General features: G+C 51.8%; 8 protein-coding genes and 2 non-coding genes across 25 annotated transcripts; 6 read left to right on the top strand and 4 right to left on the bottom strand.

Annotated features, from left to right (window-relative positions):
- Positions 1-14,416: 14,416 nt before the first annotated feature.
- Positions 14,417-14,521, top strand: LOC125939183 (U6 spliceosomal RNA). Its single transcript, XR_007462945.1, has one exon. It is a non-coding gene; the product is annotated as a U6 spliceosomal RNA (small nuclear RNA).
- Positions 14,522-21,102: 6,581 nt separating this feature from the next.
- On the top strand, positions 21,103-33,752 carry AARS2 (alanyl-tRNA synthetase 2, mitochondrial). The gene is made up of 22 exons (XM_049652773.1): positions 21,103-21,361; positions 22,629-22,820; positions 23,357-23,502; positions 23,729-23,896; positions 24,448-24,592; positions 26,613-26,758; positions 26,966-27,074; positions 27,415-27,453; positions 27,557-27,668; positions 28,164-28,297; positions 28,731-28,875; positions 29,163-29,335; positions 29,499-29,612; positions 29,702-29,842; positions 30,454-30,591; positions 30,667-30,776; positions 30,930-31,038; positions 31,341-31,463; positions 31,683-31,793; positions 32,368-32,451; positions 32,565-32,675; positions 33,046-33,752. The coding sequence occupies exons 1-22, from the start codon at positions 21,119-21,121 to the stop codon at positions 33,208-33,210; spliced, it is 2,958 nt and encodes a 985-aa protein (XP_049508730.1). The 5' UTR covers positions 21,103-21,118; the 3' UTR covers positions 33,211-33,752.
- A 1,512-nt stretch (positions 33,753-35,264) lies between these two features.
- On the top strand, positions 35,265-53,454 carry TCTE1 (t-complex-associated-testis-expressed 1). 5 transcript variants are annotated; one of them, XR_007462538.1, is made up of 6 exons: positions 35,265-35,361; positions 44,393-44,765; positions 45,738-46,306; positions 49,354-49,803; positions 51,712-52,065; positions 52,213-53,454. XR_007462538.1 is itself a non-coding variant. In XM_049652801.1 (5 exons), exons 2-5 carry the CDS (start codon positions 44,480-44,482, stop codon positions 51,919-51,921), a joined length of 1,515 nt encoding a protein of 504 aa, XP_049508758.1. In that variant the 5' UTR covers positions 35,265-35,361; positions 44,393-44,479; the 3' UTR covers positions 51,922-53,454. The 5 variants fall into 5 exon arrangements, 4 of the variants coding, with proteins under 4 accessions (XP_049508758.1, XP_049508755.1, XP_049508756.1 ...); XM_049652801.1 differs by having other exon boundaries at positions 51,712-53,454; XM_049652798.1 differs by lacking the exons at positions 51,712-52,065; positions 52,213-53,454 and adding an exon at positions 51,102-51,696.
- A 2,105-nt stretch (positions 53,455-55,559) lies between these two features.
- TMEM151B (transmembrane protein 151B) lies at positions 55,560-60,615 on the bottom strand. The gene is made up of 3 exons (XM_049652786.1): positions 60,472-60,615; positions 57,870-58,310; positions 55,560-56,699 (listed from the first exon to the last, which is right to left on the bottom strand). The coding sequence occupies exons 1-3, from the start codon at positions 60,592-60,594 to the stop codon at positions 55,572-55,574; spliced, it is 1,692 nt and encodes a 563-aa protein (XP_049508743.1). The 5' UTR covers positions 60,595-60,615; the 3' UTR covers positions 55,560-55,571.
- A 5,433-nt stretch (positions 60,616-66,048) lies between these two features.
- NFKBIE (NFKB inhibitor epsilon) lies at positions 66,049-73,049 on the top strand. The gene is made up of 6 exons (XM_049652821.1): positions 66,049-66,629; positions 69,013-69,115; positions 69,791-70,013; positions 71,055-71,143; positions 71,311-71,550; positions 72,440-73,049. The coding sequence occupies exons 1-6, from the start codon at positions 66,262-66,264 to the stop codon at positions 72,503-72,505; spliced, it is 1,089 nt and encodes a 362-aa protein (XP_049508778.1). The 5' UTR covers positions 66,049-66,261; the 3' UTR covers positions 72,506-73,049.
- Positions 73,050-74,187: 1,138 nt separating this feature from the next.
- Positions 74,188-77,626, top strand: SLC35B2 (solute carrier family 35 member B2). Of its 2 annotated transcripts, XM_049652807.1 has the most exons (4): positions 74,188-74,284; positions 74,809-75,002; positions 75,197-75,351; positions 76,072-77,626. In XM_049652807.1, exons 1-4 carry the CDS (start codon positions 74,274-74,276, stop codon positions 77,008-77,010), a joined length of 1,299 nt encoding a protein of 432 aa, XP_049508764.1. In that variant the 5' UTR covers positions 74,188-74,273; the 3' UTR covers positions 77,011-77,626. The 2 variants fall into 2 exon arrangements, with proteins under 2 accessions (XP_049508764.1, XP_049508765.1); XM_049652808.1 differs by lacking the exons at positions 74,188-74,284; positions 75,197-75,351 and having other exon boundaries at positions 74,922-75,002.
- A 251-nt stretch (positions 77,627-77,877) lies between these two features.
- On the bottom strand, positions 77,878-83,889 carry HSP90AB1 (heat shock protein 90 alpha family class B member 1). Its single transcript, XM_049652780.1, has 12 exons — positions 83,778-83,889; positions 82,187-82,333; positions 81,542-81,748; positions 81,288-81,447; positions 81,014-81,147; positions 80,599-80,907; positions 80,010-80,175; positions 79,637-79,827; positions 79,382-79,529; positions 78,990-79,258; positions 78,373-78,706; positions 77,878-78,252 (listed from the first exon to the last, which is right to left on the bottom strand). Exons 2-12 carry the CDS (start codon positions 82,331-82,333, stop codon positions 78,143-78,145), a joined length of 2,175 nt encoding a protein of 724 aa, XP_049508737.1. The 5' UTR covers positions 83,778-83,889; the 3' UTR covers positions 77,878-78,142.
- An 11,511-nt stretch (positions 83,890-95,400) lies between these two features.
- On the bottom strand, positions 95,401-109,225 carry SLC29A1 (solute carrier family 29 member 1 (Augustine blood group)). Of its 11 annotated transcripts, none has more exons than XM_049652797.1 (14): positions 109,211-109,225; positions 103,198-103,307; positions 101,921-102,003; positions 99,868-99,949; positions 99,548-99,750; positions 99,296-99,435; positions 98,857-98,991; positions 98,665-98,762; positions 98,258-98,336; positions 97,730-97,827; positions 97,394-97,502; positions 97,069-97,154; positions 96,492-96,691; positions 95,401-96,131 (listed from the first exon to the last, which is right to left on the bottom strand). In XM_049652797.1, exons 3-14 carry the CDS (start codon positions 101,947-101,949, stop codon positions 96,020-96,022), a joined length of 1,371 nt encoding a protein of 456 aa, XP_049508754.1. In that variant the 5' UTR covers positions 101,950-102,003; positions 103,198-103,307; positions 109,211-109,225; the 3' UTR covers positions 95,401-96,019. The 11 variants fall into 11 exon arrangements, with proteins under 11 accessions (XP_049508754.1, XP_049508751.1, XP_049508748.1 ...); XM_049652794.1 differs by lacking the exon at positions 109,211-109,225 and adding an exon at positions 108,927-109,009 and having other exon boundaries at positions 101,921-102,000; XM_049652791.1 differs by lacking the exon at positions 109,211-109,225 and adding an exon at positions 105,481-105,577 and having other exon boundaries at positions 101,921-102,000.
- A 24-nt stretch (positions 109,226-109,249) lies between these two features.
- MYMX (myomixer, myoblast fusion factor) lies at positions 109,250-110,835 on the bottom strand. Its single transcript, XM_049652826.1, has one exon. It carries the CDS (start codon positions 110,768-110,770, stop codon positions 110,516-110,518), a length of 255 nt encoding a protein of 84 aa, XP_049508783.1. The 5' UTR covers positions 110,771-110,835; the 3' UTR covers positions 109,250-110,515.
- Positions 110,836-120,675: 9,840 nt separating this feature from the next.
- LOC125939199 (U6 spliceosomal RNA) lies at positions 120,676-120,778 on the top strand. The gene has a single exon (XR_007462957.1). It is a non-coding gene; the product is annotated as a U6 spliceosomal RNA (small nuclear RNA).
- The last annotated feature ends 16,368 nt before the right edge of the window (positions 120,779-137,146 follow it).

Here is a 137,146-nt window from a genome sequence, read left to right as displayed (position 1 = left end):
CGATTTATTCTAAGAGATGGCATTCAAAACACCACCGGGCACTTAACCGAGTCCACTTAAGGAGGAAGGAATCCACTTATTACTGTGCTGGGCAAGAGAAATTAACTGGGAAGCTGGCGCCTCCTGTAACTCACACTGGAGACCGTGGTCTGCCACTGAAACAATAGCCACAGAGCAGTTTCTCCTGGTGATGACAGCAATGGGAGAAAAATCTACAAGAACAGTCTTCAGGGCACCCTGGCTGGTTGGGGACTGTCATCACACAGCTGGACATTAATAAATTCACACCAAGTAGAAAGAAATGAGAGGCACATTGTGTCTGATCTCAGAGTCTCGGCCAGTCCACTTTATATCAAAAACCCATGGCCTGGGCACTTGGGTGGCTCAGTTGGTTGAGCATCTGACTTTGGCTCAGGTCGTGATCTCTTGAGTTCAAGTCCCACATCGGGTTGTTTGGGATCCTCTGTCCCCCTCTCTCTCTGCCCCTCCCCTGCTCTCTCTCTCTCTCTCTCTCAAAAATAAACATTAAAAAAAGAACTAAAAAAAAAAGTCCATGGCCATGTAGGTGGTCCCCAGAGGAATCCAATGCATAGAGACTGAAAATAGAATGGTGGTTACCAGGAACTGGGGGGAGGAGAAAAGCGGAGTTAGTGTTCAGTGGGGACAGAGTTTCAGTTGAGATTGACGGAAATGTCATGGACGGTTGCACACCACCGCAGCTATACTGACTGAATGCCGCTGAATCGTATGCCAAAAACAGTTGAAACGGTAAGTACATCGTATCTTTTTTACGGTAAAAATAAATTAAGAAAAAAATGTTTTAATGTTTTTGTTTATTTTCGAGAGAAAGAGACACAGAGCAAGCAGGAGAGGGGCAGAGACAGAGACAGAGAGAGAGAGGGAGACACGGAATCCAAAGCAGGCTCCACGCCCTGAGCTGTCAGCACAAAGCCTGAGGAGGGGCTCGAACTCGAGAACTGTGAGCGCCAAAGTCAGACGCTCAACCGACTGAGCCACCCAGATGTCCCTACAATAAAAATGAATTTTGGGGGGCGCCTGGGTGGCTCAGTCGGTTAAGCGTCCGACGTCAGCTGGGGTCATGATTTCGCTGTCTGTGGGTTCGAGCCCTGCGTAGGGCTCTGTGCTGACGGCTCAGAGCCTGGAACCTGCTTCGGATTCTACGTCTCCCTCTATCTCTGCTCCTCCCGTGCTCGCCCCCTGTCTCTCTCATTCTCAAAACTAAATAAACACTAAAAAAAATTTTTTTAATGAATTTGTAAAGCCCATGACTATTGGAAAATCCATCCAGCCATCCACCTAAATGCGCTTTTTAGCCCCTACAGTTCAATGACAAGGTTTCTTTTTTGTAAAGTAATTTTTTCTAACTTTTTAAATGTATTTATTTTTGAGAGAGACAAAAGGACAGAGAGAAAGGGAGACACAGGATCCGAAGCAAGCTCCAGGCTCCGAGCTATCAGCACAGAGCCCGACGTGGGGATCGAACCCACAAACCATGAGATCGTGACCCCAGCTGAAGTCGGATGCTTAACTGACTGAGCCACCCAGGTGCCCCCCAATGACAAGATTTCAAATGGTGGAGAAATAAATGTGAGGGCAAGGACACAGATAAGTACTGTGAAGAAAGTGAAGCCAGGTAGGGGACGGAGAGGCAGGGCTTGGGACCCAGAGCTTGCCAACGAGCTTATAGATGTCACGCTCTCTCCTAAGAACATCAGGAAGCAATCGTATACTTTCTTGGTTTGGGTTTGTTTTGTTTTGCAGGGAGAGATGAGATTAAAATTCAAGTGCTTTGTACAATGTGCCAAAGAGTTACTGCTCAATACATTTATCTATTATATAAAAGAGGACAATGTTCATTCAGAGCGAATAGAAGCCTTCTCATTTATAATTGAAATTTATCATTTCAGCAAAATTCAAGGGCTTTTATCAGCTTATTTTATTTATTTTATTTTTAGGATCTTTTTTTCATCCAGCCACAGTTTTGCATGAAAAACAAATGTGGTAAGTCTTTGTTAGAAGTCAAAGAAAAACATTTATATATGTATATATACATATACATATACATATGTATATATGTAGTTGTGTACATGTATATACACATGTATATGTGTGCACACATATGGGGGGACAATTTACCTTAAAATCAAATTTAAGCAATTTTTACAAATTTTTTTATTTACAAAAAAATCTTTTAATGTTTATTTATTTTTGAGAGAGAGAGAGAGAGAGAGAGAGAGACAGAGCGGGTGGGGTAGGGGCAGAAAAAGCCAGAGATGCAGAATCCGAAGCAGGCTCCAGGCTCTGAGCTGTCAGCACAGAGCTTGATGCGGGGCTCGAACCCACGAACCGTGCGATCATGACCTGCGCCCAAGTCAGAGGCTTAACCAACTGAGCCACCCAGGCACCCCTAAGCAATTTTTTTTAACTTTTTTTTTTTAATTTTGGCTTTGACTTAAGGCCCAGCTAAAATCAGACCCAGGTCTTAACTTTGGGAACTAAAGAGGTAAGCAAAAATTTGGGGTGAGACCCCAAGGAAGCCAGCCTCGAACCTCAGTTCAGGGAAAGACAGCTCTTGACTGCTCTTCTCTACCTTTCCTAGCTTCTCCTCTGTGCTCTGCAGCTCAGCCCTCTACCCCAACTCCCACAGTCTGGATGCTTCCCCTGAGTTAAAACTGTCTGGGGAAAAGAAAATGTCAAGTGTCTTTCAGGCATCGATATTTCTGCAAGTCTGCTCCAAAGTAATTAATTACTGTTCCTTCTCAGTCTGCCAAGTGCCATCTAATACCTTCGATTGATCATTCCCTGTAGTCCCTTGCTGCAGTAAGGGTAACATCATCATCCACAGAACTGACAACCAGAATTAAATAATTTACCCGTTATCTATCAGCCTGTCGTCGAGGACAAGACAATGAGCCAACTCGTGCTTTTGTGAGCACAGATTCAATTTCAGAGGCTCCCGGCCACTCCTTCAGCTTTTCCCACTGCTTAACAATGAAAGAACAGATGTTATTTGCTAAAGACCCTTCTGATTCCTGGATGATATATCCCAGGTAATGTCTGCTTACCCACATCCCAAGAGGGTACATTGCTCACCCTAAAGTTTGCTGGATTCTGTCTCATGCATGGGAAAATCTTGGAATAAGATAGAAAGGAGAAAGACAGAAATTCGAAATGTTCATTTCATCAGTTATATTTCTCAAGGCAGGAAAGCCTCTGAATGGGCTTTTCAGCTCGGGCTTTCATAAGACACAAATACCCCGCTTTTTAAGGGGAACTTAACACTGCCAGGAGCTAGAACATGGCCAGCATGATTCTGCTCAGCCTTGGGACTTGGCTGGGATGTCCCCACACACCCCCTACCCCACTATTGGGTCCCTGAGGGCACCTAGTAGCCATGCCATAAATATTTGTGGGACTGAACTGAATTTATATCCTCTCCATATTACATCAACCAAGTGGAGTACAACTCCTTTTTCTGCCAGCATTTGGAAAATTCCTGGGGATGCTTCCAAATAAGTAAAGTTGCCCCTGTTGGGCCTTAAACCTTGTCATTGAACTCTTTCTAAAATGCTTTGAATATTTTCTTGATTTGTTACCAAAATACAGCAAACATACTGTAACCTTTCCTTGATGTCCTGGGTGTATTCGCTGGCTTGTGAGTTTGGCTGCTCTAAGAGTGAGAGTAAAATGGCTTAAACAGGGGCGCCTGGGTGGCTCAGTCAGTTAAGCGTCTGACTTCGGCTCAGGTCATGATCTCGTGGTTCGAGAGTTGGAGCCCCACATCGGGCTTTGTGCTGACAGTGTGGAAGTCTGCTTGGGATTCTGTCTCTCTCCCTCCCTCTCTGCTCCTACCCCGCTCATTCTCTCTCTCTCTCTCTCTCTCTCTCTCTCTCTTTCTCTCCCTCTCTCTATAAATAAATAGATGAATAAATAAATAGATAAATAAATAAACTTAAAAAAATGGATTAAACGGAAAAGTTGGTTCTCTTGCCTGGAACAACACGGGAATGACTAGCACAGGGCGCCCATGTCGACTCCGTAGGATCAGAGTAAAGCTGTTTTCATCCCTTGCTGTTATCCCTGGGGGTTTCCCTTGTCCCTAAGACTGCATCCCAGCTGGTGGACAGGAAAAGGCAGAGGGCAGAGCTTGTGTGAGCAGGCACATCTCACTTCTCCGAGTCCAGGGACCACTCGACCATGCTTAGCGGTAAGAGAGACTCAGCAGCTGCAGTCCGTGGAAAATTTGGGGGGTCCTATTACCAAGAGAGAGAAAATGGGAACTTGAACGCTGGGGAGAGCTTACAGCGTCTGCCACAGACGGTGTAACTATCCTGTGCTTTGGTGGTTCCCGCAAGGACAGCTGAAATGTGCAGTACTGACTCCCAGCAAGGGCCCAGACCGCTCAGGTTTGTGGGTTCTTCTCCTCCATCACCGCGAGGCCATCTCTTGCTGTTAGGAATATGCTCGCTTCTAGCGGCCCCACTTCCTAAGGTGCCCAACACCGGAAAACCAACTTCCCAAGCTTTTTAGGATGACACATTTTAAACGCGCGCAAGCGGGCATGCAAACACGCGCTCAGACAGGAAGTCAGGAGAGGTGGTTAGCAAGATAGGTTCGGCAACCAGGCAGCCTAGGTTCAAATTCCCTCTCCGTCATGCACTGTCCTGTATATCCCTGAGCAAGTTACTTAACCTCTCTCAGTTTCTTCATCCGTAAAATGGGAATAATAATAGCAATTTATCTCATTGGGTTGGAAGGATTAACTAAGTTACTACATATAAAGCATGTTCCCTGGTACATTGTAAGCGCCCAATTTTTCATGTTTACTTATTTTTTTAATTAAAAAATTTTTTTAACATTTATTCCTTTTTGGAGACACAGAGAGACAGTGTGAGTGGGAGAAGGACAGAGAGAGAGGGAGACACAGAATCTGAAGCAGGCTCCAGGCTCTGAGCTGTCAGCACAGAGCCCGATGTGGGGCTCAAACCCACAAGCTGTGATATCACAACCTGAGCTGAAGGTCGGATGCTCAACCGACTGAGCCACCCAGGCGCCCCAGGAAAGCAATTATTATTAATATAAATAAGTTAGATTCCACAGGCTCTGAGTGAGGGTGGGAAAGACCCTCCCTTGAACTGAGTTTTTGAGCTTTATGGCAGGACTTGTCACTGCTCAGGGGACCATTTTCCTCACTCCCACACTCTGGGCTGTGTCCCAGACAGTTAAAGCTGCTAGAAGCCAGAGCAATGGCGTGTCAATGGAGACAGGAATCAATTTGAATTTTGATATGTTTTATCTCACTGGCATCCTGATGCATTTTTTTTTTCAACGTTTTTTTTTTTTTTTTTTTTTTTTTTTTTGGGACAGAGAGAGACAGAGCATGAACTGGGGAGGGGCAGAGAGAGAGGGAGACACAGAATCGGAAACAGGCTCCAGGCTCTGAGCCATCAGCCCAGAGCCTGACGTGGGGCTCGAACTCACGGACCGCGAGATCGTGACCTGGCTGAAGTCGGACGCTTAACCGACTGCGCCACCCAGGCGCCCCCTGATGCATTTTTAATAGCATCTCAAAGACAACGGAGTAAGCTGATAGCAAATGAAAATTGCATTAATGTTAGGATTCCTAATTCTGTGTTTAGCTTTCCATTCTCCAGACATCCTTACAGACAGAGGCCCCATTTCCAGAAGGGATAATGGAAGTCTGTGTTCTAATCTATTCAATACTTTTTGCGGAAGGGCTTCTCATCAGAAGTCTCTACACCAAAGCCAGAGTGACTCTCTCTCCATTCCTAAAAGCTCAAACGACAAGAAGGGAGCCACAGGGAAATAAGATACCCTTGACAAGTGGGCAGATTTGATTCCCAGGAACCATAAACATCACATAATGTCTGCTTCTGTAGTGTGTGCATTGAAAGACACTATTTTGCATTCCCCGAACTCCATGAAGGCCGGGGCCTGCCCAAATATCTTTGTGAAAGGAGAAGGATGTGATGACAAACATACCTGTAGAATAAACAAACAAAATTAAAAAAAAAAAGCGAAATAAAATCAGTGTCAAAATAACAGCAGAGCCACATGCATGACATTCGTTAAGACACAGAGTCCGTCTGTCACGGTGTATTGCCAGCCTTTGTGACTGAAATTATGATTAGTCAGGAAATACCAAAGTCTTAAAGTCTTCCATTTTCATGCGTTCCAAGGAACTGGAGAGCACTGTCTCATGTCATTCTACATTCTCTCTTTTTACACTTTATTTATTTAATTTATTCACGTACATAGGTTGCAAAATCGAAAACTATAAAAGGTGGGGTGCCTGGGTGACTCAGTCACTTAAGCGACCGACTTCAGCCCGGGCCATGATCTCATGGCCTTGGGAGTTCGAGCCCCGCATCAGCTCTCTGCTGTCAGAGCAGAGACCACTTCAGATCCTCTGTCTCCCTCTCTCTCTGCCCCTCCCCCACTAGCGTGTGTGTGTGTGTGTGTGTGTGTGTGTGTGCGCGCGCGCTCTCTGTCTCAAAAATAAATAAACAAAACAAAACTATAAAAAGGTGTACAAGGAAAGACTCGCTCCCACTGCTTCCCCATCCAGCCAGGTCCTACCTCCACTCCATCCCAACAGAAGCCACTCTTACGTCCTGTGTATCCCTTCCAGAACTGTACAAGCAAATATGTGTGTATTTTCTCTCCATCCCTTTGTGCACGGTAAGAGCATACACTCACTCGGTTCTTTCCACTCTCGGAGATATTTTCACAGCATTACAGAAAGCACTTCTATACCATTTTTTTTTATAATTTTTTTTTAACGTTTATTTATTTTTGAGACAGAGAGACAGAGCATGAACGGGGGAGGGGCAGAGAGAGAGGGAGACACAGAATCGGAAGCAGGCTCCAGGCTCTGAGCCATCAGCCCAGAGCCCGACGCAGGGCTCGAACTCAGGGACCGCGAGATCGTGACCTGAGCTGAAGTCGGACGCTTAACCGACTGAGCCACCCAGGCGCCCCTATACCATTTTTTTTAAGTAAATTTTAACCCCAACATAAGGCTTGAGCTCACAACCCCAGGATCAAGAGCCAGCCACATGCTCTACCAACTGAGCTAGCCAGGAGCCTCCAGAATTTCTGTCTTCCAGGTTCTCTTAAGGAAATAAAACACACTACACAGCACCCCTGGCCTTGGTCAACACTGATAAGAGAATAGATACTTTTTTTTTTTAATTAACTCATGTTTGTTTATTTGTTTATTTATTTATTTATTTATTTTTGAGAGAGAGAGCACTAGCAGAGAAGAGGGGCAGAGGGAGAGAGGGAGAGAATCTTAAGCAGGCTCTGTGCTCAGCACAGACCCCAACGCAGGGCTCGACCCCAGGGCCATGGGATCATAACCTGAGCTGAAATCAAGAGCGGGACGTTCCTTTTTGGGGAAGACACGGTCACAGCTACAACGGAGCTTTGGAGGCCCTGCTTCTGCTCCTGACTCACCGCTGTTTGCTCTCACCGAGGAACAAGTTGGTCAGGAAGCCGCACCTGCAGTCATGGGTTCTAAGGACACCGGGAAGATAGCCATGGGACCAGGGGTGGCGATTCACCGAATTAAAATTACTCTAACCACCCTCAACATAAAATCTTTGGAGAAGGTATATGCGGACTTGATCAGAGACGTATGGGCAAGTCAAACCCACAGCTGAGCAACAAAGCGGGGCTCATCAACATGCTCTCTGTGTATTGTTAACATGAAAACCACAAACCCAAAATGGTGTCGCTTAGGTTAAGGCCCGAAGTCAGTAAACCAAGACTTAACTACTTTAACTGCAATTTCAACCCCCCAGAAATGTGACCTTTAAACAATCAACACAGGAATTTCTGGGGCAGCAGTAGGAAATTCACTGAGAGACCCCTTCTCTTCCCTTTAGAAGGGCAACCTTGACTAAAACAATGGATTCTTCCTTTATTCTGCTCCCTGTCTACCTTTAAAAACATTTCCTTTTCTGTAGTCCTTTGGAGCTCCCCTCTACTTGCTAGATGAATCAATTCATGAATCAATTAATCAAGCCGATTAGATCTTTAGAATTTACTCAGTTGAATTTTTGTTATTCAACAACATCTTGGGGCACCTGTGTGGCTCAGTCAGTTGATCGTCCAATTCGGCTCAGGTCATGATCTCACAGTTCATGAGTTCGAGCCTCAGGCTTTACACTGATACCTGGGAGCCTGCTTAGGATTCTCTGTCTCCCTCTCTCTCTCTCTCTCTGCCCCTCCCTACTCATTCTGTCTTTCAAAAATGACTAAACATGGGGTGCCTGAGTGGCTCAGTCGGTTAAGCGTCCAACTTCAGCTCAGGTCATGATCTCATGGTTCACGAGTTCAAACCCCACGTGGGGCTTTTTGCTGACATCTTGGAGCCTGGGGCCTGTTTCAGATTCTGTCTCTCTCTCTCTCTCTCTCTGCCCCCTCCCCCACTCACACTATCTCTCTCTCTCTCTCTCTTTCTCTCTCTCAAAGATAAACAACCAAAAAAAAAAAAAGAATAAACGTTAAAAAAAAAATCTTGCCCCTTCTTCCAGCCTGTAATGCCCCCAATTTCGAATCCAAATGACCACCAAGGAGCCGATACCGATGCAAATGCACGAGGGTTTATTTGCAATCTCGAGCTTGGGCCCAAGTATACCTGACACAGCGGAGCAGGGACTTGGACCCCTAGGTTAAGAGGCGTAGCAGTTTTATAGGGGCCAGTGGCCAATGAGATGGTAACACACACAGAAAGTCGCATAGTCATGTCAGTCCACATGTAGGTGGCCAATTGAATTACAATTTACCCTATAGTAACTGTTTGAACTAGCCTATCACTCCAGTCAGAATTGGCGCGCAAGTTTGGTGGGCAAAAGGCAGGGTTTACATTCTATGGCGGTTAGGCGTTCCGTATTCCTATATGAGCCAGTTTCCAATAAGGGTGTGCTCAGCGGCTTGACTAGGGTGGGGGTTATACATGAGATGGTGGGTGTAGCACAAAATGGAGTTAGTCTTGCTCTGCTTGTCCAGGGGGTAGGGGATTTTTGTTAAATTCCTTGGGTCCCACAAGCCCTTCACAGTACCCGAGTATCTCAGGCCCACGACTGAAAGGTAGCTTCCCACACAACACAACCTCATCATTCACAACCACACTTAAATGAAGCTACTCAATCTTCAGCTGTTTTACAATACACATGCTCTTCTGAAGTTAGAAAAAATTTAATAAATACTACTTTTTACTAATCAGTAAGTTATGATGCCCTATTAACACATGGCCTACACGCTTTGCGTCTGTTTCTATGCTGTCTAAAACAAAGGTCTCTAAATTCATCCTATTTCTGATGCATTTCACAATATGTTACAAACATCAGAAGACTTTACCCCTAAACAGTTCAGCCTGCATATCATCAACTAGACTCAACATTGGTGTAGTGTGGTTTTGTGTGTGTGTGTGTGTGTGTGTGTGTGTGTGTGTTTTATTTATTTATTTTTTAATTTTTTTTAACGTTTATTTTATTTTTGGGACAGAAAGAGACAGAGCATGAACGGGGGAGGGGCAGAGAGAGAGGGAGACACAGAATCGGAAGCAGGCTCCAGGCCATCAGCCCAGAGCCTGACGCGGGGCTCGAACTCACAGACCGCGAGATCGTGACCTGAGCTGAAGTAGGACGCTTAACCGACTGAGCCACCCAGGCACCCTGTGTGTGTGTGTTTTAATTATACACAGTGAAATGTTTTGACACGAGTCTTGACAAACACCTATGATACCTCCTTGGTTAGCCAAGATCGTGATGTACAATTTTCTATCTGCCAGTCAGGTAAAGTCTGCTTTGTTAGGGGCTGCAGCTGAGATGGCAAGAGAAAATCCCATCAGACTCAACATTAGTGACAAGTGGATACTTGATTTTGCTCAAACCAAAGATGCGTTGTAGGAATAGAATACACAGGAAAATGCCACTTTCCAAAGCATCAAAAATGGTTCCATGTACCAGCTGGGACCAGGGCAGATGAGAGGCATGAAAAACTCACAGGATTAAAATCCAAACAGAATTCGTAGAGACCATGAACTCTGAAAAGGGTCTGAATTAAATAGTCTGGGTACTCTACTGGCTATCTATCTCTATGATCACCTTTTCTTCTTTCTTAGCACCTCCAGTCCCTCAACCATGGGTTACTTCCTGACTCTTGCTACAGGTGGCATGCAAAGGTGTGGTTAGGAAGTCATGGATGGGGCGCCTGGGTGACTCAGTTAGCTAAGTATCTGACTTCGGCCTAGGTCATGATCTCAACGTTCCCAAGTTCCGGCCCCGTGTCAGGCTCTGTGCTGACAGTTCAGGCCTGGAGGCTGCTCCAGATTCTGTGTCTCCCACTGTGTCTCCACTCCTTCCCCATTCACACTCTGTCTCTCTTTCTCAAAAAATAAATAAACTCTTAAAAAAAGGAGGAGGAGGAGGAGAAGAAGTCATGGAAAATACCCATGGGATAATTGGCTTAAGATGCCACACCTAATCCATCGGGTCACGTGAGGAAAAAATCTGTTAACAGAAGAAATGTAGTGTCCGGAAGGGAGAAGACCAAGGGTCAAAAAAACGTAAGTGTGGGTCTCCAGCCCTGTCCAGGGGAGAGTCTGCTAACTCCAGCCGAGGCAAACATTTCAGTTGGATTTGCAGCCCTGCATCTAACCACCCTGAGTAACATCGGCCACTAAGCCGATGTCCCACTAATTCCCCTTGCCATGTTGCTCTGCCCTTTAAGGAGGCCTCTGAAGATATTTGTTGCTCAAGCCCACGGGAGAGAAAATGCAATGACCATCTGCCCCAAGCGTCTGATCCGCTTGGCAGTTCCAGGTCTCACGCTCCTGGTTTGTTAGTAATCTAGCAGTGGGCTAGCAGGATCTGGGCACACAGGAGACCCTCAGATGTTTTAATCTCTGGATTTGCAATTCTGAGAGCCAAACTCTGAGCCCTGGTACTATCATGCCATTTGGAAATCTTGCACAAGTGGCCGGCTGCGTTTCACGAGCTCACATTGCTATCTTGGCTCTCTCTCCCTTTAAGTGCCAAAGACAACAGGAAAACCGGTAAGCGATATATGTAATCTCTTTACCTAAGGAAATTCAAAGGTGGATTGTAATCACCCTCCTTCTTTCCCACTCTCCATACCTGGTCCCCCTTTTCTTTAATTTTTAATTTTTGTTGAAATCCAAGTTAGTTAATATACAGTGTAATAATGGTCTCAGGAGTAGAATTAGTGATTCATGGCTTACATATGACACCCAGGGCTCATCCCAACAAGTGCCCTCCTGAAGGCCCATCACCCATTTAGCCCATCCCCCCACCCAACACTGATCCAGCAACCTTCAATTTGTTTTCCGTATTTAAGGTTTTCTTATGGTTTGCCTTCCTGTTTTTACCTTATTTTTCCTTCCCTTCCCCTATGTCCATCTGTTTTGTTTCTTAAATTCCACATAGGAGTGAAATCATATATATGTCTTTCTCTGATGGACTTCTATGTTTAGCATAATACATTCTAGTTCCACCCACATTGTTGCAAATGGTAAGATTTCATTCTGTTTGATTGCCAAGTACTATTCCATTGTATATATACACCATATCTTCTTTATCCATTCATCAGTCAATGGACATTTGACTCTTTCTATAATTTGGCTATTGTTGATAGTGCTGCTATAAACATTAGGGTGCATGTGCCCCTTCAAATCAGCATTTTTGTATCCTTTGGATAAAAACCTGGTAGTGCAATTGCTGGGTCATAAGCTAGTTCTATTTTTAATTTTTTGAAGAACCTCCATACTTTTCTCCAGAATGGCTGCACCAGTTTGCATTCCCACCAACAATGAAACAGGGTTCCTCTTTCTCCACATCCTCGCCAACATCTCTTGTTTCCTGAGTTGTTAATTTTAGTCATTCTGACAGGTATGAGGTGGTGTCTCCCTGTGGTTTTGATTTGTATTTCCCTGATGATGAGTGATGTTGAGATCTTTTCATGTATCTGTTAGCCATCTGGGTGTCTTCTTTGGAAAAATGTTCATGTCTTTTGCCCATTTCTTCACTGGATTATTTGTTTTATGAGTGTTGAGTCTGGTAAGTTCTTTATAGATTTTGGATGCTAACCCTTTATCCAATATGTCATTTGTAAATGTCTTCTCCCATTCTGTCGGTTGCCTTTTAATTTTGCTGATTGTTTCCTTTGCCGTGCAGAAGCTTCTTATCTTGATGAGGTCCCAATAGTTCATTTTTGCTTTTGTTTCCCTTGCCTCCAGAGACATGTCTAGTAAGACATTACTGTGGCCAAGATAAAAGAAGTCGTTGCCTGTTTTCTCCTCTAGGATTTTGATGGTTTTCTGTCTGACATTTAGGTCTTTCATCCATTTGGGTTTATATTTGCATATGGTGTAAGAAAGTGGTCCAGGTTCATTCTTCTGCATGTCGCTGTCCAGTTTTCCCAACACAATTTGCTGAAGAGACTGTCTTTATTCCATTGGCTATCCTTTCCTGCTTTGTCGAAGATTAGTTGGCCATACGTTTGTGGGTGGGTCATTTCTGGGTTCTCTGTTCTGTTCCACTGATCTATGTGTCTGTTTTCGTGACAGTACCATACTGTCTTATTATTTGCAACTTTGCAACACAGCTTGAAGTCTGGCATTGTGATGCCTCCACGTTTGGTTTTCTCCTTCTACATTACTTTGGCTATTCAGGGCCTTTTCTGGTTCCATACAAATTTTAGAATTGTTTGTTCTAGCTCTGTGAAGAATGCTGGTGTTGTTTTGACAGGGATTGAATTGAACGTATAAATGGCTTTGGGTAGTATAGACCTTTTAAAAATATTTTTTCTTCCAATCTATGAGCATGGGATATTTTTCCATTTCTTTGTGTCTTCTTCAATTTCTTTCATAAGCGTTCTATAGTTTTCAGCGTACAGATATTTTACCTCTTTGGTTAGGTTTATTCCTAGGTATTCTATTTCTGTATGTTGATTTTATATCCTGCGACTTTGCTGAATTCATGTATCAGTCCTAGCAGTTTTTGGTGGAGTCTTTCAGGTTTTCCACCTCAAGTATGATGCCATCTGCGAAGAGTGGAAGTTTGACTTCTTCCTTGACAATTTAGATGCCTTTTATTTCTTTTTGTTATCTGATTGCTGAGGCTAATGGTGGTAAGAGTGGACATCCTTGTCGTATTCCTGACCATAGGGGGAAGCTCTCAGTTTTTCCGCATTGAGAATGATAATAGCTGTGGGTCTTTCATATATGGCTTCTATGATCTTCAGGTATGTTCTTTCTATCGCTATTTCCTTAAGGGTTTTTATCAAGAAAGGATGCTGTATTTTGTCAAATGCTTTTCTGCATCTATTAAGAGGGTCATGTGGTTCTTATCCTTTCTTTTATTAATGTGATGTATCATGTTGATCGATTTGCAGATATTGGACCACCCCTGCAGCCCAGGAATGAGTCCCACTTGATCATGGTGAATAATTCTTTTAATGTATTGTTGGATTTGATTTGCGAGTATCTTGTTGAGAATTTTTGCATCCATGTTAATCAGGGAAAATCATACCTGGTCCCTCTGACCCTTTTACTCTTTCCTGTCCCACCCCAGCACAAATGTGCCTCCAGCGTCCTAATTCCAAGCCAGTTAGTCCTCCGCAGTTTCCCCCTGAGGCCTCTAAATTGCTGGAGGGGTCCCCTCAGCCTTTCAGGTCCCCATCCGCTAAAGGACTCTCACTCCTTCCCAGCAAACCTTGCACAATACAAATAAAAATTTCCCCCCAAAAAAAGATGGTGAAAATTTCAAATACAAAGAACAATTGAACGAATTATACAGTAAGCACTCATATACTCACCACTTAGATTCTACAATTGTTGACATTTGTCTGTATTTGCCCTATCCCCTTATCACACATCTATCCCATCCATCAATGAATCCATTCTATCTTTGGTGCAATTCAGAGTAAGTTGGAAATAGCAGGACACTCCATTCCTCGACACTCTGGCGTGCTTATCATCAACTACACTCTATTTGTTTAGGTCTTTTAAAAAGCACTTTCCAGGGGCACCTGGGTGGCTCAGTCGGTTAAGCGTCCGACTTCAGCTCAGGTCACGATCTCGAGGTCCGTGAGTTCGAGCCCTGCGTCGAGCCCTGCGTCGGGCCCTGGGCCAATGGCTCAGGGCCTGGAGCCTGCTTCCGATTCTGTGTCTCCCTCTCTCTCTGCCTCTCCCCCATTCATGCTCTGTCTCTCTCTGTCTCAAAAATAAATAAACGTTAAAAGAATTTTTTTAAAAAAAGCACTTTCCACCCTCTTTACTCTTGTTATCAAAAATAGTTCAACTTTGCTTGCATGCTCAGTGTTGTGTTTTTTAATCATACACTGTGTGCTCACTTTCAGTAGCATATGTACTAAAACTAAAACGATACAGAGAATAGCATGGCCTCTGCACAAGGATCACATGCAAATTTGAGAAGTGTTCCATAGATTTTTTTTTATTATTATTATTATTACATACTGGGGCACCTGGGTGGCTCAGTCAGTTAAGTGTCCAACTTCGGCTCAGGTCATGATCTCACAGTTCACGAATCCAAGCCCCACGTCGGGCTCTGTGCTGACAGCTCAGAGCCTGGAGCCTGCTTCGGATTCTGTGCCTCCCTCTCTCTCTCTCTCTGCCCCTCTCCTGCTCCCACTCTGTCTCTCAAAAAATAAATAAGTGTTAAAAAAATGTTTTTAAATAAAAATAAAAAATAAATGTTTAAAAAAAGTAAAAAATAAAACATTTCTTTTTTTTTAATTTTTTTTAATTTTTTTTAACATTTATTCATTTTTGAGACAGAGAGAGACAGAGCATGAACGAGGGAAGGTCAGAGAGAGAGGGAGACACAGAATCCGAAACAGGCTCCAGGCTCCGAGCTGTCAGCACAGAGCCCGACGCGGGGCTCGAACTCACAGACCGCGAGATCATGACCTGAGCCGAAGCTGGATGTCCAACCGACTGAGCCACCCAGGTGCCCCAAAAATAAAACATTTCTATTGTCCCAAAATAAAACTCCATATGCATAAAGCAGTAACTCTGTATTCTCCCCTTTCTCTGCGCCTGGTTGCCTTCAATCTAGCTGGCTCTATGGATTTGCCTACTGTGAACACTGCATATAAACAGAATCATACAATACGTGGCCTTTTGTGCTTGGCTTCTTTCAATTAGCATAATGTTTTCCAGGATAATCCACATGGTAGCATGTATCTGTACTTCCTTTTAAGGCAGTCATATTCCATTGTATGTATATCCCACACTTTGTCTCTCCACTTTTCCACTGATGAGCATTTGCATTGTTTTCACCTTTTGGCTCTTGTGAATAGCGTTGCCTGTCCCAATATTCTTGAGTGTTTGCTCTATAGCAGCAATTAACAAGCATTTTGGTTTCAGGGTCCCTTTACATCCCTAAAAAGTATTGGAGATCCCCAAAGAGTTTTTATGGAGGAGATATAGAAGTATGCAGATTTATGAAATTAAACTGAAAAATTTTTAAATATTTAAATATTTTTATGTTGGGGCACCTGGGTGGCTCAGTCGGTTAAGCGGCCGACTTCGGCTCGGGTCATGATCTCGCGGTCCGTGAGTTCGAGCCCCGCGTCGGGCTCTGTGCTGACCGCTCAGAGCCTGGAGCCTGTTTCAGATTCTGTGTCTCCCTCTCTCTGACCCTCCCCTGTTCATGCTCTATCTCTCCCTGTCTCAAAAATAAATAAAATAAATAAATAAATAAATATTTTTATGTTAACATAAACAACATGTTTTTATGAAAAATATATTTTAAAAAATCAGTGAGAAGAGAGGCATTGTTTTCTGTTTTTGCAAATCTCTTTAATGTCTGTCTTAATAAAAGACAGATGGATACTCATACTGACTTTGACATTCAATCTGTTGTGATAGGCTGTTTGGGTTGGCATATATGAAGAAAATGCAACCTTACTGACATATGTTGTTGGAAAAACGAGGACCTCGCAGGCCTCCTGAATGGTTTTGGGGATTCCCCCAAAGTCTTTCCATCACCCACTTTAAGGACTGCTGCTCTAAGGATTTCAATATATATCCTTAACTATTCAGAGTCCACCTAGAGTGAATATTATTCTACTTCATAAAAACTTTACAACCATATAGGTCCACTACCACGCCCCCTCCTTTATGTTATAACCATATGTGTGACATACATACACAACAAAAAGGACAGGAGCAAGGGGCACTTGGGTGGTTCTGTTGGTTAAACGTCTGACTTTGGCTCAGGTCATGATCTCACGGGTTTGTGGGTTCGAGTCCCGTGTCGGGCTCTGTGCTGACAGCTCGGGGCCTGAAGCCTGCTTCAGATTCTGTGTGTGTGTGTGTGTCTCTCTCTCTCTGCCCCTCCCCCACTTGCACTCTGTCTCCCTCTCAAAAAGAAATAAACATTAAAAAAAAATAAAAAAAAAAAAAAAAGGAAAGGAGCAATAAACAGAATGATACAATTACAAAATTATTTTGCTTTAGACAGATGTTTTTGAAATAAATTGAGGAAAAAAGATAGCCTTTTATAGAGAATAAATGAAAAAGAGATGATAGAATGTGAATGTCACCATGTTGCACTCTCCAATGAATTAACAGGTAGAGACAGTATGTGTATGTGGCTGCTAAGATCATAGAAAGATAACCAGACATCAACATGCCCTCTGGTGAAAGAGCACCCTCTACCACGTAGACTCTCGCCAAAGGGATTCGAACCCGTATCTGATTAAGTTTCTAGATCCAGGTGCTAATTTGATTGAAATCAGAGAGCGCAGAAGAACCTGTTGAATGTGAGTTGAACATTGAATATGAAGTCAGCAAAAACAGACTGTGAAAAAGTCCACACACTGTAAGGAAAAGAAGGAAATTAAGAGGGAATCCACAGATAAAAAGACTTAAAATGCATTTTCAGTAAGGTTTTTAGAATACATCCAAAGGGACACCTGGATGGCTCAGTTGGCTAAGCCTACGACTCTTGTTTTTGCTTCAGTTCATGATCTCAGTCATGATCCCATGGTTCCTGAGCTCAAGGGCTCTGCACTGACAGTGCACTGACAAGGGATTCTGTCTCTCTCCCCCTCCCCCCAGCTCACTCGCTCTCTCTCTGTCTCTCTCTCTGTCTCGATAAAATACATCTAAGGATGTATATTTGGGTGATAAAACTATAAAGACACCCAAAATTGTGATAACTATTAAAGTCAGGGTAGTGGCCAGCTTTGGAAGGAGGAAGATGGCTGGGTAGGTCCAGGTAGAGTGCCTGGGATTGATGCAAAGTTCTATTTTGCAATCAGGGTGGTGGATACAAAGATGTCTGCCTTCTAATAATAATTAAGCTATTCATTTGGTTTGGTTGACTTCTCTAAGTCTGTGTTTTATTATGTGATTTAGAAACAAAAAAAAAAGATTAAAAACAGAACAAACCTCTTACACAGGAGTTGGCCATTTTTTTTCTTTTTTTTTTTTCAAAGGGCCAGATAGAAAGTATTTCAGATTTTCCTGGCCAAGAGGCAACTCGAGAATATTACGTTCGTACTTATAACCATTTAAAATGGGACAATTAAAAAAAAAAATGCCTAAAGACAAACCCAGGCATTGCAACACTGAGGGTCCACTAAATCGCTGAATTCTGGATCCCAGGAGGCTCCCATCCCTGGAGTCCCAGGACCTGCGTCCCCATGCCCTTTCCCGGCTCCCGTGGGCGCCGCTCCCCTCCCATCCCCCCACCGCTGGTCCCCTCAACCTCCGCGTCTCTTAGCAACAGGCAGACGCAGCCGTCACCCTCAAGAGGACGCAGGCTGAAGGGGGATGAGAGCGAGCACGCATGCGCAGAGGGAGCTCCGGGCTCCACCAAGCTGCTCCGGGAGGAAGGTGAGAGCCTAGAAGCACCCAAGCCCTAGGACCCCGCCCCAAGCAAAAGTCTGTGTCCCAACTCTTCCCACAAGTCCTCTCCCACACTCTTGTTGCTCAAAGTATGGTCTGGTAGGCAAGGGGCAGCAACAGCATCACCTAGGAGCCTGCTAGAAATACAGAATTGCGAGCTTACCCAGACCTACTGAGTCAGTGTCTGCAGTTTTAACAAGATCCCGGTAAATCCCTATGCATATAGACATTTGACAAGCATTGCTTTCACAATCCAGACAGGGCAAAGCCGTAAACAAATACATCAAACTGGGAATACCTCTTACAGGTTGAACTTTTAACCTCGACACTAAAAGATGGCTTTTATGATGAGGAAGTTCCCAAAGCTGACTTCCCTATGCTCAGTAAGGGTAAAAATTCCCTTGTGTCTCCTCTGACCATCAGTCCAGGACAGAATGCATCACTGACCTCAGGTTCCTGCTCTCAAAGCCAATGGGGAAATCAGGAGGAACAATTTCCATTCCCAGAGTAAGGGCAGGCGTTGCTTCTCATGAATAAGGTGAAAAGAGAACGCTCAAAGAATGGGTGCCTTGGGCCTGCCAAGATAAGTAAGTCAAACAACACAAGGGCAATCCCAAACCCAGGGGAGGCGACACCCAAACCCAGCTGAACAGCTCCTAGTAAACAGACTCAGTTTACATTTTATTTTTTATTTATTGACTTATTTATTGTTAAACTTGTTAATGTTTATTTATTTTCGAGAGACAGAGCGTGAGCCGGGGAAGGGCAGAGAGCGAGGGAGACACAGAATCCAAAGCAGGCTCCAGGCTCTGAGCTGTCAGCACAGAGCCTGACGCGGGGTTTGAACCCACAAGCCGTGAGATCATGACTTGAACCAAAGTCATACACTTGATCGACTGAGCCACCCAGGCGCCCCTCAGTTTGCATTTTAAACCCCAAAATGAAATTCTTACAAATACTAAGATGGATGATGAGTACTCCTGAGAGAAGTTCCCAGGTCAGTAACTTCTCAGTCTGGTGAGTTCTCCCCAGATATATCTGTCTTGGGAAACTGCAGACCTTAAGTTTCACTTCCTCATCAGAGGACAGTGGCAAATCAGAACAGACACATCACAATCCTAAAAGAACCACTTTGCTTCACGGGGGGTGGGGGGGAAGAGACTGATTTACCAGAGAATACCACACTTAAACAAAAGAAAATGACCATTTTTTAATGGCAGGGACAAAACAGCAAGATGGAGGAAAAACCCTTCCTCCAACAGAAAACAACTCAAAAAAATGCATTTCTAAAAGTCCATGATACATGCTAGAACATAGATGAACCTTGTCAACATTATGCTAAGTGAAGTTACAAAAGATCATGTATTGTGTGATTCCATTTACACGAAATGTTCAGAATAGGCAAATCTACAGAAAACAGACAGAAAACAGATTAGTAGTTGCCTACCGCTGATGGGGGTGGTTAACAGCTAAAGGGCATGAGGTTTCTTTTGGAGGTGATGAAAATGTTCTGAAAGTAATTATGATTCACAGACGATGATTCTGTGAATGTACTGAAAGCCACTGACTTGTACACTTTAAATGAGTGAACTGTAGGGTATATGCATTATATTTCAATAAAGCTGTTTGAAAAACATAATCCATGGCTCCACACTAGATCCACATTAGTCTAAAAACATGGAGTTCCTACTATAATACAAAAACTTTCTGAGAAAAATCTGAAAGTGAAAGAAAGTTGTTGACGTCAGTACTGGTTAGAGGCCCCAGCTAGATTTCTCTAGCAAAACACTCCCATCTCAGTTTGGGGAAGAATTTCACAGTCTTGTCTCAAGATCATCAGTCTCACAGAAATCCCCATCTGGCTTTGGGTTCCTGTTCCAAAAACGCTGGAAAAACCAAAACAGGCAAAACACACTTTCGAAACAACACTTTTAGTTTACGTGGGCAAGGGGAGAAACAGAGGATCATGAGATAGATGCTACGCTCTGTCAGAATACAAAGTTGAGAATTCACCATTGCTCTGGAAACTCGAGTCCAAAAAGACTACACGTTTCCCAAGGAAACCATTTTTCAAAAGTCCCTAAATAACATAACTCATAAAGAATGACCAAAAGAGCCCATGTGGATGGCTGAGGCCTACTAGGTGGCCACACTGATTTCAGCTCTGCTGCTCTGCTTTAACCGTCATGAGTTCTCTTCTCCACCTGTTTAATTTCCCAGGCCAAGAGCAGAGGCTATCATGAGAAGCCCCATGAGGGCCCTGGCTGTACCCACAAGGGCCTGTGTTGGCATCATGGTCACAGCTGTCACCATGGAGAAAAAGACAGAAGCGGGAGGTGGAACAGGTACCTCTCTTACCCTAATGCAAAGCACACAAAACCCTAGGGCTTTGGGAAACTTAGAGAGAGAGAAATCTCTGCAGCTATTGGTCAACAGCTTCATCCTGCCCTGACAACCTGGATTCCCTCTAATCCCCAGGCAAATTAAAAGACCAAATGTTATTTAGCAATTAATAAGGAAGCAGATGCTATTTGCTCCTGTTCCAAGGGGGCTGCTTCAATCCCTAAGAACAAAACAGTCATTTCCAATGCCAAGGGCAAAGGGCATTGGCAAGTGCCTAGAACAGTGCCTGGCACATAGTTAATATTCAATATGTTTATTGAATGCTTCTTGAATGGATGCTGATACTACTTCCCTTGGCACTCTGCCTTCTTCCCTCATACCGGAAACACACACACACATATGTGCGCGCGCGCACACACACGTTGAATCCAAGCCTGTTCACTGCAACTCCAGTTGTAACCTTGCAAAATTAATAAACATGACAATTACTACTATGATATAGATTTCTGGAGAGCACGGATTTTGAAGGATTTTGTTGGGACTAATATATCCTTAAGAGCCTAAAACAATGCCTGGCACTAGTAGCTTCTAAATGAATATTTGTTTAATGACGAATGAATTAAAGGCCTACTATGTGCCAGGCAGCTGTGGAGCTAGGCCTACTGCTGACGTCCCCTTCCCAATCACTTCTACCCGGGCGGCAGAGGCTGCCTTGAGTCCTCCTACCGCCAGGGGCCGCTGTACAAAGAGCGCGGCTTCCTTTCCATGCCACCTTCTATCCCCGCGGCGTCCCTTGACCCCGTGAAGTTACTGCCCCGAGTTAAGATGGCGGCGTCGATGGCAGCTGCAGTTCGGCGACTGCGGCGGGCCTTTCGAAGGTCGCCTCTGTGGGGTGGCCTCAGCCGTCGGCCGTTCTCATCCGAGCCCCCTCCAGCCTCGGCCACGGCCGTTCGGGACGCCTTCCTGAGCTTCTTTCGGGACCGCCACGGCCACCGACTGGTGCCGTCCGCCTCCGTGCGGCCCCGCGGCGACCCCAGTTTGCTTTTCGTCAATGCGGGCATGAACCAGGTGGGGGCTGAGCCACCCTGAGCGGGGGCGGAGTTAGTGATTTTTTTCCGGGGAGAAAGGCGCTGCGGGATTGGGCAAAAGAAGCGAGGGGCGGAGCTCTTGGCTTTGGAGGAAAGGGCCGTTTGTTGTTAGGCTAAGTCGTTGGGGGCACAAGTTAGGGCCTGGGGAGGGCCCGACCTCGGAGCTTGGGTTGGGATTTAGTTTTAGGTACAAGAATGGAGAGTGTGGAGTTCTCTGGGGGCAGACTGGTGGGGGAAGTCTGGCTTCATTTATTCATGCTGTAAATAAAGGTAACTAATTCGTTAAATAAACGTTTGTTGAGCACATTTTATGTGCTAGACTGTATTCTCTAAGCTTTTGACTTTGAGCACCACTTACCCTCTCTAGATTTGTCTTCACCTGTAAAATGAGCAAGGAGGGGGGAATCGGTTAACCGTAGAGACTTTTTTTTTTTTAAGTTTATTTTTATTTTGAGAGAGATAGAGCAAGTGGGGAGGGGCAGAGAGAGAGGGAGACAGAATCCCAAGAAGGCTTGGGACGCCTGGGTGGCTCAGTCGGTTGGGCGTCCGACTTCGGCCCAGGTCATGATCTCGCAGTTGGTGAGTTCGAGCCCCGCGTCGGGCTCTGTGCTGACAGCTCAGAGCCTGGAGCCTGCTTCACATTCTGTGTCTCCCTCTCTCTCTGCCCCTTCCCTGCTCATGCTATGTCTCTCTCTGCCTCAAAAATAAGTAAACATTAAAAAAAAAAAAAAAAGAATCCCAAGCAGGCTCCATGCTGTCAGCGCAGAGGCTGATGCAGGGCTTGAACTTACAAACCGTGAGATCATGACCTGAGCTAAAATCAAGAGTCAGAAGCTTAGCCGACTGAGCCACCCAAGCACCCCAAATGTAGAGGCTATTAAATGCTGAGTTTGTGAGGCATGCCCAGTGCCCTGTGGTCTTGGTTTTATACTGAAGTTATTGAGTGTGGTTTAAAGAAGCTGACATGAAGGATGAAGCCATTCAGTGCCCTGTTTCCCGCCACCAACATAGTCCTCCTTCTTTTACCTTGCCTAATTTACTAGCAGAGTATCTCTGTTTCCTGATCTATTTACCTCTTGTCTGCTCCACACACATCAGAGATGGGTGCCTCCAGGCTTCCAGATTGCCCCTTAGCCAAGGCCACACCGCACTCTTGGGGGCACAGTCAGCCTTCACTCTGAACACCCCACTCCCCACTTCTCCCATCTACGGAGGGAGTGAGAACTGGGACCTTCGTGTGTTTCCAGTTCAAGCCAATCTTCCTGGGCACCGTGGATCCACGAAGCGAAATGGCAGGCTTCCGACGTGTGGCCAACAGCCAGAAATGTGTGAGGGCTGGAGGACGCCACAACGACCTGGAGGATGTGGGCCGAGATCTTTCCCATCACACCTTCTTTGAGATGCTTGGCAATTGGGCTTTTGGGGGTGAATATTTTAAGGTGAGTCTCCAGGAAGCCCTAGAGTTAGAAAAAAAGGTCAGTGGTCAACCAAGAAGGGGCTCAAGAGGAGTCCTGTCTCCACTCCCAAGCCCTGCTTGGACAGGGCTCATACTACACAGGAAGGCAAAGTGCTAGATGAACAAGTATGATGAGACTGTGTCTCACTTCCCTAATTGGATTGTAAGTGTGAGGGCCAGGACTGTGCCTCCTGCCTAATGGCTGGTTGGTAATCGTTCAATGAATAAATGGTCAGGCAAATACTAAAATGCAGGAGTTAGAAATCATCCCAGGTTAGGGTGGAAAGACAACTTCATGGAGAGAGTGGGACTTGAAGGAAAGGATCTAAAGGAGGGGTGAAGTTTTCTGGACAGGAAAAAAACTCAAGCAGAAATGGTCATGGTTTGTTCTGGAAACAAGGAGGGCAGTGGAATTTTGTGTTAAGCTGAGGGCTGAACTCATGTGGCTTGATTGGTGCTTCAGCGGGGCCCTCTTCTCACCATTCTCCTCCTCCCACCCCATGTGGGTTTCCCCTGCAGGAGGAGGCTTGCCGCATGGCCTGGGAACTGCTGACTCAGGTCTACGGGATCCCTGAAGACAGGCTCTGGGTCTCCTACTTCGGTGGTGACCCCAAGGCAGGGCTGGACCCAGACCTGGAGAGCAGGGACATCTGGCTCAGCTTAGGGTAAGTCTGCCTCTGCCCCTTGTGTCCACTTCCAGAGGGCAAGAGGACTGGCAAATGGAGAGTACCAGCATCAGTCATCAGAGTCTTAGCATCTGGTCCCAGAAACAGATTGGGGTCAGCCCTGTTTCTCCTCTTGCTGAGCTTGGTGGAGAGGCTCTCATGGCAGAGAGGGTTCTGGCTTCCAGGTTTGTCTGTCTCCCTACCACCCGCCTGGCTTTCTTGTCAGGGTGTGTGCCAGTCATGTGCTTTCCTTTGGACCACAAGAGAACTTCTGGGAAATGGGGAACACTGGCCCCTGTGGGCCCTGCACGGAGATCCACTATGACCTGGCTGGGAGAGGGGGAGCCCCCCAGCTGGTGGAGCTGTGGAATCTGGTCTTCATTCAACACAACAGGTAATGGGGTGCTGAAGCAGAAGGAAAATCCCTGGCCAGAAGTGGGCAAGGTGGCGTTCAGGAGACTTTGATCCATTTCTTATAAAAAAAAAAAAAACACCTAAATGGTGTTTACTGTGTGCCAGGTACATTTCTAAGCACTTTTCAGGTAATAACTGATTTAACCCTAGTCTTTGCTCGTGACACTTTCAACTAGTCACTGCTGTCCGCCGGCTTCTGTTCTCTCATCACTGGATGACACGGAGCCTGGTGGTCTCTAAGATTTTCTCCCAGCCTTGACATGTCTCTTTCCCAGGGCAAAGCATTCTATCCCAGAAAGGGGATGTGTGGGTCCAGGCAAGGGCCCAAGCAGGGGTGAGGGTGGAGATCACCCTTTATGAGAAAGTACAGGACCCAAGGCCATCACTGTCTGCCTTTGTGGGAGAGGGGTGGATACCGCCTTCTGGTTCCTCCCACTGTCAGCCCCTCCTCGTTCCTCCGCTGCACTTGGGCATCTGCCTCACCCCAGTAATCCCATGTGGGGCCTCACCTTGCACACCTTCCCTGGCCAGAGAGGCAGATGGAAGCCTGCAGCCCCTGCCCCAGCGGCACGTGGACACGGGAATGGGCCTGGAAAGGCTGGTGGCCGTGCTGCAAGGCACGCGCTCCACTTACGACACTGATCTCTTCTCCCCGCTGCTTGACGCCATTCAGCAGGTGAGCCGGCCTCTTCCCTTCCAGAAGCTGGCGCTTTGTTGAGAACTCCGAGTATTCCTGCATGTGGAAACCTTGCCCAGCCAAGGATAGCAGGGTCAAACAAGAGGCTGGGATTTCTATTTATTACCAGATATTGCTCCCAAATCCTTGCTTCCTTCGCATCTTCAAAAAATAGGTGTTTAGTGCCTACTTTGTGTGTAGTCCTTTGTGCTTAGTAGAGGAGATTACGTTGTAGCCTAAGAGGTAAATAAGTAAGTGTATTAGAGAACAAGATGGCAGACTTGAACCAGATTGCAGATTGTGACCAGGCAGTAAACATGGATGATAGTAACTGTGGTGGGGGCAGGGGGGACGGTGGAGAGGAATCTTAGATGAAGTGTTTGGGGAAGGCTCACCAAGGAGGTGATCTCTGAGCTGGAACCTGAAAGAGGAGGAGCCAGACACAAGAAGCTCATTCCAGGCCGAGGGGATGGCCGGTACCAAGGCCCTGAGGCAGGAAAGGAACCCAAAGGTGGCCTAGAGCTAGCCAGAGTAGAATCACCTGGGATGTAGCTGGAGAATGTGTGACTGCGCTTTTGTTGTGTAACAAAGCACCTAATACTTTGTAGTTTACAATAACAACCATTTATTTAGCATATGAGTCTGTGAGCTAGCCATGGTGGCTGGGCTCTGTTGTGTCAACCTTTTGGTCTTCTGTGAGTTCATTCATACACCTATAGGTAGCTGCTAGGCAGCTGTAGTTCAAGGACTGGCTGGCTGGCTGTTTGGGGCAACGGGGGTGACCAGGCTGTGTGTCTGTCAAGCAGCAGGCTAGCTTAGGGTTGTTCCCATCCCAAGGCAGCAAGGTTCCAAGAAGGAGAACAGAAGCACACCAGGTCTCTTGAGGCTTAGGCTCAGGACAGTGTCCTTTCCACCTCATTCTGTTGGCCAAAGCAAGTCGCAAGGCTAGCCTAGGTTCAAGGGATAGAGAAATAGATTCTATCCTTGGATGGGAAGCAGCTGTGGTCTCGTTGTAAAGTGGCAAGCACACTGAAGAGGGAAGGATTGTGGCCATTTTTGCAAACAATCTACCATAGAAAGGAAGGCAGAAGTCCAACCTTCTGGGCCCTTGAAGTCCAAAGTGGGGCTCTTATTATGCTAAGTGTAGTGAAAAGGGTTCTGCGTGGGGGAGGGGCACGATCTGATTGACACTTTTAAAGGCCCCTCTTGTTGCTGCATGAAGGATGAGCTGGAGGGAGACCTAGGAGAAGCTAAGAAGCCAATTGGGAGGCTGTTTCGTAGTAAAGGGAGGAGACAGGAGGGCATGGTTGAGGCTGGTAGCTGTGGAAGTGGAGAAAAGTAATTGATTTGAAAGATCTCACAAAGGCAGGACAGAGCAAAAGTCCCCAGTGACAGACTGGATGAGGAAGGGAAATAAAAACCAAGGCTTGCTCTCTAGTTTTTGACTTGAGCAGTGTGGTGAATGGCAGGACTGTTAATTGAGGGGAGGAAGCTCAGGGAAGAGACAGGTTTAGAGCTGGATGAATCAGCCATCTGCTTTGGAGCACTTACACATAGGCACAGCTTACACCTCCCTCCCTGCCCCCCATAAAGGCTGGAGAAGTGGGTGTGGGCAGTGGAGGCAGGCCGGTGCAAATCTCAGATCTGCTCCTGATGCGTTGTGTGGCCTCGTGCCACTTAGCTCCTCAGAGCCTCAGTTTCCTCTTTAAAGCGAGACTAGTAATACCTCCCAGAGCAGGATGTTTTGGATATTAGGCAACGCTTCGTTCAAGCACCCTCCCCGTTCTGATGGTAGAAATTCAGTAAATGATCACAGCTGTGATTGTTGTGAGTGCTGAATGTGGCCCTGGGAGGGCAGGGACTGACTCCCTTTTATGTTTGAAGCTTCTCCGACCAGATCATTCCAGATGTGATCAGCTTTAGGGGTGAGGGCAGATGCTCTAGAGATGATGAAGGGCACCCCACCCGGACCACATCAGGCAGGACCAGCAGCCATGTCTCCTTGTCTCTCGCTCTCCAGGGTTGCGGGGTGCCCCCTTACTTGGGTCGGGTAGGAGCAGCAGACGAGGGGCGCACAGACATGGCATACCGCGTTGTGGCTGATCACATCCGCACACTCAGCGTCTGCATCGCCGACGGTGTCTGCCCCGGAATGTCGGGTGCCCCGTGAGTCTGGCAGGGGCTACACAGAGAGGCAGGGGCTGCGAGGGCGGGGGGTGGGGGGTGTTGCAGGGGAGAGGTGGGTCAGGAGGAGTGGGGGGAGGGAGAGGGCTCTGAGATGAGAGCACCCGCTCTGAACCTCGTCCTCCCCACTCTCCATACTGCTGACCAAGGGTTGCAGGCGGTTCTCATCTGGCTTCTGAACCCCTCTAGGTTGGTGCTTCGTCGGATCCTTCGTCGAGCTGTGCGGTTCTCTACAGAGGTGTTGCGGGCACCACCTGGCTTCCTAGGCAGCCTGGTGCCTGTAGTGGTGGAGACGCTGGTGAGGGCAGAACTTATTCTTCTGGGCTTCCCCGGGTGCTCAGGAAGCTTGCCACTGAGCCTAGACGGTGCCCTCAGCCTAGGCTCCCTACCCTAAATGGCCAGCCCCAGGTCTTGTCAGGCTGAGAAAGCTAAGACTGAATCCAAAAAGCAGGGAGCCCTCAGGAGGCCTCCCTGCCCTGGCTTCTGAGCCTCTGAGTTTGGGACCCCCTTCTGTCCGTATTCCCTGTTTGAGTCTGCCATCCATCAGCCGGAGCTGAGCTTCCAAGGCAGGTGTCCTCAGGGAGGTCCAGGGTGGGGAGGTTGCCTTTCACACCTTCTCAGCCCTCTGCCTCCCCCAGGGAGATGCTTATCCAGAACTGCGGAAGCACTCAGCCCAGGTACTGGCTTTGGATGGGGAGGGAGGGGCCAACAAGAGAGGGGTGGAGAGCGGCTCTCCCTTCCAGAAGGCCCAGCTCCAGTCCCGCCCTGCCCCCTGTTCAGATAGTCAACCTGGTGTCAGAGGACGAGGCAGCCTTCCTGGCCTCCCTGCAGCGGGGTCGGCACATCATCGATCAGACCCTGAGGCGCCTGGGGCCTTCTGATTTGTTCCCTGGTGAGTGAGCGGCCTGGCCAAGGTGTGAGGGGCTCACTCAGGTGAACCAAGGCAGGAAGAGGACAGAGCTCTGAGGCAGGCGTGTGCCTAGCATGCAGACCCTCCTCCCCATGTCCCTCTCCCTGCACTGTCTCCAACACCCACATCTCTCTGTGGTGGGACACCACCCTCCTTCTCCCCACTTCCCCTCTGTCCAGCTGGCCCTGCCACCAGTCTCTGCTTTCCAAGGCCGGCTTCATCCCGAGAATGAGCTTCCCTTCTCCTCTGATGGCAGATGACAAGGGAGTCTCCTGGGCTGCCCTCGGCTCTGGCCTTTGAGCCTAAAGCCTGACCCCTCTCCTGGACCTACCGGGTGTAGGGAGAGGACACTTGTGCTTGGTACCTGGTGGCTGTTGTGTCGTCGGAAAAGCCCTGGCCCTTATTTCTCCCTCACTTCTTCCCCTTCAGTCCATCCTGCCCTCCCCTCTGAACACCCTTTGTCTTCCTTCTTCAAAGCTGAAGTGGCCTGGTCCTTATCGCTGTCTGGGAACCTGGGGCTCCCCCTGGACCTGGTAGAGCTGATGCTGGAGGAGAAGGGGGTGCAGCTGGACTCTGCTGGGCTGGCGCGGCTGGCCCAGGAGGAGGCCCAGGTACACGCTGGGGCACCCCTGCCCAGGCTTCTGTTGGGACAGTCCCTTTCCCAGCCCTGAGTTCCTGGGGGAGGAGCTGCAGCTATTGAGGGAAACAGGAGATGGGGTCTGTCCCCTCACCTCAGGCCCCACCCACAGCCTGTAGAGGAGAACTCTAATACAGTGGACTGAACAGAACCAGGAATGGGGAGAGGCCAGCACAGCATCCTAGAGAGGGGAGCGGTGGGTGAAGGGGGCCTCATCCTGAGACCCTGCATGACGGGTGGTTCACCAGCCAGCCCAGGGTCTCTAGCAGCCAGCCAAGCCCCGAGGGCTTATTCCAGAGGGGCTGCAGAGTCCACACAGCTGTGTGGCAGGGGCAGGGCTCTGTGGAGGCTCAGGTCCCACTGCACTGTCCGTGTACCCCTTCCCTATGCATGCGCCCGTCCTGCAGCACCGGTCACGGCAGGCCGAGCCAGCTCAGGAGCGGGGACTGCAGCTGAATGTCCACGCACTGGGGGAGCTGCAGCGCCGAGGCGTGCCCCCAACTGACGACAGTCCCAAGTACAGCTACTCTCTTCGACCCAGCGGGGGTTATGGTGAGAGGCTGGACTGAGGCTGGTGGCCAACAAGCGTCCCTGGCGGTTTCTGGGAGGGACAGAGGGACATCTGTGAGGGTTGCTACCAGCCCTATACGTTTCATGGGGGGCGGGGGTGGGGGGGGGTGGGGAGGGCGGCGAGGGGGTTATAGCCACCAGGGGTCGCTGTGGCCCCTGAAAGTGCCCCTCCACCAGCTACATGCCCATTGGCTTCAAGTAAGGTACAGACCAACGGCCCAGGGCCCACACCCCTGCCCAGCACTGATAACCATTCTTCTTCCTGGCAGAGTTTGGCACCTGCGAGGCGCAGGTGCTCCAGCTGTATACAGAGGACGGGACAGCTGTGGCCTCTGTGGGGAAAGGCCAGCGTTGTGGCCTTCTCTTGGACAAAACCAACTTCTATGCTGAACAGGGCGGTCAGGCTTCAGACCGAGGCTACCTGGTGCGGGTGGGGCAGGAGGTGAGCCCCCATACACAGACACACACACACACACACACACACACACACACACACACAGACAAGTTAATTTCTGCAGAAGGCAGACCCGACCTGGGAAGGGAGCCAAGGGGAGGGAAAAGCTACAAGCAGTTGTATCAGTGCCTTGGCCCCTGCCCTTCCCCAGGATGTACTGTTCCCAGTGCCCCGGGCCCAGGTCTGTGGAGGCTTCATCCTGCACGAGGCTGTGGCCCCTGAGGGCCTGAAGGTTGGGGACCAGGTGCAGCTACATGTAGATGAGGTAAGGCCCCAAGCCCTGATATTTAGAATATCCTGCAGCCTCTTGACTCTCCCTACCCCCCAGGATTCTGGGTGACAAAAGTGTTTCAGGCCTGGCGTCTAGGCTGCATGGAGAAGCACACGGCCACCCACCTGTTGAACTGGGCACTCCGGCAGACCCTGGGCCCCGGCACGGAGCAGCAAGGTTCCCATCTCAACCCTGAGCGGCTGCGCTTTGATGTGGCCACCCAGGTGAGGAAGACAGAAAGGCTTAAAAAGAGGTAGTTTGGTGGCTTGGGGGGGGGGGGGGGCGGTGGGAGGGGGAGTTTGGCCAGTCCAAGGAACTAGGCTCCCTGTCGCTCAGTCACTGTGAGGCCGTGAGGGACGTCTTCATCTCGGCATCCTGCACCAGCGAGGGGTCAGGTTAGATAGCCTCTGAAGCCTCCGGCCACCCAGCTTCCTTGTTCCCGCTGTCACCCAAGACATTCTTGCTCAAGCAGAGCTGCCCTCCCTTCTCTGTCACCCTTCCTTCCTCGCACATCTAGCTCTGTCCTTGCACCTGCGTCTACCCCATCCTGTGTTTCTCTTCCATTAGGCTGGCCCTTGTGGTGAGCTCCCTCGGTACAGAACAGCATTTTCTGTTACATCAATTTTTAGTGCCTGATGAGAGGCCTGCAATTCCCAACAGCTTTCTAAGGAAAAGAACTGTCTACTCCACAAAGGTTGATTGAGCGCCTGCTCGGTGCTAGCCACTGTCTGAGAACCTGAGGAGAATCAGTGAACACGGACTGCTTCTTACTGCTTTGGTTACAGGCACGCAGCTGACTGCCTGTCGGTCTATCCATTTCCCCCTACCCCACCAGGCTCCACTGACCCCAGAGCAGCTCCGGGCAGTGGAGGGCACGGTGCAGGAGGCCGTGGGGCAGGATGAGGCCGTGTATATGGAGGAGGTGGCCCTGGCACGCACCACCCACGTCCCTGGCCTGCGCTTTCTGGATGAGGTGAGTTGGGGAGGCCCCTTGGTGAGACTGCCTGCCCCTCACGGGCTGGTGAACAGACTGGTCCCCTCTCCTCAGGTATACCCAGACCCTGTGCGGGTGGTGTCAGTGGGGGTGCCCGTGGCCGAGGCGCTGGACCTCGCCTCCCAGGCTGCGCTGCAGACCTCTGTGGAGCTGTGCTGTGGGACGTGAGTCACTCTTTTTGGCCTGCCCCAACCCGGGGTCCGAGATCCTCACCCTTCTTTGGTCTTTGGAGCCACCAGCACCCGGGTTGGAGCTTAGGTTGCTCCTTTCCGTCCCACCATGCCCCTTGACTTCCTTCTCCCTCCCTCTGCCCACAGGCACCTGCTGCGCACAGGGGCTGTAGGGGACCTGGTCATCGTTGGGGAGCGCCAGCTCTCCAGGGGCACCACCCGCCTGCTGGCCGTCACTGGGGAGCAGGCCCAGCAGGTTGGCACGCCGGCAGGGTCCAGGAGGCCACCGGATTTGGACGGGGGGGGGGGGGGGGGGGGGGGTGGAAGGAGCACACACGGCCGAAACTCTCAGGCTGGGGGATGCCAGCAGCAGAACCAGTGTTCATACATGTGTGCTGCCAACAGCTGGCATCTGTTGTGATTATTTGGTGCCTGGACTGGGCCTGATTGTTCAGTATTTCTGTCTTGGCCCTGACTAGCAGTGGGTCGAGAGCCCCCCTGTCCTGGGGAGGTGACAGCAAGCCGAGCAGCCCTGAGCATCCCGTTCCCTCCTGGCAGGCCCGAGAGGTGGGCCAGGCTCTGGCCCAGGAGGTAGGAGCCGCGGCAGAACGGCTGAGTCGGGGCAGCCAGGATGTGGTGGAAGCTCAGCGACTATCCAAGGACATGGGACGACTCACTGATGTGAGGGTCACTGCTGCCGCGGAGCTGTTCCCCACTCTCTCCTGGCCCTCTTCCCCATGCCTCGGTCTCTCCCCCAATTCCTCTGGGACTCCTGCTGGCCTAGATATTTGTTGTTTGTCTGCAGGGTGGGATGTGGTGGGTGTGATCTCTTCCTTGCACTGCTGGCTCCTGGCTCTGAGACTGGGAGGGGCGCGGCTGATGTACTGTTTGTGGCCTTAGGCTGTGGACACTGCGGTGATGCCCCAGTGGCAGCGGCGGGAGCTGCAGGCCACGCTGAAAGTGCTGCAGCGACGTGCCAACACTGCCATCCGGAAGCTAGAAACGGGGCAGGTGAGAGGAGGTTCGGCTGTACCCGTGGGGGCAGGTACCCGACACACTTGGCGAGGGGCAGAGGCACTCCAGCATGCACATGGAGAAGCTTCGCGACTTGGCATGGCGCCTGACGCAGGGGGTGGGGTGCAGCTCCTCTCTCTCCTGCCAGCTGGGTGCCATCACCAGGCCATTTCCCCCACTTCTTTCTCTGCCAAACCGTGTCTGTCCTTCAACTCCCAAGTCTGGCTCAGACTCGCCCTCTAGGAAGCCGACTGACTTGATTACGCCTTTCAGCCCCCAGTGCCACTTGACCGTGGATCTGCCTTCCTCCCACCCCCTTTCGTCCATCTGTGCTCCAGCCTTAGTCCTTCACCTTCAGTGGCCTATTTGTAGGGGCCTGGAGCTGTGGTGAAAGGGACGAGGTGAGGGACGAGAGGAAGGACACAGGCCATTTGAGGCAGAGCCCCTGGCACCTCTCCTCCAAGCCAAAGACCTTTGCTGGCGGAGGGGATTTCTGGACGGGGGTTCGGTTCGGAAGTGGGGCCCGGCTGCCTTCCACCCTGATCCCCGTGCCGTCCTTCCTGCCCTGCAGGCTGCACAGAAAACCCAGGAGCTGCTGCGGCGGCATTCGGAGGGGCCCCTGATTGTGGACACAGTCTCCACTGAGTCCCTCTCCGTGAGTGTGGGGGCTGGGGGTGGCCCCACGGTCTGGGGAGGGGAAGGTCCTGGCTGGGAGGTAGCTGGGGGTCCAGAGAGCTGTGGGCTCACTGTCTGCCCTTCCCTGCCCAGGTGCTGGTGAAGGTGGTACGGCAGCTGTGTGAGCGGGCGCCTCGCACGTCTGTGCTACTGCTCAGCCCCCAGCCGCTGGGGCACGTGCTGTGTGCCTGTCAGGTGGCCCAGGTGAGGGAAGGAGGAGAGCAGCCCCGCCCACCCATCCTGGTCCAGCTCTCCAGTTGCACACCTTTGACTCCTCCAAGGCTGGGTAGAGGTGATCTAGGAGGACACCCCAGGACGGGGACAGGGCCGTCTCCTCCCTAACCACAGCCCCCCACCAGAGAAGGCACCGTGGGGGTCCCTAATTATGACCATCCAGGCCACACATCCCTTGCAAACAAGTAGCAGACATTCAGTAACCTCCACACACTTTCCCAGCCGCGTGCTCTCCTGTCTCCCGACTAATCACTGTGATGCCACTCTCAAGGGGTAGATGGAGTGAGCGCTGGTGGGGAGGGCTGCTCTGCATCACTGCCCCTTCTCTCTTGGTTCCCAGGGTACCACACCAGCCTTCACAGCAGAGGCCTGGGCACTGGCGGTATGCAGCCACATGGGGGGCAAGGCCTGGGGCTCTCAAGTGGTGGCTCAGGGCACCGGAACGACGGCTGACCTGGAAGCTGCCCTCAGGACAGCCCGAGCCTACGCCCTCAACCAGCTCTGAGCCGGGCTCGCCAGGGACTCACATAGACTGGACAGACTGCCGACGGGCCAGTGCCAGGAACCCTTGAAGGAGCCAGCAGAACCTCCCGGGAGGCTGAAGCAAAGGACTAAAGACTGGAGGCCAAGCAGCTGAGCCCTAGGGGGCTGCCTCAGGCCAGGCCCCGTGAGGACACGAGGAGTTGGGGTTCTGGAAGGCAGAAGTGGGCTCAGAGACACACCCCCACTGGATGAATGTGAAGCCATGGACTGTCTTGGCTGTGATTGCTCATCAACAAGTATTTCACTGCAGCCAGGAAGTTCCAGAAGTTCTTCTGCTTAAAAAAGAACAGCTTTCCCCTCCCAGCAACCTGGTATGGGTGCTCTATCACCCAGCTGATCCCTCACACTGGATCGAACAGTCACCCATCATCCAAATCAGAACCATCCTCATCGCCACGGGTGTTCAACAGGTTTTCCATGCCAGCCTGGGCACCCACAAAGGCCTCGCTGGCCACCAAGATCCAGAACTGTCTTATGAAAGTCATTACAGCAGGGCACACCCTCTCTGGTGTCACTTGTGTCATTAACAGTGACTTCACATTTTAGCGAAGGCCCTGGTGATTTGTTGAGAAAATGCGCAGCAGGCTCTGGTCAGTTGCTGAGAATGTGGTGAGCCAAAGGGACAACTTCCTGCACTTGCGGAGCTTCCGTCTAGTAGCGAGATAGACGATAAAGAGAAGGAAGAGGATGTAAGGCAGTGATGAGGTCTGCAGAGAAAGCGGGACAGGGATCAGGAGGGTGGGGGTGACTGCTCTTTCCCCCGGAGGTGGCATCTGAGGGGAGGGTATGAGCCAGGAGGGTCTCTGAGGGAAGAGCGCTCCAGGCTGAGGACTTCAGCCGGTTCAGGGGCCCTGAGGGGGAGCTGAGCAGGCACCGTGAGCTGGGAGAGTGGCAGGTGATGGGGTCTGTAGAGAGCAGGGGCCAGAGCACCTGCCCCTGAGCCTGCGCTGAAGCTGAGAACCGGCCGCTCAGAGCAGGAGGAAGCCCTGCTTCCCTAACAGAATGAATCCACTCAGGGCCAAGCCAGAGTTCTACCTCTGTTACCAAATCTCTGCTGCTGGATGAAGGAAAGGACCTCAGGGGGCCCATCTTCAAGTCAAAGGCTCCCTGGTGACTGAGTTCCAGGGCCATTTAGTTAAAATTATTAGCGCAGAGGCTGCTTCCTGCATGATCTCTCATTCTAATTGCGGCCCTGGTGAGAGGGCTTGCAAAGGACCGGTTCCTGCCCGGGATTCCGGGATTCCACTGAGCCCTGACAGCTTTCAGCCCTGCGGAGTGGCAAAGCTTTACCTCCGCATCTCGTAGCCACCCTTCGGCGGTGCTCACTGAAGGCCCGGCTGTCTACGCGTGCACATCAGGGTGAGGGAGTCATGGCACGGTTTTATGATGGATTAACTGAGCTTCTAAGATGTTAACTTACCCATGGTAACACACTAGGAATCGCGACACCTGAAAGTCAAAGCTAAGCCACCTCCGTGTGAAACTTCCCACCATCCTGGTTGCCTCTCCCCTCCTGAAGGACAGTTTTTCTTACTAGCCAGTCCCCTGAAGTTGGTCATTCCTGCCCATCATAAGCACCACATCCTGTCACCCGGGGCTGGGGGGGGCGGGGAGAGGGGGCTGGGTGGCGATAAAGTTTAGGGCTGCGTGAAGGAGCGCTGTGGAGACCTGGAACCTTACTGTCTGGTGCCTTCCAGTAACCCCTGCTGGCGCCCTTCCACCTCCACATCTTCCAGAAGAGACTGCTGATGCGTTTCCCGAACTGTCTTTCCACTCGCCACCCCGCACCCCTATTTCCATACAAAAGGTACCAAGAAGGAACAGTACTACGGTTCAGGAGCCCCGCCCCGGCCCGCACGCCTCATCTTCCCCCCAAGAAAAGCCCACCTATTCCTAAACATGTCCCCCAGGTCCACAGAGCACGCCCCACGGCCAGAGCGCCCACTACCCACTGTGCACCGCCGAGACTCGGCGCGCAGGAGGGTGTTCTCGCGCACATGCGCACCAGCCCTCGGACCCGCCCCCTGGCGACGCGGGGCGTCCCTAACGACCGGCGCCGGCCGCGCGGGGGGCCTGCAGGGAAGCGAGCACCCGGGCACCGAGAGTGGGTGAGGTGAGCCCCAGAAGAGAGGACGCTCAACCCCGGGTCTCTCTTATGGGGCTGAACTCTCAAGCCAACCCCCACTCCCACCCAGCTGAGGTTGGCTTGACTCCGGGCGGGTCTGTACCCGGGTGCAGGAAGCTCCCCACCCATTTGAAGCCTGACCCTTGCCCTCCCCGCTACAGTCACGGTCTGCGAGTAAGGGGGTGCGGGGGTGGGGGTGGGGCACCGCGAGAAGGAGGAAGGGGAAAGTGGGGCATCGGGCAGGCGGTGGAGGAGAGCAGTCCTGAGCTCCAGGCCGCAGTCGTCTCAGAAAGGTTGACCCCCATCCCAGCTCCTGCTGATTGCAGTCCCTCCTGCAGGTCCAGAAACTTCGGCACCTCCCTCCCTCCCTCCCTCCCACAGCATGGCTGGTTTCCCTTGGTTACCAAGGAGCTACCAGGGCCTCTGCACCCCAGGCAGGTTGGGGGAGGGACTTGCTGGCCTTTGGAGCTAAGCTTCCCTGCTGGGGTGTCTGAGCCCCAGGCAGGAGTGAGGGGTGGGGAGCGAATACTCTGGAGTCCTTTTTAAGACCACAGACCAAGTGGTCAGGAGTTGGGAGGAGGGCCAGGCCCGGGGATGTGAACAGTGTGCTGTCTCACTGGAGCCAACACTAAGCATGCCGAGCTGGGCTCTGTCAGAGAAACTGTTGTCCCTCTTTCGTGGTTTCACAGACTGGGAATTCCCAAGTGGGAATTTGGGAGTGATCAAACAGGGGCACAAAAGACATCGGGGAATAAGACAAAGGGCCCATTCAGGGCCTGAGGATAGGTGCCAGGGGAGGGTTCTCCCTGGGGATCCTAAGGTGAAGGAGAAGCTAGCCAAGAAGGTCGAAGCACGGTGGGGGAGGCGGCTGGAGGGGGCGGGGTGTAGCCCATCAGGCCAAGCCAGCCCAGAGGGTTGTGTCCCTGGGCATAGAGGTGCTTGGCGCCTCAGTCAAGAGGAAAGTAGGTGAGAACAAGGACCGGGGATGTGATGAGCAGGAAGGGGTAAGAGCTCCCCCCCAACCTCTTCAACTTTCCCATTTGGGCAATGGGAAGAAGCCTCTGCCCATGGTGATTATATTTAACTGGGGACTTGAGAAGAATGGAGAAGGTCTGAGACCTCTGAGGAGGAAACATGCCGGAGTCTCAGACTCTGAATCCTACCTAGGTCTGTGACAAGGGCCCTGCAGGAGCCATGGGGCAGGAGAGCAGAGCTCCGCGGGATCTTCTGGGGTCCCCAGAAGGCCTCGTGCTGAAGGCCACAGGCGATGGCCCAGGTCTGTGGAAGGGCCCCGTGTCTGGCAGTGATTTAGGAGGTGAGGGAGCCTGGACTGTTTAGGCCAGCATCCAAATGGTGACCCCGGGCTTCACGCTGGTGACATGACAAGAGATCATGAGCTGGAGAAAGCGGGAGGCCCGCTGGAAAAGCGCTGTGAACAACCGAGTCTGGGCGACTTAGGAAGGAACCTAAGTCCTTAGGAAGGACCATTGTTGGTCTGTGCTTTTGTGCCTAGAAGTGACAGACGGCTTTGGACGGAGAGCAGCTCAAATCTTAGCATCTCCACTTACTAGCTCCGAGACACTTCGCAGGTTACTTACACTTTACAAGCCTGTGTCCTCATTTGTGCAAGGAGATAATAGTGTCGTAATAACAATAATAATCCTCAATAGTAAATTTGAAGATTTGCTTTTTACGTTCATTTATTTTGAGAGAGAGAGAGAGCATGAGCAAGGGAGGGGCAGAGAGAGAGGGAGAGAGAGATAATCGGGGCTGCACTGTCAGCACAGAGCCCGACGTGGGGCTCTGTCTCACAAACCATGAGATCATGACCTGAGCCTAAACCAAAAGTCGAACGTTTAACCAACTGAGCCACCCAGGCGCCCCTAAATTTAAAGACCTAATAAACATATGTAGGCAAGGCATCTAACACATATTTTGAATGCTGGCTCTGGGCCCAGCATGACATGAAATGTGTCACCCACATTAGCTCCTTTAATCTTCTGGATAATCCTAGGAAGTGGATCCCATTAATTACCATCCCCATTTTACAGATAAAGAAATAGGGGGCTTAGTGGGGTGAAATGACTTGCCCAAGGTCTCACAGATGCTAGGGGGCAGAATGGAGATTGGCCCTAAGGTAACATAATGCCTGAGTCCTTAGCCAGCTGCTTCCTGCTGGGAGAGCTTTGAGAGGCCCAAACTCAATAAATCATAGCTGTGTGTAGGCAAGGATATAGTTCCCAGAACATTGTCCACCAGGCGCAAGCCATCAAAAATAAGGATAAGCTGGCCAAGCTGGAGCATGTCGTCCCTTTATGTTGCTTGTGCTTGGGCGCATAGAGGGCGGACCTTAACACCTAACCCTCTGATTCTGGCCTGAATGGGATTTCAGGACCCTGGACCCTGATAGTAAGGACACAGGGTGGGGACGTGGTTGGAAGAGGATTGGCCTTTCTGCAGGGACTGTGGTTCTGTGTTGGGTTAGGGTGATGCTGGCAAAACAGCCCAACAGGCCTGTAAGACAGGTGCCAGGAGATGAAAGGTCACTGGACATGTTCCCACTTTCCCCAGTCCAGCATAAGGTGTGCCTTAGATAGGGACACCAGGTGGTGGCACAAGAGGTGATCACCCCCTCGCCCCAACCTTCTCTCTGGAATGTCAGAAAAGATTCTTGCCCCGGAGAAGGATCAGACTCTTAAACATGCTTCCAGTCTTCAAACTCTGGGATTCTCCCTAGGGGGACAAAGCTCCAGAAAGGAAAGTGACTGCCACTTTTGGGGCTGCCCTTCTTGGGCCCTTGGGAGCTGTCAGGATACCCCTGGGCCCCTAGCTAATGGGTGTCTATCGACCCCCCGGGGCTTCCAGGAAAGATACCCGCAGCCGCAGACTGGTGATGCCTAGGCCAGACTAAGGTCACCCACTGAGGTAGGTAGACTTGCCTCAGGCCCCCTGACTTACTCTCCTGTGGGGCCCTCCCCACCTTCCCCCCGCTCAGTGGTGTGCCCTCCTTGCCCACCTTCCTAACTTGGCATTTTGGATCTGAAACTCGTTCACACTGAGATGTGGGGGATTGATAAGTAGGTCAAGTTGCTGATGCCTGGAGAGATGAGAGGTGAGGCTGGAGGCCAGGGGTGGTCAGGATAGGAAGAGGCCCCAGGAGTTAGATGCTGAGCCCTGTGTATAATAAACCTGGGGCCTCTGGCCCTGATTCTCAGACACCCCATCGAACCATTTCATCTCCTGATTTAGGATTTCTTTCCATCTCATTCACCAAATTGTGAGCCGACCCAAATGGTTGGGACCCTTTGGTCACAAAGGGGCAGAAACCGAACTCAGCTTTAGCAAAAGGGACCCGTTAGAAAGGCTGCCAAAGAGGTCTCAGAACCAGAGGAAGTGCAGTTCTGGGAGCCTCGGGGCCTCAGACTGGGGACTGAAGGTACCGGGTGCTCTGTCCACCTCTCATTCCTGCTGGTCTCTCCCAGGCTTCATCCCCTCCTGCAGCAGGCGGGTTTCCACGTGAAGGCGAATAGCCTCCAACAGCGGGGGATCAGTAGCCTTCAAGGACATGCGTCCTTGGTCTACCTCCGCTGCTCCAACAAATCCCAAGAAGGACTCTGATTGGCTTGCATCAGGTGGCCACCCCTGAGCCAATCACCCTGGCCAATATGGGGCACTCCTATTGGCCAGGATCTGTTCTCAGGAGGGGGTGGGGCAGCTCAGAACACCAGCTACCTCCTGTAGAGCAGACCCAACACGGGCCAGGGATTAGGGAGAAAAAGGAGGCCAGAACAGTCCCTGCACCTCAAGGAGCTCACAGTCTAGCGTGGGTGTGGGGAGAGGGTGATCAATCAGGCCACTGAAATGACACCAGCGCAAGGTCTGATAGAGGGAGAGGGTACTTGGGGGGTGGGGACCAGAAAGGATGGAAGGCTTCAGAAAGGAAGTGGTAGGGAAACTCAGGCTTGAAAGATCAAGGACGCTCCGTTCCCCAGGCTGAGACAGTGGGAAAGGCGTTCCAGGCAGAGAGAGAACCGCTGGAGCAAAGGCTGGGCAGCGTGAACTAGCCTGCAGGGCTCCAGAGGCAAAGCGAGCTTATTTCCAACAACATATCTGGTCACGGAGGGCCTTCTCCACTGAGCTGAGGAAGCCGGGCTGTGGCCAGTGGGCAGTGGCCAGCGAGTGGCGGCGGCAGCTGTGGGAAGGCTAGTGGCGAGGACCGCGCTGGCTGCCATCCCCAGGTGCTGGGCAGTTACCACCGGGATCCAGGCAGGCAGGGAGGCCCAGAGCTAAAGCGACAGCATTCAGGGAGGGGAGGGCCGCGGGGGTGGGAGGTAGAACCGGAGGGCGCCAACAGTAACCAGACATGGAGGGGCGGCGCCCCTGGCCAGGCAGGGAGCCAGGGGAAGGAGAGGCTTGGGGGAGGCTCTGAGTTCTCTGGGTGCAGACTCAGTTGGGGGGAGGTGAGAGGCAGCTGGTAGGCCTGAGTCTGGAACTCAGAGGAAAGGTAAGAGTTGCAACCATCCATAGGAGCCACGCAGGGTCGCAGGGAGGTGGGTAGAGTGAGGGGAGTCTACAATGGAGACCTCGAGAATGATTGGAGAGGCGGGAGGGGAGCCGAGAGAGTGGTGGCCTCACAGTGGGGGAGAAGGGCAGGGGTCAGGTGTACCGCCTGCCAGGGAGGATCCCTGCTTTGTGTCATCTTTTTTTTTTTTTTTTTTTTTAAAGTTTGTATCTAAATTCCAGTTCGCTAATATAGGATGGTTACCAGAGGGGAGGTAGATGGTTTACACAGGCGATGGGGAGCCAGGCGTGCACTGGCTGTGATGAGCACAGGGTGTGGTATGGAAATGTCCCATCGCCACAGCGGGTACCTGAAGCTAATATTACACTGTGTGTTAATTAACCGGAATTGAAACGAAAACTTCTTCAATAAGAAAAGGGGCGCCTGGGTGGCTCAGTGAGTAGAGCATCTGACTCTTATTTTGGCTCAGGTCATGATCCCAGTGTCATAGGATTGAACCTCATGCTAAGCATGGAGCTCAAGATTCTCTCTCTCTCTCTCTCTCTCTCTCTCTCTCTCTCTCTCCCTCTGCCCCTCTCCCCGGCTTGTGCACTTCCTCTCTCTAGAAAAAAAATAAGAAGAAGAAAGAATCCTCTGTGTCTAGTCATCATTTGCTTCCCCCAAATAGTTTTGTAATATCTACTTTTTCAAAAATCAATTAAGTGAATACGATCAACTCCTACCTTATTGTATGAGGTTAATGGCTTCAACATTTGCCTTACAAATGACACCAGCCCTGGTGGTTTGGAGGTTTCTATGAAACACCACAGGACAAAAGGGGGTCTGTTTTGATACCAGCCCTGTACCTGGGGCACATGGAAGGATGCTTTGCCTCTTCCTTCTGAAGAGGTGGCTCAGGGCGCTGGAACCCACCCTGGGGTGGGTCCTACAGTGTCACGCCCAGAGGTGGCTGCAGGCTCCAAACAGCAGCAAGAAAGATGAGGACCAGCCTCAGGAAGAAATGTCAGGGCCTCAGGCAATGAGGCACCAGGCAGTGAAACCAGCGCAAGCCCGGCCCCCGGTGGGGTTTCCCCACATGTGGCCTCCCAGGAGGAAGGAGAGGGAACAGCCTACCTGGATGGTGAGGCCAGCAGTGTCGTGAGATATACCTAGAGAGTCGGCTCCGGGGCAACACCGGCCAGAAACCCGGGCTCCCCCTGCCCAGCTGGATCCTGCTTTCTTGGGCCTGACCCGCAGGGTGTCTTGGGATTGCATCTGGGACCAAAGGGAATACGGGAATGTTTTAGGCCAGAACTCTGGAGGGAACTTTTGGAGGGAGCCCCAGGAGCCCAGACGTGGAGCTGGCAGGAGCAGGGCTGGCCTGTTGTCTCTTGTCTCCTTGTCTGCCAGGTCCCTCTATCCTTTCCAGCCCCAAACACCACCACTGCCACCTTGCCCTCCGCCTCTCCCCTGGAGATAGGGAAGGACCTTATCCAAGGATACCATCTCAGGTCAGCGCTCGAGAGGCAGGGTTCCCCTGTGTCCCCTGCCTAAGACCCTCCCCCTCCATAGTGTCTTCATCCTCCACACGCCAACCCCCCCAAGTACTCTTTTCAAATATTATCTCAGAGGAATCTCCACAACTGCCTGCATAAGGAAGATATCATTATCCTGTTTTACAGATAAGGAAACTCAGGTTAAGTATGTTGGCCAAGGTCACACAGCAAGTCACTGGCAAAGCCAGAAATGCGAAGTCATCTGGCACCTCTAAGCAGCATCCCCTCCCAGCCACACCCTCTGAGGGGCTATTAGTCAAATGCACCAGCTGGTTATTCCGCAGATCTGGACACAATCTGTTTGTGAACTTGCATTTGATTTGCATAAGGATTTCACAAATACAAAGATACCTTTCCTATGCTGCCCCTTGCCTCCTTCTCTGTCTCTGTCTCTGTCTGTCTCTCTGTCTCTCTGTCTTTCTCTCTCTCTCTCTCTCTCTCTCTCTCTCTGTCACACACACACACACACACACAGCCAGGCTCTTCCTCCTCCTTGAGATGCCTGGTGGACTGGGGAGTACCATCTGGTCCCCTCCATCTGTCAAGGACACCTTTGCTGGTTCAGAGTGTTCCTTCCCACTGGCCACGACACAGTACACCCGAGTCAGGGAGCAGATCTGAAGGGAAACCGCCCGGAGGAGGAGCTAGGTGCGAGCAGCCCCATTTCCGCCTGCAGTCTCAGGGCGAGGCCACCTGCAGCAAGGAGGCAGGAATGGACAAACGCGGAGGAGGGTCCCCAGCCCCAGATCCATCCTCTGTCTTCTGTCTTCAGCCCCAGATTTAGCTGCCTTTTCGCCTCCCACGCCTTCCCCGCTGCCGTCTGGAAAGCCGGGAGGCTGGGAGAACTAGGAAGACTGGATCAGGAGGTTGGGGGTGGGGTGTGGAGCCAGAGTCCTCGCAGAAGAAGCAGGCAAGGTACTGGCACCCTGGACAGAGCACGGGTCTGGTTCCCCCTTCCTTCCTCTCAGCCTACACTATCCAAGACAGTAGCCAGCAGCCACGTGTGGCTCTTGAGCCATCAGATTTTGAAGGCTTAGTATGAAAAACATGTATATAAAATATCTCATTAATAATTGTCATATTGGGGTGCCTGGGTGGCTCAGTCGGTTAAGCGTCCGACTTCAGCTCAGGTCATGATCTCGCAGTCCGTGAGTTCGAGCCCCGCGTCGGGCTCTGTGCTGACCGCTCAGAGCCTGGAGCCTGTTTCAGATTCTGTGTCTCCCTCTCTCTCTGACCCTCCCCCATTCATGCTCTGTCTCTCTCTGTCTCAAAAATAAAAAATAAACGTTAAAAAAAATTTTAAAAAAAATAATTGTCATATTGATTACATATTCAGTGATAATATTTCGGACATATTGGGTTAAACATAAAATTAATTTCACCCATTTCTCTTTCTTTTTACAAGTTTATTTACTTATTTTTGAGAGAGAGAGAGAGAGAGAGAGAGAGAACAGAGAGGGGCAGAGACAGGGAGAGCGAGAACCCCAAGCAGGCTCTGCACTGCTAGAATGGAGCCTGACTCCAGGCTCCAACTCATGACCGTGAGATCATGACCTGAGCCGAAATTGAGAGTCGGATGCTTAACCGACTGAGCCACCCAGGTGCCGCTCTTTACTTTTTTAACGAGGATGCTAGAAAATTGCAAATATTGTACGTGACTTGAATTTTGACCTGCGTTATATTTCTATTTGCCAGTACTATTCCCAACCCCATCCCCCTGATCAGGCAGTTGCTTTTCTGTGAAATACTTAACCCCAGGAGCTGTGTTTTTTTTTTTTTCAATTTTTTTCTTAACGTTTATTTGAGAGACAGAGACAGAGAACGAGCAGGGGAGGAACAGAGAGAAAGGGAGACACAGAATCTGAAGCAGGCTCCAGGCTCTGAGCTGTCAGCACAAAGCCTGACACAGGGCTCGAACCCACGCACCGTGAGATCATGACCTGAGCCGAAGTCAGTTGCTTAACTGACTGAGCCACCCAGGTGCCCCGGAGCTGTTTTGAACTAAATGGTTCTTTATTATACCTTGGTCTTTTGGCAATATACACCCCCACCCCTCACCCTCAGACGGACAGTACAATGTAGGGTTAAGAGTATGAACTTGAGGGGTGCTCGGTTGGCTCCATTGGTAGAACATGCAACTCTTGATCTCGGGGTTATGAGTTTGAGCCCCACGTTGGGTGTAGAGATTACTTAAAATAAAATCTTAGGGGGAAAAAAAGGGTATGGAGGCCCCTGGGTGGCTCAGCCGACTGAGCGTCTGACTTTGGCTCAGGTCATGATTTCATGGTTTGTGAGTTCGAGCCCCACATCAGGCTTGCTGCTATCAGTGCAGAGCCCTCTTCAGATCCTCTGTCTCCCTCTCTCTACGCAACCCCCCCCCCACTTGCACTCTCTCAAAAATAAAAACAAAATTTTTTTAAGTACGAACTTGATAGACTGAGTTGAAATCCACCCTTGTTATTTATAAGCTGTGTGACATGGGGCAAGTCAACGAACCTCTCTGTTTCAGGTTCACAGCAGAAAACACGGGAAAAATACGAGTGCCTATCCCCAAAAGGCTTTTGTGAGGATTAAATGAGTTAAGATGCCTAAAGAACTTTTTAAAAAAAGTGTCCAACATATATCAATTGCTTACAATTGTTGTGTAGGTATTATTATCCACAATGAGGGCCTGCTCCTTGCTCCAGAGCTACAGGATACTGTGCCTCTTTGGATGCATTATTTTATTCACTTCTCCCCCTCCTCTTCCCGGTAACTGTTATCCTCACTTCACAGAGGAGCCACATGAGACTATAAGAGATTCGGTCACTCGCCCAGAGTCACATAGCTAGTCGGCGGGATTTGTGCCTGGTTCTGCTCTACTCCAGAGATGGGCCCTTAAGAACCACTCTGTGCTGCCCTCTTGCGAAATGCCCACCGAGGTCCTCCAGAGTTAACACCTCTACCCCTCCCCTCCCTCCAGGTTCCCATGGGCATCGAGGGCCTGCCGGTCTGAGAGCCTCCCCGTCACAAGGCCATCACCAAGGGGCCACCTGCGCCCACGCTGCCAATGCAGAGCATGCAGGCAACTGTAGCCACACCGACCTCGTCGGCCCTCAGCCGGTTCTCCGCCTCCACCCAGGACAAGTCCTCCACTGCAGGTCAGACCTCCAGCACAGGCCCACAGCCCTCAAGGCCCTCCATCATCCCACCCCGTAGCAAGTCCAAGGGCTGGAGTACTGGGGCCAGTGGAGGTCGCATGCGCAGGATCATCGCTGAGGATCCTGAGTGGTCGCTGGCCATCGTGCCCCTCCTCACAGAGCTCTGCATTCAGCACATTGTCAAGAACTTCCAGAGTGAGTCTGTCCCTGCAGTTGGGCGGGGAGGGAAAGGCTCCGAGCGGGGAGGGGTGGGTGGGGACCTCCTGGAGGCGAGGCCTGAGCGGCTGGGGCCTGGGGCAGCCCCTGCCCTCCCACACCATGTCCTCATCCCCCACTCAACATTGCCCTTCCTTCCCAGGGCCAGAGCGACCAGATTCCCACCCGCACTGTGCCCTCCGTGTCTATGCCGTCTCCTCGCCTTTCCCACTCTCTCCAGCAAAACCCAGCCCGAACCATATCTACTGAACTCCTCCTCCAGAAAGCCCTCCCTGGTTGACTATCCTCCACACTCTCCTTCCACAGCGTGTATAGGTTCTTTGTTCTGTACTCTATGCTCTGTAAATGTTCATCCTTTTTAAAGATGAGTTGCCTGCCTCCCCTACTGGATGGGGAGCCCTCCGAGGACAGGGCCGTCATTCTATCTACAGCACCTATGGCCACCTGACCTACATACAATATTTTCGCTGGACTCTTTTATTGTCTGCCTCCTCTCCTAAGAGGGAGTGGCTTCCTCTGTTCTGTTCACTCTTGTATCCTCAGCACTTAGAACAGCGTCTGGTGCACAAGACATGCTCAAAAAGTTTTTTGTTTTGAAATGAATGAATCCAATCATTTTGGAGTCTCTGAACTCAGGATTATCTCCTCCGTCAGACTAGGTGATCATTGAGGGCCAGTCCTGAGATTCTGGCTCAGACTAGGGGCTCCCAGAAACCAGATACTAAGACATCCAGGCTCAGGCAGGGAACACCCCAAAGTCAAGGGCTGTGTCTCCTCCCTCAGACTGGGCATCCCTGACAGTAAAGGCTGTCTCCCTTCTCAGACTGGGGCTCCCCGAGGGCCGGGGAGGGTCTTCCGTTTCTTCAGGGCCCCCAGGTAGGCCCAGCCCCAGGGCACCGTGCGGTGGCGTCCCCCGCACGGTGACTCCTGCTTTCCTTCCTGTCCCCAAAGACAACCCTATCCTGAAGCAGCTGCTTCCGGAGCACAAGCAGAAGGTCCTGGACCACTTGTCACCCGACCTGCCGCTGGCTGTGACCGCCAACCTGATCGACGACGAGAGCTACTGGCGCCGCTGCTGCACGCAGCGCTGGCCCGTGTGCCACGTGGCCAAGCACGGCGGCAGCTGGAAGCGCATGTTCTTCGAGCGGCACCTGGAGAACCTGCTAAAGCACTTCATCCCCAGCACCACGGACCCCGCGCTGATCCTCGACCTGCTGCCGCTCTGCAGGAACTATGTGCGCAGGCTCCGTGTGGATCAGTTCCTTCCGCCCATGAAGCTCCCGCCCCGACCCCGGAGCGGGGAACTGTCCGACTCCGGCAGCGAGGCAGAGGTGGAGGAGCCCGCCACTGACCACTACCAACTGGAAGACCTGGTGGCCGGCCTGAGCCACCTGGAGGAGCTGGACCTGGTGTACGGGGTCAAGGACTGCGGCATGAACTTCGAGTGGAACCTCTTCCTCTTCACCTATCGCGACTGCCACTCCCTGGCGGCCACCATCAAGGCATGCCACACCCTCAAGGTACCTCCGGGCCTTCCCCCACCTCCCATTCTCTGCGCCTCTTGGATTCCCTCTCCTCTCCCCGTGTTCCTCCTCCTCCCCCATCGCCATCTCCCCCCTCCCATTTCCTTCTCATTCGCCGACCAAGTGTCCTTTTATGCACCTGCACCAAGCTGCGTTCTGCGGATGCAGAGATGAGCAAGGCACAGTCCTCCCAGCTCACTGGCCATTTATTCATCCGGGGAACAGCTGCACCCCAGGCCCTGTCCTAGGTGCTAAAGATTCGACAGTGAGCAAAATTATGCATTTGTGCCCTCTGGAGCTAACAGTCTGGTGGGATAAAGGGCTCTAATCAGCAATCACGTAAACATACAATTACAACTAGGAGAGGATCGCTAGGTTTAGCAAATAAAAATACAGGACACCTAGTTAAATTTGAAATTCAAATACACAACGAATAATTTTTTAGTAAAGTAGGTCCCAAATATTCTGGTTGCAAGAGGGAAAGCCTGCCAAAAAGTCAGAGAAAGAGGGAAAGGGGGACGTGGCCTTGAGTTCCAGAGACAAGGGAGGGGTGTGTGTCAAGAAAAGGGGCAGGCAGCAATGGGGGGCGGGGATGACGATATGGACCAGATTTAGCAAACTCGGAGGTCACAGAGCTGGAACTGTCAGTGGAGTGCTAGGAACAGGGGCCAGATCGGAGTGACTTACAGAGAGAGTGGGAAGTGAGGAAACCGGATGGCTGTGATCAGCTTTTTCAAGAACTTGGCTGTGAAGGGGGTGAAGGGGAAATTGGTAATAGATGAAAGGTTTGAGTTTTCCTAAAAAGAAACTTGCTTGCATTTAAAACCAATGTGGGGAGGGGGGGAGGCGCCTGGGTGGCTCAGTCGGTTGGGCGTCTGATTTCAGCTCAGGTCATGATCTCACACTCCGTGAGTTCAAGTCCCACCCACCTCGGACTCTGTGCTGACAGCTCAGAGCCTGGAACCTGCTTCGGATTCTGCGTCTTCCTCTCTCTCTGCCCCTCCCCTGCGCGCTCTCTCTCTCTCTCTCTCAAAAATAATGAATAAACATTTTAAAAAAATTAAAAAACAAAGAATTTCTAAAATAAAATAAAATAAAATAAAATAAAATGAAATGAAACCAATGTGGGGGCACCTGGGTGGCTCAGTCCGTTAAGTGTCTGACTGTTGATTTCAGCTTAGGTCATGATCTCATCATTTGTGAGATCGAGCCCCGCATCGGCTTCTGTGCTGAGCGTGGAGCCTAGTGGAGACTCTCACTCTCTCTCTCTCTCTCTGCCCCTCCCCAACTCGTTCTCTCAAAATAAATAAATAAATAAATAAATAACTCCAACGTAAAGCTCCATCCAATAGCAAGAAAGCAGTTGAGAAAGCCACAGGTTCATTGACCAAGGAAGGTTCCTGAGAAGGCAAGACGAGTGGAGTTGAGGACCGAGTGGGACGGTTGGCTCTGGGCAGAGGAGAGAGTGGATATGGTGGGTAGCAGTGGATTTGTGTTTGGTATTAGGAAAGCGATGGGTTCCCATTCAATGGCTGGGGAGGCAGGGGGAGACTTACCTGTAGAGTGGCCCCCTGAAGGGTGAGGAGGCTGGAGAAGGTTGACATCGTTTTTAGAGAGTACGAGAGAGTGTGTTGTCCAGAGAAACAGGGCTGAATTGGCACACGGCACGGAGGGTCGACTGGTGGCTCCAGCGATACGAATCAGTCCGGTCATGTGACATTTCCATCTTGGCAGCTGCTCGGGCACAGGTAGGCAGAAACTAGAGAGTGGGGTTGCTCCACGGTTGGAGCTTTGCCAGATAGGTGCCAGGAAGTGACGAGAGGGACAAGAGGCTCTAAGCTGGCTGAGAGGGATGGAGGGAACGCTGAGGACTGAAGGATGGGGAGAGCGTGAAGAGGCCTCAAGGAAGAGGGAGGGGCGGGAGGGACTGGTGAGAAGGGAAGGGTTAGGGCCCCCATCTCCAGTATTCCTCATGCCAGTCCAACCTCTTTCTTTCATCTTTTCCTTCCATTCCCCCATTTCCCGTCTCTCACCCCGGTTCTTACCCTGGCACCTCCTTCCAAGAGTTCCTCTCCTTGCCATGGTAGATCTTAGCCAGCTGAAGCGGGCACGGCGAGGGGCTGGGACATCAAACAGACCTGGATTCAAACCTGCCTCTGGGGCTTGATCACTGCGTGGTTCTGGGCAAATGACGCATCCACCCTAAGCTATCATTTTCTTTCTTTTTTTTTTTTTTTAACTATTTTTTTAAATGTTTATTTATTTTTTTTTAATTTTTTTTTAACGTTTTTATTCATTTTTGAGACAGAGAGAGACAGAGCATGAATGGGGGAGGGTCAGAGAGAGGGAGACACAGAATCTGAAACAGGCTCCGGGCTCCGAGCTGTCAGCACAGGGGCCCGATGCGGGGCTCGAACTCACGGACCGCGAGATCGTGACCTGAGCCGAAGTCGGCGCTCAACCGACTGAGCCACCCAGGCGCCCCTGTTTATTTATTTTTGAGAGAGAGAGAGAGAGAGAGTGAGACACAGTGTGAGTGGGGGAGGGGCCGAGAGAGAGGGAGACACAGAATCCGAAGCAGGCTCAAGACTCCGAGCTGTCAGCACAGAGCCCAACGCGGGGCTCGAACTCACGAACCGTGAGATCATGACCGGAGCTGAAGTCGGACGCTTAATCAACGGAGCCACCCAGGCGCCCCTTTGGTTTTCTATCTGTAACGTGGAAAGAACTCATGCTACCAGACTGGGATGTTGAGGGTTAGAGGTGATGGTCACGATACGCTCTACCAGCATGCACAGCACATGGTGATTTCTCCATAAATGGTCGGCTTTTTTGCTACTGACTGCCACCCATTCTGCATTGCTCTGCCATGCGGGGGAGGCCTGCCCTGCCCAGGAGCCAGTCAGGGGGCCAACATCAGGTGGGCGGAACTTCAGGCCTCCCTGTGGCCCCCTCCTCTACCCACAGAAGGTAGGTAAGCAGGCAGGCAGGCAGGCAGATTATCCCTAACTGCCAGCTGCTGCGTGCCCTCTACCTGCCCACAGATCTTCAGGCTGACCCGGAGCAAGGTGGATGACGACAAGGCACGCATCCTCATTCGCAGCCTCCTGGATCACCCAGCCCTCGAGGAGCTGGACCTGTCCCACAACCTCGTTGGGGACCGGGGTGCGCGTGCCGCGGCCAAGCTGCTGAGCCACAGCCGTTTGCGAGTGCTCAACCTGGCCAACAACCAGGTGCGCGCGCTTGGTGCCCAGTCGCTGGCTCACGCCCTAGCACACAACACCAACCTCATTTCCCTCAACCTGCGCCTCAACTGCATTGAAGATGAGGGCGGCCAGGCGCTCGCGCACGCCTTGCAGACCAACAGGTGCCTCACAACACTGCACCTCGGTGGCAATGAACTGTCTGAGCCCACCGCCACCCTCCTCTCCCAGGTGCTCGCCGTCAACACCACGCTCACCAGCATCAACCTGTCCTGCAACCACATTGGGCTGGTAAGCTGCACCTTCTGGGGCAGGCGGGGGCCCAGGAGAGGCCCTGGGGCCTGGGCGGGGGGAGGGGGGGCTGGGTGTGGCCTCCGACTGCCTCGGGATGCTTCCGGGATAGTTGCTAAGACCACAGACTTCCCTTGGTTCTAATCCCAGCTCTGCCATTCACTGGGCTAAATTACTTCACCTTTTGGGGCCTCCATGTCCTCATCTGTAAAATCGGGATAATAATTGTATCTACGAAGTGTTGTTGCTGGGAGGAGTAAATGAGTTATCCTTGTAAAGCAGGTAACATTGCAAAGCCCTGGCTAGGACATCAGTATTGCTAGCTGTTACTATTACTCAGGGTTTTATCCTATGCTAGGCACTGATGTCCTTCAGTGTCCTTTTTTTTTTTTTTTAATTTTTTTTAACGTTTATTTATTTTTGAGACACAGAGTATGAGTGAGGGAGGGGCAGAGAGAGGGGGAGACACAGAATCCGAAGCAGGCTCCAGGCTCTGAGCTGTCAGCACTGAGCCTGACCCGGGGCTTGAACCCAAAAACCGTGAGATCATGACCTGGGTTGAAGTCGGACACTTAACCGACTGAGCCACTCAGGCGCCCCTATTCTGCCTCATTTTCTAAAAATGCGCCCGTAATCCATTAAATTGACTTTGCAACACACTACTGGGTCACAACCATAGAAGTCTTTCACATAAAAGACCTCTACCAAACCTCTCCAGAAAAGCCATGTTCACACACGCACTGTTTCCAGATGGGGTGCTTTTGGCTACAAGTAATAGAAAGCTGAACCAGGAAGTGGCTTAAACAAGAGGACTGTTGGGGGAGACTGGGTGGCTCAGTCGGTTAAGCGTCTGGCTCTTGGTTTCAGCTCAGGTCATGATCTCATGGTTTGTGAGTTCAAGCCCCGAATCATCAGACTCTGGGCTGACAGTGTGGGGCCTGCTTGGGATTCTCCCTCTCTCTCTCTCTCTCTCTCTCTCTCTCCCTCCCTCCCTCTCTCTCTCCCTCCCTCCCTCTCTCTCTGCCCCTCCCCTGCTTGCCCTCTCTCTCAAAATAAATAAATAAACTGCAAAACAAACAAGAGGAACTTTATGTCCCATAATCAGAAGCCCCAGGGTAGGGGGTTCTGGAGTTGGTAAATTCACTGGCTTAGTGCCATTGTCTGCTCTGCCCATCCTGGCCACATGGCCGTGTCCTGTCAGGTGCTTCTCTCATGGTCCCAGGATGGCTGCTGCACCTCACAAAGCATCATGCTCAGAGACAGAAAAAGGGAGAGCACCCCTCTTGTTCCTTTTTCAGAGCGAGAAGAACCTTCCAGAAGCCACTTCCTCCAAACTTCCTCCTCACATGTCATCAGCCAGATCTGTCTCACATACCCATGGCTGGACCAGAGGAATGGAATTACCATCATTGCCACAGAGCGATGTTTTTCAAACCATTAGGGTTGAAAAATCAATTTACTATGTCTTGAGCACCATTTTTTCTTACGGAAGAGAATGGAATAGGGTAGGATAACCTAGGACCGAACACAGTAATGTGGTGCACAAATAGGTTAACCATTGTTTTGTGAAACTCTTATCCTAGTCACATCTTTTTTGTTTTTTAATTTTTTTTTTTTTTTAGTTTATTTATTTTGAGAGAAAGAGAGCACAAGCAGGGGAGGGGCAGCAAGAGGGAGAGACAGAATCCCAACCAGGCTCGGCACCATCGGCACAGAGCCTGATACGGGGCTCGAACTCATGCACTGTGAGATCGTGACCTGGGCCGAGATCAAGAGTCGGACGCTTACCCGACTGCACCACCCAGGCACCACTCGTCACATCTTTATATAGAGTGTGTAGGTGTGTGTGCGTGTGTGTGATCCTGGGTAGTAACATGAAATGACCCTTTCCCTGTACTCCTCTCTCAGGATGGCGGGAAGCAGCTCCTGGAAGGCATGTCAGACAACAGGACCCTCCTGGAGTTTGACTTGCGCCTGTCAGATGTTGCCCAGGAGAGCGAGTACCTCATTGGCCAGGCTCTCTGTGCCAACCGGGAAGCAGCCCACCAGCGGGTCCCGAATCCCAGCTGCTTCATGTCACCAATCACGGCCAAGGGCCCTGAGAACCCTGCAGGATAAGATGGGGGACAGGGCTGGGGCAGTGGCTGGAGCTGGGTCACTGCCCCAGTCCCATCCTTCATTTCATGCCTCTGCCGTGCCTGCTGTAGAGTGCCACGCTGGTCTAGAGGGAGGAGAAAGGGGGAGAGCACGGATATCCTTCGGGTGAGTGATCGAGGGTCATTTGGATAAAGATGTGAGGAAGAGGAGGGGTCTGGGATAGGGGGAGCGAAGGGGTATGAAGTGGGACCCATCCCCTATACCCAGGGAGAGGATATTACCAGACGCCCTGAAATGACCGACTTCTTCCAGGATTAGGGAAGGCAGAGAGGACTCTGAAGGTCTGTGCCAGCCCAGCCTGTCCCATGGAGGTCGCCCGTCTCCCCGACCCTTCTCCCGACCATTTTCTTCTCTATTGAACAGATCCTTGACTTCTTGACCTTCAAACATGTCCAAGTGTGCACGCGTACTCTCTCTCTCTCTCTCTCTCACACACACACACACACACACACACACACACATTATATTGTCTCTCTCCCCTGGCCACCACAGAGCTTTGCCTGGCTCTTCCACCCTCACCCCTGCAGATGCCACCTCCCTATTACTCGACCTGCCAAAGTGATCCCATTCTACAGGCCATGCCATCCACTAATACTACCCCCCCACACACACCTCGGAAGGGGGAAACAGAGGTGACAGGAGGGGCTCAGACTCCCTGCCTCCCCTGCGAGCTTCTGCTGGAGGTGCCACACTGGGGAGGGAAGTCGGTGAGTCATCTGCAACTTTATTATCCACCAGTTTGATTTGTACAATCTTTGCGCTTGGAAATCCACGACAGAAAGGCCACAGTGTGATGCACCCAATTGACAGAGACCTGTCTTCTCCCTAGCCACGCCCAGCCCACCCCGCAAGCCCTTGTCCCCGCGCACGTGTGGAGCCTTCCGGGTGCCCTCCACGAGTCTGCGACACTCCATGGCTGCCCACAGGAGTCATGTCGACCCACAGGGCCACCAGAGAACCTGAGAGAGTCAGGCTGAGCCCCCATCTCCCATCCTCCTCCCGCTGAGGGGCCCAGAGCCTCCAGCCTCGTGGTCTTTCCAAAGGGTGGGCCATGGGCTGCAGCCACAGCCTAGGGGTGCCTGCGCGCTCCAGGGACTCCTTTCACCAAGCAGGCGCCAAGCTGAGCACCACAGGGGGCTTGGGAGTGACTGCACTTGTGTGCCTGTCTGGGCAACCTAGAGTCTGTCTGTGCCTGACGCCCTCGGACAGTTCTGGAGTGCAAACGTGTAGATGTGAGGGTGTGTGTGAGTGTGTGTGTGTGTGTGTGTGTACATAGCCACAGCTGCTAGCAGAGGTTCTAATTAGAGAAACAAGAACATTCAGTGTAAAGTTTAATTTTAGAGATTAATTAATTTTCTGGTTTTCGTTTTCCCTGGCAATCAATAAAGCTACCAAGAAAATAGACCAAAGAATTGGCTTCTCTCTAAGTCTGTGCATGTGTGGGAGGTGAGGCTGTCTGCGTAAGAAGACCTAGGCAGAAATGGTCAATACAGGCAAAAATAATAATAGTGCCCCCCGCGCCCCCCCAGCTCAGGCTCTGTCTCAGGAACAGGCCTGAGGGAGAAGGAGCTGAGTTCCTTCCTCCTTGGAGCCGAGAAGTGGCCAGGCTGCCCAAGGGTATGACATCCAGGTGCCAAGAACTGGGGCCTGCGGCCACAGCTCCCACCACGTGTACCTCACAGATGTCTGTTCAGAGCAAAGAGGGGTGCTCCAACCTCCAGGCCCCCGAGGAACACAGACTCAGGGCCCAGGCAGGTTCAGTGCCGGCAGGCAGGTGGCCCCTGCTGCCCAGGGAAACCTAGTGGACAGCTGTTCCCTCCTGCCCAAGCCTCCCCATCTCCTGCCTCCTCTGCCTTCCCACTCAGCCATCGCTACAGCAAAGTAAAGCTCAACCCCAGTGGGCCACGGGCCGTGGTGTCCCCATAATCTGTACCTCCCGAGTCCCCCAGGGAAGGGGACAGGGGGAGCCAGAGGAGATGTTGCATAGGTGGAGGCCATGTCCTTGGCAGGTGTAGGCCTGGCTAGGCTGGAGGAAGATGGCAGAGGCTGAAGGAGGGGACGGAGGAGCTCTGATGGCTCGGGCAAAGCGAGGAGCATCAGGGGTGAGCGATGGCGGCCGCCCAAGGGTTATCCTCTCCAGCCTGAAATGTGACCTCAATCCCTGGGCACTAAGTCTGCTGGGAAAACTTTGGCAGGAGAGTTGGGAGGGCAGGGGGTTGTACGCAGACATGCACACAGAAGCACATCAGGGAGGGAGTGGTGGCGGAGAGGAGGTGTCACAGCTTTAGGGGAACAGGACGTGGGGCCAGCGCCCTTGGGTGGTGGCAGGATGCCCCTCTGGGCCCCACTGCAGGGCTTCAGCTCATGGGATAGGGGAGGACAGAGGGGTTCGGCAAGATTTAGAGAATTCCTGCCTCTGACCCTGCCACTGGATCTGAGTTCATTTCTCCAGCTGGGGCTTGTGAGAACATCCTCAGTCCTACAGAGGTAATGTGTGGAGACAACCACCCTTTGCACCCCCCCCCCAAGTCTGGGGAAGCAAGAGTTGCCCCAGACACCCCTTTCAGTCTCCCTCCACTGCCCTCTCCTCTTTGAATCCCACCTGCTTCGAGAGTTTGTCACCCAGGTCTGTCTCCCACTCTTCCCACCCACTCACGTTGGCCAGCTTTAATGAACGCGCCTAGGGGGAGGGTATCCCACCCCCCAACCCCCCCAACTGAAGGGAGAGCCCTCTCAGAACCCAGGTGAGGAGGCTGCTGCTGCCAGGGGGCTACAGAGTTTAGAGAAAGGACTGAGGTACATGCCCTCCACATTATGCCTCCCTCCTCTCTGGGCAAGTGCTCTTTAGGGCCAGAGAGCCGGAGGGGGGCGGGGGGAGTGACGTGTGCAGGGTGAGCACAGTCCCTCCAGGACCCACACTCCAGGGGACCAGCGAGATAAACAGCAGTGAAGGGAGTGGCAGAAAGGAAACCCCGATGGTTGGGGCCAGCGCCAAGAAGAGGATAGCAACATTTGCACGGTTTTGAGATGGAGCATCGGGGCTGACATCTGGCCCCGGCTTCAGACCCACTGAATTCATTAGCTGGTTGGAAGCCAGCCCTACTGTTCGCCAAACCACCGCGACCTCAGTAGAGAGAGGCCCTGGTGGGGCCAGGCAGCGATGGAAGGAAAGCCCCAATTTCCCTTCCCCACGCCTCTAAACCTCCCCAGCTGCACAGCGAGGGGGCTCACACTGGAGACGGGCCCCACGCGGTGCCACAGCACGGCCTCCACTAACAGTCAGAAGATCCGTTGAAAGGCTGGACGGGAAATCTCGAGTGTGCGTGTAGGGCGGGGAGGTGTCCCCCTAGGACAGGGACAGGGCTGGAAGAGCCGACCGTGCCGGGAGTCTCCGGAGCCCCCCGATCCCCTCCCACCCATCGGTCTCTTTATGTACAGGGAAGGCGGGGGATCCGGACCCCATGGGGTCTGTCCCGCGCACCGTCGCCTCCCCGCTCCCCGCGCCGTGCCCAGCACAGCCTCGGTCACCATCATGACCCCCCTGCTACACGCAAGAAGCTCAATCCCGCGAGGGGCAGGAGGGAGGGCGACGGGCTGCCCAGGGCCGGAGGTCACAGTGAGGTCTCTACGCAGGAGCCGTGGCGGTGCAGCGGCCGGTGGCTGTGGCCCAGACACCCCTCCTGCCGGTGCACGATGAGGACCGGGAAGTAGAGGGCGTCGTGGTAGGGCGGCGGCGGCCCGGCCTCCTCCTCGTCGTCGTCCTCGTCGTCCCCCATGCTGGCCTGGCTCGACAGCCGCGTCTGCTCGGTGGGGCAGCTCGCCTCATTGACGCTCCCGCTCCGGCTGCGCCACAGGCAGCTGCGCCGGGAGCCGTAGAGGCGGCCGAGCGAGAAGCGGCTGCCCCCGCAGCCCGCCCCGCCTCCGGGCCCGGGCCCGGCCCGCGGGCTGGCGCAGATGCTGAGCGCGCTTCGCGAGAAGATGGACGAGCTGCTGACGGCGCGCTGGCAGTGCTCGCAGCTGCGCCGGTACGGGGCCACGCCCGCCGCGCCCGGGCCGCCCACCCCGCCGTAGCGGCACGAGGGCGCGTAGCCGCCGCCCGCCGCCCCCGCGCAGCGCGCCCCCAGCGCCGCCAGGTCCATGAGCACCGCCTCCGAGTAGCTGGGCACCAGCTGCTGGTTGGAGCGGATGTGCCACTCGAGCTCCGTGCTGTCCACCGTGTTGACCCGCGGCAGGCGGTGCGTGAGCGGCGGCAGCAGCTCGTCGCTGGGGCTCAGGCCGCCGCCCGCGCTGCTCGCCGAGCCGGGACCTTCCAGGCCGAAGAGCTTCTCCACGTGGTAGTGCGCGTAGGCCGTGCGGTACTCGGCCAGCACGCGCAGCGGCCACGACAGCGTGAGCAGCGCCGCGGCCCAGAAGGCGGAAGAGCAGGCGTACCACGGCGGCCGGGCCGGGTCCGGGAAGGCCACCATGAACTCGCGGAAGTCCACGTTCTTGAGGTGCATGCCCTCGCGCGCCTCCATGTAGTCGTCCAGGCCCTCGTTCTCGGCGAAGAAGCGCGCGCGCTGGCACAGGTACGCGTTCTCGGCCTCCACGCTGGCGAAGCTGAAGCACTTGGTGAAGCGCAGGCGCGTGGCCGGCGCGCCCTCCAGCCCCACCAGCGCCTTGGACACGTCGCGGACGCCGCAGCGCGCGTAGTCGAACTCGGCCTCCGCCACGTGCGTGTTGACGCGCTCATGGTAGACCTGCGGCGCCGGGGAGGGCGGCGGGAGTCGCCTCTGTCGGCTCACCCTCGTCGCTCTTGCTGCCTGCTCAAACCCTAAGCCTGCCCTGCCTTCGAGCCCGCTTGGAGCCGGGTAGGATCTTATCATCTGCTTTATGGAGCAGCGCAGGCCCTCAACGTACTCAACTAGAGAGGAAGACGGGCCGGAGCTCAGACCTGCGGGTGTATTCTAGTTTGACTTAAGCTCTGCTTCGTCACGGGGTCAGGCGCTGGCCACGAACTGCCCCCTCGGGCTTGCCTAACCTTTTTGCCGTCTCCCATGTCCCCCGCTGCCCCCTCATGACCCCAAATGGCCTGCCCTTCCTGTTTACAGATGTGGTCCCTAATGGCCGGAACAGGCTTTGTCTCGGGGCTCCCTGTTCCCACCTTAGCTATCACCCAGCCCCCTTCCTGATTCTCACAGGCCCCGGGTTTCTGTTTACCCATCCCAAAACGGAGACGGGGGTCACCCTTATCGGAGAAAACCTCTTCCTCCAGGGCTGGAATAATGCCTAATCCTGGAGGGTCCAGTAAGTGCTAATTGGCCCCCACTCCACCTCTCCACGAGGCCTCCCATGCCTACCTCCACCTTTTTGCCAGCAGACTCCCACCTCTGGGAGCCTTGGACTTGGCAAAGGGCCCCTGGCTTAAATCTAGCACTACCACTAAGAAGCTGCAGACCTTGGGCAAGTCATTGAGTTTGGGATTCCTTCCCTGTGAAAGAGGCCCTGGTAGCAGCCACCTCACTAAATGGGTGAGAGTATGCCGCGGGACCGTGCCTGTGAGGCCACCTCCAACCATTAAGCACTAAGCAGTATAGACCTTGGAGCCAGACTGCCTGGGTCCAAATCCCAGCTCCACCACATACTGTTTGACTTTGGCAAGGTACTAACCTCTCCAAGCCTCACTCTCCTCATCTGTAAAATGCGGATAGTAGTTACCTACCTCATAGGGTTGTTAGGAGGGTTAAATAAATCCATCTGGTATTTGTAATGTATGTAGGGCAGAGCCTTGCTGCTAGTGTTTGCCGTTATTATTATGGTTGCTGTTGCAGCTCACTGCTGCCTGTGCTCCTCCCCCTGGGGACAGTCAGTCAGGGTCCCAGCACCCCCCTCCCCTCTGGACTGGCCTGCGCTCCCCTCCAGCCCCTCACCTGGGTGGTGGTGTAGGCGTCTCCATTGCGGTATCGGGTGACCTGGCGGGTGCGGCGGACATAGTGGTAGCTGATGGCCTTCCACCAGATACAGGGCGTGGCCTGCTGCATGCGGCCCACACGCTCCCGCACGCTGCTCACATCAACACGGTGCTGCAGCTCATGGCGGGCTTGGCAGTGCCAACACTCCACCAGGTAGACGGCGTACAGCATGAGCAGGAAGGCCAGGGGGATGTAGACATAGCCGTTGGAGCAGGGGCTGTCGTGGTACATGAGGCTGTTGCCCTGGTAGGCGCTGCTGAAGGTGAGGCGGGTCACCGTGGTTACGTGGCACCAGGCCACGGCCCCCAGACAGCCGTACATGAGTAGCGAGAGCAGCAGGCACTTCCAGTGGGACTCACGGCAGAGGGACTTGGTGAAAGAGGGCTGGATGGGACGCTGCTGCTCAGATGGGCAGGGGAAGGTCCAAGATGAACAGGGAGTGAGACAGAGTGGCAGGACCCAGCACAGAGATGGATGGAGGGGTGGAAGCCAGCATCAGAGATGACAGGGACGTGGCAAGAAAAGGTAAGACCAAGATGGGAGCCGAGGGCCAAAGATAAAAGCAGAAATGACCCAGAGTGAGCCATGGGGACAGGAAATGAGAACAAAATGCCAATACAGGGAAGTGTAGAGAGAGACACCCCAAAAGGCAGCGAGGGATCACAGCCAGAGATGGAGGGAGGAGGCCCAGGTGGCAGAGAAGACACAGATGGATAGGATGTACCCGGAAAAACAGTCCAAAGACAGACATAAAGATGGCAGTGAAACAGGAGAAGGCGTGGATGGGGAAGACAAGGGAGGACAGATAGGCATCAGGGAAGGCAGGTCCCCAGCCAGGACTCCTTCCAGGTGTTCCAGGAAAGTGGGGAGGGACCCACTGACATCACTTTCCCGCTTAACAGGTGAGGCCCTCGCTTCTTCCAGGTGCTTTGAGTCCTAGGTTCTGGAAGAGCCAGTCCTCTTTGACCCATCCACTTCCCTGTTCCTCACAGACAATTAGTCTCATACCTCCTTTGGGAGGGGGCAGAAAACCCTCAGTTCTGACTCCTTCCCCACGTTCTGAACCCTAGGCCCCCTGTGAGTCCCCTTCCTGGACCCTAACATCCTTTTCCTGTTCTCAGATGGGAGGGAGAGGACTGGCATCTCTGAGTAGAAGGCAGTCCAGGAGGAGATATCCAGAAGGGCAGAGGCAAGTGGCTGGGGAAAGGGGATGTGGGACTGGGTGGGGAGTAGGGAGGAAGAGGTTTGCAGCCCAGCCATTTGTCAAAAGAAAATGATTCTTGGGGCTGGCTCTCTGGGGGCCTCTTGAAGCACTTGGCCCACTCTGTCCCATGGTTGCCCCAATGAGTTGTTTACGTGTCTAGACTGAGTGCTCCTGAGGGCAGGGTCTCCGTCTCTGCATCCTGGGTGCTGACCGTGGCACCCAGCACGCAGCAGCCACTTAATAGATGAGAATGGAGTTGGAATTCTGGTGGTGGGCTGTGCTTTCAACTCCTGCTGTCTAGCTTTAGGAACCCCTCCCCCCCACACACACACCCTCCTACTAGATCCTGATTTCCTCCAATTCCCCAGGCCTGACCTGGAGGCTAGCCACGGGAAGGGAGAAGAGGGTGGAAAGGAAGGGCACAGTAACAGGCAGCAGTTCCTGGGCCTGGTGTGAAATGAGAGGAAAGATCTGGAAGTGCAGATAGGTAGGTGGGCTAGGAAATAGCACACAGCATATACAAACAAGATTAGGGTACAGGGTACCTTTCTGGGAGCCTTGTCCTTGGGGTGTGTACATATGTGCACCTTTGTGTGTCCACCTGAGTGTATCCCACTGAGAGCACATCTGAAAGGGTCTCTACCTGCAGGTCTGCCCCGTCCCATGTGCTTCTGCTCAAGTGCAGTGTGTATATATGTGTGTGCACGAGTGTGCCTGGGGGGGGGGAGGGGAGGGGAGCAGTGCTACTGGTACCTTCCTCAGTCTCTTTGTCTCCAGGTTCAGAGGACTGAAGAGTAGGGCTCCAACTAAGGATATGCTTATTTCCAACACTCTGAAGGATTCCTGGACTCAGGGCCTCCCCCCACCCAGGAATGAGGGAGCTGCAGGGACGTTGGGAGAGAGGTGCACTCACTCCCAGTGACCCCGGGGGTAATCGCCTCTGTACACATTTGACCTTCTTAGGACCACAGCTCAGGTACCACCACCATTTCCTCTTCTGCCTCTGTAGCCCCTACAAGTCGCCCTTCCTTGCATTCAAGATTGCATCCCCTTCGCGAAACAGGAATCCTGCCACCGTCCCCACCCCATTCCGCCCGGGGTCCGCGAGGCTCCGCCCCTAGGCCCCTCCCCCTGCCCGGGACCCCCGAGCCCCGCCCCCGGCGCAGCCCCTTCCCCGCCACCGCGGACAGCTCCGGCCACCGGTGGGGGCATCGGCGCGGGACTGCGGCTGCGGCGGCCGGCTCGGGGTGCGGGGCGCCGGCCGCGCTGCGGCGGAACCGGCGGGGGCCGCGCGCGGCGGGGGATGGGGGACCAGGCTACGGCCGCGCCCGGGGAAGGGGCGCCGCCTGTTCTCACCTCCTCTCGGGCGGGGCCCTCGTCCGCCGCCGCCGCCGCCGTGGGCTCCTCCGGGACCCCGGGGCCGCCACCGCCGCCGCCGCCGCCGGCGCTCTCTCCCGCGGCCGAGCCAGGGGGGGACATGGCGTAGAGGGGGTGCGTCGAGCTCAGGGCTTCCCGGGGGGCTGTCGGGGGCCGAGGGCATCCTGCGCGGGCCCTGGGGAGGGGGCGGGAGGGGGCGGGGCCCTCGCTGCTCCCCACCCCCCGCCGGGGGGAGGGGGCCTGGAAAGGGCACCGGAGGGTAGGGGTCTAGGGGCTGGGGGTGGGGAGGCGGGCTGGGGGGCCGGGCCGGGGGGGCCGGGGCCGGGGGCGGGTGTCACCTTGAGGCCCTCGCGGCGCCGCTCCGCCTCCCGCCCGCTCCCGCCGCCGCCTTTTGTCTGAGCCGAGCTGGAGCCAGCGCGCCCCCCCCTCTTCCTCCCAGCGCAGGAGCCCCGCCCCCGGCCCCCCAAACTCCGCCTTCCGCAAGCCTACCTAATAACCACCCCCCAAAGAGGAGAAGCAACAGGGGCTCCCTGCACCCCTTCCCCACTCCCAGCCCTGCTCACCGCACCCCCTCCTCCCGCCCCATCCTGGGAAGATCTGTGCAGCAACACTTCTCTGTCCCTTTTTCGTGGAGGGGGCGCCAGCGGTTCAGCCAACATCCCTCCCCATCGTTGGTTCCCGCAAGTTCCTGGGGCAGAGGGTGGGGAGAGGAAATTGAGCCTTGGAACCCTAGGGAAGATCCTTACTCCCAGTTGGGTGGTAACGGGTTAAGGCAGGAGCCAGCCTTCAGACGCCTGACCCAACCGAACAGAGATGGAATAGGGTAAGAATTGAAGCTAGATATGAGAAAGGACTAACAGAGGGCAGAGGGGAGGACATTGGAACCAGCCTTCCCAAAGCCATTTTCCTTCCTTAGAAGAACAGCCCCAAAGAAGAATGAAGTGTGTACATTACCCTAGGCTGGAGACCAGGAAACTTGAGTTCTAATTTTTAATCCTGGCTCTGCCATTAAGGGGTTGTGTGACCTTGTGCAAGTGCCTTCCACTCTTCAAGCCACAGTTTCCTCATCTGTGCATCGAAAAAGTTAACTGGACAATCCCTACGGCTTTGACCTTCTTCTGTGGGTGTAGGAGGCATAATCATACCCCAAGCTGGGCTGTGAGTAACCCACCCTTTCCTGCCATCTACCCACACTGCTCTTCTGTACTGCTTAGGACAGGCAGAAAGAAAACTGACATTCATTCATTCCTGGATGCATCCATGCAATAAACAGATATTAGGTCTCTACTGAGTACCCTGTTCAGAAATGAAACATACAATATTCTACCCTCAAAGAATACAAAGTCTAATTGGGGATGGGGACCAATCATTATGATAAAATAGTATAATGGGGGGGGGCACCTGGGTGGCTCAGTCAGTTGAGCATCTGACTCTTGATTTCAGCTCAGGACATGATCCTAGTGTTGTGGGATTAAGCCCCAAATCAGGTTCTATGCGGAGCATGGAGCCTGTTAAGATTTTGTCTCTCTGGGGCGCCTGGGTGGCTCAGTTGGTTGAGCATCCAACTCTTGATTTCGGCTCAGGTCATGATCTCATGGTTGGTGAGTTTTCCCCCCACATCAGGTTCTGTGCTGACAGCGTGGAGCCTGCTTGGAATTCTCTCTGCCCCTTCCCTGCTGTCTCAAAATAAATAAATAAACAAACATTTTTTTTTAAAAAGATTCTCTCTCTTCCTCCCTCTGCTCCTTCCCCCGCCCCCCATTTCCCCACACTCTCTAAAATAATTTTTTTAATCTTTAAAAAAAATAGAATAGGGGTGCCTGAGTGGCTCAGTCAGTTAAGTGTCTGACTCTGGATTTGGGCTCAGGTCATGATCTCCCTGTTTGTGGGTTCAAGCCCCCCATCAGGTTCTGTGCTGACAGCTCAGAGACTGCTTGGGATTACCTCTCTCTCTCTCTCTCTCTCTCTCTCTCTCTCTGCCTCCCCGTCCCCCCACTCACTGTCTCTCAAAAAGAATAAACATCAAAAAAGTAGTATAAAGGCTACGCATATTCAATCTGTGTGTGCACAGTCACTGTGGAATCCTACTGCTTGCCATGTGTTACATTAGAGTCTTTGACATATATATATTAACTGTTCCCCCATTTACCCACAAGAAACCAAGGTAGAGGGAGGGTACTGACTTATTCAAGGTCACCTGCTGGTACTCACAGAGCTAATCCTAGAATCCAGATCTTTCTCATTCCAAAGGCCATGCAGATGTTTGTGAGTAGGAAGTTAGTTTAAGGCAAAGCTTGGGATAATCTGGTCTTTGGGGATAGGGGACAAGCATACTGATCTGCTGGGATGGTCCTGCCCCTCATCTGAGGCAGGTTAGCCACTGCCTCCGCCCCCACATACACCCCCACTCCTGGTCCTGCCTCCATTTTCCTACTCTTCTCTTTCCAGGCAAGGTGAAGGTGGATGGTCGGCTGTCTGCCTCTTGCTTCAGAACTATCAGCCTGCACGATCCGCCAGCAGTCAGTGAGTCCTTCCTCCCTACCCAAACAGAGGGAGGGTGTGGTCCTGAAGAGCCCTCTCACTTGGTGGCTCACTCCAGGGTCTCTCACTCATGCTTTGTGGGAAGTCCTGCCTCACATCTAACTCCAACCCCTCATCTTACCTCAGCCCATTCCATTTAGTTCAGTCCTCACTGCAGACAGAGTGCAGAGTTCCTAACCCTGCCCTTTCCCAACGCAGATGGGATCCTCACACTCTCCACTTAGTTGTTATAATCTTCCTCCTGTTCCCCACCCCTACTGCCTTCCCTTCTCCCCCTCGGGGGGCTTTGGAGGAGAGCTAGCCCAACTCCTTTTGGCCAACCCCAGAGCTCCCAAGATAAAAGCCCCCCAACAACTCCCCTTCTCCATTCACACACATAACCCTTCCTTGGAAGCTTGGGGGAAAGAGGGGTGAAGGGAGGGGGTGTGGAAGGAGCCAGCTGACCAGCTGGTCACCATGGCAACTGGGCCTGTTTTCTGAAGATGAGCTTGACTGGGGTGGGTGGAGGCTGGGAGTGGGGCACTACAAAGGGAACCAGGAAAAAACGGCAGAAAGAGGACTGGAGGGGCTGAGGAAGCAAAGTCAGGGCCCTGACCACGTTGAGGCCTGAGTCAGAGTCCTCATGTCATCTTTCCAAATGAAACTGTATGGTCCCTGTCCCCTTTCCTGAAGTGTCCCCCTAAGGGCTTCCTGTCAAAGTGCAGGCTAGGTGCTGAAAGCAGTGTGTGACTCAATGCTGCCCCCACGTGGCTAGAAAAGGGGCAGCTACACACCTGTTCTGGTTCAGAGCGAGACCCGGGACTGAATTGGGATAGGTTTTTCCTTAAATTCAGCCTCCGTATGAATGAAAGGAGCAGTCACTGCATCTGCCTGAGTTCCTGTGTCCTTGCCGAAGGTTCAGATGCCCCAATTCCTTAGACCTTCATAATAAAAGAAACAAAGTTTCACTGAAAAATTTTTTCAAAGTTTTGGATTAGGGGCAGGAGAACCGTGCTCTGCCTTTTCTGACTGATTTTTGGCAAGTCAACTCACCCCTCTGGGTTTCAGCTTCCCAACTTTAAGATGGGGATGTGATCATGCCAGATTTTGAGCCCAAGTCGTCTGGGTCTGGAGTTTATGACTGTATTTTTTGCTCCAGCCTTTGAGGAGGAGAGAGGAACATGTCAGGGGAGGAAGTTGAGAACATCTGAAATCACGCTGACCTCAAGGGAAGGAGATGCCTCAATTTCCTTGGGCTTTCCCCTCATGGCGTCTCACTGCCTCATGCTCAACACACCCTCTCCACTCTGGTCCTCCATGGGGAGGAAGAGCAGTGGGTCATCTCCTCCTGTCTGTCCATCCACTATCTTCTCTTTACTCACTGCCCCCCCTCCAAGCACACACACTAGGTACTTCTCTTCTCCCCAGCCCTCTTCCCTTCCCATTTCCAGGTCAGATGAAACCCTCCCTTCCCCTCATGCCACTGTGTAGTTGACCCCACTCCATGGCCCCACAGCACCCTGTGCTCACTCCTGTCTTAGCACAATCAGTCTGTATTGTAATTGTCAGGGATATTTGTGAAGGCTAGGGCCATGGGACATTTTGGGGTGAGGTGGGGTTAGTGGTGGTTGGTTATTACTGTTACTATTGATACTTGCTTTTGCTTCCAGCAGAAAAACCAATGTCAGGGGCGCCTGGATGGCTCAGTCAGTTAAGCATCTGACTCTTGATTTCAGCTCAGGGCATGATCATTCTCTAAATAAATAAATAAATAAGCTTTAAAAATAAATTAAAAAAAAAAAAAAAGAAATACCAGTGTCAGGCATATAGGAGAAGCCCCATACATGTCTGTCAGATAGATGGTTAAGATGCTGTTGCACGGAGGAGGGCAGTAGGAGAGCTGACTAGTAGCTGTCTACACTCACTCCAGCTTCCTTCCACCAATGCTAGAGATGGAATAGGGAGATGTTCCCTTGGGGATGATCTAAAGTCACTGCTGCCCTAGGTTTTGGCACTTGGGGAGGGGATGAATCATGGGGCACTAGTTTGGGGCTCACTGTGTGGGTGGAGTATGCCTGCAACCTCCCTAGGCCCTTTAGACCCAGGGAAAGCAGGGACAGGGAAGGAGGAAAGATGTGCTGGCATTAGGGCTGTGGCTGTGGTGGGGACCTCAGCAGAGCATGGCCCAGCATGTCTGGGGCCTCCCCATCCTGGCCCCACCAGGAGGAACTAAACTTCCCTGCCTGCTGGGGGTAACCGGATGTTGTAACTACCCGGAGCCAGTGTTTCATCCCTGTGAAGAATGACCACTCTGCTTTTTTAGACAACAAACAAACAAAAAATATGACCACTCTGCCTTTTTTTTTTTTTTTTTTTTTTTTTTTTAGACAAGGGCCTGCCTGGGAAAACCTACTTTCAAAAAAGAACAAAAATTAAAAATCCGTCCTCATGCCCAATTCTATGTGATCTGGAAGTTTGACACAGGAGACCCTCTATCCAGGACCCAAAGGGAAAACTGCTTCTTTACAGACAATAGGTATCTTATCTTTCCCTACCCAAACTCCTGGGCACTGATAGATGAGAAAAACAGAGAAATTGAGAGAAATGGGCAGGAGATAGGAAGCAATGGCTCCCCGTCCCATCACCTACGTGCTTTCCCTGCAAGACGCTCAGCTCAGCCTGTGCAGACGGTTAATAAATATTCCTTTAAAAACAAACGAATGAGTGAATGAATGGAAAAAATGAATGAAGAAATGGAAGAAGGGAAGGAAGGAAAGAAAATGCATGGAATTAATGAATGAAAAAAAGAAGGACGGGGGAAAATGTGAATGGATGGAAGGATGGGTGAATGAATGAATGAATGAATGGGTGAATTAACGCACGAGTGACTCAGGACCGGGTAACCCCTGACTCGGAGCCAACGCAGAAGGCGGGGTAAGGGGGATTCCGGAGGGCGGGGCCTCGGTCCGGAAGCGTCTGTCGGGGGCGGGGCAGGAGGGGCGGGGCGAGAGAGCGCGTCCGACTGGGCAGTCCAGCTGCTCGGAGTAGCCTCTGCCTTGGAACCCGCCAGCGCTCCGAGCCTCGCCCGCGCTTCTCGCCGACCCCTCGGGCCCCCGCAGCCCGGGAAGAACGCCACTCCGGGCCGGGCGCCAGCTCCGCAAGGCGGACCTGCAACCCGGAAAGGCGGCGCGGCGGAGCCCGGAGCCGGATCCTGCTCGGACCTGGCCCCCGTGGGCCGGCACCGCGGGCATGTCGGAGGCGCGCAAGGGGCCGGACGAGACGGATGAGAGCCAGTACGACTCGGGCATCGAGTCTCTGCGTTCTCTGCGCTCCCTGCCCGAGCCCACCCCGGCCCCGGCCTCCGGACCTTCGGACAGTGGCGGCCCCCAGCCTTGGACCCATCCTCCGGGAACAGCCAAGGAGCCACAGGAGAAGGAAGATACAGATGGGGAGCGAGCTGACTCCACCTATGGCTCCTCGTCGCTCACGGAGCCACTGCCCTTGTTGGGAGGCACGGAGACCGAGGACCCAGCCCCACGCTCTCCGCTCCCCGCAGCGGGAGCGCTGAGCCCTCAGCAGCTGGAAGCACTCACTTACATCTCGGAGGATGGAGACACGTGAGTCTGGGGTCTAAGCTGAGACAGGGACCCCTTCCAATCGATGCCAACTCTGGGCCTGCCAGGAGCCTCAACAGGCCGGGAACCCACTCTGTGAGGATCCCTCAAGACACCCGCGCTGGAAGGGGCCGTCCCCACTCTTCCAAACTCCAGACTTCACTCTTAGCCCACTTTTTAGCTCTGGAGGGGCCCAGACCAGAGGCCCCAGCATCATTACCAGACACCTGGAACCCAGCTAGCAGCTTGGAAAGCTACCAATAACCCACCCCTTGGAAGAGAAAATTCCCCTGACCAGTCCAGATTTTTAGGGTTTTTTTTTTCTTGCTGGGGAAGAGGGTAGGTATCCTTGTTTGCTCAATATCTGGGATTCCCAGCCCCTGACCTCAGAATGCCCCGTCTCGGGGAACAAAAGATGCCAGTTACAGGTTGCCAGGAGGGGTCAGGAAGCTAAGGATGGAGGTGCTGGCAGGGTGCAGAGCTGAGGCTAGCCCTGAGGAAGAGGGGGTGAGCCAGGCTGGAGCACTCTTGCCCCATTAGACAGACAGGCGGCTGGCTGCCCAGCTTACTTCCTTCTCTGCTGTGAAAGGGGAAGTGAGGGCTGGAGTCAGCTTTACCGGCACCCTCTACCTCCTGAGCCCTCCAAGTCCCCCTCACTGTCCTGGTCTGACCCCTTTACTTTACCCTTCCTGCCCCAGGCCCAGGTGGAGCTTGGTGGGGACTGGGCTGGGGGGGGCAGGCAGTTGAAGTAAGAAGTAGTTTGGGTGGGAGGGACTGGCCAGTTGAGGATTTGTCCCTTAGGAAGAAGAAACACTGTCAAGAGAGGGGGTGGCTGGGATTTGTGGATGAGGAACAGAGTGGAGTGGGCTGGGGTCCCAGACTGGGGATGCTGGAATGAATGGGGGTGGGGAGGGTAGAGGAGGCAGCAGGTATCTGTCTTGACTTGCTTTTTGGAGGAGATGGGAGGGTCCTAATCCTGGGTGGCCTTTGACAAAGACAGCGTTTGGACCCAGGGAGTGGGAGAGGAATGACCTCAGGCCTTTTTGTATCCCGCCCAGATCACCAACCCTCAGGCCCAGAACCAAGAATTTGGGGGTTCCATGTGGAATACCTCTGGCTGACCTTTGACCTAGGGAGTGGTGACTTCTGGCACTGCCGTCCTTTGTCCACCTCTCAGCAGAAGCCTTTACCCGGCTCTAGTTAAAGACAGGTGTCGTGTCTAGACTGTGGGGTTAGGGGCGGTGGAGAAGCGGTGTCAGGACTCCCCAGGAGGTCCTTAGAGAGGAGGGGGCACTGTCTTCCCTCAGAGGTGTCTGGCTTATAGGACTTATGGAAGTGGGGAGAGGAAGTGGGAGGAGGGGAGACAGGGAGAGAGGGAGGTGGCTGCAGGAATGTGACCTAGAGAACAGGCCCTGGCCGAGGGGATTTCCAGAGCGGTTCCTCCCTCCCTCCCTCAGTCACTCTCTCCTGGGCCTCTCCTGCCACCCGCCACTGAGCCTGCCCCCCTTCTGCCTGAGCAGCCCCCTCCCCAGCCCGGACAGGCCTTTACCCAAACTACCCCCCCAAGGCACTTCATGCCCCAAGGCAGCTGTCACCCTAGACCTTCCAGCTCTGGTTTTCGTTTTCCCCACCTGATGTGGGGAAACCCCAGGACTGGAACTTCCCCTCCCAACTGCCCCCTCCCACCTGAGCAAGAGATTAAGGCTCTTTGGCCCCCAACAAACACACACTTTCTGCACTGCACAGACCTCCCCTTGGAAGTGTCCTCGGAGTGGAGGGCCTCTGGTCAGGCCCCACCCAGTCTGTGCTGTCTGAAGAGTGACCCTCTTGATCCCCCTGTGAAAGGGCAGCAGGACAGGATGCCGCGCTGTCTCCTCTTCCACGAGCTTCCGTGTTCTCTCCGTTGGAATGTGTACCACTGAGTTGCCCCGAGTGGGGGTGACCCCGCTCCTGCCCTCTCAGTCCTCCCTGTTGGGGTTGGCAGACGTGGGGAGCTCAGCCCCGGAAACCACCTCTGTGCTACCCCGGCAGCTTTCAGTTTGGCTTTGAGCTGCAGCCGGCCCGGTGGGGCCCTGGGGCCAGAGGGGAGTGGGGTGTGGGCAGGCTGAACAGGAAGGACCTTCTCCCATCAGCACCCTGCCCACGCTCCCACTCAGCCAAGGCCCCCCCTGAAGGCCAGAGATGGGAACTTGGAACTCCCACCCGCCAGATCCTGGCTTCCCTCACCAACCCTCACTTCCTGGCCCAAACTCTCACTTCCTACACCGACCCTATGTGTGTCTTCTTAGAGATTGATGTGTTCTTCCTTCTAACCCCAGGACCCTAGCTCACTGTGTCTGGCCTGAGCCCTAACACTTAAACCCTGTTCCTGGTCTCCCTCTCCCAGGCTGGTCCACTTGGCGGTGATTCACGAGGCCCCAGCCGTGCTGCTCTGTTGCCTGGCTTTGCTGCCCCAGGAGGTCCTGGACATTCAGAACAACCTTTACCAGGTGGGTGGGGGGAGAGGCTGGGCTATGCCCAGATACCTATATCTGCCCTGACAGCCATTCCCAGCAGCCACACGAGGGTACTTGGGCTGCGCACTCAGGAAACCATATCCCAGACCCTGGGACAGAAGCTGATGCTACACGCAAGTAAGACACGCCTCTGCCCACAAGGTGCTGGAGCCTGGGCTAGGGGACTCCTGTCAACCCCTGATTTCATAGCATGGTGACCAGAGTTGTGACCCCAGCTGCTGTGGGACCCAGCGTCTGTGGGGAGCATTAATACAGGAGGCAGCATCTGCATGGAGCCTTAAAAGAGGAGTATGCCAGGTTGAGACTGCCTGCCTGGTGCCTCTGTCTTTCCTCCCTCCAGCCCGTCCTTGTCACTTGGCCCCCAAGGATAACAGAGGTCTTCCCTGCCCCCAACTGTCCTTTCTCCAGGGGCTGAGGGGACCTCTAAGAAGAGCAGGGGCCCACTTTCCTCACCCTGCCTCCAGAACTGGGGTGGTGGGCAGTGACAGAGGGAAGGGTTTGGTAGCGTTTCCTTGGAAGACCAGGGCCATAGCCTTTATAAGCTGCCCTCAAAAAAGGTGCTGGCAGCTGGTAATTCCTGTGTCCACCCTAGCACGTCCCCAGAGGTGGGAGCATGCTACAACAGCCCTGGACCCTTTGTGCCTACAGACAGCACTCCATCTGGCTGTACATCTGGACCAGCCGGGTGCAGTTCGGGCCCTGGTGCTGAAGGGGGCCAGTCGGGTGCTACAGGATAGACACGGTGACACGGCCCTGCATGTGGCCTGCCAGCGCCAGCACTTGGCCTGTGCCCGCTGCCTGCTGGAGGGGCGGCCAGAGCCAGGCCGAGGACCACCTCACTCCCTGGACCTCCAGCTGCAAAACTGGCAAGGTATGGGCAGCCTCAGGGCCTGTGGGATGAGGAGGGGACAAGAGATGGACCCCACTGTCAGGAAAAGGAGGTTCATAGCTTGTCTGTCAATGCACCTCCAGTTTTAAGTCAACAGGTACTCAGTACCTTTTTGCTGAAGGAACGAATGAACGAATGAACTTGATTTAGAATTTAATGAGAGCCTACTGTGAGCTAAACAGAGAGCTAAACCTTGCCCTCAAGATATTTAGTTTACCAGAGATTAGACGAACTCGTTAATTCATGCAACAAAAATGTACCGGGGGCCTTCTGTGTGCCAGACAGTATTCCAGGAGCTGGAGAGCGATTGAGGCAGACACTAAATATAAGAAGTGAGTTCTCTAGTAGGTTACCAAGCTGTAAGTGCTGTGGGAAAAGTAGAGCAGAGTGAGAACTAGAATGTGAGGGATGGGGCGGGTGTGATTTTTAAAGAGAGTGACCAGGGAAACCCTCAAGGAGCAGCAGCATTTGAGCAGAGACTTGAAGGAGGTGAGGGATGTCACTTTGAATCAAGTTCTGTAGGCGGGGGTGGGGGTGGTTCCACTCCAGAAAGCGGGTAGCAAGAAGGCTAGGGAAGCACAGGGCAGGACAAGGCCCTCGGGGTGGGTGGGGGGGAGGGGTGGCTGGGGCCTGAGGATCCTGGAGAGCTCTGAAGAAGGTGGTTTTTGGGTGGGGCTTCAAGGCAGGTAGAGTTAGAGATGGGGGGGGCGGCGGGGAGAGGGGGAAGGGGGAGGGGAATGTATGTTGGGGGACGGTGCACTTATGTGGGGTGTCACTCAGCAACCTGACCCCTGAAGCATGAAAGTTTCAATAACATGACTCTGAAAAGGTGGAAACTTTGAGTTCCTTTCCCCTCAGACTTTTGAGGGGGTTTTTGGGTTTGTGTTTTAACACTCCTGTGATCAGAGGCATTGAGTGGGCAGTGAGTCCCTTGGGGCTGAGGGGTAGGGAGGTCCCTGAAGAGAGGGAGGGAGAGAGTTGGTGGATGCTGATTAGCAGCCCCCACCCTCACCCCCATCCCAGGTCTGGCCTGCCTCCACATCGCCACCCTGCAGAGGAACCGGCCGCTCATGGAACTGCTGCTGCAGAACGGAGCTGACATTGACACACAGGTGAGAGGGCCAATCAGGGCCCGGCCCAGGGCCTGCCCCACCGCCTGATCCAGCCCCAAGTCCCCTGCCTAGCAGTCAGCAGTGGTGGCACTCACCTCCTTATCCAGGGCCCAGGCCCAGCACGATTCTTCTCCAGGGCCTTGGCTGACATCCTTCTTCTCCTCCAGGAGGGCACCAGTGGGAAAACAGCCCTGCACCTGGCTGTGGAGACCCAGGAGCGGGGTCTGGTGCAGTTCCTGCTCCAGGCTGGCGCACGGGTAGACGCCCGCATGCTCAACGGGTGCACACCCCTGCACCTTGCGGCAGGTCGGGGCCTCAGCAGCATCTCATCCACTCTGTGCGAGGCAGGTGCCGACTCCCTGCTGCGGAACGTGGAAGACGAGACTCCCCAGGACCTGGCTGAGGACGTAAGAGGCATAGGCTCAGCTCTGCTCTCCAGGACCTCCCGCACCTAGAGCAGAGACAGGCACCATAATAGCTGAAAGGGCCAAAGAGTCAGGATCCCCGGGAGTAATCCACGACTCTGCCACTCACCAACTGTGGGACCTTGGGCAAGCCTTTGCCCCTCTGTTTTTTTAGTTGGTCAAGCCCAGGGAGCCCAAACTTGGACTCTAACAGGAGCCCTGCAGCTACAGTGGATCGGTGAGACAGGATAGGTGTAAGGCAAGGTGATGGGGCCTGTGAGAGACCAGAGTCAATGCCCAAGGGTCACTCTACTCAGCTTCAGCAGATAGTTGCAGAGGAAGAATGTGGGCCCAGTGTTGCCAGGTCTTAGAATTTTTTGAAGAAAGATGGGACCTAGATTTCCTGTAGTGTCTTTCCCATTTTAAAATGTTCAAAGTAAAAAATACTCTGGGGCTCCTGGCTGGCTCAGTCAGGAGAGCATACAACTCTTGATCTCAGGGTTGTGGGTTCAAGCCCCACACTGGGCCTACAGCTTACTTAAAAAAATATTCAAAATGTTTTCTAAGTACCCCCCCCTTGCCCCTGCCCCCCACCCCCCGCCAAAAAAAAAAACAAAACCCAAAACCAGACACATGGGCTAGATCACCTCCAGGGTGGGAGCTCTGATATTCTGATATCTTAGAGAGTCAGGGCTTGCCTAAGGCTTCAGGGCTCTGCCTAGCCCAGAGGGGCTGCTGTGTTGGGGATTAGTGGGAAGATTTGTTCCTCAATGTCCTTGAGTTGTCATTTGGTGGAGGAGAAATGGTCCAATCTGTCTTCCCAGCTCCCTTCCTCCACTGCCGCTTTTTCCCCATGGGCCCTGATTTTGCTTCTCTCCATTCTCTTTCTCAGCCCTTGGCTCTTTTGCCCTTTGATGACCTGAAGATCTCTGGGAAGCCACTGCTGTGTGCCGACTGAAGCCAGGGCAGAGTCTGGGGCCCCGGAGACTCCCACCTCTTCACATCCGGAAGCCGGAGCTACAGCTGCTGAAGTCTGGGCCCTGACAATGTGCCCTTCTGGTGTCCTGGGGACTGCTGAGGCCACAGCCTGGGGCCAGTACGGTCCTGAGCAGAGAGGAGGGATCACAAGTGAGAGAAGGCAAGTCTGGAAGGAAGACTTTCCCAGGTGGATGGAGATTCTTGAAGACTCCCAAAGCCCCAGGTATCCTGGGCAAAGCCTGTTTGCCTCTAGAAGACGGCAGGGGCTCTTGTTTCTACCCACGTTGGGTCAGCCTGAAACTGCCAATCAGTAGGAAGACATGGACTCTCCTGAGTGAGGAGAGAAACTGAAATCAGCAAGCAGGACCCTGAGGGGTTCCATCCCACTGCTGTTGAGGATTCTTAAAAACACTGTTGTTTAAAGACTTCACACAGAAGGCCCTGAACTGACCCTCTGGGGAAGGGGAAGTTTCAATAACATGACACTAAAACAGCAGAGACCTTTATAAAGATCCCCCCCTACAGTTGTTTTGCTCACGTGCATGTCTGCGTGCATTGGGGATTTTTAGATAGGCCTGCCTTGTGACCTTATGGTAGAGACAGAGAGAAGGAAATTGCCACTTGAGCAGGGTAGGACTCTGCTAGGTAGGGAGTGCATGTTGGGGGGGGGGAGGGGGTACCATCCTCAGGCCTCTCTGTCCAGCACAAACCCTTGCCCTGAATGAGAAGACCCCCCCCCCCCGGGTGGGAGGCATCACCACTGCCCTGGAGGTGGCCATCTGGAGGAGCCTGGAGAGAAAGGCCAGCCTGTAGAGGGAGGTGGCTTTGTGTGTTTTTCCTTTCATTCCACACACGTTTGAAGTCCCTGTGAGGTGAGTATGGCCAATATGGATACAGGGGGATAAACCAACGACACAATCTCTGGCCACTTGGATCTTACGGTCTAGTGAGTGAGACAGCCATGAAAATCACAAACGCCCAAATAAATATGTAATTACAAGCTGCAGTGGATTCTGTGAGGGGGAAAAAAAGAGTGGGAAGGTGAACACGAGTTGGTGGAGGGCCACATTTTGGGCGGTCAGGGGAGGTCTGTGAGGACTGTCATCTCCACCTGGACACGAGGACGAGTAAGGGATGTGGGGAGAGCGTTCAGGCGAAGGCCTTTGGTGAATTAGAGGAACGGAGAGCAGGCCAGTGGGACTCTGCAGAGGGTGGGTGAGTGGGCGAAGTAGACGGGCCAGGTCATGCCGAGCCTGAAGGTCTTGGGGAGTTGGGACAGAACTGCAGCCCATTGGGGAATGGAAGGAGGTATCTTCTTCCCGTCAGAAAACGGGGAAGGGGTGGCGCAAGAGGAAGTGCTTGGGACGCACGACGTCAATGTCCCTGTCCCAAGAGGGCAGGGGCACCACTACCTCCCGGGTTGGTTGTGTGGACTAAGGGCGATGACGAAGCGGGGTGCGGGTGTACGGCCTGGGGGCTCCCCGCCCTGGGCGGCCCAGCTCCCGGATACCGGGCCGCGTCTCCCTCCGGGCCGCGCGGGGGCGCTGTGGCCCGCCGGCGGCCCGGGGCGCTGCCTGGTCGCGGCTGGGGGCGGAGGGGCGGCCGCGGGGAGGGAGGCGGGAAGAGCGCGGCACTTCCGCTAGCCGCTCGCTCGCCGGCCGCTCCTGGAGGCGGCAGCGGGAGCGGAGGGACCGCGCGGCCCGGGGACCGCATTCCCCGGCCCCCCTCCGCCCCACGCGGCCCGGACCATGGACGCCAGGTGGGGGGGCTAGGGGAGCGGCGGGCCCACGTGACCGAGCCCCCGGGCCACGTGACTGCCGCTGCTGGGCACGGAGGGGCCGGGTGGGGTCCCAGCTGCCCGGCGGCAGGCCCGCGTAGCGGAGCCCGGGGCCGGCGGGGAGGGGGGACGCGGCGTGAACTGGACTTGTCCTCCTTGCGAGGGTCCGGGAGTGTCGGGCGGAGGAGTTGGGAACCCTGGCGCTCCGGGATCCTGGAGGGCGGGGTGGGAGGAGGGGGCGCCGCCTGTAGCCCGAACGGCCGGCCAGCGCTGGAGGGAACAGAGGGAACCTGTGTGGCCAGAGGGGCGGGTCCGCCCCCGAGGAGGGAGGGAGCCCCGCCTGGCCCGCGCCGGCCCCCCCCAGGAGAGAGAGAGGCTCTTTGTCCGGGCTGGGCTGCAGCTGAGGGGGGCGGGGAGACTCCGGGCCCTTCTCCAGTATAGTCCCCTCCGGAGGGCCGAGTGGATGAGGAACGGCACCCTAATCCTTACGTCCGCTGTCCCCGCAGGTGGTGGGCAGTGGTGGTGCTGGCTGCGCTCCCCTCCCTGGGGGCAGGTGGGGAGACCCCCGAAGCCCCTCCAGAGTCATGGACGCAGCTGTGGTTTTTCCGCTTTTTGGTGAATGCTGCTGGCTATGCCAGCTTTATGGTACCTGGCTACCTGCTGGTGCAGTACTTCAAGCGGAAGAACTACCTGGAGACAGGTGTGTGTGCCGAAAGGGTGGGGAAGCGTGCCAGGTCCCTATTATGAGTGCTGACCAGCAGTCCAGATTGGGTTGTGGCTTGGGAAGGGAGGGAGGGATGCCTGCAGGCCTGACAGCAGGGCCGCTGGCTGCTCTGGGCAAGAGGAGGTGCTGGGGAGAATACTGGCTCTTGACCTTGGTTGCCTGTTTTTTAGGCCGGGGTCTCTGCTTTCCCCTGGTGAAAACTTGTGTGTTTGGCCATGAGCCCAAGGCCTCTGACGAGGTTCCTCTGGCTTCCCGGACCGAGCCGGCAGAGACCACTCCCACTTGGCAGGCCCTGAAGCTGCTCTTCTGCGCCGCGGGGCTCCAGGTAGGTAGGCAGGCTCTGCCTCTCTTCCTGGGTTGGACCCCAGGACAGGTACGGTGTGGAACCAAAGTTTTCACCCTGCCAGCCCCCCGCGGTTTGCTGGCTGTGTTAACATGGCCCCCTCTTCCAGGGGGCGCATAGTACCACCATCTTAGAGGTGGTCGGGATAACCACTGTCTTGTCTTTCCCCCTTCCTCTTGCCCTCTTGTGTGATTTCTCCTGTGCCGTTACTACCCTTCCCCCTGCAGTGATGTCTCATATACTGCTAACCCACTGATCAAAGTTTGGGGAAGCCACGCAGTCCTCCCCCCACTACTGCATGTGACAGGGAGCGAAGATACGGAGTTCTTGGCACTTCAGAGCGGGCACTACTAGTCCTACACGTGCCGCACAGGTGTCCAGTCTTACTCCCCAAATCCACTGAGGATAGACAGGAGGCTACATGGGATGGAGTCTGCTTTAACTACCCTCCTGTGGGGCAGACAGGGTCTGGGCATGCCTAAAGCCTCTGTCATCGTTTCACACACACTTGATCCTTCAGAGGTGAATCCAGGCTCTGGAGGGGAGAGGAAACTTCTGGTTATTACAGAGGGACCAACATACGTATGCTGTCCTTTGAATCATCTAGACCTTTTCTGAGGAAGAGGGAGGTCGAAATCTTTCGGGCCACCTTCTCCTCCTCTTACCTTCTCGGTCCTCGTTCCTCCCCGCCCCTCCCTCCAGGTGTCCTACCTGACTTGGGGAGTGCTGCAGGAGAGAGTGATGACCCGCAGCTATGGGGCTACTGCCACCTCGCCAGGTGAGCGCTTCACGGACTCCCAGTTCCTGGTGCTGATGAACCGGGTGCTGGCCCTGCTGGTGGCTGGCCTCTGCTGCATCCTCTGTAAGCAGCCCCGGCACGGAGCACCCATGTACCGGTACTCCTTTGCCAGCCTGTCAAACGTGCTCAGCAGCTGGTGTCAGTATGAAGCTCTCAAGTTCGTCAGCTTTCCCACCCAGGTGCTGGCCAAGGCCTCTAAGGTGATCCCTGTCATGCTGATGGGAAAGTTGGTGTCTCGGCGCAGCTACGAACACTGGGAATACCTGACGGCCGGCCTCATCTCCATCGGGGTCAGCATGTTCCTGCTGTCCAGCGGACCGGAGCCCCGCAGCTCCCCGGCCACCACCCTGTCCGGCCTCATCCTGCTGGCAGGCTACATCGCCTTTGACAGCTTCACCTCAAACTGGCAGGATGCCCTGTTTGCCTATAAGATGTCTTCGGTGCAGATGATGTTTGGGGTCAATTTCTTCTCCTGCCTCTTCACGGTGGGCTCCCTGCTAGAGCAGGGGGCCCTCCTGGAGGGGACCCGCTTCATGGGGCGACACAGTGAATTTGCTGCGCATGCCCTTCTGCTCTCAGTCTGCTCTGCATGCGGCCAGCTCTTCATCTTCTACACCATCGGGCAGTTCGGGGCCGCCGTCTTCACCATCATCATGACCCTCCGCCAGGCCTTCGCCATCCTCCTCTCCTGCCTCCTCTATGGCCACACAGTCACTGTGGTGGGGGGTCTGGGGGTGGCTGTGGTCTTTGCTGCCCTCCTCCTCAGAGTCTATGCCCGGGGCCGACTAAAGCAACGGGGAAAGAAGGCTGTGCCTGTCGAGTCCCCTGTGCAGAAAGTTTGAGGGGCCTGAGAGATGAAGTCCAACAAGAACCTCACCGTACCAGTTTTCCTCTCCTACTGTAACTTTTGAGGCGGCTGGCTCAAGGTCAGAATGCAGGCTTTTAGTATCACAAACCAGCTCTGCAGGTTGGGGTTGAGTCCGGGAGTCAGCCTTCCCCTTTGCCTTAAGTCACCCGTCCTCCAGTAGGGATTCTTCTGAGCCCCAAGGTAGAGGACCTTCCTCAATGGGTGGGAGGGGCTTGCTGAGAAGGCAGAAGCACCTTCTAAGGCCCCTCTCAAAATTCCCTGAAGTCTTGCCCTGTGGGCTCTGCCACCAACACACTTGTGCTTGTCCCCTACCTTGAATGGCCCACCCGTGCAGACTCCCTCCCAGAGACCTATGGAACTTACTCTGGTGAGAAAAGCACAAGTGTTGTAGGCTCCAAGTGCTGCTTTCCCGGGAGTCCCTGAAAGACGGTGCTGTGCTGGGGGAGAAGGATAGGAGAGCCCTACCCAGCACCACCACCCTCTGCTCCTGGATCCCCAGGCTCTGCTCCAAGAGCCCATTGCAGGTTTTGGTACTTTGGAAATGTTAACTTTTTGCTCTAATTTTATTTTATTAAATTAAATTGCTGCAATGGTCTCGAGTCCCGTGTTTTCGTTGACGGAAATATGTGCTTTAGGAAGGGGACAGAGTATCACATGCTGGTTTGTGGCTACCCTTTAGAGTCTGTTGGGGGACTTCAGAACTGCTAGATGGTTACAAGTGACTTTAGCTTTCAATGTACCAGAGTAACCAATTACCAGGATGAAAGCAGGTACAACTTGGAATAGGAAAGCAAAAGAAACTCAGAAGGCACCAGATCCACTTTACAAGGGAAAGCAGAACTGTATAAAACTGTATTTTCTTTATTTTGCATACTTTAACTTCAGAACAAAATAAACAAAAAACCACAGTACACATCCAAACCCCTCATCAAATATAGGAAGGGATAGGCCTGAGGCCCTTGTATCCTGCCTCAGACAAAGACAGGAGGGGGAAAAAAAACAAAACACTAGACATCAGCAGAAGGAACCAGGTGAACCGAGGCCACTCAGGGCTGCTGGGAAGCCATGGGGACACTATACAGAGGGCACAGGTCTGCAGGTAGAAACTAATCTACTTCTTCCATGCGGGACGCATCCTCATCACCCTCAAGGGGAGGGATCTCATCAGGAACAGCAGCACTGGGTTCCTCTGCAGTTACTTCGTCTTCGTCAATACCTGTTAAGTAGGAAAGAATGCCACGTGAATGTCAACCCGAATACCATTAAGTCAAATCTGTCCCTCACAGACTAGTTTACCCAACTCCTAGCCACACACTGGTGTAACAAAGATACTCACCCAGGCCTAGCTTGATCATGCGGTAAATTCGGTTGGAGTGGGTCTGGGGATCCTCCAGTGAGAAGCCAGAAGAGAGCAGTGCAGTTTCAAACAGGAGCACCACCAGGTCCTTGACAGCCTTGTCATTCTTGTCCGCCTCTGCCTTCTGCCGTAGTGTCTCCACAATGGGGTGGTCAGGATTAATCTCCAGGTGCTTTTTGGCCATCATATAACCCATTGTAGAGTTGTCCCGAAGTGCCTGGGCTTTCATGATCCGCTCCATGTTGGCCGTCCAGCCGTAGGTGCTCGTCACAATGCAGCAGGGTGAAGACACTAGCCTGTTTGAGATGGTCACCTGTGGATAATGACAAAAACTTGTGTTTATGTTAAATCTGATCACCATTTCCAAGCTAAGATGATGGTATGTTAAGTTCTATTCTCAGAAGAAACACTTCATCGTTCCCAAATATTTATAAAAATACCAACCCACCTGCCTGGTAAAAGCAGCGAAACGGGAAAGAAAGAAGCTCTGCACAAATCAGGCAACCTAAAACTACTAACTGTGTAGCACCACAAGATTCTGAGGGAAACAGCTCTAAAGCATTTACAAACTACATCCTAGTCCCAGAACTGCTTACCTTCTCAACCTTCTTATCCAGTATTTCTTTCATAAGTTTGCAGAGGTTCTCAAACTTGGCCTTGCTCTCTTCCATTTTCTTTTTCTCCTCTTCATCCTCAGGTAGCTCCAGGCCCTCCTTGGTAACGGAGACGAGACTCTTCCCATCAAACTCCTTGAGCTGCTGCACGCAGTACTCATCGATGGGCTCAGTCATATACACTACCTCGAAGCCCCGCTTCCGCACCCGCTCCACAAAAGCGGAGTTGGCAACCTGCTCTTTGCTCTCGCCTGCAGGGTTGAGAGAGACTCAGGGATCAGAATGCCGCCTACCAGTTCCCAGGTATTCCCAAATGTCCTCCCTATTTCCTTATACCCCCATGAGGCTTTGATCAGACCCAGGCTCCAACATACCAGTGATGTAATAGATGGACTTCTGGGTCTCCTTCATGCGAGAGACATACTCCGAAAGAGAAGTCATCTCATCTCCAGACTGGGAGGTGTGATAACGCAGCAGCTCAGAAAGACGACGCCGATTAGTGGAGTCCTCATGGATTCCAAGCTTCAAAGGTGGAAAGAAAACGATCTTACTTGTAAATAATCTGTTACTCTCTAGGTGAATGAAAAAAACCCTCCATCTTAATAAGTAAGCATTTGCTACTTCCGTACCTTCAAGTTTTTAGAGAATGCCTCATAGAATTTCTTATAGTTCTCCTTGTCTTCTGCCAGTTCAGAGAAGAGCTCAAGGCACTTCTTTACGATGTTTTTGCGAATGACCTTCAAGATTTTGCTCTGCTGGAGCATTTCTCGGGAGATGTTTAGGGGCAAGTCCTCAGAGTCCACCACACCACGGATGAAATCTGCAATCAGGAAGAAAATGGGAGTTACTGTAGACAGGGTCATCTAAGTTCAACAGGATCCACTTTCTCACTGAACCCGATTTCAAAAAAAAAAAAAAAAAAAAAAAAAAGACAAAACCTCCGTTTCCTGAGCACTATAGGACTTTACCCAACCAACTACATTCGGCCAAAAGGACACTCACTGAGATACTCCGGTATCAACTCATCACAGCTGTCCATGATAAACACACGGCGGACATAGAGCTTAATGTTGTTCTTTTTCTTCTTGTTCTCAAAAAGGTCAAAAGGAGCCCGACGGGGGATGAACAGCAATGCCCTGAATTCCAGCTGACCTTCCACAGAGAAGTGCTGAAAGAAATTCAAAGTAAGCCAGTAGTGTATTTCAAGATACACCTTTAAGTCCCAACATCACATCATTCACTGAATTGTCTGGAACAGAGATCTTCCCTAAGCACTGATGACAGAACAGACATCATAGGACCTCTTTTGAAAAAATTAAACTCCTATGCCCCAAACTGATCCACAATGGTACTGCTATGTATAATCCTGGGATCAATGAGTTAACAGTCCTATCAGGAACCTGCCACAGAGACAAAGTGAGGTCACTGAGATGTCCTTTCTTTACCCTAAAAGGGTCATCAACAAGTGAAAGGACATGGATCCACGGCATTCAGTTCCCACCACCAAACAGTTGGGCAAGTTCCATGGTCTACTACCAGCAACGCCGTTCTGCCTGCTCTTCCTATTCAATCAACATGCAAGGCTTCTCACCTTGACTGCCAAGTGGTCCTCCCAGTCATTCGTAAGGCTCTTGTAAAACTCTCCATATTCCTCCTGGGTGATGTCGTCAGGGTTTCTGGTCCAAATGGGCTTGGTCTTGTTCAGTTCTTCCTGATCAATGTATTTCTCCTTAATCTTCTTCGTTTTCTTCTTCTTGTCCTTCCCACTATCATCCTCCTCATCTGAGCCCACATCTTCAATCTTGGGCTTCTCCTCATCATCTTTATCTTCCTCTTCTTTCTCACCTTTCTCCTCCTCTGCCTCATCGTCACTGATTTCTTTCTCTCGTTCCTTCTCCAGCTAAAGTACAAAAGACAGTAGTTCCAGACTTCAGAAACCAAAACGGGGACCTTGGAACTCCCCGAAAGAGCAGACATACACGTGAGGAGTACCAGTCCATACTCACATAAAGAGTGATGGGATAGCCTATGAACTGCGAGTGCTTCTTCACCACTTCTTTGACACGTCTCTCCTCTAAGTATTCTGTCTGGTCTTCTTTAAGATGGAGGATCACTTTGGTGCCCCGACCAATGGGCTCACCTAGGAGTTAATCAGAGTATAAAAAATGAAGCTAAATGCAGACCTGTCATCAACGACTCCACAGGTAACACCCTCAAGATCTCCATTACAGGTTTCCCCAGAATTCTAACCCAGACAACCTAATAGGAAAGCCGTCTTACCATGGTCTGCACGTACAGTGAAGGAGCCCCCAGCAGAAGACTCCCAGGCGTACTGCTCATCATCGTTGTGCTTTGTGATAACAACCACTTTCTCTGCCACCAGATAAGCAGAATAAAAGCCAACACCAAATTGTCCAATCATGGAGATGTCTGCACCAGCCTGCCAGGAAATTTTACAAACAAGTTTAAAACAAAACAGCAAACCAAACATCCACAAAAATGGATGGCGTGCACCTAGCTGAAATACCACATACCTGGAGAGCCTCCATGAATGCTTTAGTGCCCGACTTGGCAATGGTTCCCAAATTATTTATGAGATCGGCTTTGGTCATGCCAATGCCGGTGTCCACTAGAGTCAGAGTGCGTTCCTGGGGGTTGGGGATGATGTCAATTTTGAGCTCTTTACCACTGTCCAACTTGGAAGGGTCTGTCAGGCTCTCATACCGAATCTTGTCCAAGGCCTGAAAACACAAATCTCATTTTTACAATTCTGCTTCCTAAAAGCCCAGCTCTTCGTCCAAAACAATACTACTTTTTACTCCCAAATAGCATCAATTTTGATTACCCACTCCCAAACTTGGCGTGTAAGAGCCACATACAGTTGGGGCACCTGACTCTTGATTTTGGCTCAGGTCATGATCTCAGTTTGTGGGTTCAAGCCCCGTGTGTTGGGCTCCAGGCTGACTGCTCAGAGCCTGCTTGGGATTCTCCCTCTCTCTGCCCCTCCCTCACTCTCAAAATAAAACTTAGAACACAAAAAGAACCATTTACAGTTACAATAACCCATCTACCCACATCAACGTTTTTAGAATAGCAGCCCCACAAAATACCAAACCGCGCTTCTCTTTTCCGGAGTGCTGAAAACAAAAACCACAAATGAAGCTGCCCACACCACTCACATCAGAAGCGTTACTGATCAACTCCCGAAGGAAAATTTCCTTGTTGGAATAAAAGGTATTGATGATGAGGGACATGAGTTGGGCAATTTCTGCCTGGAAGGCAAATGTCTCCACCTCCTCCTCTCCATGGTGCACTTCCTCAGGCATCTAAAATGAGAACAATCAAGAATTACAAAAGAACTGGATGGCTCCACATTTAACACTTCAAGTTCACCACGGTCACAGCGGAAGACTCAAAGAGACTTAGTCCAAGCTGTTTTAATCCAGGTAATGAACATATTCCTCAAAAACCGTAGCGCCTTTTCTTTAAAGACTTCTCTTAGTGGGAATCCAACTTAGAAAGAAAAATAAAAAGCTGCTTCACCACAATACACAAGGTCAAGCTTTTTGAAAAGGTATTTTGAAACCAAACTGCTCTTAACTGATCCGTGGGACCCAAAACCTCAGCATCACCTGGTAGCCTGTTCAAAATGCAGATACTGGGCCCAACCCAAGAATAGGAATAACAACTCCAGGTAACCCAAACTCAGGTGAAGGAGAAAACCACCTACTACGTTTCCACCACCTTTTTTGTTACAAAATCCAATAGCCCAAGATGAGCGATTTCATGTTAAATGGCCAGTAATCCGGAATTGGCTCTCTTCAATTGAGAATCTCCCACATCAAAAGCTCACGTGGGATTGCTGCCTCACAGGATAGAAGATAACCCGAGAGACCGGTGGATACCCGCCCAAGAGGCTAAGACAAAGAACGGATAAAGCACCCCTCAACACATGTGGCTACAATATAGAACGAAACCAAACACAACTAAGATGGTGGCCGTAGACGGCTGAGCAGACCCTCGTCACTGCCGGACATGCGTTGGCCAGGGCCACGCGAGGAGGGGGCGCCACCGCGCAGCCTCCCTTCGCCCCAGCATCCGGGCACCAGGGCGGGGCGCCGGGCTCCAGAAGCTTCCAGAACAATCTCAGCTCTCTGGGAGGGGCGGGGGAGGAAAGGGCCCATGAATCTTCCAGAGCCTGCCCCCTCCTCTCCCCTCCCCCTCACCGGGACTGCAGAAAAGCTCTGGAAAGAAAGAACGGCGGGCCAGAGCCGGCCGTAATCGTTCCTTGCCGAAGAACCTCACATAAAGGAATAGAAAGCCCTGGAAAAATGCGTCCCACGGAAGAGATGGCAAAGCCAGGCCAGCACCAGGCTGTGCTGAGTCACGTCCAGCGCGCACACCCACCACCCTTGGGGACCCTCCGGCGCCCCGTAGCCGCGTCCGGAAGTGGAGGGGCAAACATGGCAGCGTCCCGGGCCGGCGCGGACACCACGTGCAGCTGCCCACTACCCCAAGCCCACTCCGCGGCCCACCTCCCCCCACGGCTAGTTGCCGTCTGAGGGAAACGCCGCACCAAAGCACGGATGAAAAAACTAGCCCAACTCTCGAGAGCCCTGTCCCATCCACACCCCCCAAAAATTCTGAGTTGACCTATCCCAAGACCGCTCCAACACGACAAAATCTAGGCTTTGAAAAGGAAACGATGGACGAAAGCAACACGTAAGGACAATCCAATCAGAAACACCTGAAAAGAACCAATGACCTTACCTTCAAGGAGAAGAGCTGTAAGCACTACAGACCACGGTGAGCAGGGACTAAGTCCGGCTCAAAATCCGCAACAAGGCTGCGCGGGGGTGACTCAAGAGAGCGGCTGTTCGCCCCCAGTGGCCCTATATACGGCGAAGCACAGACCAGCTGCCCGTCCCCGAATCCCTCCGCCTTAAAGGAGGATGCGGGTCAGCCCGGCACCTGCCGCTGCCCGCCCACCTTGACGTCATGGTCCAAAATAGGGGAGGGGGCGGGGAAGGGCGGAAGCAACCGGTCTCAGTCTCCGCCCTGAGAGCACGCGCAAGTACCGCTTTTCGTGGCCGCATCTCCGCACTGCCAAGGCTCGACCACCGTCTAAGAACTAGAGATTGAGAATGCTCACATGACATAAACGAGGGATCTAGTGGCGAGGATCCCACTGACCTCCCTATAAACCCCTAATACAGGCGCCTCCACACATAAGTGTCCTGGCCAAGAGGAATACCAAAAAAGGTGGATAGAAAGGCCAACCACTCCGACCTCGACTCCCAGGTTCGACTTCCTTGCTAGAATCTGCCCTACACATGCCTACAGCCCAATAAGGGAAAAGGGCTTTCCTTAGGGACAGTGCAGAATTCGAGATCTAACTTCACGCAGCCCCGGGAGCCCGGTCCTCCCTCGGGGAGGGGAAAGAGCCAGCGCTTTGCAGCGGGGCGTGGCTCCTGGTGGGGAGGGGGGTGGGAAGGGCGCCGGCTCGGGCTAGCAGTGGGACTCTTTGCCCGCGCCCGGCGGAAGGAGCGACGACGGCGGTACTGCGATTACTTCCAGCAGTTTCCAGACCCGCCTTGGCGGTACCGCCCCCACCCCGCCCCTTTCCTCCAGGCTCCGCCCCGCCCTCTGCGGCCTGGTCCTGTCTCTGCAGCTGCTTGTGTTACCCTCTAGGAATCGGCCGGGGTCCCCGGGGAGCAGGGGGTGGGCTGTCTCAATCTTATTTACCGTCTAAAGCCGCTGGCGGGACCCTATTATCCACCTGCCAGGCCCAGCTAGCTCGGCACTCCCTCGGGAGTGGGATGGAGCAAAAAGGGAGTGATTGACCTTCCCCCAATCCCTTCCCCATCAATCACATAGCACAGGGCTGTTGGGGCGGCTGTGCTGACGCGCCTTCAGCGAGCGGAGACTGGGGACGACTTGGCCACCGGGGGGACCCTCCCCAACTCCTGCAGTCGCCCACGTGTGTAGAACACAGAGACATGCGTCTCCCCAGCGTGAGCATATCGAGCTGTTTTCTCAATCTGGTTTCGTTTCTGGCCCTCTTCGCTCCTGCAGCTGCCAGACCAGAGGAGCAGAGGGTCTCCAGGGACCCCTGCAGGGTGGCAGGGGCTCCTGGAGGGCGCTTGAAGACGCTTCCCAGAGAGCAGCCCGTTGAAGGCTGCCAGAAATTGTTCCTCTTCAGATGTGGCGCCGGAGCTCCCAAGCCGTTAGCCTGCCCAGGGAGCTGTGGGACGCCATACTTCGCTTGGCTCTACCCCTTTTGTGTGCCCTTCAGATGGAAAGCTGTCCTTGTCTATCCAAGGCCTCATCTTGGAATCCTGTTGGGCCCACAGCCCCTCCGGAAGAGAATGGCCACTTCCTGCTCTGTGACATTGTAGGTGTCCATCAACTGCTTTCTTGGCCCACTGTGTCGCCGCTGGAATACTGGGGAGGGGTTCCTCCCCTACCTCACCCCCACCCCCAGCCCCACAGCCCTCCCTCATCAGCCCTGGTGCCCCATCTTCCTTCCTTTGTATTTTCTTTATGTGTTGAATTCCGAAGGATAAAGGATCTTTGCTTTCCTCATCCTTGCCCCAGGCTTAGCACCACCCCAATTGTATTTTTCCTTGCTCTTCTTTCCTTCCTTGTGGAGTGTGAGAAGCCGGTGGCTGGGAGAAGTTAATGGGTTTGGGAAGGGGTGTGGGTGCTGCTCCCCAAAATGCCCCAGGATTCTCTGTTCCTGATCTAAATCTCAAACCAAGAGTGTCCTCCCTCAATATACCTTCTTTTCCTCTGGGCAGAAGGGCTCTAGCTAATGAAACATCTCCCTAGTTGACAAAAAGCATTCACACCATTTCACCATCCTGTGAAGAGGTAAAAGCGAGTCTCCACATTCTATGAACTGGGGAAGCAAGGCTTCAATGAGGACAGTGAGCTCAGAGCCTGTGTTGCACTAACCCTTGCTCCCTGCTCCAGGAATGGAGTGGGGATGCTGTCTCCCCTCCCAGGACCCAAGTCCAAAGCAGAGCAGAAATCACATGCTGATCAGTATTAGGACCAGAGACTCCTAGCGGGTCTCCTAATGGGACAATCTCAAATCTTCCACTAGCACAGAATTTCTGGAAGTCTTCTCTTCTGGAAGCCTTCTCCTACTCACTGACACTAACTTAAGCTCCCACAGTGAGTGCCCGGGGATGCAAAAATGCATAAACAAGACGGAGGTTTCAGTCCACAGGGCGCTGTGGCAGGCAGCTCAGCCTGGGGAAGGGGCAGGCTTAGGGCCAAGACTAGTCAGCCCATGACACAGGTCTATTCCCGGAAGAGGGAAAAGCATGGAAAGGCACAGCCCTGACAGAAGGACCATAGCCTAGGAGCCCCTGAAGGAGGCGGAAGAGCAAAAAGTAGCCCTGCAGGCAGGGTTCAGGTCACAGAGGGCCACGAATGCCATGTTAAGATGCTCTGACCTTAACTTAGAGTGTAGGAAGCCATGGAGGCTGTCAAAGCTTAAAACCCTCTAGATCTCCGGAGTCCTATTCTCAGGAGCACTTGCAATGCCTATTGCTCCCAAGATACCCTTTATTCCTGACCAGGCCTCAAAGACCCAGCCCAACCTTCTGTCGTTGGAGGGTAGCCAGTTGAAGCAAGAGTTGACCAACTGTAGCCTGCAGCTGGTGGGCCTGTTGCTTGCTTTTAGATGGCTTATGGGTGAGAATGGTTTTTACATTTTTTTAATTGTGGAAAAAATCAACAGAAAGATACTGTTTTGGCCTGTGAAAAGTACGTGAAATTCGGATGTGTGTTCATAAAGTTTTACTGAAACATAGCCACCCTTGTTTGCATGTTGTCTTTGGCTGCTTTTATGCCGCAGTGGCAGAGTTGATGGTGTGGCAGAGACCATAGAGCATGCGAAGTCTAAAATATTTACTCTCTTACCTTTTACGGAGAAGACTTACAGACCCCTAATCTAGCCTAAATCGAAGTGGGGTCTTGGAGGATGCACAGAGACTTAGCTGCTGCTCAGACTAGGAATTCTCCCAATTAGGCTGTGCCACTGGCCTTTCAGGGGGATCAGGGAGGCCAATGAGGGTTGCTAAGAGGCAGTAGATGAATCAAGCAACCAAAGGCATCGGGACATCAGAGGTTGTATACGAGTGAGGGGTAGCTCTGGATCCTTAACTCCCAGAACAAACTGGCTTCCCGAACTCAGTGGCTGCCAGATGTGTCCTGTCAGTTCTGGTTCTTTCCAGTTCCATGACGCTTATAATCTCTGAACTCCGGCAGGGGTGGGGGGGAGTGGGGAATACCCTAAACTGACATCCTCACAGGCCAATGGACCTGATGTTTAGAGATGTGGGACAATTGAGCCAGTCTGCATGACCAGCCTGGGCCCCACCTCTTTGCCTCAGTTTCCACATCCTGTTGGGACATGAGAAATCTCACAACTCTCACCCACTTGATTGTTAGTACTATGCTTTTTGTTTGTTTTTTTGTTTTTTGTTTTTGATGCAATGGCAATGGAAAATTTCCTTCATTTTGTTTCCTGAAGAGTTTGAAAAGCAATTGACTTTTGTTTATTGGTCCTACAACTTGGTAAACTACCTTATTAATTCTTAATTTGTCTGGTTTTTTTTTTTTTATTTATTCATTTTGAGAGGGGGGAGGGACAGAGAGAGAGAGAGAGAGAGAGAGAGAGAGAGAACACCAAGCAGGCTCTGCACTGTCAGCACAGAACCCGACATGGGGCTTGAACTCACGATCTGTGAGATCATGACCTGAGCAGAAACCAAGAGCCAGAATCTTAGCCGACTGAGCCACCCAGGCGCCCCTGTTTTTTGTTTTTTAAGTACAACCCTATCTATCATCTGAGAACAATGACAGTTTGCAATCTCCCTTTCTAATCTTGTATCTCTTATTTCTTGTTATACTGCACCAGCTAAAACCTGCAAGACAATGATGAGTGGAAACAGTGATTCTGGGCATCCCTATCTCATTTCTGATCAGGAAAGGAATGCTTTTAATATTTCACCATTGAGCACAATACTCTTTCTATTCCTAAGTTGTTATAACTTTTAATTGGAACAAGTATCTGATTATTTTCCTGCATCTATTGAGACTGTTGTTTTAAAAAAATTCCCTTTGCACGGGGTGCCTGGGTGGCTCAGTTGGTTGGGTGTCTGATTCTTGATCTTAGCTCATGGTCTTGCAGTTCGTGGGTTCAAGACCCACCCTGAGCACACATGCCGGCAGTGTGGATTCTGCTTGGGGTTCCAATCTCTCTCTGACTCTCCCCTGCTCTCTCTCTCTCAAAATAAATAAATAAACTTAAAAAAAATTCCCTATGGGGTGGTGCCTGGGTGGCTCAGTCGGTTAAGCATCTGACTCTTGATATAGGCTCAGATCATGATCTCACGGGTTTGTGGGACTGAGCCCCGCTCGGGCTCTGTGCTGATAGTATGGAGCCTGCTTGGGATTCTCTCTTCTCCTTCTCTGCCCTTCCCCTTGCTTGCATTCCCTTGCTCTCTCTCAAAATAAATAAACACTTAAACATTTTTAAAAAAATTAAAAATTCCCTGTATTTACATGTTTAATTAATTAACAGGCTCAATAATATTAAACAGAACTAGTCTATTTATTTAAAATTTTGATGAACTCACCTATAAAATAGACTGAGTCTATTGTTTTCTGTATGGTAACATTTTTTTTTTGTAATGGACAAACTATTTTTTTAATGTTTATTTTTGAGAGAGAGAGAAACAGAGTAAGAGCAGGGGTGGGGCAGAGAGAGAGAGGGAGACACAGAATCTGAGGTGTCAGCACAAAGTCCGAAGTGGGGCTGGAACTCACAAACCACAAGATCATGACCTGAGCTGAAGTCAGACACTTAACCAACTAAGCCACCCTGGTGCCCCTGTATGGAACCATTTTAACTAAGGACTCAACTTTTTTTTAAAGATCTTACTTTATTATTGTTTCTCTAAGATTTCATTTTGCTGTAATCCCTGCACCCAATGTGGGGCTGGAACTCACGACCCCGAGATCAAGAGTCATATGCTACATTGACTAAGCCAGTGGCACCCCTCCATTTAAATGATATAGGACTATTCAGGTTTTCTACCTCTCTGAGTCAATTTTTCTGGATGTTTCTTGAAAGCTTTATTATGGCATACTCTTTTCTTTGATGATCTTTTCAATCTCTATTCTATCTAAAGTATGTCTTCTTTTTTATCCCTAAAATTGTTTCTCATGTCTTATCCCTTTTTTCTCATGATGAGTTTCACTAGAGATTTGTCTATTTTACTTATATTAATGTTCATATATTTGTTTTCTGCTTCTTCAGTTTCTTTACTTTCTTTCTTAAATTTCCACTAAATTTTTTATTATTTCTTTCTTTGGTTTGGTTTTGTTCTTTTTGTATTAGCTTTAATATTTAGCACATTAAATTACAGACTTTCCCCTTTTTTGACATAAGAATTTAAGGCTACAGATTTATCTTCAAGTACCATTTTAGCTATATCCCATGTTTCCGTATATAGTATTTTTATTATAATTCAGTTTTAAGCATTTTCTGACTCCCCTTATGGTATCTTCATTGATCAGCTTAAAAGCATTTAACATACTCTTTTGTATTTGAGATTTCTTTTGAAATGTGGTTAATATGTGTAAAAGTCCCATGTATGCTTGAAAAAAATATATGTTATCTAGTTGTTGGATAAAAGTCTAAATATGTTAAATCTATTAAGTCAAGCCAGTTAATTGTGCTGCTCAAAGCAAACAAACAAACAAACAAACAAACAAAAACACTTGGAGACTCCCCAGGACATAGTTTGGAGAAGGCAGAAGTCAAAAGTGGGGAGATCATACAAGGGTAGGGAAAAGGCAGGTGTTCACATTTTCCGAGGTAGAATGATGGAATATGGGGGCTGAAGGCACAGGAGGAAGACCACTCTGGATAGAAGGGGGTCAAGAATCTGTTTTAGGCATGGTATGGGGCACCAATGAGAGAATGTCCAGGAGACAGAGGCTGATTGATGGTTGAAGTCACGGGCAAGAACAAAATTTCTCAGGGGAGTGTGGTGGAAAAGGCCAGAAGTTATGATCTAAGCCAGTCTGAAATAGTAAATAGGGCATTTTTGGTAACGTACTCTATTAATACACATATGCATGTGTCTTGCCTCTCTGAGGGCCTAGTATTGGTGACCTGAGGGGTGTGACTGAGTCCTGCCTTTGTTAACCCCAAATTGTCTGTAGTCCTCCTGATGCCCACCAGGTGTCCCTTTTTGTCTTGGGTGTTGTTCAGTATTCCCAGGTCCCTTTGAATAAGAGGGTAAAACTTGGGGTGCCTCGGTGGCTCAGTCGGCTAAACATCGGTTAATCATCTCACAGTTTGTAAGATCGAGCCCCTTGTCCAGCTCCATGCTGACAGTGCAGAGCCTGCTTGGGATTCTCTGCTTCTCTCTCTCTCTCTCTCTCTCTGCCACTCCTGGCCTTCCCCTCCCCCCGCCCGCTGCTCAAGCGCGTGCGCACACACACATTGTCTCTCTCTCTCTCTCAAAATAAATAAACATTAAAAAAAATAAAAAGGTAAAACTTAACCCTGAATCAAGAGTAGATTTCAGGCCAGGGAAGGTGAGGGGGCGGGGTCCACCACAAACAACCCTGACCTACTTAACTGTTCTGCCTGCCACCTGTCCTGCCCCAGGCACAAGGCACTCTCCAAGAGGCAGTTCTCACCTGACTGGATTTCTGGGCCTGGTGCCTGCACCAGGTAAGGGATTGGCAGGACTGTGGTAGCACGACTGGGTGATGAAGAACTCATAAACAGGAGAGACTGGGATGAGACACCAGGACTTTGCTGCTTTCACCTGGGGAGGGTTACATGGGAGTTCCAGATCCTAGGAGGCTTGGGATCCTTGGCGATGTGAAAAGAGAACTGTCTGGAAAATTTTTTTGAAGGCAGGGGAGAAAGGTATACCAGGCCTGCATTTTAGTGCCACACTATCACTGGAGGCCTGGCATGTCACCTCTTTCAATGTCTGGAAATTCTTCCGTCTCTCCATTCTGTCTGCATATCTGATACGTGGACAGAGACAAGAGATTTGCGTATACCCAGTGCTTTGCGGTTTACAAAATATTTTTCCACCCTTTAACCATTTCAGCTTCGGAAACCATTGCAGCTTCGGAAACCATTCCAGCGTTTCTGGACTACAATGGGCACAGCAGTAGGCAGAACACGGGGTTATTGGGAGATGGTTAGGTGACTACACATCTAAGACGTGAGTGGAGTAGTGGGTGAAAGCAAGAGTTGTTACGATCTCCGAGTTTAATGGCCCAGAGAGAGGCAATGCCAAGTGTGACTACCTTTGCTTCACAGACGAGCAGCTTCGCAAAGAAAAATGCCTGGCTCAAGGTCACCCAGGCTTACCGGTCAGTGGAGCTGGCCTCAAGATGACCAATCTGGTCTCCCACCCGCCACGGTGCATGTGTGAAGGGCCGCAGGTCCAGGCAGCACGCGGAACGGGTGACGTCACCGCGCCCCCCTCCCCCGCCCCTGGGCGGGGCTGAGCTGACTCCCGCTCCTGCGTTCCGCCCCCTGCGTCCGGTCCCGGTCCCGCCCCCGCCCAGCAGTTCTTGGGCCTTGCTAGGCGGGGGCCCGTGGGGCGTTTCTCCCTGGGAATACCTAGTGTGGGGGAAAATGAGGTTCGGCTCACAAGGCTCCGGGGGCTGAAGATGAGGCGAGGAACAGCGAGCCGCTTAGATGGGGGCGGGGAGCGCACCATACTGAGGCTCGTCCTAATGTTTCTTGGTGCCACGTGTCTCACCACGTGTCTCCAGGGTCCTCACATCTTGCATCCAGGTTCTCTCACAGACTCCCTAAATCACCTTAGCGAGTCCATATATATATATATATATGTATACATACATATATATATATATACATGTATATATATATGTATGCGCGCGTGTGCTTGAGTATATGTGTGTATACATATATATATGTATACATATATATGTGTGTGTGTGTGTGTGTGTGTCACCCCGTCTTAGGAACAAAGATCTGGGCCCCGGGGGATGAGTGATTTGTCCTGGGTCACACAGGACAGGCAGGCCCTCTTTGGCAGGCCCAAGAGGAATTCTAGGCTCTGAATCGGAACCAACCCCACTGAAAGCCACCCCCCGCCCTTTGTGGGGTCCTAGTGACTCATTTAGCATTTGCCCTGCAGTCTGGGGCCAGAATGCCAACCGGCTCATTGACGGGGCACCACGACTGCCAAGGCTATGGAGAGCTCTGGGCGAGCACCTCTTCTCTCAGAGGGGACCAGCGCAGGAAGCCTGGTCATTCGGAGATTAGCTAGAGGAGCCCAGCTAGGACACCTACCATTATGGGTTGGAGAGGGGGGACGTGGGTTGTGTTCACGTGAGGTGTCCATCTCTACACTCACTGCCAACTTGCCCTAGAAACCAGATGGGCCTCACTGCCAGCCTGGCCTCCCTGTGGGACCACAATGGCTGGCTGACTTCCCTCAGGCTGACACTCTTCCTGCATGTCAAGACTCAGGTTTCAGGCAGGGCCTGCTGCCCAGAGAACAGGGCTCTTCGAGGTGATTCTGCATTTCTCTGCTCATATCCATTCTGAATCATAAGCGTAGTTTAACATTCTGATTATTTGTCTTCCCAATAGCTGGAATTTTCCCTTCAACCCCTCACCCATGATACTCCCTCACCACGCTCTTTCCAGATTAACCTCAAAGAATAGATACACAGATATATTCTAGCTTGTCAGCTATACCAGAGGCTTGACTTCTATTTTTTAGGGATCGCCGCCGATTTTACTGGGGTTCTTCGCTCTTCCAAAGTTTAGAGCCCCAATTCATCACAGGTTAAACAAAAGGGGAATTCCGATTTTGCAGTGGCAGCTACCCCAGGGTGGCCAGCAGCTAAATACAGACTGATACTTGAGGCAGAAAGGGCAGATGGAAGGAAGATGGTAATGAGCAAGTCCTGGGAGAGCCAGGGACACCTGGCTGATGCTCATGGTCAGCCCTTCCCCATCTCACAGGAAGCAAGTGCTAGAGGGAAAGTGGTGAAGTCTCATAGCAGAGGCCTGCCTCTCGAGGCGGTGGTGCCTTCAGAGCGCCTACTGCGGTCAGGAGCCATCACTGCAGAGGGCTAGGCCAGAGACCTGGGAGTTGTATTTTCTAACCCTCACCTCTGCAGTCTTCAGGTGAGGTCAGGAGAACGGAAACAAGTGAGACTGTAAATTCCTGGCATTTGCATTAGAAAACATTTTTTGAAAAAAATACTCTAGTGATTTGCTTCAACATCAACCTGAGTACAGAAGGAAGGAAAGTGAGATGATCTGAACGTTTTTTTCCTCCTTCAAATCATGGACGGGGTTGAGAGAAAACCACTTCACGCCCATCTCTCTCCCATGAGCACAGGCAATGAAGTGAGTGCCACCGCACAGCTGAAGACAGGCATGTGAAGACTGTGTGGCAAGGGACAAGCAGATGCAGTGAAGGAAACAGGTTTTTTTTTGTTTTTTTTTTTTTTTTTTTAGGAAACAGCTTTTGAGGACCTCTGGGAGCCAAGGAAAGCACTTGTAGCTTGAAGAGTGAAAACATAAATAGAATGTGACCCTAACTTGAAAAACATGAATTCGATCGCTTCTCAGCCTTTTGGCTAAGATCAAGTGAAAAACACGAATTCTGTCTAGTAGCTGGAGTAAGTAAGGTAAGAGCATGACAGAAGTCAAGTCACAAAAGTTCCCAAAGCTCTGAGGTACAGAAGGGGAAGGAACTGCATGAACTGGCTGTCACTGCTGGCGGCGGTGGAGGACCAGGAAATGCTCAGCATGTTCCAGGGAGAGAGACTAACGTAACATTAAGTCTGGTTTGGGATCATTCTGTGGCCATGCATGGGATGGTCTGAAGGACACCTGGGCTGGAGTCCAGAGAGAGCAGGCAGAAGGTAGTGAAGAGACCCAGGGAAGAAACGCAGGGTTCTTGAGGGGCTGTTGGTGCCAGGGAAGGAGCACAATAGGCCTCTCAGTCTGGGGTACAATGGGGCGGTCAAGAAGGACTGAGAGATGGGGTGCCTTGGTGGCTCACTCGGTTGAGTATCCAATTCTTGATTTTGGCTCAGGTCATGATCCCGGGTCATGGGATCGAGTCCCACATCATGCTCTATGCTGAGCGTGAAGCCTGCTTGGGATTCTTTTTCTCCCTCTCGAATTAAAAAAAAAAAAAGAAAAGAAAAAAAAAAAAGAACTGAGGGAGAAAAGAGGAAGAGTGCAGATTTATTTCAGCTTCTTTGCCAAAGGGCATTGCAAAGATGGGAGAATACTCAGGGGACCCCTGCTTTTGAATCAGATAGGAAAGGAATACCTTGCTTTCCACCAGCCTCAGATACATATTCTGGTTTGGCATGTGCCCCTGGAATACATGGACTCTAGCTCTCCATGTAATGATATACTTAACTATCCTATTAGAACTTCAAAGCTCATCAAATAGTCTTAAAAATGTGCTAAGAACCCTTAATGAGGCCTGAAGCCTTCAATTAAATTAAACTGAGAAACAGAAGCCCTGACAGAGGTGCCAATTTGTAACTATCTGCTGGTCAGGGATTAGTGAACAGTCTGGGCTATAGCCAGGGTCAGTAGGTGTGTGTGTGTATGTGTGTGTGTCCACAGTAGCCAGAGCTCTGGCCCCACTTCCAGTCTAGAAGAGTAATTTTTAAGAAGGGGGACCCAGTGGTATGGCTCCCTCCACGGAGTGAGTCCCATACCATCCCACCCCTAGGTGAGTTTAAGAAAAGGGGAGGGCCCAGTTTTAATGCAAGGACACATAGGCCCCTTGTTCCCCAAGAAGACTGAGCTTTGATGTCAGGGCAGAGTGCCAGGTAGAGGAGAACCCTTGGATTGCAGCCTCTTCTTGCCTGGAGGTGTGGGAGGGCAGCCAGGGGAGGGGATGTTAGTCAAGGGAGGAGTGCTGACCAGTTTTGCAGGTTCATTCCTCAGGCTGGGTGGTGAGGACAGGTGGAAAAGGTGGCAGTGAAGACCAAAAAAAAAAGGTGAAGCACTGGCTCTGTCCCCAGTCCTATGAAAGAAGGAACTGAGCAGCAAAGATAAATGGCCTTTCTCAGTCTCAGCCGGCAGCCTGGACATCCCAGCTCCAGACTTGTCCCTTCTCCGTGGCCCCACCAGGGGGCACTGCAGCCTCTCTGAGGCTAAGAGGACCAACTGCTCCCCAACCGCCCCCCCCCACCTTTGGACCCACGCCCAGCCCAGCGCTGGCAAGGCTCAGCTGGGTCATGCTCATCCCCCAGATTCGGGCTGCCATCCTGCTGCCCTCTCTAGGGCATGAAGCTGTGGCTGGAGGACACAGGGAGCCATGGAGAAAAAAAAAAAGTTTTATTTTATCAGAGAGCCTCTGAAGGCACCTGGTTTCTGTTGAATATAAAAAAAGGCATAAAATGGCAACTGTACAAGGTGCATGATGGGTAACAACAAGGCAGGGGGAGGAGAGGGACACGGAGATGTGAGGGGAGGAGGCACATAGGGAGAAGAGGGATGGAAATGTCAGACTGGACTTTAGAACAGACAGTCCTGCCCCCTCGCCACCCCTGGTATAGGCAGATGAACACACACGAACACACACACACACACACACACACACACACACACACACACACTCTGAGCCCAGGAGTCTCTGCTTCCCCTGCTCAAGCAAGGATCAGTCAGAACCAAGGTGGGGGGGGGGCAGCCCTTGAGCAGATGCAGAGACTGTAGAGACTGTATCCCTTCCCTTGATTCTGACCCTCAGGCTCACAATGTCCCCACTGTCCATCCACAGAGGTTCCCTCCTCAGGGCCTGGACACCCGGGCCCAGAACAGGCCGTGAGAAAGAAGAAGCTGGCTAGCTAGAAGAGAAAACCTCCAAACTCCTGCCCGTCCCTGAAGGAGAAGAAAGGGGGCAGGAGCAGGCGGCCACTGCAGTCCTTCTATCCATCCATGGTCACACAATTGACCGGAACAGGAAGGAGAAGACAGCCCCCAGTGCCAGGCCCAGAGACAGAAAGAAGGCCATGATGGCTCCAGCTGTCTCTGCCTCAGCCGGCTTCACTTTCCTGAAGGCGGGAGGGCAAGGCTTCCTTAGAATGGCCCCTACCCCAGCCCCACCCAGAGCCTCTGGGGTGGGGAGACTTGCCTGAGCACAGAATTCTGCTGCCAAGCATCTTACTTTCCCACCCCCAATCTGGCTTCTCCCTCTTGGGGGAATGTGTACTGGGGTCTGTCTCCCACCTACCCACATCTCCACCTAGGTACCCCGGGTGTCCCACCGCCCACCACCCACCACTACCCCTTCACCTACGTGCCTTACATGCCCCTCCAGGATCAGGGAGTCTCCTTTTGCCCTCTCTCCCTTCACTGAGCATCCACTGCTGGAGCTCTAGACCCTGCCTGATGCCACCAAGGTCCCCACTCACTTGGGCCCGAAGCACATGCAGAGACTGGCGAGGTAGCCATTGGAGAAGGCGAAGGCAGCCATGAAGATGATGAACCAGGCGTCGTGCTCGAAGACCACAGCCAGGTACCGGCGGGGCTGGACATTGCACAGCAGCAGCAGGGGCACAAACAATATCCGGGCCAGCACCAGGCTTGGCAGCCAGTGGCTGTCCTTCCCAGGCTGCGGAGGAGCAGGTGGTACCTCAGCCGGGGCTGGCCCACAGCCTCCACTGGGGGCCCCTTAGGATCTGGATTGAATCTGGTTACCCTTAGGGCATGGTGATTGGGAGGGACCATGGTTGAGCCTTCTGGAGTGCTGGCAATGTTCTATATTTGACCTGGGTGGTGATTATTCAGAGATGCATGCATGTTTACGTGTGTGTGTATTCATTAAGCTGTACGCTTAAGACCTGTACAACTTACTATACATAATGTCTTGGTTTAAAAAAAAAAAAAAAGCACGCTCCCCTTACCACCACACTATCTTGGTTCCCTTTCTGCATCTCAGGCTGGACTCTTCCCTCTCACAGGGGCTGGGTGCCACCTTCTACCACTTACCCACGTAAATATAGCTGTGAGGCTCCGGCCCAGCCAGTCGAAGACATTGAAAGTCAAGAAACAAGACACAGGAATGAAGTAGGCTCCTGGAAGAGGAAAAGTAGATTCAGGGATGGTTATTAGGTCCAGAGAGACAGATTTAGCCTCACTGGGGCTCAGTTTCCCCAGCTGTAAAACAGAGAAGATGCTTCTAGCCCAGGGAAGGGCAAATGGGCCAAGAAGAGTCTAGTTGGGGAGACAACAGCCTAGGATCCCCCACTCCCTCACCCCCAATCCTGCTCTAGCTCCTGTCTGTCCCCATCCTGGGAACCCATGGTGTCCTCACCCCAGGCACTGTTGCCCGCAATGCTGGATTGGACCTCAGCAGTCACAGCGGGAAACATCCCAATGGTGACCGTGAAGATGAAGCAGACGGAGAGAGCCGGGACTAAGATCTAGAGGAAAGGGACCCAGGCCCGCGTCTTCATGGCGTTGTGCATTCAAAGAACCCAGAATCCCCACCCCCTGACATACACACACACACACACACACACGGGAGAATCCAGGAGAGTGGCCAGTATCGGGTGGGAAAGGGAGCGGATGGATAGTGTGCAGGTCGGGAGGGGCAAAAGGAGAGAATGAGGGTAAAGGGCAGAGGGCAGAACACCCATGCCCCACATACGTTTCTGAGGATGGCTCGGATAGAGTGGCCTTGGTTGGTGGACTCAGAGTTGGGGGCTGGAACTCTGGACTCCTCTTTGTTTGCTTTTAGGTCCTCTCCTAGGGGGTGACAGGTTGTGGAAGCATCAAATTATAGGTAGGACAGGACAACAGGAGATGACACAAAAGGGGGTGGACACTCCTTACCAGTGCACAGCCACACCCTAACACCTAGCCCAGACCTCCTGTAAATCCCACAGCATGGGTCCAGCGGTCCTGACCTCTCCCAGGAGACTCAGGTCATGTTACAAGAAACTGAAATCACTTCCCATTGCTCTCAGACATTCAAGGTCATCCGGAATCTCCCCCCCCCCCCTTTATTTTTCCCAGTTTTTATTTCCCGTTGTTTTCCTCATCCCAGCCCTGGTCCATCTGGCCTCTGGCTTGTCACTGCCAGCAAAAACAGTATACTCATTCTTGCCCTCTGTGCCCATGCTGCTCCCTCCAGGGCAGGCCACCCTCCACCCCAGCTTCTGTGGGCTATTCTGACCTTTACTAATGAGATCCAACTTGGTCTCCTGCTCTCCAGGCCCTTCAAGCTTGAGCTGCTGGTAGTAACGGTAGAATTCCTACCAAGAGAGGGAGACAGTGGAGGTGGATTCAGTGGTGGAAGCTCCAGAATTCCTGCCTCGCCCAGGTCTGGGTCTCAAAACACCATTCGTCTACTGGGAACAAACTGAGGGTTGATGGGGGGTGGGAGGGAGGGTAGGGTGGGTGATGGCTATTGAGGAGGGCACCTTTTGGGATGAGCACTGGGTGTTGTATGGAAACCAATTTGACAGTAAATTTCATATATTAAAAAAATAAATAAATTAAAAAAAAAAAAAAAACACCATTGGTCTGAAGCCCTGGACCCCCCACCCCAGACCCCAAATCTGGCTTTCTCCATTTGCTTACCAGTCGGGGCAGGCCTAGGTAACAGATGATGGCCAAAACGATAACCCCACAGGCCGTGATAAAATAGCCAAAGGCACTTTCTGACAGCTCCGAGCCACCTGGGTGGAGGGTGTGCAGAAATCAAAGACCAGCCCCACCCCTGTCCCTTTCCCCCAGCAACTAGGCCAACGGGCAGATAGTAGGAAGACTTACTGGCGATGGCGCAGATCATGGCCACCGAGGCGAAGAAGCCTGCCAGGCCCTGGCCACTCATGATGGGGGCAGTGTAGCTGGTGGGCAGGAGGCCAGCCAGACCAAACAGGCTGCCCTGCAGGATGGCACCGAATGCTGGGGGCACAAGGTGGGCATCAGCAGGGGAGGGGAGAGCAAGGTGGGACTTGCTTCCGCTAGAGGTGGCTGGGGGCCCATAGGAACACAGGTCCCAGTGAGTCTTAACACCAAATGACCCTCTCTGCCCCTACTCCCAGCCCCAGTCCATGTCTCCTCTGGCCTCTTGAATCATTGACTACCCACGGCATCCATTTCCTCCAGCGGGAGGAATGGGCTCCTTCCTGGCTGACTGTGCTTCTGAAAGAAGGGTGGGGGGATCCAGGAAGATCTCTGCCCTAGGCCTGCTCCCAGCCCTGCTTACAGTTAATGAGCATGATCTTGATCATGGTGATGACGAAGAAGGGCACGGCATCCAGATGCACCTTTACCAGGACAGCAGTGATCAAGAACACCAAGAGAATGGCTATCAGGCTGCCCAGGATCCGAACAGACTGGGGGATCCTAGGCCGAGGCAGCAGAGGGACAAGAGGTGAGGCTGCAGGCTCAGCACAGGGAGAACAAGAGGCAGCAGGGGGTGGAGGGGGCTGGTCAGGCCAGGGGCCTGGACACTCACCTCTGATGCAGGAAAGAGTTAAGGCAGGTGAAAAACAGCAAGGGCAACATGGCACATAAGGTCATGACATTGTTGAAGAGGGCACTGAGATAATTCCGCTCTGGGGAGGGTACTGTGGGGGTGGCTGAGGGCTGGAAGTCCTTGCTGTTTTCAGCAGTGACCAAGGACATATTCTGGGTCTCGTCCAGGCGGTTTGTGAAATACTGTGTGGGTTGCAGAGAGAAGCGGTGAGACTTCTCTCCCGGGGCCCCCAAGAACAGATCCATGCCCTACATGCCCAGTGGACACGTCCCCCTGGAGCCCAGTCCCCCCAGTCTCACCCTAGTGGCTGTCATGAAAAAATTCCACGGGAGCAGCGTCCCCAGACCCAGCATGAAGAAGATAAGCCAGACGGCTTTGTACCTGAGGATAGGAGAGGAAAGAGGGGCCTAGTGACCCACTACTCCACCCTCCTTCGCAGACCAAACTTAAGAGCTCCTCCCTCCCCAATGTTCGGTCTCTCCAACTGTCCCAGGGCACAGGCATCTGTGCCCATGTGCACAAGTCCACCTATGGGTTTATGTAGAAGGGGAAGTGTCCGAGGGTAGGGAAAAGGGCACAGATATGTCCACAGGGAGAGTAGGGTCAGGGACACAGGACTGAAAGGCATGGCCAACAGGACCTTGGTTCTCAGCCCCAAAGACTCGGGGGACCCTGCAGGCTTGGGAAACAGTGTGACCCACACATCCGGAGGTGGTTTTGGAAATCTTGCTGAAGGCTGGGGGTAGGCGGGTGAGGGAGAAAGCAAACAGCAAGTGTCTCCCACCCCCACTGGGCAGGCTGGAAGTGATTATGCTGTCTGGGTAGGGACTGTGTGGTTCCCCAAAGAGGATTCTGAGGTCAAGAAACTCCCAGACCATTCTGGACCTAGTGGGACAGGAGGGCGGGGTGACTTGGGGTGGCTGGGAAGCGAGGGAGCTGTTTTTTCCCTGGCCCAGACAAAACCAGCTTTGTAGGTCACACCACATAGGGTAGGCCAGGAGGTATCAGGCCACTGGACGTCATCTGGGCCCCAAATAGTAAATAAGTGCTGCCCTAGCTTCGGCCAGGGCATTGCCCCAAGCCCTACACTTCAGGGCCTGTCTGGGATGGCCAGCCTTCCCCAGGGGGCCCCGAACCCTCCTACTGTGGTCTCCAGATGTGTCTGTCATATCTTCCCCACAGCTAATGCCCGCTTTCTTCACAGAGATGGCAGGGACAAAGTCCAAGGCAGGGAAGAAACAGGTCCAGTTAGAGTACAGGGCCCGGCCTCACACAGGAAAGGCCTGGGTGAGTGCCCCAAGTGGGGAGGTCTGAGCCACTGCAAATGCAGCCTCCCTCCGCCCCCACTCCCTTTTATCCTCCAGACCTTGAAGAACACAGCTAAGGCTCGACTCAGAGGTCCCGAATGAAGGGAGAAGCTCCCAGACATGGCTGTGCAGAATACATGGTCAGAGCGGGGCTGGGAGAGGGCGCCAATACATGGAGATGGGAGAGGGGTTCACAGAACTGCTACCAATGGTGAGACTCTGATAGCACAGGCAGCCTGGAAATGGAGGAGACAGGGACGGAACCACCCTGGGGCCTGTACTTACTATGTCTCCTTAAATTCCCTCCCATTCAAATAAACCCTACCTCAATTTTACAGGTGGGAACAGTCCCAGAGAGATTAAGCTAAGTACCTGAGGTCCCATAGCCAGAAGTGGCCTACTTCTGTGGCCTCTGGCACACGAGGGAGACCGGATTGGCAGTGGAGAGGGGATGAGGCTGGGGGGCCTGGGCTGAAGGAGTTTTGGACCACAGGCATGGCTTCATCGATTCTCTTGGGTCCTAGACTCCTTGGAGGGCTTAAACCACGCTACAGCCTCTCCCCCCCCGCAAATACGTAGGCATGATCACCATTGTGGGTCTAACTGAAAGGAGCGTATAGGCTCCAGAGGCGGGGAAATGAGAGGAAGGTCAGTTCAAGGACCAGGGTGGGCCAGGGTCATCTGAGGCAGGGCCAGGCCTGAGGGAGAGGGCAGTTCTGCCAGATGTGCTCCAGAACTAGGGGTGCCGCCAATGATTTCCCCAGAGTGATGGGAGGAGGAGCTGGAAGCTGCTGGCTGGCTGGAGAGCAACAGTGGAAACACTGAGAGGCCAGGGAGGGGCTGCCGCCCACCCATCCTGGCCTTCCCCACAGGCCCCCCAGCTAAGACACGCATGGTCCCCACCCCTCGTGCAGGCCTGACTCATAGCTACTTTGCTGGAAGACCAGGCAGCAGTGGAAACCCCAAATTCCAAAGGACACCACACCCAGCCCCCTGGAGACCCATTTCCATTCCCCTGGATCCCCTGGCCCAGGTCCCCCAGTACCTGTCCTGAGGCTCGTGACCGGTTGTCATGGTGACGGCGTTCTCAGTTTTGCCTGGCCGATAACTCCCTCCTCCTGGCGTCTGCTGGGGGCAGAAGCAGTGTGAGGCCACGTCTTGGCCCTGCTTCCCCATAGGCCTCTTTAGACTCTTGTGGGGTAGGCGGCAGGCAGGGTTCACAGAGCAGGCAAGCCGGAGAGTCCACAAGGACCCCCTCCTGGCCCTGCCCCTGAGGACTGCTCAATCTGACCCCTCTGACCAGCCCTGTCGGGCCCCCTGCCTGCTCAGGCTCTACCTGGCTCCCGGCCTGGCCACCGCTATTTTTATCCAGCAGCTGAAGCAGTTTGTAAGCTGGGAAACGGGAGAGTGGCGAGCAGGAGAGGAGGAGGAGGAAGTATGAGGGAGAGGGAGGGAAAGACTGGCAAAGAAGGCAAGGAAGAGGATGAGAGCAGTCAGGGACAACGACAACAGACAACAAGGATAATGGAAGGAGCGACAGGAGGAGGGAAGCAGGAGTCAAAGCAAAGAGGGCGAGGGGAGGGAAGGGGAGGAGGGAGGGCACAAAACAAACAGATCAGCAGCAGCAGCAGCAGCAGCAGCAGCAGCAGCAGCAGCAAGAGCCACAGGGAAGAGGACAGAAGCCAGGCCAGAGATGCCTCCCCTGCACCAGGCCCCTCTCTGCAGGTCTGACCTTCACACCCTCTGGGGGAGCCCCTGCGCTCATAGCAGGAGTGGGCTCTGGAGGGCCTGCGCCCTGCTGGAGGCACCCCAGACTCCAGTCTCTCTGCTGGCAGCCCTTGAACCTTCCTTTCCAGTCACTGCCCAGGGGCTTCCTAGTTCCTGGCCAGTTTTCTAGGAAAATACTTCACCATGCATGTGGGGACACAGCCCTTCCCACAACCACCCTGGCCCCTCCCCGACGCCCAGTCCTGTCCCCAGGGTTACCCCATCCCCCCTCAGTTCCTCTTTGACTCACTCCCAGGTCCCTATCCTCTTCCCCTTTCAGAGAGCAAACTTGAAAGGAAGACTGGGGGAGCAGGGACACAGGCCCGACTGACCACATTGTCCCAAAGCTCCTAGCCCACCCCCTCACGATCCCCCTCCCGCTTCCCGCTCGTGCAGGGCAGGCGCCCTGGCACCAGATCAGACAGCTTTCCCTTTGGATGGCAAGGAAAGCCAGGCAGGCATGTGCTGGCACATCCCCCACGTGCAGGCCCAGCTCTGGAGCCAGGTCTGCTGTTTGGAGTGAGGACCTGGGCCTGGGCTAGGGCGAGCACTCACCGGATGCCCAGACTTGCCAGCAGAAGGGTCAGAGCAGAGGGGGCCTGGGCAGTCCCTGGGAAGTGGTCCTAGCTCAGGCTCTGGCAGCAGGCCTTGTCCATGGGCGCCCCCTGGGTAAGGGTCCAGAATGAAGAAAGTGGCACAGGGCATATGGGGAGGTTCTCTCTCCCAGGCCTTGCCGTGGGAGTTCTGGTACCCTGGGCCCCATTCTGAGAAGCCTCTCACACACACACAAAACCAGGAGATAAAAACTGCTCCTGTAGCTAGCTTGGGAGATAAGAAACCCAGCAGCCTAAGTAGGGGAGCTGGGGGTGGGGGGGCAGAAATCCCAGGTACAGCCAGTTCCCAGCCTGAGACAGACAGATACTGACAAACAGTTACTTCCAGGGACCCTGAAATCTTCAACCAGCTTTTCTATCCCTCCTGTTACTGCTCTCAACCCCTCCATGGGTGAACTCCAGACTCTCCCAAGGCCTTCCTTAGCGCCCCAGCGCACCCCTGTGTTGTAGAACAGGGACAGGAGGAGCAGACCCACACACCTCCCAGATGGGAGGCAGAGGTCTTCCTTTATTCATTTTCTCAACAAATATTTACTGAGGACCTCTGCATGCTCTCCAGGCACTGTTCTAGGCACTGGGGACAGAGCAGTGAACAACACTGTTCATGTTTCCGAGAGGGATGGGGGCAAGAGGGCTCCACCCTGGAGGGTGGGGAGAGAAGGCTCAGGACTCAGATTTTCTATTAGGTAGCAAGGAGGGGAACCCCCAGCTTCACACCTCAGCACACCCCATGCTCCACCCCCGTACCCCCACAGGTAAGATTCCTGGCAGTAAAGAACTGGGAGGTGGGGTGGAGAGAATAGAGTATCTCCCCTTTCTTAGTAAAATCTGCCTTAGGCTCAGAGAAGTATTCATTTCTCCCCCCCCAGCTGTGCTCCCATCCTGCCCACATCGTAACAGTCAGCTGGCCAGCCCAGGTGTTTTGTTCTTGCCTGCCTTTGCCCAGCAGCAACCAGGGATTTGACACCAGCTCAGCATCTGGTGTCCCTCCACCCACGCCCTGGCCTGCAGGGATGGAGTTCTGAAAGCAGCCACCCAACTGAGCACCTCTCCTCCTTTTATACCTATCTCCGCCCCCCCCCTCCAGACCCCCAGCGCCTCTCATGCACCCCAGCTTCCAGACACATCTTTGCAGTAGCATCATATTCTCTAGTCCCATGGAGTTGCATATGGGGCCAGCCACTACCTGCCCTCACAACCACCCCTAAGCTAGCACTAAACTCTCTCCATTGAACAGATGGGGGAGGCTGAGGTTCAGAGCGGTTGAGTCACTTGCCTAAGGTCACGGAGCTAGTGAATAGGTGAGCTGGAATTCAAAGTCAATGTGCAGCTCATCCTAGCCTCCTTCTGGGGCCGGGGGGTAGGTAGAAAGGCTGCTTCTCAGCTAGCCCTTTAAATTGGGAGATGCGGGTTGGGGAGGGGGGGGTAAGGTGCGGGCGGCATCTCCAGCCTGACAGGAGCCTCAGGTGTAAGGCAACCCCCCTCCAATTACACACACATCCTGGCACCGAGAGCTCAACAGGCAGAAGGACAAGTGGGAGGTTACCGCGAGGAGTGGGCAAAGGGGCCGCCCCAAGAAGGCTGAAGGGCAGGGCTGGGACCAGCCCTCACCCAGGCTGCTCTTCCCCCCCCCCCCCCCCCCCCCCCCCCCCCCGCGGACGGAAACCCGCGGTGTGTGTCCCTGTCCTTTCTAAAGATAAGGAAGGGTCCTCTCAGGGAGTAAATAAGGACGTGCCCAGGAAGGGGAGGCCAGGAACATGAATTCGGCCAATAAAAGGCAGAGGTTAAAGAGACAGCTCCTTCACCTCCAAGGCACGCGCCCTGCCCTCATCCCCATTCCCACCCCCACCCCTCCCAACACGGTTACCGGCGCGGCTCCTCTCCTGTACCAACTAGACTGATCGAGATTACCCATCTACTCGCCCGCCCCTTGCGGAGGTCAGTTCGGCGACAGCCGGTTTCAGGCCCAGGAACCAGGCCGCCCACGCTCCGCTCGGGTCGCGATCTCCTCAGAGTCCCCACGCGCCCTGGCCCTTGCGCGCCACGTGCAGCGCGGCTCCGCACGCTCCACGCCGGGGAAGCGGGGCCCCCACCCGGCGTCCCCTCCGCGCGCCGCGCAGCTGCCAGGCCCAGCCTCCCTGCCCCCGTGGCGGCGGGAAGAGACGCCTCCCGCCCCGGCGGTGCCCGGTTTCCCCCTATCCCGGGCCCCCGGCCCGAGAAGCACCTGCTAGCTAGGAAGGAGTCCTACCGCGCCGAGATCCGCGCGCCCTCTCAGTAGCTTCCCGCGCCCGCGGCAGCACATTGAAACCCGCCCTCCGCTGGGCCCGCCCCGGCCCACGTCCGCAGCCGCAGCCCGCCCCCCCCCCCCCCCCCCCGCCCTCGCCGCCGCGGCCCCGCCCCAGCCCCCCCCCCCCCGCCCCCCGGGGCGGGGGCCCCCCCCCCCCCCCCCCTTTTTCGCCCAGCTACGCCCAGCCGGGGCTGCATGGCCCATACCTCAAGCTATTTCTAAAAATGGGACCTGTGGGCCCCGCTACACCAAACCCTGCCCCGTTATGAAGCACCCGGTCCGGAGAATACAGCCCCACGCTGGGTACCCCTAGTCTCCTCTGCGCTGCCGCTCCAGAAACTCCTACAGAACCCGCGTCCGGACGCTCCTTGCAGCAAACCTTCGGCTCAGACCCGTCCGGACGCCTTCACGTCCATACTCCATCCCAGATGTTCCGGTATAACTCCCCGAACCCCTCCCACGCCACTTTCTCCTACACTGCACTTTTTTCCTTTTCTGCGCGGGCCTCTTCCCTTCTCAGTGCCACTTTCTTCCTTTCCTTTGCTCCCCCAACCCCCATGCCGGAGGGATCCCTCTGCATAATCAGTATAATCAGTGACCTGAATGGTGGGTTTTCCCACCTCTAACACACAGACCCGAACACCCACACACAAACACTATGCCACCCTCAACTGTGATAAGGAGGGGGATGTGTGTCTCTGTGGGGGTTGCGGGGGAAGGGGTAGTGGCATAGGTCTGTAGGCCCCTGGAGGTTCACTTTTTCTAAATCCAGAACTTTGGAAACGCTGAGGAACAGTTGGAGATGGTAAGAGAAAAAGCCCAGAATAGCCTTACATCCTGCGTGAATCCTATGGACCGATACTCAGAGGCAGAGGCCAAGCCTTGCGGAGCCCCACATCCTCCACTGGCTGAGGAAGGGGGTGGGCATGCTGGGTGGTCAGTCCTTCTTGTACCTCCAAGGGAGGCAGAATGATTCTCTCCCATTTTGCTGGTCAGTAAATTTGGGGGAAGGAGAATACGGCCCCTATAGCTGCCCTCAGTGCTGGAGGACAATCTGAAGGCTGGAGAGGTGTGAAGACAGAAAATCCAGTCCAGCATACCCCACCCTCCCCAACTACCCAAGAGACTCGTCCCCTGAAGAAGCTTTGGACACTAATTAACAATTAGCATACTACCATCATTAAGAATAAGGTAGAGTCATCTTCTTGCCAGGGAACAGACTGGGCCCTGAGAGGAGGGGTAGCTTTTCTACTTAGGATCAGTGACCTGTCCCCAAGCTACTCCAGAAGGAATGTTCTCAGCCTCCTGGCTCTGTGCCTCACAGAGACATAACACACCATCATCCCCCAGCCTTAACCAAACAGAGGGCAGGAAGATGGGTAGGGTGGTGTTTTTTTAGGCACTGCCCCACGGCTTGAGGGCAGCTTCATGTCTGGGTCTACCCACCCCCATTCCCATCCTGTGTTTGTCCAGTCTCTCGCTCTTCCTCTCCCAGCCCTCCTCTCCCCTCTTCCTTGGCCCCTGTCTCTCTCCCACCTTCATTTCCCATCTTTGGGCCTGTGGGGGTGGCAGGCCTTAGTGGTCAGACAGATCCTCCAGGCATGGCCAGGCTGGTAGCCAGTGGCTGGAGTTGTGTGCAGAGGGGGCTGGAAGTGGAAAGAAACTGGAGGGAAGTGGTGAGGGTCCCAGGCCAGACAGTGGAAGGCTGTTTCCTCTCCCCACCCCCGCTGAGGCCTGGCCTGCTCACTAGATGGCAACAGCCAGGGCTGTTATTGCTGGAGAGAAGCCCATCTGGCAATCACCCTGCCTGGGCCCCCAGCCAGCATCCACGCCCCTTCGGGGCTACTTCCCTGGCCAGAGATGGTTGCTGGGTGCCAGGGCCCTCTGCTGGACATCCTCAGGGCCCCAACTCACACCGGTCAGTACTGGGAGTTTTTCTGGTCAGGCCCAGCCAGTCCTGTCGCCTTCTGCCCAGTCTTAGGGCTTTCTCCCTCCCTGAGTTCCCTTGGGTCACTGACACAGAAGTAGGGTAGGAAGGGCTGAGTCAGCTGCACCCCCACCCCCACCCTATACTCCACTCTAGTTGAGACTGTCCGTAGCTCCAGACTCCATCCTCCCATTCCAGGCCCCGAGCCTGCCCCACCATCTCACACACAGCCCTCTTTTCCCCAGCCCTGTGTCCATCTGTGTTTGCTGGAAGTGTGTTTGCTTGGCTTGGCTATTTGTCACCAGCACCTGTCTCATGACTGTGCGTTCTCAGTTGTTGTTTGTGACTCTCTGTCCCTGCCCTTGTGGCAGGGTTGGGACTAGAGAGAGGCCAATGAGGCACTTGACTGCAAATTTTAAGGGACTTGACTCCAAAAAATTCGGGAATCAAGATAAATAATATTTTACTGTAGTCTTTAAAAAAATCAAAGCTGGGGCGCCTGGGTGGCGCAGTCAGTTAAGCGTCCGACTTCAGCCAGGTCACGATCTCGCGGTCCGTGAGTTCGAGCCCCGCGTCGGGCTCTGGGCTGATGGCTCGGAGCCTGGAGCCTGTTTCCGATTCTGTGTCTCCCTCTCTCTCTGCCCCTCCTCCGTTCATGCTCTGTCTCTCTCTGTCCCAAAAATAAATAAAAAACGTTGAAAAAAAAAAAATTTAAAAAAATCAAAGTTAATGCAAAAAAATCTATGATGAACCAAACATCAACATTTAAAATACAGGAGCTCCTGGGTGGCTGAGTGGGTTAAGTGTCTACCTTCAGCTCAGGTCATGATCTCCTGGTTGGTGGGTTTGAGCCCTACCACTGGCTCTCTGCTGTCTGCGGGGAGCCCTCTTCAGATCCTCTGTCCCCCCCTCTCTCTGCCCCTACCCCCCACAAAAAGTAAATAAAAACTTAAACAAACATTTAAGATACAGAATCCAGCCCTCTCACTTCCCTCGCCTTCCTAGTGGGTGTGTGTACTCCAGGATGGGAACGAGGGTCAGGGTTTAAGATTTGAGGTTCACTAGGTCTGGGCTTGGTCGTCTCAGACTAATTTCTCGGGCCTCTCCCCCTACCCTTTGCTCTGGGCAGGTCTCTGACCTTGGGGGCATCTGTATACGGTTAGGGCGGCAGGGGTGGGGAAGAAGAGTCGTGGGGGGGGGGGCGGCCTTCCAAGTCTGATTAAAGGCTCCCCTATACTGGAAACCGCAGATTCCGACACGGTTGATATCCCCCAACTAGGGCCGCACCAGCACCTGTCCCTGCCCTGGCGGCGCGGCGCGTGGGAACCGCGCAGACCCCGCCCCACTGCGCTGGAGGCCCGCCTCCGCTCCCCGCAGTCCTGCAGGTTGGGAGCCGGGGGGGGGGGGGGGGGGGACGGAAATCCCCTGGCCCGGGTCCCCCTCGTGGCCTCCTTACTTCGGGGCTGGGGCCGTGGCCGTAGCTCGCGGCCCGCGCCGGGTCACACCGGCCTCTTGCCGGGCGGGAGACGGGCTGCAACGGGCTACCCCGGCGGCTTACCGCCCCGCACTCCGCGGCCTGCTCCGTCCCTCCTCGCGCCGCGCCACTCCGCCACTCCCGGGCGAACGAGGCCGGCCGCAGGGAAGGCCGGGAACAAGCGAGAGAAAAGGTGCCCGTGACCCCAGAGGGGAACGAGGTTAGGGGACCACGGGCTGAAGCCCCCTTCCCCCAGGTCGCCTTACCGAGAGGGGCGAGCACGTGCTCTTGATTTTGAGGGCGCCAAGAGGAAGCAGATGGTGCCGAGAGGGGTGGGGAGGTGGGGGTCCGGCGGAAGGTCCCGCGGGGCTGGAGTGGGGGCGCACAGCTCTGGCGTCACTTCTTCCCAGGGGCCGAACTTCAGACTGGTGTGGGGACCGTACGGGGATCCTGAGAGGGGCCCGCATCCCTCACTATCCCCCCGCCCCCCAACCTAGAGCCTAAGACTCGCGGAGGGAGGGAGGTGGGAGGGAGGACTGTTGCTTGGGAACAATAAGCAAATTACCCGGAGGCTGAAAGCAAATGAATCGGACACCTCTGATTTGACCCCTTAGGGGCTGCTCTTTGAGGAGGAGGAAATAATGAGGTGAATGCCCATGGTCACCTCCACCCCCAACCGCCCATATCTCTTAAAAGGCACAGTGCCCCTCAGGAAGCATTTTTGCTCTGCTCCCCTGGGTGGCTGCCGGCAGGGCCCCTTAGCAAACAAATCTCCCTCTTCCCACGCCGCTAGGTGAGCGGCCCGAGGAAGTTTTCCTTCTTACCTTGAGCTGGCCGGCCAGACCTCTAAATCGGACCCAGGACTGCTGGGTCACGGGGTGACATACTGAAGTTATGCAAGAGAAACGATCTCCAGGAGATGAGGACTACAGGACAATGGAATAGGAAGCAAAAGGGAGCCGGGAGTGGTTTTCCCCCTCCCACCCCCTGGCCACGTTAGACTGTTTTTCAGTGTAGGAGCATGGGTGACACAATTTTCAATGGTATCCCACGAATTCAAATGAGCAGATATTTATTGAGCACCTGCTGCGTGCTGGGCTTTGGGGCAAGACTGACCAAATCAAGGTTCTATTATTTGAAGGAAAATCCTGAGTCTGAAGGACAGACTGTCTGGGTTAAAATCTCCCCTCTCAGATAAGTTGTCAGTTATCCATGGGTGAGGACTGTCCCTCACTGGAACTCAGGTTCTCATTTGCCCGGGATGGGGGTGGGGGAGCAGAGTCACTCCCCTCATCCCCCCCTTTCCCCTCCCAGCCCAGATGCGATTAGGAAAGGTGTCTTGGAAGGAGGAGTGCAGGGTGGCGTAAGATCAGTTTTCTGCTAGATGCTGGTATCCTTCCAGTCATTCCTGTTGGGAGTGGGGAGGCATTCCTGGTCAGACCCCTCTTTGTGCTCAGTCCCCCACCGCGTCTTCTGCACAGTGGGTAGGCTGTGCTCAGTGGTGGTGCCAGGACTGTCTTGCTCCAAAAGAATGGCTTTTGATGACACAGCCAATATCAGGGATCGCAGCCTCATTTTGGGGGAGCTAGCCTCTCCCTCCTCTCCTGGCCAGCCACTCTGGAGACCTCCTCAGCGTCGGGAGGGCGGCTCTGGCTGAGGATGAACAACAGACAGCCCAGCAAAGCTTCTCGAACATCCTGCGAGCCCAGGCGGCGGGCCAGTCTGCGCAGGAGGGGCAGGAGGTGCCGGCGGGCCAGGCGGGTGGCAGGCAGCAGCAAGCGGGACATCAGGGTTCGAAGCAGCAGTGGGAGCAGTGGAGCGGGCATGGCTGGGTCAGCGACTGCGAAAGCAATCCAGACTCTAAGCTTGCCCCTTTCCTGCTCCCTCCTCACCTAGCAAAAACTGGGGTGGGCAGGTGTCCCCCCACTCCAGTTTATACCCTCATGCTCCCCCCACTTCAATTCCTGGGTCAATTTTGCTTTCCAGAAGCCCTTTCTCTTGGCAAGGTAGCTGGGGCAGGAAGGTTCTTACCACAGTGCAGATGGAGACATTGAACCAAGGCAAGAGCAAAACTGAGGCTAGGACCCACAATTTGCCCTTCCCAGTCTCCAGGGGCTCCTCTAGTTCCCTGGATATCCCCCCCCCCCCGCCCCCCTCCCGCCCCCCCCCCCCCCCCCGCCCCCAGTCAGTTCCACCCCTCCTCAAGCACATCCTCAGTCTCAACCCAGCAGGAGTTCTTCCCTAGGCAATTGTAAATTTTCCTCCGAGGCCCCTTGATCCACCCAGACCTGACACTTCCTACCTTCCCAACCCCCCCCCCCCCCACCCCCCCCGGCAGCAGCTCTCACCACCCAGAACTGTTGCTCAGACTCAGTCTCTGGCTGAATTTGCCTGCAGGGGCACAGCCTCCCTGGACCCTACACGGCAGCCCCACCCAGTTCAGCCCCACCCTAGGACCGCTTGCCTGGGTAGGGGGGGATTAACGAAGAGACAGCTGTGTTCTGGCACCTGGTATATTGAGGGCAGGGGGCAGCTGGCTCAGAAGAAGTAGAAGGAGCACATGCAGGAATTTTTCCTGCTGGGTGTAGACTTCAGAGTTGGAACCCAGACTGTGCTTTCTAAGGGTGTGACTGTCGGCGCATTGATTTTTCTGGTCTCTAGTCTCCTCCACGGTTGTCTCAGTAACTGGGAGTACCTGGAATGGAACGATGTAAGAGACCCACTTGCCCAAACCTCAGAAGCGGGAAGGCTGCAGCCCAGACACGCCAGGCATGCTATGGCAGGGAGTGACCGAAACAGGGAGAACAGGACGGCAGGACGTGGGCAAGCACCGGGGGTAGAGGAGTGAGGTCACAGTCCATCTGACAGTTGGACACAGCTCGGTGACACTCCCACCCACTTTAGGACCCTCTTCACTCACTTTCGCCCAACACGAAATGAAGTTTCATGAGCTAGCGAAATACAGAGACAACCTGGGGTTGTTTTGTTTTTGAATACCACATCCTCCTACTTCATAAAATGGGTACACGTTTTGCCTTTCTGGACCCAGAAGAGATAATGGCCATGAAAGCATTTTGTAAACTTCACAGCTTTGGGAACAGTTATCGTCATTCCATCACCAGCCTCCATTAGCATCATCACCATCTCTAAAGCCACCGAAGAAGACCGTGAAGAAAGAAAACCTAAACGTCAGGAAGGCCCTCCCACTTCTGCCTGGAAGAAGCAGGGAGAGGAGCTCGAGTTCAGATTTATGGTTCAGTCCTCCTCTCCTTCCAGTTGCTGCCTGAGGAGATGTGCTGGTCATGTGTCATCCTTGGGCCATGGGCCGACACGTGCCAATCCTGTGAGCTCATGACCTCACTCACTTCTTACTTACTACCATTATCTGGAGGCTGCTTTTAGACAAACAGGCTTGAGCAATGGAATGCAGAAAGGGCCACAGTGAGGGGCACCTGGGTGGCTCAGTCGGTCAAGCATCCGACTCCTGGTCAAGTCACGATCTCATGGTTGGTGAGTTCGAGCCCCACGTGGGGCTCCACACTGAGCGTACAGAGCCTGCTTGAGATTCTCTCCTCTCTCTGCACCCCTCCCTGCCCCAAATAAATAAATAAACTTAAAACAAAACAAAAGGGCCACAGCGACCACTTGGCTGAATACAGACAGGTCTATCAGGCCACCCACCCTGAAATATCCATAGGCCCTAACTGACCCATAACAACTAGGCACAAGTACCAAAAAAGGGAAAACTCCTTGTCACCATACCTCCTCACTTTCCCTCCTTAAAAGCGGCTCCCTCCCACTGCCTTGTTGTAGATAGCCCCTCCTCTGCTGTCCAGCCAGATGCTCCCTTGCGGTGTGTTCACTAAAGTTCTCTCCCCTTCGTTCTGCCTCAGGTGAGTTATTTCACCGCCTGCACCACCGGCTTCCACCCAATCATCACTCCACATTTGGGGGCCTCCGTCTGATCAAGAGACACCCCATTCAGGCACCACACACTCTGCAGGAGAGCTATTATAACCATTGTACAGATGAAGAAACTGAGGTTCAGAGTGGCTCACTTAGCCAGAGTCCTACCACAGATAAATGGCCTGATCTCCCCCCAAACCCGCCCCTCCTTCAGGCTTGCCCATCCCTGTAAATGACAACTGCAACTTTCTAGTTCCTCTGGCCGAAATCTTGGACGTTATCTTGACCTTCTCTCTTCCCGTCACAGTTCACTGCCCATATGAGTAAATTCTGGCACCTCTGCTTTCAAAATATCCAGAATCTCACCACCTCTTACTGATGTCACCGTGACTACCCTTATCTGAGCATTCATCATTTCTCACCTGAATTACTGCAGTTGCCTCCTAACTGGTGGTTCCTGCTTCTCTTTTCCACACAGTGACCAGGATGATTTTCATGAACGATGGCTCAGGGGTGCGTGGGTGGCCCAGTTGGTTAAGCATCCAACTCTTGATTTCAGCTTAGGTCTTGATCTCAGGGTCATGGGTTCAAGCCCCGCATGGGCTTTGCGCTGTTTTAAGTACATTTGTGCTTGAAACAAAATAAAAAAAAAAACCCATAAATCAGATCCTGTCTTCTTTCTGCACAAACAGTCCAGTGGCTCCCATCTCAGAGTTAAAGCCAAAGGCTTTAATCGCAACCTACAAAGCCTTGGGTGGTCTGACCTCACCTAACTTCCTGACTCAACTTCTATCCTTGTTTCTCTCATTCTGCTCCAGCCACACTGGCCTCCTTGCTGCTCCTTAACTGTGCCAGATATGGTTCTGCCTCAGGCCCTTTGCACCCACTGTTCTCCTTCCCACAAGGCTCTTTCTCCAGGTATCCACGTGGGGCTCTATCTCACTTCTTTCAAGTTTTTGCCCATATGGCACCTATCCATCCTGTTTAAAATTACACCCCTTTCATCCCATCTCCTCTGTCCCCTCTCTATCCAAATCTCTGTTTTACTTGTCTCCACAGCAAATCATTTTCTGACATGCTATATATTTTATTTTACTTCCTTATCTTACTGATTATCTGCTGCCCCCCACCCCCACCCCAGAGAACGTAGGGACTTACATCTGTTTTGTCTGCTGGTGGTCCCCAGTGCTTGGCAATAAACTTTCAATGTAAAGAATGACTCAGTGAAGGTTCTGTGATGGGTCCCAAACTCAGACCTGCTTGTCCAGAGCCTGTGCTGCTGAGCCCCAGAGCTCCTTTGATCTGCGTACACTCTTAGGATGTGAGACCCTGTTTGCCATGGAAGCTGGAGAGAGCCTTTCAGAGAGGCGAACCAATCACATGAACCCAAGGGAAAGGAGTCAGACCTGATGGTTCCCTCTGGGAACCTTCGAAGTATGCAATTTTGAGGGAACCATGAGTCTCAACCAAGCACTGACCCGCATAAGCAGAAATTGATGACCTCAAGTAAGTCACACTTCCCCTCCAACCTCAGTTGCTACTGCTGTGAGATCCTTGGACCTTGGACCTGGAGTCAGATGCCTGTCCCATCCCTCATCCTTGTCCTCGTCCCTTCCCCTATCTCCCTGCTCCCTTCTCCGCCCCCCCCCACCCCCAGCATAGTGAGGGACTCTTGGACCTAGACCAGTGAGGCAAGTAAAGGAAACAGGATGTTGTCTCTGGTAACAATGGGGAACCTCTGGGGGGGGGGGGCAGTGAAAAGGGAGGGGGGGGAGGGGCAGCAGCTGCCAGGACCTGGGTCTAGTCTTAGTTTACTCTCTACTCCCTAACCCCCTGGGATTAACTCCCCTGTCCACCTCCTTCCCACCTTCACCTGGATTAATCCTTCCCTATGCCCATCAGCCTGCCCCAGACATTTTCTCCAAGGCAGAAAAGCAGGGGCGCTGCTAAGGATTTCCTCAGCCTTTCCTGGAAAGATAACCATCCTCTCTGGCAACGGAGCTACCACAGAGCAATTCCTCCCAGTTCCTGATTTAGCCTTGTGTAATGGATCCTGCCTGCACCACCCTCACCTCTGCCCCCCACCCTCTGCTGTTGGGAAGAGGCCAGAAACTTTGAGGAAACTGGCCAAACCTCCTGTTCCTTAAAGTCAATTAAAAAAACAAAACAGGATCTGAGGGCCAACTTGTGAAGTTTGTGACCCCTGGAGTCCTCCTCCCTGGTCTTCTTCCCAGAGCCTCAGGGGTCTCTAGAATGCTTTTGGGTAATTGGAGCCATTCGTGTCAACCACAAGCACCGAAGTGCCAGTGACCGTGTGCCACGCCTGTGTCAGTTGCCGCCGAGGACACGGGACAGATCCACGGAGAGTCAGCAGATAGTGTGAGACAAGCATCTGGGTAGACCGGGTGGGGGTGGGGGGGCGGTGAGAGTTGCAATATAGTTAGTTTTTTTTTTAAGTAATCTCTACACCCAACATGGGGCTTGAACTCACAACCCCGAGATCAAGAGTCTCACGCTTCACCGACTGAGCCAGCCAGGCACCCCATATAGCTAATGGGTTCTTGGGAGACCAGGGACCGCGAGGCCTTCCGTTCTTCCCACCCCTTTCTGCTTGTCCCCATGCAGGGGTCCACAGCACTCCACTACATGACCTCCTCTGCCACGGCCTGCACAGAGAGGTGAAGAATGGATTTACATGCTGGCTCTGGGACCCTCTGTCAGGGCCTCCGGGGACGCCTGAGCAGACTGTGCACTGCACAAGTGGGGATGGGGATAACACCATCTGGAGCTGTGCTGTGTGGTGGCCCCCTTCTCTAACACGGGAATTGTCACCACTCCTGCCTCTGACAGGATGGAGACATGGGAGAACATGGTCCAGAACTGGCTCTAGAAAGTGTCCAGTAAACAAGAGTTTCCTTCCTTTCATCATTTGGGTTTTACCTCCCAGTACACCCTATGTCTGAGGCCAGGGCAGCTGGCTGCTTCTCGAAGGTCTGCTCGGGGGCACCCTGATGTTCATGACCAGCCACTGAGAGTGGGTGCTGGGCCTCAGTTAAAGCTTGAAAAATCGATGGAGTTTTCAAGTCTCCTTCGGGCCCCGGCCCCTGGCTCTGTCATCTTTCACTGTCCTGTTGCCCCTCTGGGGGATCAGCACTGGCCTGGAGCCTCCCCATTCGTGGGAAGTTGAAGGCAGTGCCCACCCCCAAACAGGTGTTCTGAAGAGAAGCCAGGGGCGCCTCATCAAGGGCAGGGGTGCTGAGGGTGCAGGTGCTGAAGAGCAGGTGTGGAGGCCAGTCAGGGGCGGGGAGTGTCGGGGTTGGTGGGGGGGAAGGGCAGAGCACCAGCCTGGCACTGGGAGTTCAGCCCTGTTACCTAGCACAGCTCCTCTTGGCTTGTGACAATAGTCACTCAACTGTCTGAGTGGGGCCGTTGTGAGGCTCTGAGGCCTGGGAGAAAGTTTCGGGTACTTGCAGCACCACTGAGGTAAGAGATTATGCACTTGGGAGGGGACAGTCCCACGACCCATGACCCATGACCACCGTCCGTTCTTCTGCCCACCAATTCCAGGCCAGGATAGGCTCATGACCAGGCAGCCAGGCAGGAGGACACATATTAGACATGCTTATCAGGCATGGAGAAATGGGTCAGGGAGTTGAGCGTTGCCGGAAAGAGTAGAGCTGACAGGTGGGACCCTACCCTATCCGCAAGAACAGTTGCTGTGGCCAGGGGGAAGGTGGCCCAGAGAGGAGCCTGTACAGAATGCGGCCCATTGTCCCCGCTGAAACAACTGTCACTCTCCCCAGACTCAGCTGACAGGACCTAAGGTGGGGGGTGTGAGCTGCACCCCTCTGGTAACGCCTCACAGGGAAGTCAGCTGTTGGCACAGGACAGCTGCTCCCTGGGCAGCAGGAAGGAGGGGTGGGCACCAAGAGGCAGGAGTAGGAGGTAGGGAAGGACATGCCTGGCATATTTGATGGGTGGAGGGACAGCAGCAAAACCCACAAACCCCAGGCATAAATCTAACAAAGACTGAGTGAGACCCTAACGGTGAAAGCAAACACCATTTTTACAGAGGGACCAAAAAAAGAAGACCTGAACATACGGATTAATGTGCCTGGTAACAATGGTCAGGAGAGTATCATGTTATACAAATGTTAGTTCTCCCCCACATTACTCTGGAAATTCAGTGTGATTCCAATTAAGATCCCAACAGTGTTGGTCGCTTCCCTTTCTGGAATTGAGTAAGCTGATCAAAAAATGTATATGGAAGGAGCGCCTGGGGGGCTCAGTCTCTGAAGCATCTGACTTCAGCTCAGGTCATGATCTCACAGTTTATGGGCTTGAGCCCCACGTCGGGCTTTGTGCCGACAGCTCGGAGCCTGGAGCCTGCTTCGGATTCTGTGTCTCCCCCTCTCGCTGCTCCTCCCCCGCTTGCACTCTGTCTCAGTCTCTCAAAAATGAATAAAAGTTAAAAAAAATTTTCTTAAATGCATGTGGAAGAAAAAAGGACCAAGGAGAAAAAGAAGAAAGGATACCAATCTGGCCCTACAGATACTACTCTGGCCAATCTAATAATATGGGAATTAAAACGGTGTGGCAAAATGCAAACATAGACACAGTGGCTAAGGAACAGAATAGAGAATTTAGAAACAGACCCCAGAGTATATGGGGCAGAGGGGGAGTTTCTGCTCAGAGGAGAAGGGACAGGGTTGGAGCACAGGGTCGGAAATGGGGCTGGGACAGTTGGCCCTCCATGAGGAAAAGATAAGTGTTGACCTGTTGCTGTACCAACTACAGAAATATATCCCAGTAGCATTAGAGATCTGAATGTGGAAAGTAAAACTATATAATATAGGAGCTGATCTTTAGGAATTTGGGATAGTAGACGCTTATTTGTGTCATAGAGTTTTATAAACTTTTTGTGTTATCTTCACAATTATACAAAAGTAGAGATAATAGTATGACGAACTCCCACGTATCAATCGCCCAGCTTCAATAATAATTCAAAAACTTTCAATTAACACAAGACACGCACAACAAAATGACAAGACCGTCCCTCCCAGACGGGGAGAAGACATTTGCAACCCACATACCTGGAAACGATTTGGTATCCGTCATAAACAAAATACTTCTATAATCAATAAGAAAACAGCACCAACAACAAGGAAACAGCAATAACAACAAGGAAAATGAACAAAGGTCACGAGCAGGTCATTTCCTGGAAAGGAGACACAAGTGACCCATACGTGTGAAAAGTTACTTATCTACACCAGCATAGGGGGAACTGCAAACGGTATCTGAAAGGGTTACCGTTCTGCATCTCTGGGAAGTAGATGAAGAGAGAGCTAATAGGCATGTTTTATTTTATTTATTTTTTATTAAATTTTTTTTAAATGTTTATTTATTTTTGGAAAGAGAGAGAGAGACAGAGCGCGAGTCGGGGAGGGCAGAGGGAGAGGGAGACACAGAATCCGAAGCAGGCTCCAGGCTCCGAGCTGTCAGCACAGAGCCCGACGCGGGGCTCGAACCCACGAACTGCCAGATCATGACCTGAACTGAAGTCAGACGCTCAACCGGCTGAGCCACCCAGGCGCCCTGGCACCATCATTTTAGAAGGCACTTTGGCAATATCTGGTGAAGCTCGAAACACACATTTCCCTGGAATCCAGCAGTCCTACTTCCAGGTGGAACTCTAGAGAAATGTCCACAAATGTGCACAGGGAGATGTGTGCAAGGATATCCGTTGATGCTTTTCGCCACAACAACAACAAAACACACAGAAACAACCAATGTCCACCAACAGGAGAACAGAAACGTCAACTTTGGAGCACCTGGCTGGCTGGCCCAGTCAGTGGAACATGTGATTCTTGATCTTGGGGTTATGAGTTCGTGCCCCACATCGGGTGTAGAGATTACCTAAAATCTTTTAGGGGCCCTGGGGTGGCTCAAGAGCTGGATGCTCTTGCTTTCCTCTCGGGTCACGATCTCACAGTTTGTGAGATTGAGCCCCATGTCTGGCTCTGCACACATGGCATGGAGCCTATTTGGGATTCTCTCTCTCCCTCTCTCTCTGCCCCTACGCCCCTCTCTCTTTCTCTCTCTCAAAAAAAAAAAAAATAAAAAAAAAAAAATCCCTTTTTTAAAATTTTTTTTTTGGGGGGGGGGGGGGGGGGAGGGCAGAGAGAGAGGGAGACACAGAATGCAAAGCAGGCTCCAGGCTCTGAGTTGTCAACACAGAGCCTGACGCGGGGCTCGAACCCATGAACCTTGAGATCGTGACCTGAGCTGAAGTCCGACGCTTAACCGACTGAGCCACCCAGGTGCCCGAAATCTTTGTTTTTTTTTTTTTTACAAAGAAAAGAAAAATCACCTTCATCATAAAATGGAATACCATACAACAGATAAAATGAGTGCACTAACTCTCATGTATCAACAGGGATAAGTGTCAAAACATGATGTTGAATAAGATAAAGCCAAGTGGAAAAATGTTATGAGCCAAATTATATAATTTATGTAAAAATTTTATTTTATTTTATTTGAAATGTTTATGTATTTTGAGAGAGAAAAATAGAGCAGGGGAGGGGGCAGAGAGAGAGGGACACACACACACAATCCCAAGCAGGCTCCACGATGTCAGTGCGGAACCTGATGTGGGGCTCAATCCCATGAACCGTGAGATCATCACCTGAGCCAAAATAAACTGAGCCACCCAGGTGCCCCTATGTAAAAATTTTAAATATATGAGCATTAGTATATACTTTTGTAGATACATACCTATGTAAAAACATAGGAGCAGGGGCGCCTGGGTGGCTCAGTCGGTTAAGCGTCCGACTTCGGCTCAGGTCATGATCTCACAGTTCGTGAGTTCGAGCCCCGCGTCGGGCTCTGTGCTGACAGCTCAGAGCCTGGAGCCTGCTTCGGATTCTGTGTCTCCCTCTCTCTCTGACCCTCCCCCGTTCATGCTCTGTCTCTCTCTGTCTCAAAAATAAATAAACATTAAAAAAATTTAAAAAATATAGGAGCATCTGGGTGGCTCAGTCGGTTAAGTGTCTGACTTCCGCTCAGGTCATGATCTCACGGCTGGTGAGTTCAAACCCCGCGTTGGGCTCTATGCTGACAGCTCAGAGCCTGGAGCTTGCTTTGGATTCTGTATCTCTCTCTCTCTCTCTCTCTCTCTCTCTCTCTCTCTCTCCTGTCTTGTGGCCTATCTCTCTGTCTCTCAAAAATAAATGTTAAAAAATTAAAAAAAAAAAAGATGTACCACGAGATTAATGTTTCGTGCTTGCTGACAGAACATCCACTCTATAGTAGCTGGATCAAGGAGTCCTTTTACCTTTTAAGTCTTATTATTTAAGAAATACAGATGGGGGCACCTGGGTGATTCAGTCAACTGAGCGTCTGACTTCGGCTCAGGTCATGATCTCAAGGTTTGTGAGTTCGAGCCCACATCAGGCTCACACACTCACAGGGTGTGGCTTGCTTGGGATTCTCTCTTTCTATCATAATAAAGAAATAAACTTAAAAAAAAAAGAGAGAAATACAGGTATGCCTGGGTGGTTCTGTCAGTTGAGCGTCCGACTCTTGATGTTGGCTCGGGTCATGATCTCATGGATCATGAGATCAAGCCCCAAGCCAGGCTCTGTGCTGACAGCATGAAGCCTGCTTGGGATTCTCTTTCTCCCTCTCTCTCTCTGCCCCTCTTCTGTGTGCGTGCTCTCTCTCTCTCTTTCTCTCTCTCTCCCTCTCTATCAAAATAAATACGTAAATATTAAAAAAAGGAACATCTGTGATTCATGGGAAGAGGTCAAAATATTAACAGTAATAGGTGCTTGCTTCACAGGCGCATTTACTAAAGTTGGAACAGTACAGAGATTAGCACGGCCCCTGGGAAGGATGATATGTGAAATCTTGAAAAAAAATCAACATTAATAGAAGTTAGGAAGAATTAAAAAATTTTTATTTTATTTTAGAGAGAGAGAGACACACCACACACACACACACACACACACACACACACACACAGAGTGTGAGCGGGGGAGGGACAGAGGGAGAGGGAGACACAGAATCTGAAGCAAGCTCCAGGCTCTGAGCTGTCCACACAGAGCTTGACGTGGGGCTCGAACTCATGGACCATGAGATCATGACCTGAGCCAAAGCCACCCGGGCCCCCTCAGCCACCAATTCAGCCACCCGGGCGCCCCTGAAGAAAGTGGCTTCTTGAGACAGAAGCTGCTCCTGGTGGAGAGGCTGTGAAGACTGATGAACTGACAACAGAAGTTTTAGAATTTTATGTAAATATAATTGATAAAGCCATGGCAGGATGTGAGAGGACCGACTCCAGTTTTGAAAGAAGCTCTACCGCGGGGAAAATGCTATCACACAGCAGCACATGCTGCAATCATCCGTGAAAGGAAAAGTCAATGGATGTGGCAAACTTGACCGTTGTCTTATTTTAAGAAACTGCCACAGCCACCATAACCCTCAAGCCTCCAGCACCCTGATCAGTCAGCAGCCATCAGCAAGGAAGCAGGACCCTCCACCGGCAGAAAGATTGATTTGCTGAAAGCTCAGATGAAGGTTAGCATTTCTTTTTAGCAATAAATTAGTTTTTAAAAAATTTTTTAAACATTTATTCATTTTTGAGCGACAAAGAGAGACAGAGCATGAGTGGGGAAGGGGCAGAGGGAGGGAGACACAGAATCTGAAGCAGGCTCTGGGCTCCGAGCTGTCAGCACAGAGCCTGACGTGGGGCTTGAACTCACGGACCGCTAGATCGTGACCTGAGCCGAAGTCAGATGCTCAACTGACTGAGCCACCCAGGCGCCCCAGCAATAAATTAGTTTTTAATTAAGATATGCACATTGTAGGGTGCCTGGGTGGCTATGTCGGTTAAGCGTCCGACTCTTGGTTTTGGCTCAGGTCCTGATCTCACTGTTTGTGTGTTTGAGCCCCACATCGGGCTCTGCGATGACAGTGCAGAGCCTGCTTGGGATTCTCTCTCTCTCTCTCTCTCTCTCTCTCTCTCTCTCTGTCTCAATAAATAAATAAATAAATAAATAAATAAATAAACTTCATTTTTTAAATTAAAAAGATTGGTTTTTTTAGACATAATGCTATTGCACACTTATGAGACTACAGTATAGTGCAAACCTAACTTTTATATGCACTGGGAAACCAAAAAATTCATTTCACTCACTTTATTGCAATACTTGCTTTTTGGTAATGTTTGGAACTGAACCCACACTATCTCTAAGGTACGCCTGAGTTGGTCTCTCCAACCTCTTAGGTTTTTTTCTCTGGATTTCCCTAACGCTCTTCACCTTTCTCTCCCTCTTTTTTTAAGTTTATTTATTTATTTTGAGAGACAGATAGAGTGTGAGCAGGGGAGAGGCAGAAAGAGAGGGAGAGAGGGAGAATCCCAAGCAGGGTCTGTCGGCAGAGGCCGACACGGGGTTCGAACCCATGAAACTGTGAGATCATGACCTGAGATGAAATCAAGAGTCGGAAATTTAACCAGAGGAACCACCCAGGCCCCCAGCATTTTTTTTCCTCTCTTTCTCTCCCTGCCTCCCCACAAGTTTCTGGACCCCAAGAAGTAAAAGGCAGTGTGGGCTGGCAGTAGGGAGCATGGTGCTGGGAGTGCCTCTTGCTTCTGGCTGTTCTCCGGGGGTGTCCTTCTTTCTACACTCAGTCTCTCCTTGGGTGTCCAGAAATGGCCCCTTTCTGCCCTCCCTTCCTTCTCTGGCTCCCTTAGGCAGGAATTGGTGCTTTGTGCCAGAGATGAGGCTGGCATCAGGGACACAGCAATAGGACAGGCACAGGAGACAGGTCAGGGGAACCCAACAACGTGGAGGTGACCTTGCCACGCCCCCCCATGGCATTCCAGGGGAGCAAAGCCTGTGCCCTGAGCCACAGACCCAGAGGGCCACCAGACCTCTCTTTATTTCCTCCTGTCCTCTGTGAATCCAAGAGGAGAGCCCCACCCACTTCCTTCCTCTCCCTTGCACCCAGCTCTCTCAGTGAGGGAATTCTGAAAATATGAGGGAAGGCACTGGAAACCCAGCCTAAAGGTTCTTGGAAGACCTGGAAGGCTGGGTTTGGGGAATGCACATCTCCAATGCCACTGAAGGTAAATCCATGTGAGTTATGGCAAAATAGATGTAGTTAAACTCTGTGTCATTCAACCGAAGGGTTGATTCTGTTTGAATCTGATCACACAAATGTCAAAGAACAGAAAATATGGGCATGGTTCTTTTGTAAAGAGCTACATTTTAAACACGTTTCCATCCTTGAGATAGATAAATAGATATCTACACAAAAATCCACGTACAGAATTCCCATTAGAGTTAGAATCATTCCAGGAGAGGATGGTTGTGTGATTGGGTCAGTTTTATTCGAAGAGGGCAGCTTTCAGACCGAGTGATACTAATATATATTATTTAATAGGGACACGATACGGGGTGGTGGTTAAGCAAGTAGGCTCCGCTCAGGGTTCAAATCCCAGCCCTTCTGCCTCCATTGAGGAATCTTAGGCAAATAAGTCATTAACGGCTCTGGGCCTCAGTTTACCTTTCTGTGAAATGGAGCCAATTTAGAATGAAAAGGCTTCTACTACTGGTTAGATATTAGAACGGCGCCTGGTATAGAGAACATGCTCAGTGAATGGTAGCACTCTTGTTTTTTTAATAATGTACCCACATCTCATATTCATCGGTCCTTATAATTTTCCCTGGAGTGTTCTCTTCCCTAGACAGATGAAAAAAACTGAGGTTCAGAGAGGACCTCGGTGACAGTCGGAAGAGGGTGCGGGGAAGACAGTCGAGGTAGAGAAGTTTGCACCTCAGACCCAGGAGGGTTCTAATTCCCCGCACCGCCAGGTTGGCCCCACAAGAGGCGTCCTTGGTGGAGAGCTTTGGACGTTCGAAATAGGGAGTGAGCACGTTAGCTAGGACACCCATTCATTTCCCTCCTCAACAAACATAGTTAGTGTTCCTGCGAAGGCACTTGAAATACCTTGAAATAAGTCAGTGAAAGACAGCCCTGCCACCGGCTGTCAGTAAGGCACCCAGAGGAGTAAACAGGAAATTACAATAAGGAGAGACGATTGTGCTGCCAGGGAAAAGTGCCTGGCGCCTGAGGAGTCCAGGGCGCCTGGCCAGCATGGCCTGGGGAGCAGGCGTGGAAGTTCTCTTAGAAGGCCTCCCACAGGACCGGCCGAGCTCGAAGCCAGCTGAGGTCTAGGCGAGGGCGGGGGTTCGGAGAGGAAACAGGAAGAGAAGGCAGAGGCCGAAGGTGCGCTGGGGGCAGAGGGCGACCCTGCTGCAGGGAGGAGGAACAGAATCCAGATGAGGAAGAGCCTGAGCCAAGATGGAGGTCAAACAGCGGGGTGAATTCAGGAAATGTCCGGTGCGCGCGAGGCGGGGGCTGGAAACAGTGCTTGGGCGAGTCTGGGTGGTTCTGACTAGCTGGTGCCACTAAGGGAAAGAGGGACAGCAGACTCACTCTGGGGGACGGGTTGAGGAAGCCAAGTTTCCAACAAGGTGAAGGTGCTTCTGCAAGACCCACGGGACCTAGAGGCTCACGTCTCTGGCAGGAGCGTGTGCAGCGGTTAACCTCGGGCAGCGTGGGAGAAATGTGGCGCGTTGGGCGAGAGAATGAGGCTGCAGAGGCGATGGGCAGGAGGGGCACCTCCGGCGGACCTGCCTGTGGAGACAGAATAAACGCAAGGAGAAATGCGAGGGGTGTGAAAGTGCAGCGATAGACTCCCAAAAGGGAGATTTAAGAAATTGCAAAAAAAAAAAAAAAAAAAAAGAAAAGAAAATTATTTTGTAAATAAATGCACCCACAGATACAAACACACAAAGGCATTGAGAAACAGGAAGTGGTTATCCTGGGAAGTAGGCTGAAAGGTGAATTTTGGTTTTCTTCTGTGTGCTTTTCTCTATTTTCCATGTTCTAATGAGAATTTGTAATCCTGGGGGGCGTCTGGGTGGCTCAGTCGGTTAAGCATCCACCTTCCGCTCAGGTACCAATCTCTTGGTTGGAACCCCACCCCTGGCTTCGCACTGATAGCTCAGAGCTTGCTTGGGATTCTCTCTCTCTCTCTCTCTCTCTCTCTCTGTCCCTCCTGCACACGCATGCTCTCTTTCTCTCAAAAATAAACAAACATAAAAAAAAAAAAGAATATGTAATCCCAGAAGTCAAAGGACACAATAAATGTTATTTACAATAAGAAGAGTCTTTATAGAGCCAGATGTCACCAAGAGGTCAAATGTCACCAGGACGAATGAGGAACTAGAGGGGTTTTGGGATGTGGCTCTGAGAGGGGACAGGTGGCCTGAGGAAAGCAGTTCTGCTGGAGTGAAAGGGAGGAGTGGGGTCTGTGTGGCAGGCATTAAAACCCAGTGGAGGGGTGCCTGGGTGGCTCAGTCAGTTAAGCGTCCAAGTTCAGCTCAGGTTTTGATCTTGTGGTTCACAAATTCAAGCTCTGGGTCGGGCTCTGTACTGACAGCTCAGAGCCTGGAGTTGCTTTAGATTCTGTGTCTCTGGCTCTCTCTGCCCCTCTGCCTCTCACGCTCTGTCTCTCTGTCTGTCTCTCTCTCTCTCAAAGGTAAATAAATAAACATTAGGGAAAAAAAAACAGTGGAAAGACAAATGACAAACAAAGGGAAATATTCGCAGCCCCTACGGCAGAACAAAGACAAATCTTCCTAAAATATAAATAGCTCCTAGACTTGTATAAGGAAAAACACAAAAGCCTAGTATAAAAATGGACAAAGAATATACAGAGGCAGCTCACTGAAAATGAAATGCAAGCAAAACGGGAGTCTTAGCTCAGTTTCAACTTGCAATAAGAAAAATGCAAATTATGAGGACACTGAGAAACAATTTTGTTTCTACCAGATTAGAGATATGTAAAAGTTTTACCACATACCGTGTTGATGTGGGGAGATATGCACTCTCTCATATTGCTGGTGGCAGTATAAATTCCCCCGATATGGAGGGAGCTTAATATATATAATGAATTACTGATGTATATGCTTTTTTAAAATTTTTGTTTTTAAGATTTATTCATTTTTCAGAGACAGTCAAAGCATGAATGGGGAAGGGGTATAGAGAGAGAGGGAGACACCGAATCCAAAGCATGCTCCAGGGTCTGAGCCATCAGCACAGAGCCCGAAGCGGGGCTCGAAATCACGGACCTCCCGATCATGACCTGAGCCGAAGTCGGATGCTTAACCAACTGAGCCACCCAGGCGCCCCTGATGTATATACTTTTTAACTTAATATCCCACTTTTAGAAACGTATCTTCTAGAAATATCTGCATTATATGAAACGCCACGTGTGGTGTCATTCATTGTAGCATTGATTATAATAGTTGAAGATTGGGAACAACTGTCAGGAAAGAACAGACAAAGTCAATGTCAAGACTTCACTACATAGTGAGATCCTATGCCACTATAAAAAAATCATACAGAAGCTCTCTGTGCACCAATAGAAAAATATCTCCAAGGTATCTATTTTAATTACTTTAAAAAATAAACTATTTTTTAAAGTTTATTTTATTATTTATCTCTGAGGGGGAGGGGCAGAGAGAGAGGGAGACAGAGGATCTGGGCTCTGCGTTGACAGCAGCGAGCTTGATGTGGGGCTCGATTCACGAACAGTGAGATCATGACTTGAGCCAAAGTCGGACACTTAACTGACTGAGCCACTCAGGCGCCCCACCTATTTGTTTGAGAATAGTTTTACATTTACAGAGAAATTGTGAAGATAGTACAGACTATTTCTGTATCCCCCACACCCAATTCCCCCTATAATTAGCATCTGACCTTAGGATAGTATGTTCGGTACAGTTAAGGAACTGATATTGATAACATTAGTATTAACTGAAACCCATACTTTATTCAGATTTCCCTAGCTTTTACCCAGTGTCCCTTTTCTGTGCCAGGGTCCCATCCAGGAGACCACATGACACTTAGTTGTCTTTTTCTCCTTAGGTTCCTCCTGGCTCTGTGTCTCAGACTTTCCTTGTTTTGGTGATCTTGACAGTTTTGAGGAATCCTGGGCAGGTGTTTTGCAAAATGTCCCTCAGGTGAGATTTGTCTGTTTTTCTCATGATTAGACTGGAGTGTTGGAGTTGGGGGGAAAGAAACCAAAGAAGTAAAAAGCCATTCCTGTTGACGCTGACCTTGATCAGCTGCCTGAAGTTGTGTTTGTCAGGTTTCTCTACCATTAAGTTACTCTTTCCTCCCACTTTTCATACTGCCCTCCTTGGAAGGAAGTCACTAGGTGCTGCCCACGCTTAAGGGGTGGGCAATCACGCTCCACCTTTGACGTACTCTCATCGTTGTGTTCTTTGTTTTTGCCATTATTTTGAGCATTTCCTTACTTTCTGGCACAAGACGCATTGGACTCATCTTATACCTTTCCTGCACCAGCCCTAGAATCAGACATTTCTCCCACAAGCCCCAGTTCTGTTTATTGGTGAATGGTATTAGAAACCAAGTACTGGGCACTTGGTGTGCTCATTGCTACTGGAGTGTTGTTGCTTTGGGCCCTCTCAGCCTGCAGAGGAAGGAAATGCGTGTGTGTATACTGACCCCAGTATACACACATATCTATAAATATATTGTATGTAATCATCTGTATCTATGTCAAGCTAAACGTGAATTCATATTGATATCTCCAAGTCTGATCTATGACCACATGGATCATCTAGCCTCTTTTCCTGGCTTATCTGTAATATTCCCAAGATAATAATTTTTTTTTTTTAGAAAAAAGGAGGGTGTAGGGGCACCTGGGTGACTCAGTCAGTTGTGCGTCCGACTTCGGCTCAGGTCATGATCTCGAGGTCTGTGAGTTTGGGCTCTGCGTCGGGCTCCGTGCTGACAGCTCAGGGCCTGGAGCCTGCTTCGGATTCTGGGTCTCCCTCTTTCTCTGTCCCTCCCCCACTCATGCTCTGTCTCTCTGTCAAAAATAAATAAACATTAAAAAAAAATTAAGAAAAAAAGGAGGGTGCAGACTGATGAGTATACCAGGCTACCTTTTGTGCAAAGAGGGTAGAGAAATAAAATATGTTTGGGGGCACCTGGGTGGCTCAGTCAGTTAAACATCCGACTCTTGGTTTCGGCTCAGGTCATGATCTCAACGGTTTGTGAGTTCGAGCCCCACATCTGGCTCCGTGCTGACGGCTCAGAGTCTGGAGCCTGCTTCGGATCCTATGTCTCCCTCTCTCTCTGTCCCACCCCTGCTCATGTTCTGTCTCTCGTCTTTCAAAATTGAATACATGTTAAAAAAAATTTTTTTTTAATGGTTAAGATGGGAAAGTTTATATTCTGTTGAAACCGTCATTTAAAAAATGTACAAAAAAGTTACCGTGTTCATTTTGCTTTACTGTTTTCCACTCAGCGTATTTTCAGAATCTTATAGCCGTGGCTGTGTGGTGTCCAGTCCACTGCTCCTGTTATGTGGTAGTCCATAGTTTTTCTAGCACATTCTATTTTTTAAATTGAGAAATAATTGACATATGACATTATATTATATTAGTTTATATACATTATAAACATTATATTAGTTTACATACAAATATGATTCCATTTTTTTTTCTTGTGTTGAGAACTTTTAAGAACTCTTTGGGCAGGGCACCTGGATGGCTCAGCAAGTGCAACATCTGACTCTTGATCTTAGTGTTGTGACTTCGCCCCACCTTGGGTGTAGAGATTAGTTAAAAATGAAATCTTAAAAAAAAAAAAAGAACTATTCTCCTAACAACTTTCAAACATACAACCGTATTATTAACTATAGTCACAAAGCTGTACATTACATCCCCATGACATATTTATTTTATAACTGGAAATTTATACCTTTTGACCCTCTTCACCCATTTTGCACACACCCCCATCCCCACCAATCTGTTCTTTATATGTATGAGTTAGATTTTTTGCTTTTGGCTTTGTTTTTGTTTTTTGTTTTTTTAAGATTCTACACATAAGTGAGATCATACATATTTGTCTGTCTTTGTCTGACTTATTTTACTCAGTATAATGCCCTCAAAGCCCATCCATGTTGTTGCAAACGGCAAGATTTCTGGCCCACTTTAGACCCCGCTTTCTCAGAAACCAGAAGACAAAGCTATGGTGCTATTCTGAGGGACTGGAGAAGTTGGGCTGAGGGGGTTCCTGTGATGTGGCCTCATCCTTGCAGAAAAACTGGAAGCCGTGGAGGGGGGCCTGAAGGAAATGGGGGCAGCAGCTGCAGAGAATGGCAGTTAGTCATCAAGATGTGAAATCTAGATTGCCACATGGCCTCGATCAAGGTCACCCAGCCTGAGCTGTGCAGGTTGCAGGCAGCACGGGCCAGGGCCCTTCCCCAGCCAAACCCTACCACCCGGTTCCGTGCACAGAGGAAGCTAGCCACAATGAAGGCCAGGGGAGAAGATCAGAAAGTGTAGTTACAGATCCTTGAGAGACAGCAAGGACAAAGTGGGAATGACCTTCCAGGGCATTAGGCTGAGAGAGCAGGCAAATGAAGTTGAGCTGGGATCAAGTCCAAAGGGACTGGAGAAACAGGGGGCGGGATGCAGATTTGGCAGGGGACAGGCCAGACAGGCCTGGCTGTAGCTGGGGGGGGGGGGGGCACTTCTGTTTCAGAGTCTGGATGTGGGAGAATGTGACGCATGCACGCTTGCGTATGTGTTAGACGCGTGTGTTCACTAGATGCATTTATCACATGTATGCTAATTCATTTCACTTCTCGAATGCTAGGCAGCCGCCATGTGGTGCAACTCTGGGCGTGCACCACACCATCTAGGTGAATGACACTCCCTCTGATTGGTCGGCACACAAACTACAGGTGGGGCTCCTTCATCTAAATGTGATGATGATGATGATGAGTTTACCCCCCGGGGAGCACTCACTGCTCACCAAGCACTGAGCACACTTTGATCCCTGTTGTCCACCCGACACGCCCTGAGAGGTAGCCAGGGGCACCCCTGTTAAAAAGAAAACCACGGCCCCCTCATGGAGTCACTTAGGTTAAGGCCCCACATCCGCAAACCAAGACTAATACCTGACTTAACTGCAGTTTCAACCCCTCCCAGGAATGTGACCTTTAATCAGTCAACCTGGAATTTCTTGGGCAGCGCTAGGAAATGTACAGATAGACTGCTTCCGTTCCCTTTGCCTGAAACAATACACTGCTAATAATTTCCCTTTCCCGCTTCCTCTCTGCCTTTGCAAACCTTTCTTTTTCTACAGCTGGACGGAGCTTTTTTCTGTTTGCTGGGTGGGACGCTGCCTGATTCATAAATTATTCAATAAAGCCAGTTCGATCTTTCCAACCACTCAGTTGAATTTTGGTTGTTTAACAGATTTGGTGGCCGCGGCAGACCCCGAAGAAGACTGTGGATAGGCGTGGTAGCTGCGAACCCCTTTTTGAGTTCACTGTCTTTCTCACCGTTTCCCAGGGCTGTGGGTAAGTCCCTCTCAGTTGGGAACCGGGCTTTCTTTGCGATGAGTTCCTGATCTAACTGGCTTCCCGGTCCAGGGCTTAGTGGGTCAGTTTGAGATGGCAAGCTGAGGCTGGAGCCCTTGGTTCAGTCTTCAGTTCCCAGTGGTTTGGAACTGCTCGCCCGAGAGGGAGACTGAGGTCTGCCTGTGGAGTCCACACTGGAATTGCTGGCACTGTGCAGTCTTCTATGGGCTGGTCCGCAGTGACTTCTAAATCCTCGTTCTTGGTTCTGTCCTCAGATTCCACGCAGGGAGCTGCTGGTGGCAGCTGTGTTTCTCCATTTGTATGGAATCAGTCTGCAGTCCCCATCCTTTGAGGTCGGGTTGACCTTTCCCCAGCCCCTAGTTCTTTGGGTACTGCTGCGGCCACGGTCGGTTTCCTTGGTTTCTGTGGCTTTCTGTTAGTGTACCCACAAGGTAAGGTATAATTGCTGATGGGGATCTTGGAAGCCAAAAAGCCACAAAAATTGGTGGTCATGGGTTCAGCATTTAAGAGTTGTTAGAGTGTGAAGAGTGCCACCTGACCCAAAGACGCCCGTGTTAGGATAAGTTGGCCACAGAATGGGTTAGATTGACACTAAGTCATCTACCAACCTCAAGAAAATTTTCACGCGGGGCATCTGGGTGGCTCCGTCTGTTAAGTGTCCGACTTTGGCTCAGGTCACAATCTCAGGGTTCTTGAGTTTGAGTCCCGTGTCAGGCTCTCTGCTGTCAGCACAGAGCCTGCTTCAGATCCTCTCCGCCCCCCCCCCCCCCCCCCCCCTCCCCCCCCATCTCTCTCTCTCAAAAATAAATAAACATTTAGGGTGCCTGAGTGGCTCAGTCAGCTAAGCATCCAGCTCTTGATTTTGTCTCCAGTCATGATCTCATGGTTTGTGGGTTCGAGTCCCGCAGTGGGCTCCGTGCTGATGCGCGGCGTCAGCTGGAGATTCTCTCTCTCTCCTCTGTCTCTGCCCCTCCCCCACTCTCTATCTCAAAATAAATAATAAATAAACAAGTAAATAAACATTTAAAAAAAGAGACAATTTCTGTGCAATGAGGTGAAACACTGAAACACCACACAAACCCAATTCCATGTGCATCTTTCTTAGGTATTAATCTGGCTTCGAGAAACCCAGAAGCTTAATGAAAAAAACAAACAAACAATAAAAGTAAGTAAATAAATAATAAAGATGGGATCCTTAATTCTTACAGAGTCAAGTGTACCACCTTCCAGTGCACCTGCTTATTTTATGTCTAAGAACTTCGGTTCTGGAAGCTATAGATATTTACACAAATGGCAAAATCTTACTATGCTTGATTTGCGTTCTGAGGAACTTGGCTTCATAAACGTCAGGTGGTGATCCCCAAAATAAGGCCAAAGTGAGTTGTACTTCATTTACAGCTAGATCTGGCTGGACAGAAATGTAGGTTAAACTCCTTTACCAGCCCTCAGGGGAATTACAGTGGCCATTAGGAAGAATGTTCCAATCAGATAAGATCATTTAAGAAGTACACGTAAAAACAAAGGCTTCAAAATTGCAAAACCAGCTTTATTGAAACTTTCGGTGCAAAAAAGCTGATAAAAAATTACGAAGACACAGAAGTAATACAAACGACTGTAAGACTGTCCTAATTCTTACTGCCTCCCCCTCCCTCTATCCTTTACTCAGATTCCTTCTAGTTATCCTCTGTCTGAATTGCCTTTACACTACATGACTGGAGACAAAAGTCCACCGGTTTAATCACTTTACAGACACCACCATATCTGTTGTCAAAGGAGCCCCCCCTACCCCCCTTGAGCCTCTCCCAGAGCTGATGCGACTCTGTGGAAATCTTCTGGTAAGCTGCTACATTGTTCCCTGACACAGCCAAAGGAAAACTAAAATTAAAAGCCAAACAAAGCCTTGCCAAATTCTAGTAAATATCAGAGCTATACTCTCTCCACTTTAAGCCCCACTCAGAACCTTAGGATGGGATCCTGGAAAAACTGATGGAAGCTGGCTAGAAGGCTGTTTCCTATCAGTGAAATGTACCCACGAAGAAAGAAACTAACAAACATTTCACCATAGGTGGGTGGATATGTCAGTCCTCCACATTCAGGCTACAGCCCAGTTCTTCAGAAGAGGGATTAAAGGCAACTGTCCTTATCTTACAAATCTTTACAAAACTAGACTTGCAGCTCTAAAGGCAATTCAAAGTTCACCTATTTCTTTACTAATTCCCAAACCTCCCCTATCTCAAGCGGCTTGTAAATGATTGACTTTACAAAGCCAAAGTCCTTCTTGGAGGAATTTGCATTCTCTTCCTGGGACTTTGAGATAAAAATATTAAAAGTACAAACTTCAGGAAAGCCATTCTTTCCCCCTCTTTAAAAAATTTTTTTAATAATGTCTTGGGGTGCCTAGGTGGCTCAGTCGGTTAAGCATCCGACTTCAGCTCAGGTCATGATCTCGCAGTTTGTGGGTTCGAGCCCCACGTCGGGCTCTGTGCTGACAGCTCAGAGCCTGGAGCCTGCTTCCAATTCTGTGTCTCGCTCTCTCTGTGTCCCTCCCCTGCTCATGTTCTATCTCTCTGTGTCTCTCAATAATAAATAAACATTAAAAATTTTTTTTTAGAAATTAATAATGTCTTAATTCTAGAAGTCTGTATGTTTTAATTCCCTTCACTTATTTTGCCTAAAGTAATTCTTACCAGAAGTAGAATGAAAGGGAGAAAGGCAATTAGAAGTTTTTTAATTTAATTAAAAAAACTTTTTTATTTGAGAGACAGCCATCTGGAGAGAGAGAGAGAGAGAGAGAGAGAGAGAGAATCTTAAGCAGGTTCCATAGTCAGCTTGGAGCCTGATGAGGGGCTTGATCCCACAACCATAAGATCACGACCTGAGCCAAAATCAAGAGTCAGAAGCTCAACTGACTGAGCCACCCAGGCACCACAGGCCATTTGAAATTTACATGAATGGGGGCACTTGGGTGGTTCAGTCAGTTAAATGTCTGACTTCGGCTCAGGTCATGATCTCGCAGTTTGTGAGTTCAAGCCCCACACTGGGCTCTCTGCTGTCAGCACAGAGCCCGCTTCAGATCCTCTGTCTCCCTCTTTCTCTGCCCCTCCCCCTTGTTGCTCTGTCTCTCTCTCTCTCTCAAAAATAAATGTTAAAAAAAAGAAACTTAGACGAATGAAAAGTCATGTGTTTTCTTCCACAAATATTAGTAGAAAAATCTTTAGCAATCTGAGCAAGTCACCTGAACTTATTTCATCTGCCAGAAAAAGTTTGGATCTAACTGTTCTTTTATAAACTAGTGAGTTTTGTATTTTCATGCCTGTCTCGTGGCTAAAAATTTTAAAACGATAATTGTAAAGTCTCTGTTTATATGTTTATTGTAGATAGGTGACATTTTCTACTTCTGTGTGGAATTGCTAGAATTAATTTGCGAAGGCTTCTATTTAACTGGCTTAAAAATAAACACTTATAAATGAAATATTTCTAAATTTCAGAAGTATAATAGAAGCTAATCCAAGTGCTTTTCAGGTTCACATGCTCTGGGAAGATATTTTAGTATTAAAGCTAGTTTAAGGTTGTTAGTTTAATTAAAATAAACATGTCTTTGAAGTTATTAGCATTAAATATAATACTTTTATCCTACCCTGGTTTGCTAATCGAGGAAGGTCACGTTATCTCTGTTACAAAATTTGTCAACAAGAAAAATACCTTGGGACAATAGTTGATTTTATCTAATGTCTCATAAAGTTTTTGTGGGTAATCTAAACATAATTGTTAAGAAAAAATAAATTGAGTAGATATAAATAAGATAAAAAAATCTTAGGTAAACTTTTAAAATAATTTCCTCACGGGGCGCCTGGCTGGCTCTGTCGGAAGAGCATGTGACTCTTGATCTCAGGGTTGTGAGTTCGAGCCCCACATTGGGAGAAGAGATTACTTAAAAAAAAAAAAAAAATTTCCTGAAATCTTTTAAACATCTTTTTTGTTTTGTTTTCAAAGCAGGCTCCACACCCAGCTTGGGGCTTGACCCTGAGAACAAGATTTGCATAGCCTACCGACTGAGCCAGGCAGACACCCCTTCCTCAAGTCTTTTTGGTAACCTGAAATCTTAAAGTTTTGCCAAGTGATGAGTTAAGTTAAATTCAAAGAATATCTAGATCATTTCCAAATAAGATAAAATGCTGAAACATTAATTACTGAACACAGGCTTCTCCTTTTTTTTTTTTTTTTTTGCTTCCTTTTACAGACAAGCTAAAAATAATTGTCTCTATTAATAAACATGGTTTATGCCATGGTGAGAAATTTTCTATAAAAAAGCATATTCTGAGGCTCCCAGGTGGCTCAGTCGGTTAAGTGTTCAACTTCGGCTGAAGTCATGATCTTGCGGTCTGTGAGTTTGAGCCCTGCATCGGGCTCTGGGCTGACAGCTGGGAGCCTGGAGCCTGCTTCAGATTCTGTGTCTCCCTCTCTCTCTGCCCCTCCCCTGTTCATGCTCTGTCTCTCTCTGTCCCAAAAATAAATAAACGTTAAAAAAAAATTAAAAAAAAAGATAATATTACAAAATTACTATATTTCTGTCTACAAAAATGCATTTCCATTAACTTCTTTTACTGAAAGCACACATCCTGTTCTCGCATTACTTTTTGTAATATAGTAATTTTGTTCTAAAATAGGGGTACTTAAAGAGGAAAATAGAGGACAAAATCTGAATGTAAAACAGAAAGAGTTGTAGAAGATTTGTGGAAAGGGAAATTTTCAAAAGGAATTTTAATATGTGATCAAATTGGCTAAGATTAAAATGAACTTATTTAAAAATGAGATTTAGGGGTGCCTGGGTGGCTCAGGTGGTTAAGCACCTGACTTCAGCTCAGGTCATGATCTCACGGTTCATGAGTTCAAGCCCCGAATCAGGCTTTCTGCTGTCAGCGCAGAGCCCATTCTGGATCCTCTGTCTCCCTCTCTCTGACCCTCCCCCTGCTCTCTCTCTCTCTCTGAAAAATAAATAAACATTAAAAAAAATAAGCTTTAGTATCAAAAGTAAACAGCTGCAAAATTAGAAGTTAGCTTTTCTTGCTGTCAAAAGGACAAAGTTTTCTCAGGGCATCTGGTCAGCTCAGTGGGAAGAGCATGTGACTCTTGATCTTGGGGTCATGGGTTTAAGCCCCACATTGGATGTAGAGATTACTTAAAAAAAAAAAAATATATATATATACATATATATATATTATATATATATATGTATATATATATAAACTTAAAATATATATATATATAAACTTAAAAAAAGAATATTTTTTCTAGATTATTGACCTGTATTTAAGAAGACATTATAAACAAAGGTTTTTCTTCACCTTTAATGTAATCTGCCTAGAAATGCAAAGATTGTATGCTTGCCTTTATTGAGTCTCTGATTACTTAGGAAAAAAAAAAACCTGGAATCTTTTTAATGCTAAAAGAGTTGAAATTTTTAATAACTATTTTAACTTTCTGTATTTGCTTGCAAAGTCTTTACTTCTTGCTTTGGTTAAATGGATAACTAAGTATTGTGAAAGTGACCCATGATTCTATTTGCCCAAGTGTTTTAAAACCTTTTTGATTGATTGATTTTGAGAGAGAAAGTGGGTGAGCATGAGAGGAGGAGAGACAGAGGGAGGGAGAGAATCTTAAGCAGCCTCTACGCTCAGGACTGTGAGATCATGACCTGAGCCGCAATCAAGAGTCGGATGCCTAACTGACTGAGCCACCCAGGTGCCCCAACCTTTTTGATATTTTTGATGAGCTTCCCCCAAATCAAATCCTAAATAGTCTTTTTGACCTTGAACTACCTTTGAGTTATTCCAGACATTTCCCGGAACATCTCAAAGGATTTGTTCTCTCTCCTTATAAAAAGGGAGATATCAAACTTAATTAGGCTTATCTGATATATTAAATTACACGGGGAGCATTGTCAAATAAGAAATAATACTGATGTGGGAAACAAAAGGCAAAGGAAATGCAGATAAAATTCAGTTTCCTTATAACCAGCTGCCCAATGACAAATACTTGAGGCAGGCAGAGAATAACATTCTTCCAGGAACTCCCAACTATCTTATTGTTAATGCTTTGCCAGAGGGAAAAACAACCTTAGCTTGACAATAGCTAGGCCTCCAGGATCTTGTGGGTCTTCTTAGCACATGAAAGTCCTTTTGGAAACTTCCCCCTTGCTTTTACCTCCCCCAGCTCCCAACTATCGAATTAGTCACTCCTCACAATCCCAGTGCAACTCTTTCTGCCCAGAGGTCCTGTCCCTGTGCTTTAAGAAAGCCACCCTTTTGCACCAAAGACTTCTCAAGAATTCTTTCTTGGGGCGCCTGGGTGGCTCAGTAGGTTAAGTGTCCAACTTTGGCGCAGGTCACGATCTCATGGTTCACAAGCTCGAGCCCCGTACCGCTTTGGATCCTCTGTCCCTCTCTGTCCCTGCTCCTCTCCCCGCTTCTCCAAAGTAAATAAACATTTGGGCACCTGGGTGGCTCAGAGGTTAAATGTCCAACTCTAGATCTCGGCTCAGGTCATGATCTCATGTGTCATGAGTTCAAGCCCCACATCAGGCTCTACAAGGATAGTGCAGACCCTGCTTGGGATTCTCTCTCCCCTCTCTCTCTGCCCCTACTGGGCTCATACTCTCTCAATCTCTCTCTCCCTCTCAATAAATAAATAAACGTTTAAAACAAACAAACAAACAAACAAACATTAACGAAAAGCATTCTTTCTTGGCCATTGGCTTCGAACCTCAACATGTCAAACTGCATTGGTACTAAGCCTTCTT

Source organism: Panthera uncia (genome assembly GCF_023721935.1).
Source record: "Panthera uncia isolate 11264 chromosome B2 unlocalized genomic scaffold, Puncia_PCG_1.0 HiC_scaffold_24, whole genome shotgun sequence".
NCBI classification, from domain to species: domain Eukaryota; kingdom Metazoa; phylum Chordata; class Mammalia; order Carnivora; family Felidae; genus Panthera; species Panthera uncia.
The sequence above is the reverse complement of the archived record's forward strand: the minus strand, read 5'-3'. Positions and strand labels throughout refer to the sequence as shown.

Bases quoted from the DNA above. Each gene is read 5' to 3' on its own strand.
- HSP90AB1 (XM_049652780.1), bottom strand. From the start codon at position 82,333: ATGCCTGAGGAAGTGCACCATGGAGAGGAGGAGGTGGAGACATTTGCC. The intron at 80,908-81,013 runs GTGAGTATGGAC...TTTGTACTTTAG, and splicing joins GCTATCCCATCACTCTTTAT to CTGGAGAAGGAACGAGAGAA. The intron at 78,707-78,989 runs GTAAGCAGTTCT...CATTATCCACAG, and splicing joins TGGATAAGAAGGTTGAGAAG to GTGACCATCTCAAACAGGCT.
- TMEM151B (XM_049652786.1), bottom strand. From the start codon at position 60,594: ATGTCCCCCCCTGGCTCGGCCGCGGGAGAGAGCGCCGGCGGCGGCGGC. The intron at 58,311-60,471 runs GTGAGAACAGGC...CCATCTGAGCAG, and splicing joins AGGGCCCCGCCCGAGAGGAG to CAGCGTCCCATCCAGCCCTC. The intron at 56,700-57,869 runs GTGAGGGGCTGG...CCGGCGCCGCAG, and splicing joins ACGCCTACACCACCACCCAG to GTCTACCATGAGCGCGTCAA.
- MYMX (XM_049652826.1), bottom strand. From the start codon at position 110,770: ATGCCCGCTCCACTGCTCCCACTGCTGCTTCGAACCCTGATGTCCCGC.
- SLC35B2 (XM_049652807.1), top strand. The intron at 75,003-75,196 runs GTGTGTGTGCCG...CCTGTTTTTTAG, and splicing joins GAAGAACTACCTGGAGACAG to GCCGGGGTCTCTGCTTTCCC. The intron at 75,352-76,071 runs GTAGGTAGGCAG...CCCTCCCTCCAG, and splicing joins TCTGCGCCGCGGGGCTCCAG to GTGTCCTACCTGACTTGGGG.
- SLC29A1 (XM_049652787.1), bottom strand. The intron at 99,751-99,867 runs GTGAGACTGGGG...CAACCCACACAG, and splicing joins TTTTCATGACAGCCACTAGG to TATTTCACAAACCGCCTGGA. The intron at 97,503-97,729 runs GTATGTGGGGCA...CCTTTCCTCTAG, and splicing joins TCCGAGCCATCCTCAGAAAC to ATCTTAGTCCCGGCTCTCTC.
- TCTE1 (XM_049652798.1), top strand. From the start codon at position 44,480: ATGCAGAGCATGCAGGCAACTGTAGCCACACCGACCTCGTCGGCCCTC. The intron at 46,307-49,353 runs GTACCTCCGGGC...ACCTGCCCACAG, and splicing joins AGGCATGCCACACCCTCAAG to ATCTTCAGGCTGACCCGGAG. The intron at 49,804-51,101 runs GTAAGCTGCACC...TTCCTTTTTCAG, and splicing joins CCTGCAACCACATTGGGCTG to AGCGAGAAGAACCTTCCAGA.
- AARS2 (XM_049652773.1), top strand. From the start codon at position 21,119: ATGGCGGCGTCGATGGCAGCTGCAGTTCGGCGACTGCGGCGGGCCTTT. The intron at 27,454-27,556 runs GTACTGGCTTTG...CCCCCTGTTCAG, and splicing joins TGCGGAAGCACTCAGCCCAG to ATAGTCAACCTGGTGTCAGA. The intron at 27,669-28,163 runs GTGAGTGAGCGG...CCTTCTTCAAAG, and splicing joins GCCTTCTGATTTGTTCCCTG to CTGAAGTGGCCTGGTCCTTA.
- NFKBIE (XM_049652821.1), top strand. From the start codon at position 66,262: ATGTCGGAGGCGCGCAAGGGGCCGGACGAGACGGATGAGAGCCAGTAC. The intron at 70,014-71,054 runs GTATGGGCAGCC...CCCCCATCCCAG, and splicing joins CCAGCTGCAAAACTGGCAAG to GTCTGGCCTGCCTCCACATC. The intron at 71,551-72,439 runs GTAAGAGGCATA...TCTCTTTCTCAG, and splicing joins CCCAGGACCTGGCTGAGGAC to CCCTTGGCTCTTTTGCCCTT.